At 37.2% G+C, this 144,179-nt stretch overlaps 1 protein-coding gene across 1 annotated transcript; it reads left to right on the top strand.

The window, feature by feature from the left end:
* Positions 1-55,925: 55,925 nt before the first annotated feature.
* Positions 55,926-134,886, top strand: LOC131034569 (uncharacterized). Its single transcript, XM_057966105.2, has 6 exons — positions 55,926-56,128; positions 56,236-56,387; positions 93,217-93,277; positions 126,534-126,644; positions 126,882-127,236; positions 134,234-134,886. Exons 2-6 carry the CDS (start codon positions 56,244-56,246, stop codon positions 134,253-134,255), a joined length of 693 nt encoding a protein of 230 aa, XP_057822088.1. The 5' UTR covers positions 55,926-56,128; positions 56,236-56,243; the 3' UTR covers positions 134,256-134,886.
* The last annotated feature ends 9,293 nt before the right edge of the window (positions 134,887-144,179 follow it).

Below are 144,179 nucleotides of genomic sequence, written 5' to 3'. Positions count from 1 at the left end.
AAGAAACAGATCTATTGTGGATTGTGCCAGAACCCTACTGATTGAAAAGAAAGTGCCACAAACATTTTGGAGAGAAGCAATAAGCACAACAGTTTACACCCTGAACCGAGTACAACTGAAGAAAGGAACATTGAAGACACCATATGAAATCTGGTATGACAAGGAACCTAATGTAAGTTATTTTAAAATCTTTGGAAGTAGATGCTATGTTCACAAAGATGATAGAAATGGCAAGTTTGATCAAAAAAGTGAAGAAGGAACATTTCTTGGTTATTCTTCTAGAAGTAAAGCATTTAAATGTCTGATCAAATCATCTAAAAAAATAGTAGAAAGTGCAAATGTGAAAATTGATGAATTTGCAGAAAGAAATGATGAAGGGAACTCCAAGGAACCAGAAGATTATGAAGGATTTGTCTATGTTCAACCGACAAGTCTTACCGAGAGAACTATTGAAGAAAATGAAGAGAATATCTAGTTACCGAGTGATGAAGAAGATCATACAGAGCCTACCGAGCCTGTATTAGCCAAGTATGTTAGAATACATCATGCATCAAGTCAAATTATAGGAAATAAGGATGATCCAGTGATGACAAGGAAAAAACTGAGACAGAACACATGTCTGATATCTGAATTTGAACCGAGAATAGTGAAAGAGGCATTTAACAGTGAAGATTGGATAAATGCTATGACAGAAGAGATTGATCAAATCAAGAAGAATGACACATGGATATTGGTCCCAAGACTGAAGGACAAAAATATAATTGGTACAAAGTGGATTTTCAGAAACAAGCTGAATGAAAAAGGTGAGGTCATTCGAAATAAAGCAAGACTAGTTTGCAAAGGTTATGCCCAAGAAGAAGGAATTGATTATGGTGAGACTTTTGCACCTATGGCAAGACTTGAAGGAGTAAGAACATTGTTGGCATATGTTGCTTACAAGAATTTCAAGGTATATCAAATGGATGTCAAATCTGCATTTCTGAATGGTATATTAGAAGAAGAAGTTTTTGTTGAACAACCTGAAGGATTTGTTGAAGACGAGAATAAAGATCAGGTATGTAAATTGAACAAAGCTTTATATGGTCTGAAACAAGCACCTAGAGCATGGTATGAGAGATTACACTCTTATTTGATCAAGATTGGTTTTATAAGGACAAGTGAAAATAGTAACATGTACATGAAGAATGATGAAAATGGAATACTGGTCTCAGCCATATTTGTTGATGATGTTATCTTTTGTGGAAATGACTCTCTATGCAAGAACTTTGGAAATGAAATGAGCAAAGAATTTGAGATGTCGTTAATTGGTGAGATAAAGTATTTTATAGGTTTACAAATACTGCAAATGAAAGATGAGATTTTCATTACTCAATCCAAGTACATAAAAGAAATCTTGAAGAAATTTGGAATGGAGGATTCAAAACCAGTAAGTACTCCTATGACTACCAACTGTAAACTATCAAAGAGTGATGAATCCGCATCTATTGATGAGACACTTTACCGATCCATGATTGGAAAGCTACAATATGTTGTTCACAGCAGGCCAGATATAGCACATGCAGTAGGTATAGTTGCAAGATTCTCTGCAGATCCCAAGGAAACACACATGACAGCAATCAAGAGAATTTTCATATACTTGAAAGGCACTAAGGATTATGGCTTAGTATATCAGAAAGGAAATGTTTTTGATTTAAAAGTTTATACTGATGCTAATTGGGCAGGCAACATTGATGACAGAAAAAGCACAAGTGGAAGAGCTTTCTTTTTAGGAGAAAGACTAGTGAGTTGGCTTAGAAATAAACAAGGATGTGTTTCACAGTCAACAACAGAAGCTGAATACGTTGTTGCAGCATTGAATTGTACCAATATAGCATGGATCAAACAACTGTTGGAAGGTATAAATGAGAAAGCTACCGAGCTAGTAACTATATTTTGTGACAATACTAGTGCCATTAACATTTCAAATAATCTTGTTATGCACTCTAAGACAAAGCACATCTCTATCAAATATCATTATCTTAGAGAAGAAGTTCAAGAGAAGAAAGTGGTGTTGGAGTATGTTAGCACAAAGGAACAAATAGCAGATATCTTTACCAAGCCACTACCAAGGGACACTTTTGAGTATCTCAAAATTAAGTTAGGGGTCCTACCCCTATCTTCCATTCACTGACTGATTTTGGTGAAAGCATCAATTCAACGACTCTACAAAATATCTTTTAGGAGTTGATGCTGATTTACACACTTTAGGATGTTTTCTAAAGGTGTGCAGGAAACAATACAGGGAACGGGATATGAAGACAAAATGCTCTGACTGAGACTAAGTTGACACATAACAACAGGAAATCACTTCATACAGGAAGAAATTATGTTTTAGTTCTTTACTTTTTGGCATTGTTGTCAAAGGGGGAGAAGACTGAAGAAAAGGGGAGAAGACTAATGTATGGGGGAGAAGACTGATGACAGGGGGAGAGCATTTTAGAATTTCATAGCAATCTGAATCAATTAGGTCATATCAATTGGTTTTTCCATCAATGCCAAAGGGGGAGATTGTTGGCATTATAACAAACAAAGGGAGATTGTTGGCATTCCAGTTACAATAAGAGATTGTTGGCATTTCAATAAGGATATTGAGAAGGTTGTTGATAATTATGGATATAACTGCTAAAGAATGTTTACTGTCTTAATATTATTTTGTCATTGATGTCAAGAAATTGATTTTCTAATTCAGTATGATGTTGCCATATCTTAAGAAGTATGATTTGGTGAGTATAAAGATGCTGGTAAAAGAAACAGAAAGAATGTGATGAATAAGGGGAGAAATAAGTTATTCAATGGGCAACTATTACCGAGTTAGACAATGATGAGATCATGATGTTTAGATTATTTTGATATCCTACATATGTTGTTGATTGTAAGGTTAATACTATACTATGTTACCGAGCAAAGAACCTAGTCGGTAAACCCTAAGGTTATCGCTATCGGTTAATGAAGGCGGTATGTCTACCAAGTGAAGTTTAATATTTACCGAGTTGCAACTGAGTAATAACAGAATGCATTGAATGAATAAAAGCATTATTTAATGAAGGAAGTTGATGAGCTGGTTATGATTAAATGATTGTTACAAGGTGTATAAAGGTTGTTAAGGATCTATGGCAAAAGGAAAATCGGCAGGAAGATCTACAGCTCAGATTGAACCGCAATACCCTAGCACAAGTTCCAAGAAATGTATGCAAGTTCCAAGGCGGGGTAAAACATTTTCAGATCAAAGGATACATTGAACCTGGTCAAGTTTGAAGATCTGATGGCTATGATTGATCATGGGATATGTGATCAAGGAGATTAAGCGGTTGGCAAATTGTTTATAAATAAGGAACTATTGATAAACAATGTATGCGGGCAAGTGTAAGCACAGGGATTCTACATAGTGATTACAGAGCACAGAAGCTTGAAGACCTATTTTGAATAACAGAGTATAGAGCCCAGTAGATGGACAAGATAACTCCTATGACTAGATTGTATTGAGCAAATAAGAATCCACTTTAGCATTTTTAGATGTGAAGTTGCAGATAGATTTTTATTACTGTTATTTTGTAAAGTGACAAAAAATCTCTTAACCGAGTGGGCTTAACAGTCTTATTTGTAAAACCCTCTAGCAAGGTGACATTCTGATTGAGTGTTTGAAATCCTTTAACAAGGTCACTTCTTACAAGGTGAAGATCCTAACAGATCTGAGGGAAATCCCTTAACCGGGTCACATCTAACAATGTGTTTGTAATCTTTAACAGGATTTGCTTTTAACCGAGCATACTCTAGAAGAGTATATTTCTTAGTGGGTCCGAAATCCCATAATGGTTTTTCCCTATTTGGGTTTCCACGTTAAATCTGGTGTTATGAGTGTTATGATGTTTATATGCTTATGAGTTTGCATGTTTAGCATTTTGGTTATATTACTGAAGTATATGTTACCAAGGTTGAATCTGTTGTTTTTATGGAAGATTAAGTTTGTATGATTCACCCCCCCTCTCATCTTGTTAGCTTGGCATCTGTACTTAACATTAAGTATCAGAACTATCACTTTGATAATCTAAAACTTATCTTAATCGTGAATTGAAATATGAAATAGAAGCAAAATGTACAACATACACAACCATAAGAGAGACAAAATATTTTTATACGTGGAAAACCCAAATGGTAAAAACCACGGATAGGGTTAACTCTCAAGACAATATAACTAGTTATATGGGATTACAAAAAGAGGCTCACTGTGTAGATTACACTGGTTCACTGCTAGAAAGAAAAGAAATGAACTAATAAATTTGCATCTACATATGCATAGGATCAATTCTTGTTAAGCTCACACAACACACCATTTTCTTTTAGTAGATCTAGTTAAGAAAAATCTACAAAATACTCCACTATCTGCCTACTCCAAAATACTGTCGCACTAAATCTATCCTTCTCTTTTACTCAACCAGCATCAACTTCTTTTCTTTGTCGCTTACCACCTTACTCTTCACTTCATCACAATTTATTTCACTCATACTCTATATCTCTCATACATCATGCATAATGTGATCATGTATATATATGAGTCACAAAGAAATATACATCAAGTCAACCTTACTAATATTTTCCTAAATGATATTTCAATGGTCAAATCACATGCTATAATTATTGGAGCAAAACATAATCTTTCAAGGTCAACCTGACCTGGAAAGAGCATATCCTCAAAATTCCATAGTAACACGCTATTGAAGCACAAATAACATGATCCAACTCAGCATTACAATGTTCAAGACATAAACAATGAACTTTCAAAAGATTATTATCAGAAATCAAGAAACCAGAGGAAACCGGAGGACAAAGATTTGCTCAACACTACATAATCTAGTACACTTCTGGAGAATAACATCTGGAGCATGACTTTCAGAGCACCAAAACCATGAATACAACAATCTCAATCAATAACAACAATCATATCAAAAATTGCACTACCATATCTACATCGAGACACAAATGTGGAGGATTGCACTTCTAAAATAAGCCAACTACATACTATTAGATTTCATGATAACTAGAGCACTAAACTGATTGCCATGACCAACACCAAATCTCTCTCATCAAGATAAATGTATCTGCATACTAACAATAGATATTTCTAGAGCAATAAATATGTCTGCAATATATCAACAACAACTAATATTTGTCATATGCAACATACATACCTATCTTCCACTGTTTTGCATCACATCATACATGCATATCTTCCATTGTTCTGCATCACATTCAGACCAATTTGGATCACCAAGTTTGACATCAATAACAACTAAGACAAGTATTTCTAACACCTCCTCATGGATGAATTTGAAAAAATGATCCAACCTATACACTGAGGTTGGCTTCTACAAAATTGACCACTTCATTCAAGGCATTGTAATTTGTTATTGTCTTTTTGAGCTTGAGCCCATCATCAATCTTAATTTGATTGTTTACCCCTCTCCATGGTACCCACAACTGTGTGAAGTCTATAGATAAGCACCCCTTCAAACTCTTAGTCCAGTCTCAACTAAGCAACATGTCGTACAACTCTAGAATATCTACAACATGTATATCAATACAAACCTAGATTTCAAGATCAACTACTAGTTGTGTGTAAATATTCTTTAAATTGCCTACTACCTTTACTTCAAATTTGTCCAGATGGATGGCTACTCAATTAGCTACAATGGGGGTCATGCTCAACTTCTAAAAAATAGAATATGGCATAATATTACATGAGTCTACTGAATTAAACAAACAATTATTCAAGTTCTTTCTTAAAATTATAACACTCAAGATGAATGGAGGTGCCTCTGTTGCATCTTTAATCATTGTGGGCATTACCTCCATTGCATTTATGTTAGATATTTGCTTCATGGGGGTTAAGAAGGTAAAATTATTTTTTGAAGGATTTAATGACTCAATCAAGGCTTCTTTGTGGGTAGCACAACTCTTATTAACCAAACAAAATATGACATAACATTACATGGGGGTACCGAATTAACCAAACAATTATGCAAGTTCTTTCTTAAAATTCTAACACTCAAGATGAATGGAGGTGCCTTTGTTGCATCTTTAATCATCATGGGCATAACCTCCATTGAATTTATGTTAGATATTTGCTTCATGGGGGTTAAGGAGGTAACATTCTTTTTTGAAGGATTCAATGACTTAATCAAGGCCTCTCTGTGGGTAGGACAACTCTGCAACACTTCGAACATTGACAAGTTGGATTTTGTTCTCTTCAGCTCATCCACTGCACTATACTTCTCCATTGTCAATGTTAGTGTTTTTTTGATAATATTATATGCTATTCTATGTGCAAAATTCTTAGGTTCGCTTTAGGCAGTAGGATTATTACTCACGTGTGGATCTAGTGGAATAGGTTGAGATTCAGCAGGAATACCATCAGTGAAGCAATCCTTCTCATATTATAATTAGTTTGATTCTTAAAAGCATGTACCTCTAAATATTTAGGGTTCTATTTATGTTTGAAAAGGAAATACAAACTCTTCTTTCTCACTCCTAGACAATGGGGCAGTTTCACTCATTCATACATAACAATCCAACATCATTGCATTCATAGGTTCAGAAGATGGGGTTGATGATATTGCATGATTTGAGAATCTTTCTGCATTTCTCCTCAATGAATCTCCAAGTGATTGAACATCTCGTACAACCTACATCCATTGGGAGCCAAATTAGCATTCTTGGTTCAAGAGTGTTATGTTATTGGGTTTTGTATTCCATTGTATGTTGGGTCTTGACTGCCCAAAGCTCTTATTCCAAAATTTTGGTTATTCTGATTGTAATTTTATGGATTAAAATTTGAATTAACTCCTGAGGCAGCATTATGAGTACTCTGGTGGTGATATGGAGTAGAATTCAATCTTAGTTTGATCAACTCACCTGTTATTTGGGACAAAATTTTCTTGACAACTTCCAACTCAGACACTAGATGTGAATTTTGTTATTTGTTTTTCTCAGCTTACTATTCAAAGAATTTTTTTCTTAGGGTTTTATGATTTGGATACGTCAATAATGGAGTTGGAGCCATCGCAAGGGGAATGAGCACTGGATTCAACAAGGGTATATGATGAGCATTAATCATGTTACTTCTAATTATACTTTTTGCTTAAAACTTTTAATATTTTGTGAACTAATGTGCCTGGCAGTAGATCTAATGCATCCATATTTACTCTTTTATACTATTATATTTTGCTAATTAGAAAGTATATTAGAATTAATATCTTGTGATTAAATGTTTTACTTTTTGCTAATTAATATGGACGAATGACCGAATATTCAAGATGTTTATTATTGTGTTATGTTCTATTTTCTTGGATGCATTTTCAAATGTGTTTGAAACTAACTAGCAGACAAGGAGTTACGAATTCTAGTTCAACCAGCATGTGAATGATGATCACTCTTGATCGCTCTAGCTGGAGAGATACCCTTGATCTCCTCCGAGTCTATTTTATCGGCTATTTCCTTGAACTTCATCTTCTATATGAAGTCATTAAATTTAGTGTTGTTTTCTTCAATTCAATTTTTAGTCGTTACTATGTTTGAAGCGAGTGACTTTGTATTTGAATTTGAATAAGGATATGTATAAATATCCCTTTGATTTCAATAGAAAGCTAGTTAGATAGTCAGTAGTTAGCCAACAGTTGGAGTCTCGCATTTTGTAATATGCAAACTTGTTTTACTTCCTTCTAGAAGTTCATTTCAATGGAAATATAAAGTTTATCCAAGAATTGTTGTGTTATAGATCCCACCAAAGGATGAGTAGGGCCCGCTCGACCAAAGGGAGGTGATCTTTGTTTAATTTCATTTATATACCAATTTTGTGCATTTGGTTTTATTACAATTCATTATGTTCAGTTGTGATAAGTTTTAAGTAGATGAAAATTGATTGCAAAGATCGTGGTTGTTCATTTCATGCAACAATACTTTAATGAATGGATGCATTGTTAAAATTTTAAGTTTCATAGTTCTACTTAATTTCATTCAGTGGTGTATTTTTCTTTCATAGTAATTGTTAACGATGATGGTATTTGGAATAGAAGTTAGAACATAAGCTCTATTTGGACTTTCTCATTGAATGTTAGTTTTTTAAAAATGTTTATTAGAATAGATTTCAAATTCTGCAAGTATAGACTAGATTCTATTTCCTGCAAGTAAAATAGATTTCTTTTTCTAGTACATAGATTAGAATTTAAATTTTGAAGTGTCTTAGTTTTAAATAGATAATTCCATGAATGAATTTAACTCTTTATACAAATGCTAGAATCCTCTTTAGGATAGTTTTAGTCTTTTTATACTTAGTTTGTAGAATATCTTTAGACTTCGAATTCAACTGTAGAGAAGAGATCCTAAGAGCTCCTCACGGAGCATGAATGAACCTAAGTCACTATTTTATGGTGCAAAAACCCCCACTCTTAATCAAATCTCTATTGCAAATAGCTTTAAGGCAAACACGATTCGATAATGAAAAGAAACTAAATAATGCAAGTTGTGACATCAACGACCTTGTTCATGAGTACATAGTTTGTAATAGCTTGGTTACTAACAGGGATGAGATTACCCTACCCCAAACTTCCCAAGGATGGAATAGCTCTAAAATTGCCAACCCCTCTTAGGCCCATTTGTAAATGACTATAGCTAGATCATACACCTTCTACAAGGTGTCAAAGTCGGTTTTAGGAAGCCTCCTTATGAACAAGATGGTAAGGGGATCAAATAAATTTAGGTACACTTGGATTGCAACATCTTGTGGAACCACATATGGTGTGGCCAATTGTTGGTATAATCTATGGAATCGATGATTATAAATGGCTATCAGCTCATTGGAATCCCTTTTGGCTATGACAAATTGATAGTACAAGACAACGAGATCGACATAAATTTTATATTGTCCAAGGAACTTATCTTCTAACTATTGCCAAGTACATGGAAAATTGACATACCAACTATAAGAAAAATCACCTAGAGTGTAAGAAAGTGAACTACATACCACATCTTGATGCTAAATCTCCTTTCCATTGCAAACTTCCTTGAATATTTTGATGTGTTCCTCAACTGTTTGAGATTCCCCGTCTATGTATTTTGGGCAGAATTTTATTGGGTTCTTGGGTAAATCATGCAATGGTCCATACTAAGTTAGACTTAGGGATGAGATATCATCATTGGTAAAGAAAGATATTGGAGGCAGAGGTTGGGAAATGCTTGGTATTATTTGATTCACCATAGGTGTTGCAACTGTTGGGCTATGATTATGTTGAGCGGGGTTTGGTGTAGATGAGGTCACACCTTTGGATTTTCTCTTGTCTACCTTAATCTTCCTATGCTCCAAGGAACTTATCTTCTAACTATTGCCAAGTACAGGGAAAATTGACATACCAACTGTAAGAAAACTCACCTAGAGTGTACAAAAACAACCTACATACCACATATTGATGCTAAATCTCCTTTTAGTTGCAAACTTCCTTGAATATTTTGATATGTTCCTCAACTGTTCAAGATTCCCCATATATGTATTTTGGGCATAATTTCATTGGGTTCTTAAGTAAATAATGCAATGATGCATACTAAGTTAGATTTTGGGGTGAGCTCTCATCATTGGTAAAGAAAGACATTGCAAGAAGAGGTTGGGCAATGCTTGGTATTATTTAATTCACCAGAGGTGCTGCAACTATTGGGCTATGATTATGATGAGGGGGGTTTGGTGTAGATGAGGTCGCACCTTTGGATTTCCTCTTGTAATTTCGGGTCCCCCTTTTCCTGTCTTTTGTTTTCTTTCTTTTTGCCTTCTCTCATGTTTTTTCTTTGGGAACCCCAGAACTCGGAAGTTCTGAGGTCGCACCTTTAGATTTCCTCTTGTCCACCTTAATCTTCTAGGAGAGTTAAAGGAATTCTCCCTTCTGAGGGGTCAATCAAAAAACCAATTGATACCTTTCAAGTGGGAAAGACACTATATTTTATAGCTTTTATATTTTGGCCCTCCTTGTAGCACCAGTTCTGTTGACAACGGTGTTAGCATTGCCAATAGTAGGAGATCCAAGAATGAAACTCCTCTCTTGAAAATAAAACAAAAGTAAGCTCCAAGGTTCCAAAAAGCTAGGCCTTAGCCATGCAGGATAGATCAATGGGAATTAATGTGTTGTAAACAAGAGGGCCTATTGGTATTACTATAGGAATTATAGCAACCTTTCTCAAGAACACAAATCTTTTTATTTTTTATTTTTGAAATATGACATACAAATCTAAGAAAAAATCCAACAATTTATGCTTGTTATTCTACTCTACCAGAGCTTGTAAAGAAAACTACAAAAGATGAGGGTTAGGGAAATTGATTATGAAAGTAAAGATCTAATCAAACAATGTTAACCAATGAATTACTCATAGCACAAAATATTAAACCACAATGATAAAAACAATATCTACACAAATCAGATCAACACAATTCAAGAAAATATGATGCAATCCTCTACGAAATAAATGACATCACAATTATTTTTATAATTCATCAAATTCCAAGGCCATTACCCATGCGTACATGCAAAATTAAATTACTAATATGCTCTTTAAAATTTGAAGTAGTTGAGTTATCCTTCGCTTTTGAATCATTCACACTTCACAAATCTCAATAGAAATATCACAATGAAATTATATTAATACTACAATATAGAGTGCACAGAATATCCAACCCTTATTACAATTAAAATTAAGGTTTATATAGAGTTGAAAAGAGAATCCATAAACCTGAAACTAGGATTTCTCAGCATAATTTCAACACAAAATTGATCAAAACTAAATGAAAAACTGAATGAAAACAACTCTAAAATACACTATAGGTCCTCTAAACTCTATCTAAGGTATAAACAACTGATTTGGTTAGCCAAATCCAAGGGAAAATGTAGTTGTATCCATTGTTTTGATATGTTGTTTGTTGTTGTTCTTTTACTTATGGGTTTGCATGAAAAACATGGGTTTCTCTTTCTGTTAGCTCGCTACACTTAAACTGAAAGTTACTAGAGTTTCTCTAAAATTAAAAACAAGAAGTAATCTCCACTTGTTATCAACATTTGACCCCACCCAAAATTGGGACTTAACTGACACAAAACTAGAAACCAAAACTGATTTTTTGTGGTTGACTTTTCAAACTTTTGTACTTAGAGAATTTTCAAAATTGTAGCTTTGCAAACTCAATTGTTATTTGGGAAAATGTTGTTTATATCTCTCCACTACTCCTTGTAGCTCCTCCACATTTGGCATTTTAGTGTAGTTTAACTTTATTACCAATTTCTTCATAAGAGATTTGGATTTCTTATCAGCTTCTTCCTATTGTGGCAATTCAGCTTGCATAATCTCAAGATGTTTCTTGGTTGCCATCATTTTCTCTATAATTTGTCAAGAACATTTTTTGCATGTTATCTATGAAGGATTGCACCACAATTACGACACTATCCCGATCCAGCTTTTCATTTGGAATATTTCCATCTAGACTTGTTATGCCTTGCACATCTGCCCCATCATTTTTCTTTGGAATGAAATTTTGGGTCCCCCTTTGCCTGTCTTTTGTTTTATTTCTTTTTGCCTTCTCTCATGTTTTTTATTTGGGAATCCCAGAACTCAAAAGTTTCGAGGCCCACACAAGGACCTTCATGTGAAGAGTGCGGAGCTAAATGATAAGAGGGATGACTATGAGGATATTCTGGGTATGGCTAGGGACCACGCCATCAATACTTACAACATGTTTAAGTGGCTCTTTCATGAGCTTAAAGAGGTCAGACTCAACCAAAGGGCCTTGGGTAGCAAGATGGAATTTATTTCTGTGGTCTCTGCTCCGGATAATTAGAGAGGTAATGGGCATTGGACGGAAGATGAAAATAAATTTGTAGTGGATTGTATCAATAGAGCAGTGGAGGGCATTGATTAGATGCAAAAAATATTTGAGGATAGGCTCACCCATGTTGATGAGAACTATAAGAGAATTCAAGCCACTCTCATCACAATTATGACCAACAGTCACAAGATTGTCAAACAGACAATGGATGCCATGCAAGCCATGCAAGCCATGGTGAATAATCTTGACAATATGCAACAGGAGAAAGTCTTGATTAATATTGGTGATGATAATGAGAAGACTCGGGCTGGTCAAGGCCTTTGAATGTGGACCCAGGGCAACATAAAGAAAATAGTTGCGACTCAGAGCATGGATTACAAGGAGATGAGGAAGGTTGCTGACAAGATGAGCTTGTTGGAGGTTGAGGTTGCTGAGACCCTTAAAAGCCTCATGTAATTGTGCTTATGTGGTTCTGTGTTTAGTGTTAGGGTTTTTTGCTGGTTTTTTGTCTATCTATCTGGGCGTTTGCTAGTTTCTTGGTTGCTTTATGAATTGTCCTATCTTTTGAAGCATGTTTTTGTTTTGGACTATAATGCTTCGATTATAAGCCTTTTAGAATCTTCTATGTAAAGGGTTTCAGGGCCCCTTCAAAACCTGTTTTTGCCTTAATCCAAAACTTTACTAAATATTTCATTTGATTTATGTATTGATATTAAATTTATTTCAAGTATTTTTTTTGGACCATAACATCTATTAAATAAGTAATTTATAAAATTAAAATTATTTGGTCTCTTGACTAAAGAATATTTGTTAGTAGTGAGCATGCATTAGATAATACTTATAGGTATAAGTTGCTTGATAACAAATATGGACATAGTGGTGTTGCTTTTTATACTAGAGCAAATGTGTTTACAAGTATATAAGAGTGAAATAAAATAATGATAAATTCAAATTTTATGGAGTAATTGTTATCACTAAATTTTGCACCCATGTTGATCTCTCATCTCAATGACCTACTGAAACATGCCCGATCATTCCTAGGTTGTGGGCAACATATGGTGGGAATGAACCTCTAAAGAGGGTCAATTCCCTAGAATCTCACCTAATCTAACTTGTGATATTGTTGCATTCTGGGAAAAAGGATAAAAAATAACATGAAATGATCCTAATACTAAAAAGGTTATGCACCAAAATGGTTTTAAGACTTATACTATTTTGGACACACTATATGACCAACTTCTCAGACCTATAGCATGTACAACATATAATTTTAGATGTCTTTGCAAACGTGTTTCTTATGTAGGTACAATATATTAAGGGCAATGTTTAGAAGGAGTTGGAAAATTTATCACAACTTAAAACTTTTTCCCTAGTTGGTTAACACAAGTCATAACATACATAAAATTGTCATGTCTAATTAAATAAATATTTTTAATTATTTTAAGCCTAACTCTTCTATTAATTAAATAAATATTTATTTATTTAATTAATTCATTTATCCTCTTCTAGCCTTTTTCGTCATTTAAATAAATACATTTATTTATTTAAATTGTCTTTTTTCCTATATTAAATAAATATTTTATTTATTTAATTGATCTCATTTCCTCTATTAATTAAATAAATATTTATTTAATTAATTAATTCATTAGCCTTTTCTACCTATGACACATGTCATTCATCTTTTAATTCCTACACTACCTACCCTCTTATTATTTTCTTATTTCTTCTACCTACCCTCTAATCCTAGCCGACCATTTATCTTTTACACTTCTTAATCTTATCCCTTCATTTTCTAAAGTGTCTTCTATATAAGGAGATGCTTCCTTCATTACCAATCATAAACTACGCATTCAAACTTTCATATGCGATCAAGCCTATTTGCAACCACATTTCCATTCTTTGTTGAGCTCTTGTGCACACATAAAATCCGAGAGAAAATATATCAAGCAACATCAATGGAGATAGGAAGAATGGAGATTCAAACCCTATTGGACATGTGATGGTATAATCTTTGTGGTTTTGTTGGCATTGTCTTAGGTAATCTTCATATGTTATGGTGGATCTTTATTGTTGTTAGGCTAGGGTTTTGTGGTTGAATTCATTTAGTCTTTCAATATTGAGATGCATGTTTCTATGTGATTCTTATGATATGGATGCAAATATGTACATGATGAAATGCATTTAACATCTTTTGTTGTAGATTTTGTGTTTTTTAAGTTGTAGATCTGACATTTTCTGACAACATTTCAACTTTTCGCGTCTGCATCTTCTAGAACCACATTTTTGTTTTTCTGTTGCGTCTATGGGCCCTTGAATCGCATCTGTGTATCTGACAATATTTACATTTTTTTTCAAATTGCAGAATTGCATCTGTGTTGCCGAACCACGTTTGTGATCATTTTACCCGTTTCTGTGTCTCGGAATCGCGCCTGTGTTTGGAGACCACGTCTGTGGGGTTTATAGTCACGTCTGTGTGGTAGAATCATGTCTGTGTGGAATATAATCATTTCTGTCTTCAGTTTTTGCAGTTTTTTCAATTTTTGTTTCATCATTGAGGGTTTCATTTCATCATTTTTTATTTCAGATCTGGTTTATTTAAGCTAATATCTTGTGATCTAGCTAACAAATTGGTGCAGCTTGTCTTTGAAGCGAATTGCATTATCAAAGACCCCTATTTCACAAAGTCTTTTGGATCTAAAATTTACCCAACTTATTTTCTTGCAGGAAAGGGTAATCATTTGAAACAACCCAAACTACTAAAAAATCTTTGTTGCAGGATCTTGGCAAGGGTTTTCTTTTGATTTTCATTGTGTGCCTTGTTTTCATAGATTAGCAAACACTTCAATTGGTGCACTAAAATTGAACCAGTGTCTTTTGTGTCTTGGGAAATAGGCTCTTTTGTGTTTATCTTTAGAGGGCCTGCCTCTCCGTGTGGTCATTAGGACTACTAGTGAGGAGGGAATGACACAAGTGGTAGCGAGGAAAACCCACCTCTTCTGAACCACTATAAATAATTGTATCCATGGTGAAAGCCATGGGTAACATGTGTTGATTAATTCATATCGACGCTATGTCTCCCCATAAACCCGTTTGATCAAATTTATTTGATCAATAGTATAGTGTAACCCCTACCAGCTGGGAGCCTTCTGTATTTACAGAGCTGAAAGTGTCGCATGTATGGCCACACGAGCGGATGCCCTTACTATCACCTTTTTGTTTTAGAAAGCCAAAAATCCTTCTAGTTGTTGGGGTAGGAGGTCGGACCTCTAGAGTGGCCCACACACATACAATTCTTAGTAGAGATACAAAGTTAGCCACGGGGAGTTTTCGTGGGGACTGGTGCTTGGTGGTGTAGGAGCACCTAGTTTTGAGTCCAATTTCTTCATTTTGGTGTGTTTGTTCATAGGTTGGTTTGGAGTGGTGAATAAGATTCTTATCTTAGGTCTTCATATGTTTTTTTAATGCTTTGGTAGGTTGAATGTCCTTAGGACAATGCATTTGCTGAATAAGATTCTTATCTTAGGTCTTCATATGTTTTTTTAATGCTTTGGTAGGTTGAATGTCCTTAGGACAATGCATTTGCTCAATTTTGCCTTGTAAGCCCTTGTAAGCCTAAAATGGCATAATCTTGCATTTTGATGAAAAATGCCTTGAATAGCCTTTTTTGGCATTGGGACATGTTAATGTAATGGTTTTTAGTCATCCTAGTTGGTTTGGAGGATAAAACAAAGCATGTAAGGCAAAAATGCACTTTTTGGCAAAAGTTGTCAAAGTTGCTTGACAACTTTTTTGCAACGTTGAGCAACGTTTTGCATTTTTGAGAAAAGGGTTGGTTACGAAACTGATGGAGAGTTAGTTAGGAAAAAATGGCATATAAAATCCTTAAGAATGAATGTAATGAGGTTGTTAAACGCCTGGAGTTGATTGGAATACAATTTGAGACCATTTTTTAAGTTTTACATTGCATTTTTCAAGAATTAGAGCAACAATCCGTACTTAACAGATTGATTGCATTGTTGTACTTTGATTGTTATTTTGTACATGTTCTTGTAGTGCTCAGGAAGAAATTTGGTTAGTTTATTTGCAAGTTTGAATTGAGCTTTCAATTTTGCAATCTCTCAGCCTGAGTAAGGGTTTGAGAGGCCCAAACATGGTTCCAGCTTGAAGTCCTTTGAGTTCTTCTCAATATCCCTTGGGACTCAAGCCATGGAACCTTTGTATAGTGTATATAGCTTTCATTTTCCTTTGGATTTCATTGAAAGGCCAATGAACATCATTTCCTAGGCGAGCTCAGTCATAGCCCGGTTAGGAAATGAATGAGATTATGCAAGTGTTTGCAGGAATGAGCAGGGTTGGAGTTGCAAAGTGTTTGGGATGAAAAATTGATGTGTGGAAGAGAATATGTGTGAATTTGGAGGTGTGGCAGATCAAGGAAGACACCTAACCCTTGGAAAAAGACCAAAACAAGCCCAAAACCACCTAAAACAAGCATTTCTCGGGTTTCGTACCTATACGGTCAGACTAAGATTCCTAAATTCATAAATTGGAAAGTACTTCCAAAAGGGTATCCTGATCAGCAAAGATTTTTTGTGGATCTTTGGATAAATTGTGAGCAAATCCGCAAAAATCGGTCAGGTAGGGCTAATTGGGGCTCTAGGGCTACTAGGCCTAGAAAATAGGAAAAGGAAGGAGCGATGGGGAAATGAATCAAACCCTCACTCAAAACCAGTTGATTATCCTTGAAAAACATCACAAACACCTACTATAACCTCTACAAGCATTTGTTAGGAGTTTGAGAGTGTAAGGTTGGGTTTACCCTTGTGAATCTCAACCATGCTTGAGCAACCAGTGAGCAAATATTGATTGGGAGCACTCTTAGAGAGTTGAGGTGTCTAAATTGATTAGTAGACCAGATGAACAAAAAATGAAGCCCACTAGTACAACACCTGACTACCCTTAAACAAGGAAATAACTCTCTTTGAGTATACCTCCCCATCACTTGGTTGCCCTAGAGAAGTGAGTGTCGAGGGTGGAGCCAGTGGGGTCAAGTATCTAAGTATCCACTTTGAATAGCTTAGCCTTAGGGAAAACCCCATGTGGGATCAAAAACTATTGTCCTAGCCAACCATAAGAATTGTGCTTGTCTTCTTTTAAACATTCAATCATTCAAGATCAAACATCAAAAAATTGTGTCTTTTGTGTCTTCAAGTGTAAGAAAAACATTTTTACATCAAACAACACACTTTTCTTTGAGTCATTTTGAGTCCAAACAATTGCAAACATTGAGTCCTCATCAATATTGTGTCCTCTTGTCACAAAAAATGGTCAAAAAATCAGATTTAGTCACAACAACAACTTCACAAATTGAAAAAAATACACTCAGATTCTAGAAACACGTCTGTGTCTGACAGAAACACGCATGTGTCCTGTAAACGCATATGTGTTATCATAGCAAATTGCATTCACAAAATTCTTAGAAATGCGTCTGTGCAGTATCTAGTCAAGTCTGTGTTGGGTAACCACATCTGTAAAGTATACAGACACGTCTGTATTCAGTATTGGGAAAATTTGTAGTCCACCAAACAAGATGATGCAGGAGCATCCTTGGTTCACATCAATCTTGCATCAACCAAAAACATTTCTTTTTCTATTTGTTTTATGTTTGCAGTTTCAGTTTTCCTTTCTATGTGTCCCAGTTTTGGCTCACTAGTTCCTATGAAGATGGATTCTACTTGAAGACTTGATCACCCCACTTGCTTTCTAACCGCATCTCATTTGGATCACTTTCCGAAAACATATCGCTATCGGTTTCCTTGATAATTTCTTGTTACCGGTTGTTCCTTTGTTACCAGTTTCCTAAGACCTATTCTAGTGATCTACTGGAACCCATTCCGAAGCTTGTAGAGCCTTGGACGTTGATCTCGATGTTTCTTGGTGTGTGGTCGACCTTCTACATTTCATCCTTTGGATTTTCTAGAGGAATCTCTTGGCGAAGGCCGACCTTATTCATTTTTGCACATTAGGTCTTGCTCTTCGGGTTTTGATCCTTTTTGGGCTGACAAGATCCTTTGGATCGATATATATATTTGTAATCATGCTTTAGAATATAATCAATCAGAGAATCAAGGAGTATCAGATAGATAGATTGTGCCTAGAAGATAGATCTTTCGATTCAAGGTCCCGGTGTGACCTATCCTACCAGGCCTGTGTGCTGGTATGTTGTGACCCGGTTGTTACCGGTTGGATGTAATTAACTTTCATGCAATAAAACTCTCTGTTATATGTTGCCTCCATCATATCTGTGTATTTTCATTGTCTTTACTCTTGCTGACCGATTTGGATTGATCTCCTCGAGGTACCTCCTCACCAGTGACTGCTTCAAGTGGTGTCAAAGCAAAGTTTGTTCCAGAGGTTGCATGTCCTAAATCTTGTTGTAGGGTGGTTGATTGCGGATCCGACCTGCAATTACAAAGGACTAGCGTGGATCAATGGCACGAAGAGGAACTATGAACGGTGGAGCATGTCGGAATGCAAACCCTGCTGTAATGGAGATGTTGCGAGGAATAGCATCCCAATTAGAAGCCATGGAGATAGCCCAGAGAAGAGGCCGACATGTTGAGTATGTGAGCAAAGATGAAGGAGAAGAAGCCCCAACAGAATAAGTGAACCTACCGGCAGTTGATCCGAAGGAGGAAAGATTTTTAAGGGTTTTGAGTAGGGCGAACACTAAACCTCATTTTACCCCACCCGAATATGATGGGAAGTTAAATTCAGATGAATTGATGAATTGGATCTCAAAGATGGAGAAGTATTTTGATTTTGAAAACACTGTAGAAGAGAGGAAGGTGAAGTATGCATGTACCCAGTTGAAGGGTCATGCATCTCTTTGGCGGGAGCACTTGCAAGTTGATAGGCAAAGAAGAGGTAAAGAAAAGATTAAGACATGGGATAGGATGATTGCTAAGTTAAAATCAAAGTTTGTCCTGATAAATTATCAAGTAGATTTGTTCTGAAAGTTGTAGAATCTGAGACAGAATAAATCTAGTGTGAAGGAGTACGCCGAAGCATTTTACAAATTGAACATCAGATCCGAACATGTTGATGATGAAATTGAACAAATTGCAAGATATTTGAATGGATTGCAAATGTCTATACAAGATGAACTCGGTATGATCAAATTAGAGAGTGTTGAAGAGGCTTACCGATATGCAATAAAGGCTAAAGAGAAATTGAATAAAAGGCATGAGTAGAGATAGAGAGGTAGAGGTGGAAGGTTTACCGGAGGAAGATTTCAAGGAGGAAGAGGATACACCGAAGGAAGAGGAACCAGTACAAATCAAAATAAGGACAAGGAAGTGAGCAAGGAAGGTAATTCATACCGAAAGGATGATAGAAATTTCTACCGGAAGAGAGAACCAGATGGTTACTAGAATGAGAACTTTGGAAGACAAGACAAAAGGACATTCAAAGGAACCTGTTTTAAATGTGGAGGAGAAGGACACCTTGCATTTGAATGGGAACTATTGATGATGAGGAGAGCTTTGTGTCATACTCGAGGAGATAAAGAACCCTTGCAGAGGAAGAACCTATTCAAGACCAGATGTAAGGTATCTGGTAAGTGTTGTAAAGTTATTGATAGTGGTAGTTCAGATAATCTTGTTTTAGAAGAGATGGTGAATAAGTTGAAATTGGAGAGATTGAAACACCCTAAGTCTTATCAGATAGCATGGATTCAGGATGAACATAAGTTGTTAGTGAGTGAACAGTGTTTATTAAAATTAAAAATTGGGAATTATCATGATGAAATTTTGTGTGATATTATGCCTATGGACATTTGTCATCTTTTGTTGGGAAGACCTTGGCAGTTTGATAGACAGGAAATACATGATGGGAGGAAGAATACATACACTATTGTGGCCAATGGGATGAAGCAAACCTTGTTGCCTTTGGAGGAACCTTTGAAGAATGAAGTCTATACAAATACCAGAATCTGTCTAGTAGATGGAAGGAAATTTATGGATGGACTGAGACATGAGAATGTGTGTTTTGCCTTAATTCCTAAGAAAACTGAGAGACCGGAACCGAAAGGAGAACACCCAATAGGAATAAGAGATTTGCCGACAGACTATGGGGACATCATTTCAGATAATGTACCTAATGGATTGCCACCCGGCATAAGTATTAGTCATTGCATGGACTTAGTTCCCGGAGCTAGTTTGCCTAACAAAGTTGCACATCGATTAACACCGGTAGAGAATGAAGAATTGAATAGACAAGTGCAGGAGCTATTGAAGAAAGGTTTGATCAGAGAAAGTCTGAGCCCTTGTGCAGTACCAGTAGTATTAGCACCTAAGAAGAATGGAGAATGGAGGATGTGTACCGATTCAAGAGCAATAAACATGATCACAGTGAAATACCGGTTTCCCTTGCCTAGGATGGATGACATAATGGACTGTTTGAGTGGAGCAAAGGACTTTACAAAGATAGTTTTGAAGAGTGGATATCATCAGATTAGGATCAGAAAAGACGATGAATGGAAGACAACATTTAAGACAAATGAAGGATTATATGAATGGTTGGTGATGCCTTTTGGATTGACTAATGCACCGAATACTTTCATGAGGTTGATGAATAAGGTTTTGAAGAAATTCTTGGGTAAGTTTGTTATTGTGTACTTGGATGACATTCTGATTTTCAGTAAGACAAAAGAGGAGCATTTGTTGCAGTTAAGACAAGTTTTGCAGAGGTTGAGAGAAGAAAAGTTACTGATCGATATCAAGAAGTGCACTTTCATGAAGGATGAGCTAGTCTATTTGGGTTGTGTGATATCTGAGGATGGTTTGAAGATGGACCCTTAGAAAGTGAAAGCAATTGTTGAGTGGCCTACACTAGAAATCATTGGAGAGGTAAGATCATTTCATGGATTGGCTAATTTCTACTGGAAGTTTATCAGAAATTTCAGTTCAGTTTGTAACCCTATGATTGAGACCATGAGGGGAGATCGGAAGGAATTCAAGGGGACCACCAGAGAAAACAAAATTTTTGAGTTGTTGAAATAGAAAGTGACTGAGCAGCCTGTGTTGGCTTTACCGGATTTCAATTAGGTATTTCAAGTGGATTGTGATGCAAGTGGAACAACAATAGGAGAAGTTTTGAGTCAATAAGGGAGAGCAATAGCATATTTCAGTGAGAAATTGAATGATGCCCGGAAGAGATATTTAGTATATGATCAGGATTTTTATGCCATAATTCAAGCCTTGAAGAAATGGAGACATTACTTATTGCCTAAGGAGTTTGTGTTGTATACAGATCATCAAGATTTGCAATATTTGAACAGTCAGAGTAAGTTGAATCAGAAACATTTGAGATGGGTAGAGTTCTTGCAAAGTTACACCTTTGTGTTGAAACATAGAAGTGGGAAATCTAACAAAGTTGTTGATGCATTAAGTAGGAGAAGGAATTTGCTGACAGAGATGAGAGTGACAGTATTAGGTTTTGAAGATTTGAAGACCTTGTATGATGAAGACCCGAATTTTGTAGAACCTTGGAAAGCATGTAGAGAACTGGTTATGGTTGATAGGAGAAAATGGCTGGATTACTTCATTCAGGATGGGATGTTATTTAAGGGAGTTCAGTTGTGCATACCTAAAAGTTCCATGAGAGAAAACCTGATAAAAGAGAAACATAGTGGAGGTTTAGCTGGACAATTTGGCATTGATAAAACAATTGCATTGGTGACCGAGTAGTACTTTTAGCCCCAGATTCATAAGGATGTTAAGAGATATGTGCAGAGTTGCAGAGTTGTAGAGTTTGTCAAGTTGCAAAAGGTAGTAGTCAGAATGTGGGATTGTATAAACCTTTGACAGTACCGTTAAGACCTTGGGTGGATATAAGTATGGATTTTGTACTTGGATTACCTAAGACACCGAGAGGGAATGATTCTATATTTGTGGTAGTGGATAGATTTTCAAAGATGGCTCATTTCATACCTTGTAAGAAGACATCAAATGCATTACATGTAGCAGACCTATTTTTCAAGGAAGTGGTAAGATTACATGGATTACCTAAGAGCATAGTTTCAAACAAAGACACTAAGTTTGTTGGCTATTTTTGGAGAACACTTTGGAAGAAGATGAAGACAGATTTGAAGTTTAGTTCTACTTTTCATCCACGTAATGATGGGCAGAAAGAAGTAGTTAACCAGAGTTTGGGAAACTTGTTGAGATGTTTAGTGGGAGATAAAACCGGAAGTTGGGATTTTATCCTTGCACAAGAAGAGTTTTCTTATAACAATTCAGTGAATAGAAGTACCGAAAAAACAACTTTTGAGATTGTTACCAGAGTGCATCCTAAAGGAATAGCAGAATTGAGAGACATTAGCAGCGAAGACCGGAAGAGTTCAGAAGTAGAAGAATTTGCAGATCACATGGCAAAATTGCATATTCAAGTTAAACAGCATTTAGAAGACATGAATAGCGAATACAAGGAGAAGGCAGATGAGAAGAGGAGACATAAGGAATTTGAAGTTGGCAATGAAGTGATGGTCTATTTAAGAAAAGAGATATTCCCGGTTGGTACTTATAATAAGTTGCAGATGAAGAAGTTTGGACCCTATAAGATCTTGAGAAAGTTCAGTTCTAGAAATGCATATGAGGTGGAGCTACCAGATAGTCTGAGTATTTCACCTATATTCAACATTACAGATCTTCATGAGTACCATTAACTAGAATTTAATGAGGACAATATTGTAGATTTGAAGAAACAATTGCCCTGGAAGGAACCAAATCAGATTGAAGAGATTTTGGACAGTAGGATTGGGCATAGTACCCGAAGCAGCCTGTACAAAGAATATCTTGTAAAGTGGAAGAACAGACCAGTGGAAGATTCATCTTGGATTTCTCAGGCAAAGGTAGACCACCTTGGTTTTCCTCTGACCCCAAAAAAGTGAGAGGCTCACTTTTTTATTAACCCTGGATGTTTGATGCAGGTGCATCCTCGGTTCACAACAATCTTGCATCAACCAAAAACATTTCCTTTTATGTTTGTTTTATGTTTGCAGTTTTAGTTTTCCTTTCTGTGTGTCCCAGTTTTGGCTCACTGGTTCCTATGAAGATGGATTCTACTTGAAGACTTGATCACCCTGCTTGCTTTCTAACCGCATCTCATTTGGATCACTTTCTGAAAAGATATCGCTATCAGTTTCTTTGATAGTTTCTTGTTACCTGTTATTCCTTTGTTACCGGTTGCCTGAGACCTATTCTAGTGATCTACCGAAACCCATTCCAAAGCTTGCAGAGCCTTGTATGTTGATCTTGATGTTTCTTGGCATGTGGCCGAACTTTTACATTTCATCCTTTGGATTTTTCGGAGGAATCTCTTGGCGGAGGCCGACCTTATTCATTTTTGCACGTTAGGTCTTGCTCTTCGGGTTTTGATCCTTTTTGGGCTAACAGGATCCTTTGGATCAATATATATTTGTAATAATGCTTTAGAATGTAATCAATCAAAGAATCAAGGAGTATCAGATAGATAGACTATGCCTAGAAGATAGATCTTTCGATTCAAGGTGCCGGTGTGACCTATCCTACCAAGCCTATGTGTCGGTATGTTGTGACCTGGTTGTTACCGGTTGGATGTAATTAACTTTCATGCAATAAAACTATCTATTATACATTGCCTCCATCATATTTGTGTATTTTCATTGTGTTTACTCTTGTTGACCGGTTTGGACTGATCTCCTCGAGGTCCCTCCTCATCGATGACTGCTTCACAAGAGCAATCAGTTTCAACATTCTTGAGCTTCCTAGGTTATTTCTACGGGTTTTCATCTATAATTCAACCTATTTCTGGGTCTCAAAAAGTTTATCATTTATTTACACCTTACATTACATTCACATTTGTCTAAACTTGAGTCAAAAGGTCACTTGCTTGTCCCAATCTTACTTTGTCGACACAATACATACAAAAACATGTTGCTAAGTGGTCCCTCATCAAGGTCTATCACCTTTGGGCCTCATTTGGTCTTACTTGGAGTCAAGGTAAACTTACCTCATCAAGAGATCTATCATCTCTTTGGGAGTCATACCTACTCTACTATATACATACTTGGTCTTGCACTTTGGACATTGCAAGTACACCTCAGATTCATTTACATTCCATCCAACTCTTGGTCTTCCATACTCTTTCCATCTAGTTTCACACATCTTGGTCAAGACCTAGTTCATGGTTGAAACCCGTTCCCAAAAATCTAGGAGAGAAGATAAAGAGCCTCAAGAGTCTGCAAACATGAGTGGCTATGAGTACGACAATGATATCTTTTTCAATTCCGATCATACCACATTTCCTCACATGGACATTAATAGAAACATTAAAAATATTGAGAACGTGGATAATACAAATGATAATGATGCACAAAATGACAATGTTGACAATATTTTAGTACATTCAGCAGAAGTGGAAGACTCTATCATGGATCCCCATTTTAATAGATTGGTTGAAGAGATCATGAGAAGAGATAGACAATATTTCTTACAAGTGATGGCACAAAGCGAAGCTAAGATACCTCATGATTTTGACATGTCCCAAATAGTGGAGAATCGACCTACTCAAGAAAGTCAACTCAACATGGATCAAAGGAGGCCTAATAGTGGAGGTACTAGAGGACCACGTTTCGTGCCTGAGTCACCATCATCCTTGTTTAAAACACTCGAGGTCCCAAATACACATGGTCAAGCTTAAGATACTCACGAAAAAACATCTCATGAACAACTCCATCTACACATACCTTTATGGAAATCTTATGCAGATTAATATACTCAATCACATACCAATGTTAAGGACCAACCTCAAAAGCAATTGGATATCCAGAGGCATTCTCAAAATTTGGATACAAGGAAACCCCATGTCAAATTTGGGGGCAACACACATGAACAAACTCATGATATGCTTTGTGACCCTATATCAAGTGGTCCCTACATGCATTATCCTTATAGACCTCCTCCTTATGAACATGTTTATGATCAATACAATTCATATATGCAGTATCCTCCTCCTCCACCTGGTGGCTTAGGCATGGGATATGGTCCAAGAAGTTGGTCTCCACCCAAAAATAATTTGGAACATCAAATAAAGGACTTACAAAAGAACATGGATGACATCAATACACCAAAACCAACTTACACAATGAGAGATATATGTCCCTATCCATTTGATAAAAGCATTCCAATCCTTCATTTCCTACATATTTTGTAACACCAAAGTTTGATAAGTATAGAGGCAAAGGGGATCCTAAGGCACATATAAGATAGTTTCATAGCTTTCATTGAGGTAGAAGCGAAAGAAACATACTTGATGAGATTGTTTCCACAAAGCTTAAGTGAACAAGCTATGGAATGGTTCTCCCAACTTCCACCTGGAATTAAGTCATGGGGTGACTTAGCAGAGGCATTTATCCAACATTTCTCATATAACATAGAGACGGATATATCAGTTACCACTTTGTGCAACACCAAACAAAAAGATGGGGAGTCATTTTTATCATTCTTACAAAGATGCAAGAATTTAGCCAGCAGATGCTCTTGCGAAATTCCACAAAAACAAATGGTAGAGATGTTCACACAGGATGTCAATAGAGAAATTGGTTATGATTTGAGGAAATCTTGTTTGTCCACTTTCAAGGACGTCATTGAGAAAGGCTTAGCAACATAGAAGGTCTTAATTGAGCAATGAATCATCAAGATATTCAAAGAAAATAAAGAGGATTTTAAAGGAAAGGAAAAGTCACGATTTTGGAACAAGAACAAGAACAAGAACACAGTAAATGATGATGTTGTTGATGCTAACACAGTGAGATCAAAAATTATTCTTTTAGGATCAAGTTCTTCTACAAACAATCAAGTAAATACTCAAGCAACTTCAAAACCACAAAGGAAATACACCCCATTGGGAGAACCACTTGAGTCATCTTTTAGGAAGCTAGTGGTAAACAAGATAATAACAATTTCAGACAATCCTCCATATGAGCCAAAAGTCAAACCAAATTGGTGGAATGATGATGAGTATTGTGAATATCACAAGAGCAAGGGACATAAAATAGGAAATTGCCATCACTTGAAGAACATTATACAAGATCTTATTGATAGAGGTGACATTGAGATCGAGGGACATACATCCAATCAAGAACATGAGATGTTTAAGGAACCATTCCCTAAACATGACAAGGGAAAATCCAAAGCCACAGATGAGCAAGCTAACTATACCAAAGTGTTCTATAACTATGATTCAACCGTTAATCATATTTTGATGGAAAACTATGTTTCTACTATTATCACAAAGGACAAAACACTTAAAAGTTCTACCCAAAGACCCAAAGTTGTCTTGAAAGGCAATGGACCTCCTTCTAAATCTACCTTCGAATGTAATGTCACAACTTGTCAAGGTAAGGTAACCCTGCAAGGTGCTCCAGCTAAAACCACCGCTTCCTCAGCAACCAAACCTGGGTACGACCTAGTAGAACAGTTAGGGAAGATGTCCACACTTATCTCCATCCTTGAGCTTTTATGTATATCCCCTGCACATAAAGCCATCCTTGATAAAACTTTGAGAGAAACCTCTATCCCCACTGATCTGAACGTGGACCAGTTTCAAGCCATGGTGGGATATCTTTTCGTTCCACATTCTCTTACACTCACTAAAGCTGACGACGCATCCGTAAGCCAACCGCATAATGCACCTTTACACATTTAAGCCTTCCTACATAAACATCGAATAAAACGAGTCCTGATAGATGGAGGAGATGGTCTCAATATATGTACTTTGAACACAATAATACAATAAGGATATTCAGATAAAGCTGTAAATGCTACAAACAAAATTACCATCAAGGCATATGATGATGATGAGCATTCATCCAAAGGCACAACCACCTTACCTCTCAGAGTAGGGCCGGTTACAAAGGATATGGTTTGTCAAGTCCTAGACCTTGATCTCACATACAAAGTATTGCTAGGACATCCATGGATTCATGAGATGAGAGTAGTCCCATCTACGCACCATCAATGCATTAAGTTTCCTCATAATGGAGTTGAAGTAATAGTTAATGGTGATCCTAATCCATTTATATACTGCAATAATTTGAGGCCAAAAGCCGAGACAATAATTTCAATTAATGCAGAGGTTATCCCATCATTGACATATATTGACCCTGAGTCATTAAAACCTTCAACATCAAAGCAAGATGAGCTTAAAGGGAAATATCAAGATAAAGGCATGGGTGAATACACTCTAAATCAAACTATGTGCTTGCGGAAAGTTATGAATTCACCAAAATAATATGGATGACCACATCCTTCTAAATGGGTATCTATCATTACACTAAAATGGGATCCTACTATATTCCAAAAGTGGGGTGAAATGGAAGAAGAAGACTTATACAAAATGCTTTACAGAGACCCTGAAGATTATACACAAGATCATATCAAGATACCATGTGAAAAATATGGCAAAGGATTCAATATCCTACAATAGTTTGGGTACGATGGTAAAAGTCCTCTTGGCTTAAGAAAAGAATGTACCACTCAACCTTTGCAACCAGAATTGACATTTAAAAATCAACGCTCGAAAGGGCTTGGTTTCATATCCTCTAGGGTAAACACTCAAAAATTAGAAGAAGCATTGCAAATCAAGATTTCCAAAGATCAACAAGAGAGCCGCTATTTCACTTACTCTAATGAATGGGAATGGGGTTCGGAAAAATCATCCAGTGATTATGAACTCACCGATATATTCAGAGAACCAGGTGGACCCACAAAAGAAGAGGAATTTTATAGAAAATTCAGAGTTGGTCAAGAAACAACCCCTGAGGATCCCACACAGTCTTTGTTTTTAGGTTCTAGGTCGAAATCATGAAGAATGAGGACACCCATTCATGAATGCACTTTTAGTGATGACAATTGGATTCATTCACGATCAAGATAGATGAGGAGAGTGTCAGTGATGACCTCAACAACTACCTTGATATACCTGAATATAACTGTATCTTCACCCTTACTCTCATTGAATTTGAGAACATTGAACGCCTTCCCCTTGTTCACCACCAACTTATTGATTGGGACCATGAAGGACCTCTACAATTCGACACATTCCAAAATGATGAGGCATTCATCGACTATTTAGGCATACGAGATGATCTTTCACTTGGGGACCATAAGGCGGGATACACTATAGAACTCAACAACGTGGCATATTTTGGTGAGGGTGTTGGGCCTTCCAGTCACAAAAATGTAAAAATAAAAACAAATTATGGGTTTTACGGTGAAAACCACATTGTGGCACTGTCTCACCCCAAAAAAGCAAAAAGAAAGGACATATCTGAGGGTGAAAACCTCTCTGAGGCGCTCGAAGATGGAAGGCTCAACATCCTCCCAGCATCATACGAAGAAAAATCATCCATGTTGGTAGAGGAGACTATCAAAACAAACATCGGTACAGAAGAGATTCCACAACATATTCCTAGCACAATCTCTGATAGAGAGAGAAAGACCGAAGTTCATAAGTTTCTTCACAGAGTGACAAATCAATTTTGCATGGTCATATGCTGATATGCCTGGACTGGATCCGGATTTAGTAATGCATCATTTGACAGTTAAACTAGGAGCAAAGCCAGTGAAACAAAAATTAAGAAAGATGCATCCACAAGTGGCATTATTAGTAAAGGTGGAGCTTGAAAAATTATTGGATGTCGGATTCATATGACCAATTGATTATCCCAAATGGATCTCCAACTTAGTACCAGTCAGTAAGCTAGATCCCAACATCAGAATATGTACAGATTTCAGAGACATCAACAAATCTTGTCCTAAGGATGACTTTCCATTGCCAGATATAGACCTGATAGTAGATCTCACAATAGGTCATGCGATGCTATCTTTGATGGACAGATTTTATGGCTATAACCAAATAAAAATTGCACTTGAGGACCAACACAAAACAACGTTTACTTGTCCCTGGGGTACTTTCTGCTGGAATGTCATTCCCTTCGGGCTAAAGAATGCAGACACTACATACCAACGAGCCATGACTACTATTTTTCATGATCTTATGCATGTAACTATAGAAGATTATGTTGATGACCTCTTGGGAAAATCATTAGATAGAGACACACATCTACACATCCTTTTAGTCATTTTTTATCGGTTGGAAAAGTACAAAGTGAGACTCAATCCCAAGAAGTGTGTCTTTGGAGTAACCTCTGGGAAGCTCCTTGGATATATTGTTTCAAAAAGAGGAATTGAAGTCGATCCAGCAAAAGTCAAAGCTATATTAGAAATGCCACCTCCAAGGAATATCAGTCAATTTCGATCTTTCCAAAGAAGACTCTAGTCCATATGAAGATTCATAACACAACTTGCAGATAAATGTCATCCTTTTCAGCACTTGCTACACAAAAACATCAAATTCAAATGGAATGATAACTGTCAACATGCTTTTCAGATGCTCAAAGATTATCTTCTGAATCCACCAGTCCTGATGCCATCTATTCCAGAACAACCCCTGTTACTCTACATATTAGCTACACAAACAGCACTGGGGGCACTCTTAGCGCAATAAGATGTTGAAGGCAAAGAAAAGGTAGTATATTACATCAGTTTTACTTTGGTTGGTTATGAGATTAACTACACACCAATTGAGTGTATGTGTCTTGCTATGGTTTTTGGTTCATAGAAATTATGACATTACATGCTAATGCATAAAACTAAGCTTGTCGCAAGGATCGATCCATTGAAGTATCTTCTTGTAATGCCCCTACCCTAGTCGGACTTGTAAAACCCGTTTGACCTTGATTGACTTCCTATGTGGCATTCTTGAATGGTAGGTTAACCATGATGCAATGTGTAGTTAGATAATATAAATAATTGTGCATACTTATTATTGTGCTCTTGCGTCGATTCTTGTGTAAATGTAATTGTTTCCTAACTCTTGTGATAAATCTTGAGCTAACACCCTCATTGAATATGTATATGTATATGTATATGTATGCTTGCATGAATTCATGGGTGCAGGAGATTGCAGGTACAACACCGCCTAGGGTGAGGTTCATCTCCTTTGGGATTTGCAAGGTTGAGTATACCTCCTTCATCCTTAGAATTCGGATTTGGTGGTCATAAAACTCTCGTCTTGCCTTAGCCATGGTCAGGTGAGCGTTGTGTGTGGTTCGTGGGGCCTTCTTTTCGTTGGGTTGCGTGTCGTGTGATTTGGTGGACTTCCTCGGTTTGTGTGCCTTATGTGGGGTAAGTGGAATTTGTTATCCTAAGTATTCAATTCAATTTAATGTGTGGATGTACGCATTAGTAATGTAGAAAATTTAAAATAGGTAGTTTCTTTTATATGAATAATCATTAATTTAAAAAGAGATTGCTTTAATTAGAATTGTAGCAAGCTTAAAGTATTTAACTTGGATTATTGTGCTCATTTACGCATTTGTAGTTGAGAAAATTAGAATAAATAGATCTCTTTCATGAGATTAGTCATTTATTAAAAAGGTCGCTTTATTATGTTATAGCGAGTTAGTTTAATAGTTAATTTTAATAATAACGAAATTCAATGAGTTATGCGTTTTAGAAAGGAAAGACTTAAAGTCATTGGGAAATAGAAATAAATTAATCATTTTCGCATTTTGGAAGAGAAAGGGTAAATTTTATTATTTAAAGGAAATTATTCCTTTTACTTGTAAAGTTGATATAGTATAAAGGATTGATTTTTGAAATTTAAATTAATTTAAATACCTTACCCTTGTTAATAGTTCAAAATATAAATGTTGGCTAAAGTAATATGGAGAAATTAAAATTAGAATTAAATAAGAAATAGAAGCATTTTAAATTTTAATAAGAAAAGCGAATAAGATGTATTGAATAATGGAAAGGAATGATTTCCATTTTCATTTTCTTTTATTTTAAAAATAAATGCCTAAATTCGAAATTGAAAATTAGGTCAAAAAAGGGGGTTTCTCATTTATCCTAGTTTTTGGGAATATTTTTGGGGGTTCTCTTTTGGGATTGGTTTGGAAAAAAAAAAATGGAGATGGGGAAATTCTGGAAAAGATGGAGTTTTGTTTTGAGTTGCAGGTGGAGCTCTCCTTCAAAGGCTTGCCCAGAATGCGATATGAGGTAGGATTTCGTTTACCCTTTTAGTTATTATTGAATCAAAAAAAAAAATGATGTTTGAATGTTCTCCATGAAATGCTGGAAAAGAAAAAGAAATAAAAATACCCATGAATGTTTCTAAGATTTAGTTCCAGTTTTGAATTTTGGGTTGTTCTTGGATTCAAGATTTGTTATGGATTTCTTGAACATATTGAAAGGAGAAAATCTTCCCCATTTTATTGCTTAAACATTCTGAAAAAAAAAGGGAAACAAAAAAAAAAATGTATAAAACAAATGACTATGGTTGTGACTGTGTTTTTTTTTTTTTTTTGTATCCATATTTTTAAAAAAATAAAAAAAATTGGACTTAGCTATACACTATGAATCTTCCAAAAAAATAAAGAAGAAACACAAAAAAAAATATATATAAAAAAAGAAACAAAAAAAAAATTACATATTTTGGGTTAGGGTTTGGCGGGCGGAGGAGCCGAAGCTCGGCTCGCGCCGCCGCCCCCTCCCCCATTTCCTCCCTACCCCCGTGGCTTCGCAGGGAATCCCTGCATCCACTGTGGCCGCAGGGTAAAACCTGCGACCACAGTGTCCGCAGGGAAACCCTGCGTCCATGGCGACCCGCAGGGGGAGTCCCTGTGCCTGTAGCAAGGTAGCGAGGGAGTTGTGGGGTTTCCGCACCTTCCGGGTTGGAAGGTGGGCCCCGCAGTGCCCCCACTTTTATTTTAGTTTTTTTTATTATTTTTAGTTTTTTTTATTATTTAAAAAAATAATATAATAAATTAAATTAATTAATTTTAATGACAACCCTTTTAGATATATTTTTCTTTGTTGATAATTATTTTTTTATTAATATATATATTTTAGGTGAGGATTAATATATATATATATATATATTAATAAATAATTAATATGAAATTCGTACGTTATTAAACGATATTTTTATATATATATATTTTTAAGGAAATTTATATAATATATCGAATAGTAATTAATAACTGGTGATCTTTAATTAATACAGTATTCAGAAAACACATAGTGATTCTATCTGAGCATTCTGAGAACTTAGAAATAGGAATCGAAAATGTTAAAGTATTTAAAGTTCGTCATGGAAATTTTGAAAACTCAACTGATATGCTAACAAGATCATCAGAAACTTAATAATGTGTCGATTGGAAGTTTGGAAGAAAATGATACCTTCTTTTAGTAAAATAAATAGTTTAGTTATTTCTTCCCCAATGATGTGAAATAGATAATGGAAAAGATGGCAAGTTTATTTTATGTTTTTCGCTTGTGTTAAGTATTGGCAAGGCTTTGCTAGGTTTGTTTTGGACTTTGTCATCTGTTTACTTGTGTTGGTCATGGTCGGTTACGTCCCTAGATAGAGTAGCGTCCGTCATTTGAACCTGTAATTGCTTGAAGTGTTCAGTTGGATCCGCTTCAAAAGGGATCATTATGTAAATTCCGATCGAGGTGTCTATTGTATATTGGTTGTGTTCGCCTAAGTGGAAAAGATGTAAAAGACATGTGATTATGTAAATTCCTAACTATATTGAATGTCAGAGGGGTCTTGCAGTTGAGCAGACCCGGAGATGTAGCCCTTTAGGGGTGAACTCCGAGATCATATCCGTGTTATGCGATGCCTTGTCTCTTTTATTTCATACTTTAAGTTATCATGTATGGTTGTTTTCATAAGTGTATAATGGGAATTTAATGAAGCTAAATCAAGTGCATAAAATTATTCATCTTGATAAATGTAGTAATCAGGTTCATAAAACATTGTAAATTATGATTATGGAAAAGTATTTGGTTTATGTTAAATAAAGAAGTAATAGGGGAATGAATATTGCTAGGTTACCATTATTGTTTTAGCTTGATATAAGTTGGTAAATCGAACGAATGTGAATGGGTAACAAAGTTAGAATTAATGTTGTAATTTCAAAGTTGAAAATCTAAAGGATGAACATCATATAGGTATTTACTTTTTATCTTCTTAAATGAGTATCGCCATGTTAATCATACTTCACTATATTGGATGAATTTGTTTAGTTATTTATGTTTTAATCTTAACAAATAATCCCTACCAAATTAACTTGATAATTGGGTGAACTCAACTAGTTATCCATGTTATAACCCTATTAAATGAATTTCTTAATGATTAGCTAAAATTGAACTAAAAGGGGAAGGTTTCAATTAGTTGTTTATATCTTAATCTTAGTAAATGTATCTTTTCATATTAACTTCATTTAACTAAAAAGAGTGACATGCAATAAGTTAGTTATATTCAAATCCTAATGGGAGAACGTCACTATGAACTTATATTTTAATCCTGTAATGATGAATATCATCTTGCTAACTATATTTTAATTTAAAGGATGAACTCATGTGTTCCTAATACCTTTTCACCTTAATGAAATTAGTCCATTTATTTGCATTATTAAAACTTCAATGAATGAACTCTATGGCTTCTTGCATTCTATCCTCCATAAAGAACTACGACTCATTAGTTGGTTATGCTTGAATTCAAATGATGGAACCTCACTCTATTAATGGAAGTTTAATCCTTAATGAACGAATCTCATCTTATTAGCCATACTTTTAATATTTAAGAAGATATCAAATGTGGGAGGTTATCTTAAAACCCAAATGAATGAACTTCGTTATATTAAACGCTTCTTAATGTAATTATGATTTAAAGTGCAATGAGTAAATAACCTCGCAATGGCCTCCTATCCACCCAAAATAAATGAACGCTTCCTAAAATTCTAAGATGTCAAATCATTGAACATATATATAATTATGTCTTATGCATTATCTCATAATTAAGATATCTGGCTTGTTGGATCAATTGACGCGAGTTGAGTTAGGTGTAAGATTACGTAATCGCATCGGGAAACTCCTTAGGTCCGTTAGCCTTCCGCTGTGTTATCTAAGTTTTAGATAACTTCAAAATGTCTTAACGTTGTATCTAATCAGTAATACTCTTAATTATTATTTTTTTAAAAAATACAAAAAAAATTACACTCTATTTGAGTGTTTTTAACTTAAACCCTCAGGGGTTTCCTGGCGGGGCATTACACTTCTCAATAAGGCGACGCTTCCTAACAGACTAGCCAAATGGGTGATGATCTTGAGCGAATTCAACATTGAATATGTGGACATAAAAGCAATAAAGGGACAAGCTATCACAAATCAGTTAGCAGATGCACCCATGATAGATGATGCTCCTCTAACTTCAAAGTTTCCAGATGAATCCATCCTGGCGGTATCACACACAATGCCTTGGCAATTGTACTTTGACGACTCATACACGCAACATGGTGCAGGAGATGGCATCCTCTTTATCACACCTCAAGGGGATTCCATTCCCAAATCATACCGATTGTCATTTCCTTGCACTAATAATATAGCAAATTTCATAAAGATAACGTTTGAGCAGATACCAAGAGAACAAAATCGAGCTGCAAATGCCATGGCTACTATTGCCTCGCTGATTGATTTACAGCAAAATGAAACCTGCTATGAGTTCTTGGTGGATAACCTTTTGGTTCCCTCGTATGAGATCACTCCTACTGAGATGATATGTGTCGTTGGTCTTGATTTCCATTTATATGGTTCCATTTTCACATACCTTCATAACAATATCCTTCCTCCAAACTTATCAAACAACCAATGTTGTACTTTCATTCGCCAATCTTCCCGATATGTCATTCTAGCTGATATCCTACACTGTCGAGGTCTAGATGGCATTCTTATTAGATGTTTAGAAGGGGACGAAGCTCAGATTGCGTTATGCGAAGTTCATGAAAGTATAGGTGGTCCACATTCTAGTGGTCCTACCTTAGCCAAGAAACTCATCGGGACTGGATATTACTGACCCAGTATGGAAAAAGATTCATATCAGTTTGTTAAGAAATGTAAGAAATGTCAAATTCATGGAGACCTTATTCATGCACCAACACAAGAACTTCAACCGATTGTGACTCCTTGGCCCTTTTGTCAGTGGGGACTCGATCTCATAGGTAAGATTCACCCTCCTTCTTCCAATTGCCACAAATTCATTATCACTACCACATAGTATTTCACAAAATGGATTGAAGTCATGCCTCTTACACAAGTCACTAGAAAACAGATTGCTATATTCATTCTTAACTATATCATTTGTTGGTACGGTATTCCTCTTTCTATCATCACCGATAACGGACGTCCCTTCAAGAACCAAGATGTTCGTGAACTTTGTGATCGCTTCCATATTACCCATCATTTCTCCACTCCATACTACCCCCAAGGTAATGGTCAAGCTGAGGCGTCTAATAAAACCATTCTTAAAATCCTCAAAAAGACAGTCGATGACACTGGCCAAAATTGTCACATCCAACTTAATCCCGCACTTTGGGCTTATTGCACAAGTGTTCACACACCTATAGGAGCCACACCTTATTCACTTGTCTATGGCACCAAAGCTATCTTTCCCATTGAGGTCGAGTTACCATCTTTGCGAGTCTCTTTGCATAATATTATCAGTGATGAAGACTACAAGGTCTCTCACTTACAAGAACTAGAACTATTGGATGGACAAAGACAAACTGCTTTTAATCACCTCAAGGCTTATAAACAAAGAATGAGTCGCAGTTACAATCATAAGGTTAAGCCTCGTCTATTTGAGGTAGGTGACTTAGTTCTCAAGGAAAATCCAAAAAAACAACAAGATAGAGAGAAGAAGAGCAAGTTCGAACCGAATTGGCTTGGTCCTTACATCATCACAACAGTCTATGGATCTGGTGCATATCAGCTTTCAACACCTAATGGAGAACCTTTGGAAGATCCAATCAACAACATGCACCTTTGCAGGTTTTACACGTAGCTCTTCAGAATATCCTAATATAAAAAATTAAAAAAATTAAAAATACAAAAAAGTCATAATAAATAAAAAATTGTTACTTGGTGAAAACCTGGCAAATAGGCACCTTGTAACACAAAAAAATTAAAAAAATTGAAAAAAAGTAAGGAGAAATAAATTCGTCCAATGGTGAAAACCACTTCACTGGTGCCCTGGGCAAGTACCATGGTGAAAATCGGGTCACCAATGCCATGTGTAGAGACATTGCTCCTCCCTCCTTCAGGATTCAATCTCATCCTTTCACTTTGCACACACTCACAACCTATCCATCCATAATAACCTTACCCATTCCCATCATGGCTTGTTATTGATCTACCTAAGATTGGTTAGCCATTCATAATAATCCCTTCTTTTCACCCCTTTCCATCCATAATAAATTAGCTCCTATCTATGGCTAAGGCAAATCCCATGTCTAGTGATGGGTGTGGCACTAAGAGCATCACATGTTCCGAGGAGTACAGTTTCTTCCAGTTTTCTTCAGTCTATCCACACACAGTCCACAATAAAGCAACACTTGCATCACAGATCCATAATAAAGTTTCATCTTCTCTGCAATAAAGTATCAGTTTCATGGATTCGGTTAGTTTCCAGTGAGACACAAGCATCAATGGGCTTCAACAAATCAACTCTTTCAACAGACTCAGACAACATTATGGTTCGGTGTTATTTATCCTTTTGTGAGCGTAAACATTGTGACCAAAATCAAATAGACTTATACAAGTGACAAGAGATACTAAACTTGAGGACTACAGTGGATGTTAGTGTCCAGTCTTGGTTTTCTTTTGATTTCATCTTTTGGTGACATGTCTTTTAGCTTTTATGGGATGTCTCTGACTAGAGATTTTATCTCCAGGATGTCTTTGACTAGAAAGGCAAGGATGGGGTATCGTCACCTATTTTTCTTTGTTTTATGTGGATTGTCTCTTAGTAATGCTATGACTTGTCCAAGGATATGAGGACATTGTGAGTCTAGTGTGAACTGGGGCATTCCTTGTTTGCGACTGTCTGATCTCCATGCAAATGGGTACAATAACTTTCTGGGTCGAGCATATATCTGGATTGTCATAACCTATTTACCATAATAAAGCTCAATCATGATAAAGCACAAGAAGCTCTTTCACTTCCATATCTTCTATCTTTCATTCTCCTTTCTTGATTGATCTCCATCGTCCTTGAGTCCGTGTAGCTCGCTATCACATGACTAAGTATAATGACACGCCAAAAATATTTGCATTTTATGTAGTTTGCACCTACATTATCACATGTTAGCATTTCATACATACATATAGATATCACAATTGCACCATATCCTACAACACAGCACATGTTCACACATTTTACATTCTTATCATGTAAATAGTTATTTGCATTATCATATTCATCTGCATTTCATACATTCACATTTGCATCATGCATGACATATAAAAACATAAAAGAACAAAAATATATTGCATTTTTATCATGTACATATTTGCATCCATGTCATAAGCATCATATAGGAACATGCATCACATAGAAGCAACATCACATAGATACACATGCATATAGCTACCGCAAGGATGAATCATCTCATATATATATATATATATCAAAAAATCATAAGTGTCATGATACAATGATGTTAAAATACATATGGCTACACAATCACCCGAAGGTGTCTACATCATCATACAAACATGGTACAAAAACTAATACATAGGGAGCCCTTTGAGTCTATGATGAACTCCCTCCCTTGGATCCATCTAGCCTCAACGGAGTCTGAGCCCTGGAAGTCCCCGCCCCAGAACCATCCCTCCTGCCCCCTCTATCTGGTGGTGGTGGTGGAGGACCCATGACCCCACCACTAGACGCCTGCCTCCCGTCTCTCCCTCCAGTGGTCATCATAGTCTGTGATGGTCTCTGGAAGCTCCTATCCCACTGATATGGTGGCACAAATCCATAATATAGGTCTCTCCAGTAGGTTATCTCCTCCCCTGCCTGCAAAACATAGGCGTATTCGGCCCTTGTGTCCTCTGTTGCCTGCCTGCCTGCCCTCAGTGTTGTCTCAGCCTTCATGTAGCGCTGAATAACCTGATTAGTCTCCCGCTCAGTGTCCCTCAACTGTCTCCTGAGCCTAGCCCCATCTCATTCTAGATCCTAGATCTCATCTGCCTGCCCCTGACAGATCTCTCGCAAGGATAGTATCTCATCCTCCTCCTCTTCTCCCCCCTTACCCTATCCCTGTAGCTGCTCCTGTGGTTGTCCCTATCCCTGTACCTATCTGGGAACTTGTGCTACTGGCACCTGTAAAGGCAATCCACCTCTACCCCTGACTACATGCGCCTGTCTCTCCTCTTCGGCCTCTCTCCTCTGAGCTACCCTCCTCTCCACCACTACCCCTCGCCTCCGTCATCGACCTCTGCTTCCACTATCCCCACTATCATCATCACCATCCCCACCACCCCCCTCTATCCGCTCCCTGGATCCATCAACCGTGGAAACAAATGCTCTTCCCAATATGAACTGTACTCCACATCCATCCCTGCATCCTCCACATTTGCCCAAATATCCCACGACATGGGAACCTTCTCCAACATCTGTATCACAACCTAATCATAAAATAATAATGGACCTAAATGAGCCTGATCTCTCACTGTCCGCGCATACGTCCCTGAACCCCATGGCATTCGCTATATCCTGTCGAACTGCCTACACAATCTGTCAATCAATTGTCACTCAATGACATATGGTGTCCACCTGATCAGATACCTACTCCTGAACACATGTATGCCAGCTCCACGACGTCATCCTCCCACTCCTCATAGTCTCGATAAGGCCTCCATACCACACTGTCTACCTCATCGATCACTCGACGCCAATACTCTAGCCTCCCAATCCGTGGTTGGGAAGTAATCATATCATAAAGTGCACATAAATGCACCCATGTCCCCTGCCTCTAAAGTGTATCGATTGTGTCACCGGAAGATGCTCATATGCCCATACCTGTAGTAATGTCACTCCACACCCCAATCTTGTTGATCCATGATATAAAAACTGATGCAACTCAAAATACAAGTGTGCCAATAGACACGAACCCCATGAAAACCTGGTATGCTCAGTCACCAATGTCTCCAGTGTCCTCCCCCATCCCACAACCAACCCTCGTGTCACCCTGTCTGGATAGAGGAACCCACTGATAACTCCTGCAAGCACTGCTGGTAGCGCCAATCCTGTCATTGTCATAGTGTCCCATGTCACATGTCCTGCCCTCATCTCCAACCCTGGATCCTGAAACACTCATCTCAGTGCATCTCGATCATAAGGAACCAACTCCCCATTGATCGGTATCCGCAGTATCCTGTACACATCCTCTAAGGTGACTGTCATCTCACCCATCAGCAAATGAAACGTGCATGTCTCTGAGTGCCATCTCTCAGCTAATGTAGTCAACAACCCCATGTTTGCCTGAAAATCAGGCATATACATAATGTATCACAAGCCTATGGCCTCAACGACTGCTCTATTCTCAAATGTCAGCTCTGCTCGTAACCCCTGAGTCGAAGGGAATCTCTCTCGTGACTCCATCATAGGTAGGTCCTCCTGCAGCCAAGCAAATCAAATGTGTCAATCCTAGTAGTACTCCTTGTTCATCACAAAGTGTTGCTATTTTATTCTAGTGATTATATCTATCATATGACATTCTATCCTAGTGGTACTCCTGTTCATCACAAAGTGCTGCTTTTTTATCCCAGTGCTTATATTTATCATATGACACTCTATCCTAGTAGCATTCTCTATTCATCACAAAGTGTTGCTTTTTTCTTTTAGGGCACTTACTTGAGTAGCTTATCCAATTGACAACATATGTTCTATCACAGAATTGCCAATTTCAGCCTAATCCAATTGGCAACGTATGTTCTATCACATAATTGTCATTTTCTTTGGTACTCCATGTTCATCACAAAGTGCCTTGCTCTATCCTATCCTAGGGCCTCTGCTTGAGGGTATTCTCTTGAGTAGTTTCCTGATTGGCAATGCATGTTTTATCACATAATTGTCAATCCTAGCCCTATTTGTTATCCTAGTCTTCCCTAGAGGACCTGCTTGAGTGTATCCTCTCAGCAAATTATCCAATCGACAACGTATGTTTATCACAGAACTGTTGATTCAACCTTGAAGACATAAACATGCTTACATACTTCATAGACGTTTCTCCATTTCACAGACGCACCTAAAACACACAGATGTGCCTGCCCTGCATAGATGCGCCTGTATTTCACAAACGTGCTCGCATTTGACATAGACGCTTTTACAACCACATACGTGTTTAGCACCAACGCAAACGCACCTCACCTACCTAGACGCGCTTGGCACCAATGCAGACGTGCCTTCTCATCTTTTGACCTGCTTGACATTTTTGTAACATACCTAATATGCATTTATTGCCCTACCTAACATGCATTTATGACAACAATTAATGCAACAAGGTACAAGGAGGTTTTGTGGTACTTACCGACTCTCCTGCATCTGCTGGCCTTTGATATCAGCGAACATGGTCGAATCTGTGCACCAATTCCATCACTGTTGACTGCTCTCTGCTCTCTCTGCACTCTGATCTCTTAGGTGTGTGGATGACAATGAGGATGTTTTCCCTCATAGTCTATCTTATAGACTATCCTAGCCCTAGTCTCCCGAGTCAGTCTTCTTTATCTCGTGACTTTGTCACTCTATCCTATCTTGTTAGTCCTTTCTAGCCTTTCTTTCTTATCGAGAGATTGTCTGCGATATTTTCAAACAAAATTCATCCAATCTCTCGAGGGGGCATATCATTCCCGTCTTGGGACAACTTTGTATCAGTTCATCTTATCTTCTTTGAAACAACACAACAAGCTGCATTGTCTCAAAGATGGGCAAAATGTAGACACTTAAAATTGTCCTATATAATTAAATAAATATTTTTAATTATTTTAAGCCTAATTATTCTATTAATTAAATAAATATTTATTTATTTATTCATTTATCCTCTTCTAGTATTTTTCCTCATTTAAATAAATACATGTATTTATTTAAATTGTCCTTTTTCCTAAATTAAATAAATATTTTATTTATTTAATTGATCCCATTTCCTCTATTAATTAAATAAATATTTATTTATTTAATTAATTCATTAGCCTTTTCTACCTATGACACATGGCATTCATCTCTTAATTCCTACACTACCTACCCTCTTATTATTTTCTTATTTCTTCTATCTACCCTCTAATCCTATTCGACCATCTATCTTTTACACCTCTTAATCTTATCCCTTCATTTTCTAAAGTGTATTATATATAAGGAGATGCTTCCTTCATTATCAATCCTGAACTACGCATTCAAACTTTCATATGCGATCAAGCCTACTTGCAACCACATTTCCGTTCTTTGTTGAACTCTTGTGCACACATAAAATCTGAGAGAAAATATATCAAGCAACATCAATGGAGATAGGAAGAATGGAGATTCAAACCCTATTGGACATGTGATGGTATCATCTTTGTGGTTTTGTTGGCATTGTCTTAGGTAATCTTCATATGTTATGGTGGATCTTTGTTGTTGTTAGGCTAAGGTTTTATGGTTGAATTCATTTAGTCTTTCAATATTGTTGTGTCATTTTCATCGTAAACACAAATTATTGACTATGTTAGTACCAAAGTCATCATTGGTAGTTGACAAAAAGTCCCTCACATTATGTTACAGTTAATCTCAATCTTAGACCAAGGAAATTTTTGTCAATTATTGATCATGAATCTAATATCCATACACTTAAGATTTTGACTTTAAAATGACTAACTCTATTTTTGTCATCTATCCACTTAATAAGATTTTGTTTAGACCTATAAATCAACCAGTGTCACAAAATTTCTCTTGCCGCATGACATCATGCAATTTAATTTATTAAATTACTTATTGTGGTTTTGTAGTGCTTATTTGACACTCCATAGAGAGAAACTTGTGCATTGTTTATGATGCCACCTTTTGTAACCATAGTTGTGCATTCATTCATAGTTGCTAGGAGTAACAACCATAAGTATTTAGGTTTGGAAAAAAATTTAGACATAAGTTTATTTTTATGGATTTATTCCAATACTCCTTTTTTATCCAAACAAAAGATACTCGTAAATGTTTTAGATTTTAGCTTTACAACATTTCATAACTACAATAAATGGGCAAAATGTGTTTTTGACTCTTTCCTTTAGCTATATAGTTATTCATAATTGCACACAATAGATAACATGCTTGATAAGCTTCATGCCCTAAAAAACAACAAAGCTTGCACACAAAGCGTAAATTTGGACCTATTCACCCAAAATGCTTCACAAAATCTAGGAAAACACATTCGTACTTACAAAGTCTCTTTGCCACTCCTTTGCAATTTGAAATACTCTCTGCAAACTCGATCTCTAAATTTTTGTAGAGAGAAAATGATTTATGTTCAATCATAATTTGTATCATGTGGAAATAAGATAATTGTATTTCACTTACTCTTTGGCTTGATTAATTTCCTCCTTTTCTTCCTTTTCCTCCCATATCTTTTGGTGTTGTATTTAAGTGAAACTTTGACATCATTATTTTTTTCAAATGTTTTATACATATTCATACTAATATATCTTTTGAATTCTCTAATTATTTATTACTAAAAAAAATAATTATATTTTAACTATACTAAATTTTAATTTTATTCTTGGTTGGAGATACCCCAAAGGGGGGCCCCTTTAGCTAAGATCCAAGGTCTGAGAGGTATCCATTTTGCCAAAATTTGTTCGAGGCACGATCTTGGCCTCATCCCTTATGGTGTTGGGGCCTTGCACTCAATAAGACTTAATCCCTGAGTTCAATAAGAACCTTTCAACTTCACCATACCAAAGGCCTATTGACACTATTATAATATTTTGATTAATTTTGGTTTCTAATATTATTTATTTTTTATTAGTACTTGCGATTAGGCTAGTACTATTGCAATTGGTTGCTCTCCATTTTTGTTAACTTGTTATTATTCAATTGATTCTCCACCAATTACACCTACAAAAATTTTGTTTTGATATATTTTTTTAAATTTTTATAAAGTTAAGATGAATGATTTTTAAGTTTCTAAATGATAGAAATTATTTTTCTCCAATCTAATTGGCTTGAAAAAATTACATCTTATTCCCGGATTTCATGGATCCACTATTTAAACAAATTTTTTTAGGTATGTGGTATGTTTAAATTTTTTTATGAAATTTATTTTGCACATCCACCAAACAAATATTTATCAATTAATTTTGACTCTGTATCTAAATCTTTCAAAGCTTTATATAAATAAATAAACATACATATAATATAAACAAAACATAAATTAATAATATTATTTTAGTTATCCTCATATGTAATAAAGTAATAATATAGTATTGCTGTATATAATAATAAACATATAAAAATTTATACAATAATATTATAATATAATTATAATATATTAATAATATAATAATTAAAATACTATATTATAAGAATCCTAATGTTTGTCTACATGACTCTAATACTAACTTAATCTTAAATCTAATAATATCTCTAAATGAGCCTTAACATATTTAACTTAATCTTTGATGACAATTCTTCCTTTGAGGATGCTGAGAACAACAATCCTTCCCCTGATTTTGAGGTTAAAAGGAGATCCTCTAGACTTGCTTCCAAAAGCCACAAAAAGAAGACCCCAGTGATTGAGAACCTGGACTTTGAGGAGGACCCCATTGGGGACAAGGAGGAAGAGGACCCTAACACCATTATGGGGGCCCCTGATGGGGATGCTGTGGATGTGAATGTGACTGGGGACCCCATGGTTCTGACCACTATTGGTGCAGCTGACATGAGTATCTCTGAAATGCAAACCCAAGACCCCATTGATGTTAAGGATACGACCCCTATGGACATGGGCAATGAGGGACTTATGAGTGTGGAAATCTCTGATAGAAAAGCCCTGGACTCTGGTAATTTGGACTCGGAATTAAAAATGGCTGAACAGGTGATGCAATCTATCCCTCTGATGGGCCTGGTTAATGATAGTGATAACTCCCTTGCTAGTGGTGTGCCCAAAGAGACCGAAGAGACTATGGATGACATGGCTACTGAGAACCCCCAAGATGTCCCTACTCTCCAACAAATGGAAAAGCTGAGCATGGATGTGCTAGACATCACATGGAGAATTGGAAACCTCGGCCCTGTGCTTGATTTGCAGACTATCAAGGAGGATGTCAACCAACTCAAGAACAAGATGGAGGCTTGGGAAGCTCAAATGGCGGGCCTTAACAAATTCCATGTGCAGGTTTTACACAGCTCCACGCTCACCCTCTCTTTGTTGAGGGAACGTTCTACGGACACGGAGGAGGACAAGAAGGAGGTTAGGGACCTCTACAAGTTCATGTCCAATGAATGGAACAATGCTATGGATGCCACTGGGGTGCGCAAGGCACCCCTGTAGTTTGTTTTTTGTTTTCTGCTGTTGTTTCTGATTTCTAAAGACTTGGTTCCTTTTTGCTGATAATTGCTGTTAATTGTTGTTATAGTGTTGTTTCTGCACTATGATTTTTAATAGTTTTGCTATGTAAAGGGTCAATGCCCTTGTTCTCACTGCTTTATTAATCAAAAACATATTTAACCTAAGCCTAACTTAACACCAACTTTAAACATAACACTAATTTAACCACAATCCAAACTTAATTTTTAATTGTATTTAATATATCATGTATTTATTAGTATATGTTTAACACATGCTAATAATATAATAATTAAAATACAATAATATAAGACTCTTAATTAATATAAGACTCTTAATGTTTATTTATTAAAGAAATTTTTTGTATTAAAATAAAATTATTTTTAAATAATAAAAATAATATAATATCTAGAATAACAATATATTATTTATTGTAATTTAATATTATATCACTTATAAATGGAATAAAACTAAATAATATTATACTATATCTTATTATTTCTAATACAATCTCATATCTCAAAATCAAAATCAAAATTAAAATCAAATTACAATAAATATAACTTCAACTTACAATTCATATATTTCTAAGTTTCATTTAATTTAATGACTATTTCTATTTTTAAAATCTTATATACTTATCTTATTACATTTATTTATTTATTTTTTGCAAGGTGGCAATGCCACTTGATATATTTTATTAATAATAAATAATTTTTACAATATATTTAAAAACTGGTTCAAACTGAGCTCTCAGAGAAAAGAACCAGCAAGAAAAACTCTGGTCATTGCTCATCAACATGATTATAGAAGAGAAGTAGTGAACAATCCTCTAGCCGAAGCTAGTTACAAAATAGAGATCAACAAAGGAGCATGTAGGCTCTTTTACACATAGGAGCATGCAAGCTCATTTTACAGAATAGGAGCATGCAAGTTTATTTACAAAATAAGTTCCTGGGATATCTTGAATGCCCTGCAACAAAGAACTCCTGCAATCAAAATTGACATGCCCCTGCACCAAAAAATATATATACTACAGAACGCAAATAATTTACAAGAAACGCAAGGTTCCAAAACATGACTGACACCAACGACATGAGATTTGTGGTACGCCATTATAGACAAATGCAAAAGGAGAAGAGGTGAATGCAGAAATGCTAGAGAGAAATGAAGCCCAAAATTTTTATGTCATAAATGAAAAGAAAGAGGAGATATATCATACAAAACTGACAAACCAAAAGAAACGGCGTACAGAGATAATCATGAAAACAACGCTACGTCAAACTTTAAATGACATATGAAGGACGAATTCCCAATGTGAAAATAAATATCTCCATATTTCGCACCAGAAGAGAGTACCAAACACACGAACAACATCAATAACAACCAACTCATCATTAATGAATGCCAAGTGATGATCAAGTAAAGCAAAGTACCTCAAATCAAAACCAAATGGAATTATGAAAAGAAATACCTCACCAAGAGAAGAGAATATCAGCTCGTATAAACAAGCAATCATATAATAAGAAAGATTAAATCCTCAACTCTCTACGGGCTATAATTAATAGGTTTGGGAAGCTCATCAAATCACCCCCCAATCGAGAGGAATCAATAACAATTTTGTCACAACCCATATTAGCGAGGCAATCAGCCAATGCATTACCTTCACAATAAACATGCGAGATGATGAGGTGCTCAAACTTATCAAGAAGAGTCCATATTTGTTCAAGAATATACCAGAAATGCCAATTATCAACTTTTCTTGCCTTGCAAGCATTAATGACAATAGTTGAATCACCTTCAATATGAAGGTATTTGAAATTCAAATCCTTAGCCATAGCAAGACCTTCTAAAAGAGCACAAGCCTCAACCATATTATTTGTGCCAGGAGAAATTGGCATAGCTTTAATGCTAATAAAGAACCCAAATGATCACGAAAAACTATCCCTATTCCTGAATCACCAGGGTTTCCACGGGAGGATCCATCAAAATTCAATTTACAAAAAGGGGCATTAGGAGGATGCCATTTTATGGAATTTCTATCTACAGGTGTTTTCCGAATCCTTGGAAAGGCGGGTGATACAGGAATAATGATACTTTTCCAAGAAGAGATCATAAAATTGTCCCAAGAAGAGAACTCTGAATTCATGTTAAAATATTTCTGGACATGAGCATTAACTTGCTCAATAATACTTCTTTCCAAAATCCCAAGAACAACCGATAAATCCGATGAGTCACATCTAAAAATGCATTTGTTTCTTTCCCACCAAATGACCCATATGACTGAAGAGGGAATTATAAACCACAAACAAGCAAATAGAGAAGATGAATACAAAACTGGCCAAGACTGAAACATGTCCCATAAAGATAAAGGTAAAGGGAATGAAAGAGATAACTTTTGTAGGACAAAATGCCAACAACTACTCGCAAACTCACAATGAAGAAAAAGATGATTGACATCTTCAAGAGCTTTACCACACAAGACACAAGAAAAGGAGGCTACAATATTAAATTTGACAAAACAATCACTAGTCAAAATTCTATTTTGCAGTGCGAGCTAGGAAAAAACACCAGCTTTAGGTAATATTGAGTTATTCCAATAGAACAAAAAGGCATGATGAGGAGCATTTTGATTGGCCATTTGTTGAACAGCAAAATATCCTTCTTTAACAGAGTAGTTTCCCGATTTAGAAGGGCACCAAATAAGTTGATCTTTGATGTTAGAAAGGAAAGCCATTAGGTCTTGCAAAACATATTTAAAATTTTGAATTTCCTGCAAGGACAATGGCAGAGTAGAGGGATCCTTCCATGTAATGTCCCCATTTTGCGAGCATTAGAGTTTGTAAGAATTAGCCTATCATTTGACCCTCGTAGGCTAACAATTATTGATAGAGGGCCTCGTGTGGCAGTTACTTGGTGATTAGAGACATTACTCTTCAGCTGGATTCAGGTTTTGGCCTTTGCACAGGTTTTTTGACTCAGATTGGCACACTTACTATTTATAGTAAGTTACTATTTTGGGAGAGTCAGGGTTCCTATTAATAGTAAGACACCTAAGCAGAGCTTATTGGCAGTGTCGACCTTGATTGGGCCTTTGCAGCTATTTCTAGACTCAGTTCCACATACTTACTATTTATAGTAAGTCACTATTCAGGGTTTCTATTTTTAGACAGGCATCCAATCACATGGAGAACAGGGAGAGTCGACTCCTGGCTCAGACGGCTTAGCAATCAGACAAGTACATCAAGAGATATTAAAGTTTAAGTGACTTAAGTGATTTATTTAATATTTTAATATTATTATAAAGTTCTAAAGTAACTTTATAATAATAAAGTCACTTTAATATAATAAAGTGCGTTAAGTGAATAATTTAATGTGGGAATAAATCTTTTATCCCACATTGGCCAGGAAGGTGTTTGAGCTCTCTTAAGGAAAGAATAAAAGGAAAGGCAAGAGTTCATTCTCGGCATCCAGTTGATGAATAGTATTTTGATTGATTTTTATTGTGAAGCCTAGGGCTTTCGCAATTTTCTTCTTTGATCATAGGAAACGAAAACTTCCTATTGATAGCAATTTTGAAGGAGTGAAATAACACCTGAATTATTGCAGTTGTGGGAAAGAATACTTCAGTTCTTTCATTTGTGCAAATTGGTGAAGTTTTCTACAAGGGTTTGAAGTTTATTGTTGAAGAACATTTATAGTTGGTTGTGAATCATCCTTATTTGGCAACAAATTATTCAAGGTTTTAAGAGCAGATTGCAAGTTTGTTCTTGCTGCTACAGTGCGCATGAACAGTGCGCGTGAACAGTGCGCATGAACAGTGCCGTGAACAGTGCACTACAGTGCCATGAACAGTGTGCATGAACAGTGTCGTGAATAGTGCGCTACAGTGTCGTGAACAGTGCGCATGAACAGTGCGCTACAGTAGTTGGAGTTCTATAGAAGGGGATTTAGAGAGGTTGAACAGCTATATATATGTGACAAGGGATTTGCATATGAGAAGAATCAAACCAATATATCAAGGTAGCCATTGAAATACCAGGTTTTCTATCTATGGTCATTGTATTAGAAAATCATTACTTCATTGCATCATTTTCTATTATGATTATATCATGAAATATTTGGAGGTTGCATATGTTTAATGGAGATATAATTTGCATATTCCACATTCAACATTGATCAGCCATTTAGCTTTCATGCCAATTGTTTGCTTAAATGCCTAATGGTTGTAGGTGTACTTTCGGATGCATGACAAGTGTTTGTCTTAATGTCAACTAGCTGTACTAGTTAATTTCAGTCATTACATATGTGTGGAAAGGTCTAAAACAGCTAGTATATCATTTCTATAACAACTTTGCATTGTTAGAAGCTTTCCATAACTTCATTTGCAGCCTACAAACCCAAAGAAGACAAATTAAGAATTCACTACAGCGGCTTCAAACGTTGTATGCCAAATGTTTGACAATATTCCTTGGTGTTCATATAAGCAAAACAGGGTCAGATTAGCCAAGGGATACTACAGTGGTATCAGAGCGGTTTCCTGCCAACTTGTTGGGTGATGGTTGCATTCAATTGGTGGGAAAATCATCCGTGTACAAATCAGTTTTGATTTGGTTTTCAGTTGGGTAGTGAAAATGGGCTACATGACAACATTGTTCAGCGATAAACAGGCACTGAAAGAACTTGAACAATCACAATACAAGCTCAGCCAAGAGTTGTTGCGTTTAGAGCAAACGCTTTCAAAGTTTGGGTTGCCTAAAAGATTCAATTCACTTCCTACCAGCAAAGGTCGAACACCACAAAACAAAGAAGAAGAAGTGATTAGCATGTTTAAGGAGTATAGCACTCTTCCTCAAAAAATTAAGAAGGAACTTCCTTTCATGAGTTACATGGATTTGCACCCGAGTCCTTGCCATAAGACAGAGTTTGCAAGGAAGAAATATCACACTATAGCTCATGAATTGTTTACACATGAAATGGATAGAGAATCTACACATAAGGATGATACAACTCTTCATCAAAATGATTTGGTATCTTCAAATTCCTATGAAGTATGCAGAAATTTATATGATGAATTTGATAGACATGCTGATTTGATTCAAGAAGACACTAGCACAGCTTTGGGTAATGATTTATCTACATCATCCTTGCAAGAGGTGACTCAAGAAGTTTCTAATATAGAGGCTACTTCTGTTTTGCATGACAGCGATGATGAAACTTTGCATGAGCATGAGACAACAGTTTTTTCACATGTGCAAAATGATCCTATTGAATTGTCACATGAAAGTACTCAGAAATTGGGTACTAATGATGCATTGTATGTGGAGGATTCATGTCATGGTGAGTCTGATTTTCCAGATCAGACCTTTGAAAACAAGCTAGAAGATTCATATGTTGATACGGAATCCCAAGATCGTGCTTTGGATGGGCATGCAGTTACTTTGAGAGTGGAGGTGTGTGAAGATACTGTCATACCAGCAACTTCTACCTTATCAGTTGAGCCATCCTTTGAGGTACAAAGCAGCAGTACCTTAGATGTTGAGGTGTGCATGGATGAAAGCACACATGATGCTGCTTATCATGTAGTGAGTGATGACGAATCAGCCTCATATCATAGTGCATATTGTGAACCAGAAAACTTGTATGGGGGTCATAAGCTACAAAATCCTCATCATTTGGTTGGGCAACTAAAAGTGAATGACAATATGATTGCCACAACCATTGAGCATTTTGATGTTGCTCGTCAGATGTTGGCTACCTATGGTTGGAGTACTCCTTTGACAGATGAGCATGATGATAGTGGTTTTTCCCTTGCAGAGATACATGCACTTCGAGAAGCAATTGGAATGATGAAACAAAATTACCTAAAACTACTTGCGGACAGGGATTTTCTTCTCGAGTGGGATTGCATTTGTTATGATGCATTGAAGGGAAAGGAGGAGCAGGTCGATGAGCTCACTCATGAGCTTGAGGTGACTATGGACTCATTGCAGAGTGTCGAGTTGGCTCTTCAAGAGTCACAGTTGCAGATTGAGAAGCTTACCGAGGAGTTGAGTTTGGCACAGTCTCCACCAACTGCAAATATAGTACAGTTATATACAGAGGCAGTTGATGAGGATTTTATATCCACTGGTTGTAGTGAGGATGTGGTTACATCTATCACAGATATAGGTACGAAAGTTTCAGCTGGGATGAGTACCTTGGTTGAGAGCAGTCGAGAACCACTAGTTGCATCAAGTTCTCCTGAGGTCAGTACTGTGACAGTTGATGCAGGACAGTTTACTGGTAGCTCTTGTGTCACAATGGTGGATTCTCTTGAGAGTTGTGTGGTAGTACACAACGCTACTCCGTCCTCACAGGGCATTTGCAGAGTGTCATCTAGTTGGGAGTATGGCTCCCATGTTGATTTGTTCCCATCTCCTGGAAGCAAATCTGTCACTTCATCCCATGCAGCTGATTTTGGATGCCAGCTTGTTGTTTTTCAGAATCAAAGGGATCAGCTGCTCGATTCAAGTGTTGTTAGTGATGAGCCATTGACAGAGGTTGAAGAATTTTACCGCGACTACACAGTGAGGAGTGCTCATCATTTTTCTTTTGATCCACACACAGAGGACTTGATGATGCATCCGTGTGGATTGGCTCCGAGATGCCATCCTTTGTGGGATGGGTATTCATCATCTTCAGAAGATGGGATTAGCAGTTGCGAGCGCCCGACTCAGTAGTTTATGGGGGATTACTTGCAGGGACAGCTGTCAGTTATACATCATGCTGATATGTATCCAACAGGGTTTGCTACTTCTATGTCACAAAGTTTTCTTATGGGTACATGGTTACAGGATGGCTATGGTGTCAGTGGGCATGATGGTTTGGTTAGTTATCACATCCATGGGAGTTTATCGAGAGCTGTAGAGAGATATTGTGTTATAGACGCTTCCAGATATTTTTATCTCTATATGGCGAATGGATGTGGGGTTCAGTTGTTTTGGGATTCAGGAGGCGACAAATTTGGCACAGTGTATTGGATGGGTCCCATTGGTTTGCTTCACCACTTATGGCATGGTGAAGTTGAGATCAGAGTAGCGCAGAGGAAGTCAGAGGGTATTAGGCTTGGCCGACTTCCATTCCGGGTTTGGGATCCAGGGATATTGTGCGCAACTATGTTTATGTTGGTGCTACAGGAGTCAGTTAAGGATGTGTGGGACATTTCACAATTCTCCTTTTGGGCCTCCCGAGGATTGGAGTTTCTTTGCAGTGGAGATTGCTTGGGGACAAGCAATTTCAGGGAGGGCGGACTGTAATGTCCCCATTTTGCGAGCATTAGAGTTTGTAAGAATTAGCCTATCATTTGACCCTCGTAGGCTAACAATTATTGATAGAGGGCCTCGTGTGGCAGTTACTTGGTGATTAGAGACATTACTCTTCAGCTGGATTTAGGTTTTGGCCTTTGCACAGGTTTTTTGACTCAGATTGGCACACTTACTATTTATAGTAAGTTACTATTTTGGGAGAGTAAGGGTTCCTATTAATAGTAAGACACCTGAGCAGAGCTTATTGGCAGTGTCAACCTTGATTGGGCCTTTGCAGCTATTTCTAGACTCAGTTCCACATACTTACTATTTATAGTAAGTCACTATTCAGGGTTTCTATTTTTAGACAGGCATCCAATCACATGGAGAACAGGGAGAGTCGACTCCTGGCTCAGACGGCTTAGCAATCAGACAAGTACATCAAGAGATATTAAAGTTTAAGTGACTTAAGTGATTTATTTAATATTTTAATATTATTATAAAGTTCTAAAGTAACTTTATAATAATAAAGTCACTTTAATATAATAAAGTGCGTTAAGTGAATAATTTAATGTGGGAATAAATCTTTTATCCCACATTGGCCAGGAAGGTGTTTGAGCTCTCTTAAGGAAAGAATAAAAGGAAAGGCAAGAGTTCATTCTCGGCATCCAGTTGATGAATAGTATTTTGATTGATTTTTGTTGTGAAGCCTAGGGCTTTCGCAATTTTCTTCTTTGATCATAGGAAACGAAAACTTCCTATTGATAGCAATTTTGAAGGAGTGAAATAACACCTGAATTATTGCAGTTGTGGGAAAGAATACTTCAGTTCTTTCATTTGTGCAAATTGGTGAAGTTTTCTACAAGGGTTTGAAGTTTATTGTTGAAGAACATTTATAGTTGGTTGTGAATCATCCTTATTTGGCAACAAATTATTCAAGGTTTTAAGAGCAGATTGCAAGTTTGTTCTTGCTGCTACAGTGTGCATGAACAGTGCGCGTGAACAGTGCGCATGAACAGTGCCGTGAACAGTGCGCTACAGTGCCGTGAACAGTGCGCATGAACAGTGCCGTGAATAGTGCACTACAGTGCCGTGAACAGTGCGCATGAACAGTGCGCTACAGTAGTTGGAGTTCTATAGAAGGGGATTTAGAGAGGTTGAACAGCTATATATATGTGACAAGGGATTTGCATATGAGAAGAATCAAACCAATATATCAAGGCAGCCATTGAAATACCAGGTTTTCTATCTATGGTCATTGTATTAGAAAATCATTACTTCATTGCATCATTTTCTATTATGATTATATCATGAAATATTTGGAGGTTGCATATGTTTAATGGAGATATAATTTGCATATTCCACATTCAACATTGATCAGCCATTTAGCTTTCATGCCAATTGTTTGCTTAAATGCCTAATGGTTGTAGGTGTACTTTCGGATGCATGACAAGTGTTTGTCTTAATGTCAACTAGCTGTACTAGTTAATTTCAGTCATTACATATGTGTGGAAAGGTCTAAAACAGCTAGTATATCATTTCTATAACAACTTTGCATTGTTAGAAGCTTTCCACAACTTCATTTGCAGCCTACAAACCCAAAGAAGACAAATTAAGAATTCACTATAGCGGCTTCAAACGTTGTATGCCAAATGTTTGACAATATTCCTTGGTGTTCATATAAGCAAAACAGGGTCAGATTAGCCAAGGGATACTACATATTCATCAATAGATATTAAATAGTAATGTCTCTAATCACCAAGTAACTGCCACACGAGGCCCTCTATCAATAATTGTTAGCCTACGAGGGTCAAATGATAGGCTAATTCTTACAAACTCTAATGCTCGCAAAATGGGGACATTACATTCCATGAGACCTTGTGAGAAAACAGATCAACACTATCTACATAATCAACCAATCTAACTCCCCATGATTGAGAAAGAACAACTGAAACAGAAGCAAGAGAATCATGCTGCAAAAGAGGGGGAAAGCCATTCCAGGAGTCTTTCCAAAAAAGAATATTCTCCCCCGAATGGACATGCCAGGAGAGAAAATTAGAGACCACTTCCCTACATGAGATCATAAAGTTCCAAATAGCAGACCCCTGTGGAGGATTATAAATTGTGAAGATCCTAGCAGGGTTTTGGGAATCCAAATACTTAGCCTGCATAATTTGGCACCACAAAGATTGGGGCTTAGCATACATAAACCAAACTAGTTTGCCCCCAAAAGCCCTATTTCTTTTAGATAAGTCATGAATCCCAACACCACCAACTTGCTTGGAAAGAGACATCTTGGTCAAAGAAATCAGTGGAATTTTTTTATCTTCTGTCATGTTGTTTTTCTAAAGAAAAGATCGAATAATCTTTTCAATTTGGGAAATGACTGATCTAGGAGCTTGAAGAACTGAGATATAGTAATTGGGAATGACAGATAGGACTGTTTTAATGAGAAGTATCCTACCTGAAAGAGACAACCACCTAGCCTTCCAAGCAGAAATACGAGATTTAAGTCTCTCAATAACCGAATTCCAAATAGAAGACTTAGCAGATCCCATAAAGAAAGGAATCCCCAAATAGGTAGAAGGAAGAGAGTCTACTGGGAAACCTAAGATATTCACAAGTCTATCAGCCACCAACTGAGGAGTATTAAAAATGAAGATCTTGGATTTATGGGGGCTAATTTGTTGGCCAGATCCAGCAGTATAAGTATCCAAAATAAATTTAATATGAGTAGCCTCTTGGATAGAAGAAGACCCAAATAAAAGTGTATCATCAACAAAAAGGTTATGAGCGATTGACATATCAGAGTTAGGAATTAATACCCCTTTCCAAAAGCCCAGATCCCTTTGCTTAATAACCAATCGACTAAAAGATTCTGCCATAATGATAAATAAGAAAGGAGATAAAGGGTCTCCTTGTCTAACACACTGGGTTGAAGAAAAGTATCCAGAGGGAGCTCCATTAATGATAACAGAAAATGAAGCAGTAGAAATACAACTCTTGATCCATTTACACCAGCTTTCAGAGAAACCAAATTTTCTCAAAACTTTGAGCAAAAAAGCCCAACAAACTTTATCATAAGCCTTCATCATATCAAGTTTGACCACAAAAGCTGGGATATTGGACATATTTATGGAATGTAAAGTTTCATGAGCAACAATTGCTCCCTCATGAGTTTCCCGACCCGGAACAAAACCTCCTTGTTGAGGAGAGATGATATGAGGAAGGAGAATTTTAAGTCTTAAATAAATAGCCTTGGTGAAGATTTTGTAAATAGAGTTGCACAAAGAAATGGGTCTAAATTCAACAAAAGTTTGGGGATTCTTAGATTTCGGGATAAGGGCAATATAAGTGATGTTAAAATTTTTTAGGATATACCCACCCCTCCTAGACTCTTCCAAAGCCATTACTAAGTCAAAACCAATAAAATCCCAACATTTCTGAAAGAACAAGATAGTAAACCCATCAGGACCTGGAGCTTTGTCAAGGGCCATGGAAAAAACAACAGAATGAAGCTCATCTAAAGAAAAAGGCCTCATAAGAAAGTCATTATCCTCATGGGAAACAAGGGAGGGGATAGAATCTAAAAGCAAATCCACATGATGATCCATGGAGGAAGAAGAAAAAGAAGGAGATAACAATTCCTTAAAAAAGGACACCCCCTCCTCTCTAATTTGCTGATCTGAATTAAGGATATAACCAGACTTAGAATCCTTAATACTAAAAATTGTAGAAGCGGCTCTTTTAAGCTTGGCTTCAGCTTGAAAGAAGGCAGTATTCCTGTCACCTTCTTTAAGCCAAACCTCACGAGATTTTTGTTGCCAATAGATTTCAACCCAGGAGCAAAGGATCTCCCAGTAAGCTTGCAATTTCTTTTGAGCATTATTAGTGGAGGAATTAGTGCCATGTCTAATAATCTCCTCATTAACAACCTTCAAATCATTGGCAACTGCCTCTTTTTCATGAAAAATATTCTTAAAGACCAATTTATTCCAAGCCATAATTTGAGATTTCACGAATTTCAGTTTGGAATAAAACTGGAACATCTTATTACATTTATTACTCTATTAAAACTGTAATTACTGACCGCTACTTGGCACTTACACTTGTTTTTATACTAATTGTGCACAACATCGACGTTTTTCAAATAATAACAAAAATAAAAAATATAATTAATTACAAGACAATTGTTTGACGTGTTAAATTCTAGGAGATGATTGATTGAAGAAAAACAGAAAATAGCAACCAAGGGATGCAATACTAACCTTGAAGAAAAACAGAAAACTCTGGCTCACGGCGAATTAGTTTTAACGCGGATAAGTTGAGGCCTCCTTAATTGTCCAGTAAAATTGAGCTTAGACCGCCATTATAATACCCATTGGAGCATTGCTTCACGCTGTCTGTGGACTCTTGAAGGTATACCATGTAAATTATTCTCTACTATTTATTAGCAAAGAAATATGAAACCCGGTGAGGCTTCCTGGTATTAAAAAAGGAATTTTTTTTGGTTGTGTTTTAACAAGAGGCGAGAATGGTGGGAGCAAATGTAAAGGCAGAGACGAAAGACCTTATTGACAGGAGGAGTGGCATTGAACAAGAGATGAATGTAATTATTGCTCGGTTGTGCGCGGGGCCCAATGGACCTGGTCTCACTGGAAACCTCGTCGACTCTCATGTATGCCCTTCAATTCCATTTTCTCTTCTTATTCTGTTTCATCGTTTTTCTTTACCATGGAATGTATAAATAATTTACAGCGCAGAGTTTTCTTTTTTTCTTCTCTTTTCCCTGTTTTAATTGTATCTTATTTGGCAACCTTCCTTTGTAGGCTAACTTTGGTCTAGACGCCACAAATGCCATGATTAGGGTTATCTCGTCTGTCAAATTCATCTCTTGAGGTGTGCTACATCTAGCTAGCTGATGAGGCATTGATCCAATTTCTAAATATTTTTATGTTTTTTTTGAAGCCAGCTCCTGCTTTCTAAACTCCAATATTCTTACCACTTGAACTCATCCCATCCACAATTTTTCTCCATTGATTTTAATTAATTGTTATAAAGACAAAATAATGTGCGCCTTTTCTAAATTAAGCTCATTTTTGCTTAACCTATGTGGCTTGCTTCTTCCATATGACTGACTGAGCCATGTTGTGGTCCTTATGTACTTGGAAGGGTTTGGTCCTGCATAGAGAGCTTAAAAGTTCTCACTGGTGCGGTTGAAACTGGACTTTTTGCTGTTGAACCATTTACTTAACACAAATCTTTTTAAATTAATTTTCTGTTTAATGTGAGGTAATTGGCGACCTTTAGCACTTGTGGGCTAAGATTAAACCACTTTCTTAATATTTGTAAACATGCGTAAGATGGATTGCCCCTTATCTTCACTACACCAGAAACTTGCCACATGTCCATCAGAATTATGGACCGCATTTTGGGTGTGAGGAGGATCTAAACTGGATTATACCCTAAGGGCCTAATGATTAACCCTGTTACCATGGCACTACAACTTCTTGGACATTGTGTAAATGTCTTTCCAATATTTGAGATTATATATATTTAAATGAAAGGTGCAGAAAAATTCTCTATAGCTACGAAGAATTGTCCTTTATTGTGTTATCTTTAAATATTTTTTCAAATAAGGTAAAAGATTTATGTATACACAAAGATATTTACATGTTTACAGGCCATTTATTGACTATCTTATGAAAGCGGAGAGCCCCTATGGGCCTACAGAATGGGCCATTCATTATTAATATTCAGAAGATACAAAATCACAAACTGCACTAACAATGCAAAAGCCATAATAGCTAATGGAAATGGTTTTGGAGACACTACACCAACTCGAACACTGATCAGTTCTTCTATCTGCCCTTTCTATCATCTTTAACATTGCTGTGTGTAATTCTTGGACAATTCATTAGATTGGGGATGAGTTTTTGATGTGGAGGAAAAACGGTCACTTTTCATAAATCTCTTTTTCACACTTTGTAGTTTCTACTACAACATGATTTTGACATCCCAGATTACAAGTTCTAACATGCGAATTTGATATGGTTTGTAAGTTTTAGCCTCAGCAAAACATCACTCCATTTGGAAAATAGTAAAAGCTAAATATGTAATTGGAAGAAGGTGTGATGCCTTATCTACATGGGCATTGTTTATGTAATGGCCTTTTAACAATTTCCAATATTATGATATTCACAGTTCTATTGCAGAATTACCTCTGAATTTGGGAAACTATTTCCTGGTTTGTGAAATTTTTCTGCAAACAAGAGAAACTTCTTGAAATGATTCATGACAATTTCAAGCTGTTTTCTGTAATGATTCTATACTGATCACTACTAAAAGTACACCGATGATGCTATGAGCTGAAATTCTGAAAACATGAAACTAGTAGATGCCTTAACTATTGGAAATGTGGAACAGAAAGTGCTGAAATTTTTTGAAATATGCTAAAAAGGTGAAAATAAGAGCTGATGTATGAATTGTGGCAAATTGTGTGTAATTCAGCCAGAGGAACTAATATAGAAAATTGGAATTCTGGAATGGCAGGGCAGTCCACCCGAGTTCTGTAGTATCTGAAATCTGATCTACCTTATGTTAAAATTACACTTAGATTTTCTGAAATGGTGAAGATAACATGGTTGTTTGCTCAAACAGGGAAGATAACATGGTTGTTTGTTGAAACAGAAAAAAATAACAACTGTTTGTTAAGACTGTGTAATATCCCTTTGTTGAAATAGGATTTAATAATTTATTAATAAATAATAATAATAAATTAAAATATAAAAGAATAAAATAAAATTTAATATAATGAAAATTTAGTTAAGTTTAATGAATGGTCAAAAGGCATGAAATGAAAAGTTGTGTCTCCCTCAAACACGAGATATAAAAGGGAGAGAAGAGAACTTCATTTGGGGAGAAAAGGGATAAGGAAGAAAGAAGGGAGCAAAGGAATTAAGGAAGTATTAATGGGAAGAAGATAAGGAAGTCACTCTTTCAAAGGGGCAGAAATGATGAAAGGTTGTGACCCTTTTGAAGGGTGCTAATTGTGAAATGTTGTGACCAATATGAAGAGGTGTGACTCTCACTCACATTGGAGGATATAAAGGGAAGAAGTTTTCATTTGAGAAGGAAGGATCCATGGAATAAAAAAAAATATCTGAAGCATTAAAAGCAGATTTAGGAGCAGACTTAAATCAGAATTATAAAAAAAATGGAAGAATGATACGGACATTATCAAGGAGATCAGAACATGAATACAAATCTGCTATCAATAATCAAGCAGGCATCGAAGGAAAATAAGAGGAAACATTAAATCAATAACCAGAGAACCAAACCTGATGGAATAGAAAGGATTCTCCTACACTGATATCTCTGAGTATAGGCAGCAGATCAGATTGATATAAACAGAAGGCCTGTGCATTTACAAGGTGCTTGGGCAAAAATATAGGAATATCCTATCAGGGGACATTACAGACTGGAAAGAAAACATAACTGTTTGTTTATAGCTGTAATATAGTGGAAAATAGAAGAGAGTACATAGGAGAGAAGAGAACTTTATGAGAGGGTATTGAATCTGACTTGGACTAAATATGGGACAGTAATAAGTGTGGACGCTACCTTGGCCATGTTGATGATATCGCATCGGTAGAAATCCTACAGGCCGACTCAGCAAGATCAAATGTGTGAATGGCCTATTGGCCTTATACATTTGATGAATCTATAACTTATATTAATCCTTTAATATCTTTATTAAGTCACATATGCATTATCAGGTTTAATGATTAAACATACATTATCGAGTTTGACTTGAACTTGGGCTGTTGTGGCTGGAGAGGTTTTTGTGCTCGATACAAATTCTTTGTAGAAGAAGAAAGGACTAGAGACGGAGCCCGCAACCCTGTGGAATCGATACTCGGATTGGCTTTATCAACACAAGGAGCTCAGATTGTATATCGATGTCAATCGAATGGGGTTTACGGATGAATTCGTGGAGGTGATGGAACCCAAGTTTCAAAGCGCTTTTAAGGCCTTGGAAGAGCTTGAGGCTGGTTCGATTGCCAATCTGAACAAGGGCTGCATGGTCGGGCATTATTGGCTCATTATGTCTAGTATTGCTCCCAATCCTAATTTGCGGCAATAGATTGATAGAATGCTTGACGCTATCTGCGAATTTGCTAACGATGTAGTCAACGTCAAGGATGGCCTCTTTGCTCAGAGCATCGCCCGATTCTTGTTGCCAGCTTCCCAGTGTGAATTCACTTTGAATTTGGTTTTGGAAGAGTTGTAGAAGGATCCGTGGGCGGCGCAGACAGATGCAAGAGTTGAATGTTGCATTGGCACTGCTCTTAGCGTGGCCATGGGGCTGGTTGGGGCTTGTGTGCCTGGCATTGCTGCCAGAATTATGCTTTTCATTGGCAGTCACTCTACCCAAGGTTCAGGCACTGACGAATCTCTATTCAAGGAAGGAAGATTGCTTGCATTTCTTCACAGAGGAAGAATCAGCATTCAGAGGGAGTCTGACATATTGTCAGAAGTAACCTTGGACGAAGAGGTCAAAAGGTTGATATTTGCTTCAGAGGGAGCTTGTTTTTCAGCTTTAAAGGGAGCCTAATATTTTAGCTTCAGAGGGAGCTTGACATTTCAGCTTCAGAGGGAGCCACGTCATCATGAAGATTTGGTTGATGCATTTTTCTCTGTGATGGAGAAATTTGAGGTGAAAGCCCTTGTTAATGAGTTCTTCTTTGAGAGAGAGAAGTTTGAGGTACAATCCCTTGTTAATGAGTTCTTCTCTATGAGAGAGAAGTTCGAGGTGCAATCCCTTGTTAATGAGTTCTTCTCTGTGAGGAGAAGTTCGAGGTGCAATCCCTTGTTAATGCATTCTTCTATGGGAGAAGTTTGAGGTGAAAGGTCTCGATCCACCCTCTGCGAGTAGGTATGGTGGATCCACCCTCTGCGAGTAGGCATGGTGGAGATGCATTCTTCTTTGTGAGAGAAGTTTGAGGTTTCAGCCCTTGTTATGCATTCTTCTCTGTGAGAGAAGTTTGAGGTATCAGCCCTTGTTATGCATTCTTCTCTGTGAGAGAAGTTTGAGGTATCAACCCTTGTTGTGCATTCTTCTCTGTGAGAGAAGTTTGAGGTTTCAGCCCTTGTTATGCATTCTTCTTTGTGAGAGAAGTTTGAGGTATCAGCCCTTGTTGTGCATTCTTCTCTGTGAGAGAAGTTTGAGGTTTCAACCCTTGTTACGCATTCTTCTCTGTGAGAGAAGTTTGAGGTTCCAGCCCTTGTTCCACCCTCTGCGAGTAGGGTATGGTGGATCCACCCTCTGCGAGCAGGTATGGTGGATGTCATGTGAGAGACTCCATGACTTAGCATTTGTGTGTATTCACCCTCTGAGAGTAGCGTGTGGTCAAACATCACGATTAGGTGATATGCTATCACAATGAGGTGATAAGCTTCTTTCATTCACACGAGTGTAGTCATTATGTTAGTCACCATGATGAGGTGATGTGACTTGTAGAGATTATAAGGATTCCTTCCTAGCTAAGAGGGAGTGTTGATGATATAGCATCAGTAGAAATCCTACAGGCCGACTCAGCAAGATCAAATGTGTGAATGGCCTATTGGCCTTACACATTTGATGAATCTATAACTCATATTAATCCTTTAATATCTTTATTGAGTCACATATGCATTATCAGGTTTAATGATTAAACATACATTATCGAGTTTGACTTATCGGATTTGTTTCAAAGGGGTTGACTTTTGGTTAAAGTCCGCCACCCCTCATTTGAAGGCATGCGATGCTTCATGAAGGTCGTGCCTCCTTGATGAGAGCCGACTCTTGGATATCTCCTTTCGATGGATATATATGGACGTGGTCTTCCCTCTTTGGAACAGAGATAAGACAACAAGTTCGATCATAATCAGGCAGATCGAATTCATGTACAAGCAGATCAATTGATGGTGAGAAATTTATGTAGCGTGCTCGGGGGTGACGATAAGAGCTTATCGTCTATGGTTGGGAAGGCAACAGATCTGATGTTTGCCTGTGGTTAACGAGCACTACCTTAAAATCAACATGCCAAGCATAGTCTTCAGACTTGTGTAGAAGAACTGCTCTCCAGAGAACATTTCCCTTTCTTTGCCACTCCTTAAGAGTCTCTTTATAACATTATTTCCGCTTTAGCTCTTTTGCTTCTTGTGTGCATTGTAATTTCAATGGACCCACATAATTCATATTAAATTGATCTGCAAGATTGGTAAAAAGTGGGCTTACAAAATTGAGCTTAATGTATCCACATAAGAAATTTATTAAAACTTTATAATGGATCCGACTGACTCAAATGCACCATGTCAAATATCACAATAGTTACAATAAAGCTCCATAACATTCATCCCTCCTTGAGTTGATTTGCCTCAAAGTAATAGGAGCATTGGAAGTAGATCTTCTTTTGAAACCTTTTATAGCTTGTTGATATTGCCTTCTGGATTAAATAGCCAAATAGAGCACAGTAGATCCTTTAGGAACAAGGATTGGTAGAGAAAAATGGTGATGGCCTCATTCATGAGATGGGGAATTACTCCAAGTTTTATTTCACACATAACTTAAATTTTCTTTGTTTCCATCTTCCACAATAATGAATCCTAATGCTTTCTCAGTTGTAATCTCATGTACATGCTGAAGTTGGAGGAACCTAGAAAGAACTCAGAGTACTTTTCATGCACTGGTGGAAGACGAACATTCAGACTTGTAACACAGCTGCAAGTTTATAATGTTCCCGATTTTTAAAGTGACAATTAATTAAATTGTTTTTCTATTAAGTTGTCAAAACTAAATAAAATATTCAAATGACGACTTAATTTTCATTAGTTTAATAATAATAAAATATTATGTCAATTTTATTAAATATATTTCTCCGGGTCGGCCTATCTTCTAGATACTTCTTGGAGGGCTTTATAAGGAGGTCCTGGGGTTGTGGCAAGGGTATGCTTGAGATTTGATAAAAGATTTATAATTTCTGGGGACGAAAACCTTCAGGAGTTTGACAAAAGGGCTGGATGAAAACCTAGCTCTTCCTAAAAGGTGGATTCATGACGGAGTTCACAACTAAGCCAAAATTGTGAAGTCCCCTTTGGAGACAAATTTGCAGGAATAAGATATTTGCAGATCTAATGTATTTTGTATCTATTTGGAATATTTTATTCAGAATAAATAGGTTCTGTGGAAGATTTTTTTATTTTTTTATTTTTTTAATTTTTTTATGTAAGGGGTAAATGCTTTTGACCTGGAGCTATGAACCAGTGAGGCCACAAACGGGGGACCTCATCCCCACACTTCACTTGCTCAAATCCGCGAGCACAACGGCCCAGCGAAGGCACAAGGCCCAGCAAAAATTTGAACCTTGGTGGCCACTTCACCAACAAAGTGTTTTAACTGCAGCACTACATGTCCGAAGACATGGTTCTGTGGAAGATTTATTATTTGGCGTGAACCTTTCTTTATTAAGGAGTTGATTCAAAGAAATATTTTATTTAAATTGAATTGGATGCCAAGTGCATGGGGTTTAATACTTTATATCTGCCGTTGAATATTTATATCTCATTTGTGGAACAATAAGGGAGTGATTTATATTGTCAAAGTCGTGGGTTAGAGATTTTGGTAAAGGAAGGAATTGCATTTGTATCGGCTCTTTGGAGAATAAGGTTTGTTGTAAGTGCCGTGAGTTGGAATAGAGTTTAATTGTATTTGGCAGAACAATATTGCATGCTGGTGATTATATTTCATATTGCTGTGGAGTCTATTATATGAACTAACCCTCAATATTAGCTCGAATGAGCTTTTAACGTTTGGTGAGAGGTAAACATTTTAGCTGAGACGGCAATTATAGTTAAGTGTGGGCACCACAAGATTATCGCAGTACTGGAACTGCTGGTTGTGCACTTTTCTTCCTACACACTGGAGATTGAGGACGACCTCATTCAAGTCTCGGATATTCCTATTCTGCGAGAGCTTTATATTCTTTTCAGAGTGTGAGACATTGCTGTAAGGGTTTCTATTATTGTATGTCCAGAAGCAACTTCCAATGCTGTACCTGGAGTTATCGAATTCATGACAGGTCTGATTACCAGCTTCCTATTTTGTCTTTGCTTCAGTCTGTAATTTCAGAAATGTTAATATCTGGTGTTGGTGTTGAAACCATTGTTGGTTTATGCTGCTATATATCAAACTGGAAAAGACATTGCATTTCCAAGCTCTGTATACAAGGTGCAATCTGCTCTCAAGGAATTCCTTTGTATTAGGTGGTTGTGATATATTATGAGCTAATGTTATTGCACCTATCTGATATAAAAGGGCAACAGTTACCAGCAAATTGCTTATCATTATTAATTTATTATTGGTGTACAGTTTCAGATTTTGGTATACTTTTCTGTGTATTAATTATGGACAACAGTCTAAACTTATGAATCTGAGACAATACTTGAATAGCAAATGAAACCCAAAACTAACTAAATGTGCCTAACTGTGAATGTTTGACTGTGATATTGGCAAGGATCATTTCAATGGTATCAGAGCCAAAATTCTGCTAACCTGTGGGATGTTAAGGATGATTATAGAAATGGAAGAGAGGGAAAATAAAATTGCAGTTTCTAAAATTGCTGAATGGTTTAACAGATATCAAAGGATGAAGAATCTACCATCATTTCAGGACTATCAAAGTTTGACAAGTATTGCTATACCCGTGAATGAGGAGGTTATCATAATTTTTGATGAATACTTAAGTGAACCTGAGGTTAAGGCCACGAAATCTTTTGACAGATACTACATAAGAAAAAGGAAAGAAGAATTGAATCCTAAATCAGAAACTCAATCAGAATCAAAAGAAAGTCAAAATGTGTCTAGTCAAGAGGGAGACAGAATGGTTAAAAAGTTTGAGGATGTTACCAAAGACGAAGATTCCAAGTATGATGAACCAAATTATTGTCTTAGCGACAAGTTGGACGGTGATATTGAAATGAATAAGAAGAGTGAAGAGCTGAAGCCAGTAGAAACAATCTTGGAAGAAGAAAACTCATAAGCCATTATTGAAGATAGGATGGAGAAGAAAGCAGAATCACTTGTTGGTGATTTACAGCCCACAATTGATCATGGAAAATACAAAATATAACCAGCATGTCTAGAAGTTTGGATTCCTAACCAAACACATGGAAGCCCCAAGGAGGATGAAGCCTTGTTCACAAGTTTACTTCAGCCATATGAGGATTTTCATCAGCAAGAATCAATCCAATGGTCAGCCTAGAGTAGATTGATTTCCCTTGTTTTGTACACATGATTATATTGGAGGAATACTTGTTAATATCATATGAAGCATTTTGTCTTAGAGAGCTGATTGTAGAGACTAAGAAATTGCCTGACAAGAAGGTCCTTCAGTTTGATAATGTTTGGTTTGTCACGGATACTTCAACATGGAGTTGCTTGAACTTAAAAAACATAACAGCTAAGGAGGTGTAGGTATGGATCAGTTTAATGACAGCTAAGACAATTGGGAGAATGTGTGACTTTTAGTTGGAGATCTCTCATAAACCAGCGCTTATGAAGAAGCAACCTATGTTGGAAGAAGATGCAATTAAGGACAGTGAAAACACTTTGAAGAGGCATGCACATGATTCTAATTTTCTGAGAGTGACCAGCAGTCCTTTGCCATCACATTAGCCTTGCATTGAGAATGTTCAAGAATGGATTGATAAGTATGAAGTTAAAGATGAAAATTCAGACTTCTCGCAGTCTGATTTTGCATCAGCGGTTGAAGAAGAGCATGAGGTAAGTGATTCTACTCTTTGTTGTGTTGATAATCCTTTGATTGAATATGATGTTGGCCTAGCTTCAAAACGTGAGTTTTGTGGAAGACATGTTATGAAGGGAGCTGTTTTTGAATGGCATGATTATGAAGGAACATCACAACATTTGTTTGAAAATGTTAGACTTCAAGAGTCACATCACTTGGAAGATCAATTGAGGGTGAACAAAGACATGATTATTGCTGCCCTAGCTAACTTTGATGATACTCTTAAGATACTGGCAGATTATTGTTGGAAGACTAAAGGACACAAAGGCCTTGAAGGAGGACTATCTCTTGCATTTTTACAGGCACTCAAAGAAGCTTTGGTTGTGATGAAATTAAATTACATACACCTACTTCTGGATAGGGATCATTGCCTCCAGCTTGATGAGATATATTTTAATACGTTAAGAAGAAAAGAAGATGAATCAATTTCTTGCAGCCACACCTAAGGCAGAGGAAACTAATAAAATAGTAGAGGGGATGGAGGATCTCCATAGAGAAGAGGATTTAGTTTGCAACCATTTTCAGTTGGATACTTTTTGGACCAGCCTTTGTTGAGTAGCAACATCTTAATGAAGAAGTTGCAATGAAGGCTCAAACTATGATCGAAGGAGGAAAGATTGTTTATACTCCTTGTGGGCCATCGATGGGTGATAGTGGTGCAATTGTGAAAAAAAATATTCTTGATTCAGAATGGAATAGATCTCCTTGTGTTTTGACATCTCATCTTGAAGAGGATGACTTCTTGTAATGTCCCATTCCTAAACTAAGATTAGTCCCCCCCAAGCATTACCCACTGAGATCATCCAAATTTGAGAAGTCTCCCTTGGAGACGAATTTGTAAATAAAATTCAAAAAGAGACCGAATAATCTTTACGATCATTATATCAACCATATCCAAATCAGCGATCCCATAGATCAATGTCTATTATAAACCGGTCAAAAAGAGAATAAGGAAGATGATCCCAGCCATCGGAACGTCATAACAAGTCTCCAACATGTACATACTTATGCTATCTCAAAAGATAAATAAATAATGCAGTGATATTATGCTTTGATTGGATTGATTGATCAAGGCATATAATCGATGCATAAGGAGCAGTCATAGGAGTATCAATGCTTCACATCGTGAGTCTCTAATCAAGGAGAAGATATCTATAAAGGAAACATGGGTTCAATACAAGACTATCATGAGATAGAAGATACTAATACCAGATCAACAATGCAAATGATTGCTGAGAGTGTATACGTTTCAGAACTAAATATCGAACATAGCTGCTAGAATATCAACTGGGTATATACCAATCATGGTAACGAATATTAGCCATTGGTGATAACCGTGTTTTCATGATCGAAAATGATCATCCACGATTAAGGAATGGACCGACAGTAATATAAAAAGCAAGCTTGGGCAGATGCCGATAATTAGATTGCATTAACTAATGCACACCATAGCCATTCACCCATCGATATTTGTTGAAATGACAACAAATGTCTGAATAGCGATTATGACTAATGAATAATGCGTAAGATAACACCTGATTAATTAATCATTAACTGATTTACTAATGAAAAAGGCCCGGTTAAAATACAAGTAAAGGAGCAACGATTAAACAGTGATAAGGATCAGCAGCGAGAGTTGTAATAAGGAGTCACGATCCCTTATGAAGAAGCATGAATGGGATAAGGTGTGACTTTCATGATGCGATCCTTCAAGGATAATGGATACATAATTCAATCAGATCTTTCATTCCAATTATGGTGGAATTAGTATTTATCCTTTAAACACAGATTTGAAGAAGTTCGTGGGCAGGCCGAAGGCGAAATTATCGAGCACCAAAACCAATTTAATATAGAAGCTGTTCTAAAATAAGACAAAGGTAGTATAGTTTACATCTAGTCTTGCCATACTGGTCATCTGAATCCCATTAATTATAAGCAGAATTTAAGTTTCTCAATAAGGGACATTACACTTCTTGATTGGATGTGATGCTGCCCTAAATTCAGAAAATTCTGATTTTCCGATTGGTGACAGCAGTACTTCAGTTGGCAACCTTGAGGAGAATGCTTTTTGGTGTGGTACACACTTTGGGACAACAAAAATCAATGGCACACCTATGAACATGACAGCCAAGAGGATGGAGGCTTGAATCAAGCTTGAAGCATGTGATCTTCAGTTAGAGTCATCTCGTGGAGCAGCACTTGATGAAGAACCTTCAACAAAGAAGGAAGGATTGTTTTAGGCTCTTGAGGACACTACAGAAAGGTATGATTGCCATTCTGATTTTTTGCTTGGCAACAACAGTCCCTCACCTTTGCATGATAATGAGATAGCAGCCACTTCACACAAGGATGATGGTATTGAGGAGTCTTCTAATATAAGCAATCAAATTTTGTGTGAGGAATGTATTGAAGATTCAAGCCACAAAGGTTCCGATTTTGTACTTCAGACCTTGAAGGATGTAAAGAAGTTACAAGGTACGTTACAAACAAATAGGGAGGCCAAGTGGTTGATTGCCTAAGCAAGACAGTGCTTACAAAAGAAACATTCAGAATTGTGTGGACATGGAAAGAGGTATGGTTCAGAGATTTCTGTTTGTATACAGTATGAGGACCAGGAGTTATTTCTTTTTGTGAATCCGTTGAAGGCTCAAGTCAGAGAGGAAGATGGGATAGCTGAGCATACACTTGGTGGATCAGCCACTTGTGTTATACCTACACATATAGAGGGAGGCATAAGTAATTTGGTTAGGCTTTTGGTCATGCGTGGAAAATTTGAGGAGTTATCTCTTTGTGAGACTCACATGGTAGAGCTTACATTTTTTGGACCAGCCTACGAAGGAGTGTAGATGGATGGGGGCATTAGAGATTTAACTTTGTTTAAGCATGTGGACACTCTTGGAGAAGCTATTGTTACACTTCTACCTCATGATACATTATTAGAGTATGAAGCCATTTAATTTTCAAGGAATGAAGTGTACATAATCAATGTTCTTCATAATGAATGGTAGTGAATAAGTTTCAGCTGAGCCTTGGTACATGTATTTTTCTTTTAATGGAGGTAGGCTTATTGATGCACTCCCATTATCCATTGTCATTGGAGGTGCTTGTTGCTTTATTTGGTGTGAGATTCTCAGTCGAATAGATGCTGTCCTTATTTACAACAGCAGTATATCATATATTGTCATGTCTGATTATGCACTTAGGATGATCGTCGTTCACAGCTTTGGGAACTCATACAAATTCATATGGACATTGGGTGTTGGTGGTAGGATTAGAGACTTCTGTCCCTCCACTTTTCATGGCTATGAGAATGTGATAATTTGGGATCAGTCCATCAGCTTGGTAGCAAGAATGCTTTAGGATAACAAAGTTGTAGAATTCAGCACTATTGATGGCATTGGAGTGGAGCAGCGAAGTGATATAATATTGTTCATATGGTTAGTTTGGGATCCTGGTGGTGCAGTAGAGAATTGCTTGAGGACACCCTTGGTCCATTAGTGAGAACCAATCAGAGATATGTTCCATGGACCAGTTATGCCCTAGTTGATCAAGTGCCAAGACAAGGGATCATGAAAATGCTCAAGTGTTCTTTCATCATGAGGTGAGCTTCAGGCCTTCCCCTTTCCCCTTGCATCTTGCTTTCATGCCTTGGAGTCCTTTGGCCCCATTCCATCCGGATTATGGAATGCGGGGAACCAGTCTACCCCTTCCCTTTTTGGGAAGAGGTATATTGTCTCCCCGGACTTCGTAACCTGGACTTCCCTTTCCTTCCGGATTACGGAATGTGGGGAATTGGTTTACCTCTTCCCTCTTTGGGAAGAGGTATGCTGTCTCCCCAGACTCTGTGACTCGGACTTCCCTTTCCTTTTGGATTATGGAATGCGGGGAACCGGTCTACCCCTTCCCTCTTTGGGAAGAGGTCTGCCATCTCCCTGGACTCTGTAACCCAGATTTCTTTTTCCTTTCGGATTACGGAATGCGAGGAACCAATCTACCCCTTCCCTCTATTGGAAGAGGTATGTCGTTTCCCCAGACTCTGTAACCCAGACTTCCCTTTCCTTTCGGATTACGGAATGCGGGGAACCAGTCTACCCCTTCCCTCTTTGGGAAGAGGTATGCCATCTCCCCGAACTCTGTAACCCGGACTCCCCTTTCCTTCTGGATTACAGAATGCAAGGAGCCGGTCTACCCCCTTCCCACTTTGAGAAGAGGTATGCCGTTTCCCTAGACTCCGTAACCCGGACTCCCCTTTTTTTTCGGATTACAAAATGTGGGGAACCGGTCTACCCCTTCCCTCTTTGGAAGAGGTATGCCGTCTCCTTGGACTCTGTAACCTGAACTTAACTTTCCTTTTGGATTACGAAATGTAGGGAACCGGTCTACGCCTTCCCTCTTTGGGAAAAGGTATGTCATCTCCCTGGACTACGCAACCTGGACTTCCCTTTCCTTTCGGATTACGAAATGCGGGAAACCAATCTACCCCTTCCCTCTTTGGGAAGAGGTATGCCTCTCCTTGAACTTTGCAACCCGGACTTCCCTTTCCTTTTGGATTAGAGAATGCGGGGAACCGGTCCACCCCTTCTCTCTTTGGGAAGAGGTATGCCGTCTCCTTGGACTTTGAAACCCGAAGTCCTCCTCCTCCTCCCTCTACTCTAGACTCCAGGGTTCTCGCCCCCTTTGCCCCTGCAGTGTTTTGCTGAAGGCTCGATGTCCGTTCGGTGACTACAACACTTCCAGATGGCATGATCAACACTTAGGGCTCTTAATGCTCCACCAACTCCTGCGACTTGTCTACTTTCATTCATTGAGCTATAGGCACACATTTAATGATTTTTGCAGGATTGCCATCAAGTGGAGTCCAAGGCCATGCCTATTTATGGTTAGTTGATGGTCTTCATGTCAAGTCTGTACGTTTTGACTTTGGAATGTCAGGCAATCTACCTTTTAGAAGTACTTTGCTTCTTACGATTGCTTTGTCAAGGTATGGATGGGTTTCTTGTACGCACAACCATGTCAGATCCGTGCACTTCCCTACCTTCCCAGATTGACATTCCTTTGCGTACTTCAGGGTCAAGGCTTCCCCTCTTTGACCATTGGTTTCTTCTCTGCGACTAGTTTGCAATATATAGGCTGTTAAGCCTCATTGTAAAGGGTTCTCTCCCTATTGGCTTGAGCTACTCTTTGCTCTTTAACTTCTCTTGAAGATTTGTATATTTTCTTGCATTTAGTAATTGTAAGTTTGGCCATTGGCCTGAGAATGAATTGAATTCATCATTCTTGCCTCTCTTCAACTTATGCATGTTGTATATGTTTCCTTACCTTCATTCTAAGTGTATTTTTTGTGGCTTTCTCTCATGTATATGCTGTGTTAACTTGTTTCCGAGTGTGACTTGTGGGAAACCTTCTCCCCTTTGACATTCAACAAATTCTAACCTCCATACATGCGTTTGGGGTCTCTAGGGTATTTTGATTGGTTCTTTGTGTCATTTTGGGGTGGGGAGAGGAACATCTCTTAACTTGGTGGATCACCTCCTTTCATTCTAGTATTTCCTTCTTCCCTTTTCCTCTGCAAGCTGTTAGGATAAGTTTAGAAATAGAATTTGGAGTGTTGAGTTGGTTCAACACCTGCATCTGGATTGAGAAGGAAGCTGACCTTCTTCGAAGATTCAACCCCATTGCGCAAGGTCCCACACTTTGGGGTTGTTTCCATGTTTCACGAGGTTGTTGATTTGATAGCTCAGCAAGGGTGCAAACTTTTGTGACAATAGTTTTTGGCATGCTCGGTGGGACAAGCATTCAAGACGTTTCAAAGGAAAATCTATTGGTTATGTAGTTCCATCCAAAATTTCCAACTTCCATGCTAAGAACATAGTGCTGCTCTTAGCATCTTAGCCTTTGGAGGCAGCTATCATTCAAGCACTTGGCGACTCTGCTCACATATCCTGTCTGTTTTTCATGACCTGTTGCTGATTTCATGCCCATAATTCATACAAGGGTGTCTTCTAGAGGTAATTTGCAATTTTCAGAACTCTCGTTTTCAAGTTCTAGAGGATGGAGAGGGAGACCTTCATTGTCACCAATCAAGGGTGTTAAGGTCGCAAGCACTCCATCACCCAGCTCTTGTTCTACCCCAACATTTACAAGACCATTGCAATCTAGGGCTCCCACCACTCATATTAATAGACCATTGTTTCACATGGCCAGAAATGAAGTTTTTGTTACCTTCAATGGGGGAAGTCCTCTCATTTTAGGCCAAAAAATAATATACCAGTGACTGCATTAAAGAGTACATCCTATTTCACTAGTGAAACAACTACTACTCCCATAGAGAACATTCATGACATTGCAAACATCTACTCCATCCATAATGTCACTGAGGATGATGTTGTTGTTAGGCTCTTGGCCACATCCTTGAAAGGAAAAGCCTTGCAGTGGTATAGGGTTTTTTTGCCCAACTCCATTCACAATTGGGACGAGTTAGGGGAGAAGTTGTGTCAACAATTTGAAGACAAAAGTGATCACCTTTCACTTGTTGAACAACTAACTACAATCAAGAGGGCACCTCGTGAATTCATGGGAGACTTCAACTTCAGATTCCAAAAGACATGGGATAGAATCCCTACTCTAGTAAAGCCATCTCCTAATCATGCCTTCTTGTATTATCTAAGAGTTCTCAATAGTGATGTAACTGTCATGATACAATCAATGGGTGAAATTTCTGTACCAGATGCGTATGATATAGCCATAAGGGCAGAAAATTGTTTGATACAGGCTGGGAAGATAGCTCCAAGGCCGCTAATGCCTCTATTCCCAAAAGCTCCTACTTAGCAACCCACCTTGGCTCTTATTACCATTGCATCTACAAGTCAGCCATCCACATCCACTTCATCCTCAAATGAGCTCCATGAGGTCAAGACTTTATTGCAAAAAATTGGCATTGAGTTGGTGACATTAAGAGGCAACATGCTCAACATAGTTTGCCTTATCAAGCACAAAATCAGAATTACCAGCAGAATAGGCCACCTTTTCAAGGGCAAAACCAATGGAGTCATGCTAGGCCCTTGAATAGTGTGAAACCTACAGTTGCAAGTAACTTAAAGGCAATAGTTCCGATGCAAAACAATCTCGCCCAAGAGCAAGATTGGTGTCAACTGTCAACCATGCAATCAGCCATACAGTCAAAGTGCATGCCAAAATGGAGAGTTTGTCCAAGCTCTAGTTGTGCATAATGAGCCAACGATTGCCGATCAACAGTATGATCTAAATCAACCAAGTGTTGGTAATCAAGCTCACATACAGGGGGATTCTACTTTTGTCAATTGGTAGGAAGCAAAATTTTGTGGTTTAAATCAAACAAATGGTGACACTATGCTACAATACACAAGGTCAGAAAAGAGAGCGGTAGAAGGTACCACACCTTCAACATCAGCCCCATCTCCAACGTCCTAGGTAGCCATCCGGGATACAATTCAGGATACCGTTCAAGGAAGCAAGATGCAGGAGCCTCAAGTCGCCCCAAGAACAAGGACACACCTTATTGCTCCAAAGGGGCCTTCAAAATCAGTTGGCGCTCCTTTCAACATAGCTAACCAAATGAAGAAGGCCAACCTCAATGCCACTATGTGGGAAGCCCTTTCCATCCCATCTCAAAGGGATTTGCTTAAAGAGGCTTTGAAGGACATCAACCAATCAAGTGATGAGGGAGCAGTCAACAGGAAGACAATCCCAATTAGTTTGGTACAATCTAGGGAGGAAGAAGGTTCAGGCAAAATTAGTAAGCCTCCCCCCTTCTATCTCTCTTTAATCATAGGAGATAACTTACTTCACAATTGCATGATAGATTCAGGAGCTAGTAGCTTAGTCATGCCTAAGAAGGTAACTGACCTTCTTGGTATAGAATATGAACCTATGACTAAGGGGGTTGTCCAATTGGATGACACTTCTATTAAGATAGTAGGGGTTGTTTAAAATTTGAAGTTAACCTTGCACGCATGCCCTGGTTGCACTATTTTGCAAGACATATCAATCACTGACCTCCCTACCTTCTTTGCCATTTGTCTGTCTGGAGACTTCACTGCGAAGATAGGTGGATACTTGTCTTTTGATTGGTCCCACATGCTATTTTGAACAAGATATGGTACCAAGGTTACCATAAAAGCAGAACCCATTGCACGAAACCACATTGAGCCCTACATCCCTAGCTCTATAAACATGAATATCACTTAGTGTGAAGAGGGGGAGGAGGGTATCATCTGTGAACCTGCCACTCCTCTAGAAGAGGTTCTTGATTGCTTGCTGGATGAGGGGGGCAATGCTTTTCAGTTTGATCCATTAACTGAGATTGAGGAGATCGGACTTGGCACTTATTGTATTCATGAGGAGGATACTCCTATTCCTAACCTCATCAAGACACAAGAAAATCCAAAGGGGTTATGAAGCATGTTTTTTGATGGTTCAAGAAACAAGAATGGTGTAGGTGTTGGTATAATGCTTGTCTATCCTGAGCAGGATAAATACTACTTCTCTTTTAGGTTTCATTTTGGGTGCACCAACAATGTGGTTGAGTATGAAGCCCTAGTTCAACGCTTCTAACTTGCACAAAAAAGAAAGATCGGATCTTTGCAAGTATTTAGGGATAATAAGTTGGATGTTAATCATATCAAAGCTCAAAGTATAACAAAGAACAACTTACTTAAATCATACAAACATTGGGTTTCGGACTTGATTGAAGGATTTGAGGCCTTCAACATCCAAAGCATTCCTAGTAGTCAAAATAGGCACGTTGATAGGCTGGCAGTGGTTGGTGCTCAGTTCGACATGCCAGCGCATGCTGCAAACAAGAAGGAACAACACGTCATCCTTGTTGTGAGGCTTGCCGCCCTAGACAATCAAGCAAATTGGCAGGTGTTTGAAAGTGAGCAGCAGATTGTCAATTTATTGCAAAATGAAGTAGAATTTTCTACTAAAAATCAGTCTATGTTGCAAGACCAATATGAAGATCAGATCATGCAGCTCATCTCCAACAAGCTGCCTAAAGGTCTAGTTACCTTGGAGGTCATTTTCAACTCGGATAATCAATTGAAGAAGAAAATGAACTTGGCTGCAAAGAAGGGTGATTATAAACCAATTGTTGTTACTGAGGGTAAGTCACTAAATTTGGGAGAGGTATGTTCCTTTCTTGAGCAAGAAGCCTTTGTTAAGCTTTGTCAAAGATATGATGGCATAGTTGCTTGGACCTATGAAGATTTGAAGAGCTTTGACCCTAGCTTAGCCCGACATACTATAGAACTAAACAAGGATGCAAAACCAGTTAGACAAAAGCAAAGGCCAATAAACCCCAAAATTGAGCCACTAATGAGGAACGAGTTAACCAAACTCATAGAAGGCAATATCATCTTCCCAATCAAACACTCCTCTTGGGTGGCTAAACTTTTCCCTATAAGAAAAAAGAATGGGGAAATCAGACTATGTGTAGACTTCAGGGATCTCAATAGAGCCTCCCTTAAGGATCATTATCCCCTTCCCTCCATGAAACAAACTCTACAAAAGGTCACTGTCTTAGAAAGATTTTCATTCTTGGATGGGTATTCAGGCTACAACCAGATTTTAGTCCAAGAGTCAGACCAATACAAGATTGCATTTACTACTAAGTGGGGTACCTATGCTTATTGTAAGATGCCTTTTGAGCTAACCAATGCAAGTGCCTTCTTTCAAAGAGCAATGGACATAGCTTTCAAGGGTGTATTAGCAAAGTTTGTGCTTATATACCTTGATGATATAACCGTATATTCAAAGCATGCAACTAATCATTTTGATCATCTTGAGAAGGTGTTCATGAAATGCAGGGAATATGGTGTGTCCTTGAACCCAAGTAAATGTGTATTCGCCATTGCTCAGGAAGATTGTTAGGACACATTGTATCTAAAGAAGGCTTAGCCATTGATCCAGAGTGAGTAGAGGCTATACTTTCCCTTCCACTCCTTAGTACAAAAAAGGATTACAGAGTTTCCTTGGCAGGATCAACTTTGCGAGGAGGTTCATTCCCAACCTTGCCACCATGGTAAAACCCCTCACCTCCATGTTGAAAAAAATTTAGCCTTTAGTTGGACCAAGGAAGGGAAGGCTGGATTTGAGGAAACCAAGCAAGCAATTGCTCAATACCCTACTCTTGTCAATCCTAACTATGAAAAGGATTTTATCTACTATACCTTCAGAGGAGAATCCAACATCTTAGCTGTCCTAACACAATTGAACAATGATAATTTGGAGCAACCCATTGGCTTCTTTAGTGAAGGATTAAAGGATTATGAGCTTAGGTATAGCTATGTAGAGAAGCAGGTTTTCACTGTTGTATTGAAAAATTTAGACACATGCTATCTAACAACAGGATCCAACTCTTAGTTCCACATGCAAGTGTCAAGGATTTCCTTCTAAACAAGGACATCAATGAGAAGAGGGTCAGGTGGATAACCAAGGTTGTGGTATACAATATCAACATCAAGATCACCAAGCTTGTAAGAGGCAAGGGCCTATGTGAACAACTTGTCTCACCTTTTGAGACTCCTTCAAAGGCCATCCTTGTGTTACAAGAAGATCAACTAGTTGGCAACGACACTCAAGTTAGTTGGTTGAGTGACATGACCACCTTCTTAATGGAAGGTAGATACCCCCAAGGTCTAGATAGGACTAAAAGAAGACATTTCAGGTTGCAGTCCATCCCCTAAGTCTTAGTGGATGGCACCCTTTTTAGAAGAGACTCTAATGGAGTCTTGCTAAGATGTGTTGAGCTCAATCAGGTCAGCAGATTATTAGAGGAGTTTCATGATGGCTCCTCAGGGGGCCACTTCTCTGCAAGGACTACAACTATCAAAATAATGAGGGCTGGTTATTACTGGCCAACCTTATTCAGTGACTCACATAGATGGGTGAAGAATTGCAAGAAATGTGCTTTCTTTTTTGGAAAGCAAAGGCTAGCTGCCCTTCCTCTCCACCCTATTTAAGCAGATTAGCCATTCGCACAATGGGGTTTAGACTTCATTGGCATGATAAATCCACCTTCTAGTGCTGGTCACAAGTGGATCTTGGCCGCAATAGACTACTTGACCAGGTGGACAGAGGCGGTTGCATTGAAGGATGCCATAGAGGTCTCAACATTGGAATTCCTTGATGGAATTGTCACAAGATTCGGTGTCCCCTCCACCATCATATCAGGCAATGCTAAGGCATTTGTTGGAGCCCAAATCAGTTCTTGGGCAGTTAATCATGGTATAACTTAAAGACATTATCCGATTACTATCCTCAGGGTAATGGCTTAGATGAGTCTTCCAACGAAAACCTCATCAGGATAATCAAAAGAACAATTGAAGACAATAAAAGGTCTTGGCATGCTAAGTTGAGGACAACCTTATGGGCCGACAAGATCACAATTAAGAGGGTGATTGGTAACTCCCCTTTCATGTTGATATATGGGAAGGAAGCATGTCTCTCATCTTCCCTGGAGTTACCCTCTCTTGAATTTGCACATCAATTGGAATTGACAGAGAATGATGCCATTACAGTGAGGCTAGCTAAGATGATGGAGCTAGAGGAAGTTAGAAACCAGGCTATGCATACACTTGAGGTTCATCAATAGCAAGTCAAAAGAAGTTTTGACAAAAATACTACTAATAGGATCTTCAAAGAGGGAAAACTAGTTCTTAAGTGGGATGCAGACAAAGCCAAGGATGAAGGACACTCCAAATTTGATGCTATCTGGAGTGGTCCATATGCCATCACCTATTGCAAGGATGCCAGTGCATTTCATCTCTCTAGGCTTAATGGTGAAGTTCTTCCAATTCCAGTGAACGAGATTCATCTCAAGCCTTGCTTCTAAAGAGGGTCTGATGACACTGTAAATATTAGATTAGAGGTTGCCTTGTTTCCATAAGTGCTTTTGCACCTGCTACATTCTCGTTAGGAGGGTGTGGGCTCTAGTTTCCAACTTTCCTCCAAGTTTTGGCACACACATGTTTTGGGTCGTTTCAGTGATTCAGTGCCCAATGGATGCTTAAGGCTTCCGGCTCCCATGCTTAGTAGGCAAGCATCCCGCAGAGTTCGCCAAAATGTTGTCATTTTATGACACCCTTGGTCCATCAGTGAGAAACGATTAGAGATATGTTCTATGGACTAGTTATGCCCTAGTTGATCAAGCGCCACGATAGGGGATCATGAAAATGCTCAAGTGTTCTTTCATCATGAGGTGGGCTTCATGCCTTCCCCTTTCCCCTTGCATCTTGCCTTCGTGCCTTGGAGTCATTTGGTCCCTTTCCTTCCGGATAATGGAATGCGGGGAACCAGTCTACCCCTTACCATTTTGGGAAAAGTTATATTGTCTCCCTGGACTTCCCTTTCCTTCCGGATTATGGAATGCAGGGAACCCATCTACCCCTTCCCTCTTTGGGAAGAGGTATGCCGTCTTGTTGACGTGTATTTTGTACACGACCAAACACAGAATAAAATACCTAAAGGGTACCTTATCCTCTCTTGAATAAAGTCTTCGAATGCTGAAGATGTTGCAAAAAGGATCAATCGGGATGACTTCAAGGTTCTTTGCTGTAGGATCTCTACGTGTGGATAAGCTCTCTGTGGTATGATGTGATTTGCTGGAATCACAAAGGGACTTACACTTGACGACTGAACGTCTGATTTGCTTTGAATATTGCTGGAACACAAGATTTTACTAACTAACTGGAAGACAAACAAATGGCAAAAGATGCAAGGTTCAGGAAGTCTACTCTACTACCTAGAATGCGAGAAGATGGATGAATGACTAGGTGGATTCCTACTGGGCTAGGTCTCACCATCAGGCTTGAAAAATTCGACACCAACTCAGTGCGATCTTCTAAGGGATGCTTCCAATATGCTCAAATCGTACACCATTTGACAATGATCACCATTCAAGAAAATGCATGAAACAATAGACGTGTAACGACTTATGATTAAGCTCATTTGTTCCAGTTGACCACGCAAGGCGCACTTACCATCAACAAGAGGCTAGTGGTTTGGATTAGACGGATCCCACACAGGTGCATTCAACAATTTCCTTCATTCGATCTAATCATCTACCATCTAGAATTGAAGATTCAACAAGAAACCATGCATATTGCAAGAAATGACACACTTCACCATTACTTCAATGAAAATGGAGTTTGTTTACAATCAATGACAACAATTTCTTGCCTTGTCCTCCTATTCTACTCTAATTGCTACTCTATCAATTGACTATTCACCTTCTAACTCCTCTCTAACTATCTTCTATTATTATTCTTTCACAAATGAAGAGTCGGGGCTTACATAGTGCCCACAATACAATTCGATGGCTAAGGTCAATTTGAGATCAATGGCTAAGATTCAATAATGAAAACCCTAATTAGGGTTTGTTACAACCATTACATAGCATTTAATGCTTGACCAATGATAAAATTACATTTTTAGGACACATGTCTTCTCCGGAAAATTCGACCAATAGATAGTTGGGGTAGGTACATCGAAGTTTGTGCCACCTCCCATGAGTTAGGTACATTGAATCTGGACACGCTGAGGTGGACCTATCCGACTGGAGGAGTGATGACTGGGATGCCACCTCGTTTGACACTTGGTTGATGCCAATTTGATGTTGCTGAGAAGCTAGCTTTAATTAACTCTTCCGAAACTATTTGCTCCTTCAACCAACCCTTGCTCTAACTTCTTTTGTCTTTGATGTGCAGGATGATGATGTACCTCGCCTTGCAATGCTGGATTGGAAGAGGTTAGTCATGATGATGCTGGACTAGAGGAGGTCGCCCTTATCGATGCTAGACTGGAGGAGGTCGCCCTTATCCTTGCTTGATCTTCTTTGATGATATTGAGTTGGAGGAGATCATCTTTGTCCTGGACCGGATCTTCTTTGATGAGAGCTTGCCGACCTGTAGATCTTCAGCCTTAGGAGTCGCCATCTTGATACCTACACAACATTTCAAAATTAGTTCTCAAGCATTATATCTTGAAGTGTAGAAATCTAGACTTAAAAGGAAGATTTAAGATTTTAATTAGGAAACTTCATGATAAATCTAGAGTTATCATTTCCTAATTAACCATGCAATACTTAGACTTTTCTAAAAAAAAGTCTAAAAATCAAACCTTGAATAAGGGTGTTAAGATGATTTCGCCATACCTCCTCTTGAGTATTAAACTCTAAGAAATGATGTAAAAAATAGGTTTCGCTAGGCAAAGTGTAGATCAAAGCCATCTCTAGGATGAATTACGCCTCCTCTAGCTTGAAAAGAATAAACTCCACTTCCTTCTAGCCTTCAACACTTGAAAGAAATTCGCTCCAAGCAAGCCAGATTTCGCTCCTCCAATTAGTTCTCCAATTTCGCACTTAAGGAAATGATTGAATGATTTGAAATGTGAAACAAACTCCTCCAATATATAGAGCGCTCACCCCTTTGCTTCCTCTAGGCCGACTTGGCAAAAAGGAGGTAAAAAATAAGTAAAATCTCAAAAAAGGGGCCGACTTGGCTAATAAAAACAAAATAAGGCCTTGAGCGCTTTTATTTTTAATTTTAATTCAATAAAAATTAATTTTAAATGCCTCCAAAGCAAAATTTCAATTTTCACAAGGCTTAAAATTAATTTATTAAATGCCAAAATGCTTTAATTTAATGCTAATTTAATTTTAATTTTCCAAATGCCTCAAAATTAGCAATTTTGGCGATCTAATGCAAATTGGAGAATGTTAATTTTTTTTAAAACAAGGCTTGATTAAACTCCATGATGATTTCGCCCTGGACCGTCTCTGAGGGTCAGGAGCGATTTTTGAATTTTAGCCTTGAATACTTCGCATCTTGACTTGAAAATCTCTTGGAGGGTGAATTGATATCCAGTTAATGCGTTGCTCTTCAAATTTGACATTTTGTGTGAGGAAGAATAGGTGGAAATGTAAATCTCACCCTGGACCCTTAGCAAGGGTCAGGAGCGATTTTTCATTTTCTAGCTGGAATCTACCTTAACTTGTTTGTTGAACTCACAATGTCACTTCCAAGATCCATTCCTTTACACTACCAAGTTAACTCATCAACAATTTTGGAGGAAATAATGTCCTTAAAGGCAATTTCGCTCTGGGCCTTCATTGAGGGTCAGGAGCGATTTTTGCAAAATTAGGCTTGATTCTTCATCATTTTTTAATGTTCTTCCTTTATCCATCTCATCCAAACTCGCTTTGTTGTTGCAAGGTAAAATGAAGATTTTCAACAATTTCGCTCTGGGCCTTCACTGAGGGTTAGGAGCGATTTTTGCTCTGGGCCTTCACTAAGGGTCAGGAGCGATTTTCGCTCTGGGCCCTCTCTGAGGGTCAGGAGCGATTTTTTGATTTTGGGTTGATTTCCTCTTTTGTTGATCATCCAAATTATATTCAACGGGTAGAACATGCTTTCCCTCATCCCTTCGAATCATAAAAATCATTTTGATCTTGCAAGAAGAGTGCACTTTTGAAAATCTCGCTCTGGACCCTCTTTGAGGGTCAGGAGCGATTTTTGCTACCTGGACCAAAATGCTTCACTTTTCATCTCGAAATTTCTTTGCCAAGGAAGATGTCGCCTTGCTTCATGCTATGAATAAGCTCTCATGTCCAAGAAAGGTCTAAAAATGTGCACATAAAGAAAAATCGCTCTGGACCCTCTCTGAGGGTCAGGAGCGACTTTACCTTTCCTGGGCAAAACTCCTTCATCTCATCATCTTTAATCGAGTCTGGATACTTTATCATGCTCACTTCATCCTCCACCATGCCTTTGACATCTCAAATTGACCAAATAAAGGTAGAAATGACCTCTATAAGTTTTTTCGCTATGGGCCCTCTTTGAGGGTCTGGAGCGATTTTTCTGTTTTCAACAAGGTCCTTCATCATTTCAAGTCAAAACTTGTTCAGGTAGCTGGGGAAAGTCATTTATTTTCCATTCATGATCAAAACTTGGTCTCTTTCCATTTCAAAATGAAGGAAATCAAAATCTCTAAGGGTCAGGAGCGATTTTTCCCTCTTAGGCCAAAAATCATCACTTTTCTTGCTTTCAAAACTTCAATCGCCCTCAGTGACATCCAATCTTCCTTCTGGGAGACCCTGCACAAAACAAGTTAGCCAAAATTAGTGAAAAATAAGCCCCAATAAGATTTTTGCTCTGGACCCTCAGCAAGGGTCAGGAGCGACTTTTTACAATCTAGGCTAAACTGCTCAATCTTTTAGTTTCAAACCACTTCACAGGGCAAGGTAAGATCGTTTTCAAGGCCAGGAACAAGGTTTCAAGCTCAAACAAGGTGGCAAATGAAGTTTATAATGAATTTCGCTTTGGACCCTCAGCAAGGGTCAGGAGCGAGATTCGCTTTGGACCTCCTGAGAGGGTCAGGAGCGAAATTCGCTTTGGACCCTCAGGAAGGGTCAGGAGCGAAATTTGACTTTTTGAACTCTCCGTCAGGATAATTTTATGGAATATAACATTTAAGTATAAGTGACATTTGAAATGTCACTTATACTTTAAGTTATATTCCATATATACTTTCAGGATGTTTGAGAGTGGTTTCAGACCTCTAGGAGTTATATTGCAAAATCTAGTTTTTGGAGGATTTTCAGTTTCCAGACTTAGTCAAATTTCAGGATCAGGACATTCTAGACTTAGCCAAATTTCAGGATCAGGACTTTCAGACTTAGCCAAAATTTCAGGATCAGGACTTTCAGACTTAGCCAAATTGACCTAACTCAAGCAGAACCTGCTATCCAGGTGATCCCCTTGGCGACACTCAAAATGCAAAGGCTAACAGACAAAACCCTAAAAGACCTAAAAAACAAACCCTAGAAAGCAAAAAAGCAAGGGTCCCCATTTGCAATGGGGCGATGTGTGAAATGGTCACAATACGTCTCCCCAGACTTCGTAACCCGGACTTCCCATTCTTTCCAGATTACAAAATGCGGGTAATCGGTCTACCCTTTCCCTCTTTGGGAAGAGGTATGCCATCTCCCCGGACTTTGTAACCCAGAGTCGTCCTTCTCCTCCCTCTCATTCCTTCGGACTTCGGGGTTCCCGCCTCTTCTTCCCTTGCAACGTTTTGCTGAAGGCTTGACATTCGTCCTCTGACGACTACACCACTTCCAGAGGGCGTGATCAACACTCAAGGATCTCAATGCTCCACCAACTCCTGCGACTTACTTTCATTCATGGAGCTATAGGGGCACATTTAATGATTTTTGCAGAATTGCCATCAAGTGGAGTCCAAGGCCACGCTTATTTATGGTTAGTTGATGGCCTTCATGTCAGGTCTGTACGCTATGACTTTGAAATCTCAGGCAATCTACCTTCCAGAAGTACTATGCTTCTTGGGATTGCCCTGCCAAGGTATGGATGGGTTTCTTGCATGCACAAATATGTTAGATCCGTACACTTCCCGAACTGACATTCCTTTGTGTATGCTAGGGTCAAGGCTTCCCCTCTTTGACCATTGGTCTCTTCTTTGCGATTAGTATATATAGGCTGCTAAACGTCATTGTAAAGGGTTCTCTCCCTGCTGGCTTGAGCTACTGTTTGCTCTTTCACTTCCCTTGAAGATTTGTATATTTTCTTGCATTTCAGCAACTGTAAGTTTGGCCATGGGCTCGAGAATGATTTGAAATCATCATTCTTGCCTCTCTTCAACTTATGCATGTTGTGTATGTTTCCTTACCTTCATTATAAGTGTATGTTTTGTGGCTTTCTCTCATGTATATGCTGTGTTAACTTGTTTCCGAGTGTGACTTGTGGGAAACCTTCTCCCCTTTGACATTCGGCAAATTCTAACCTCCATACATGCGTTTGGGGTCATTCATGCAATTGAAGTTTGTACATCTCTAGGGTATTTCAATTGGTTCTTTGTGTCATTTCGGGGTGCGGAGAGGAACATCTCTTATCTTGGTGCATCACCTCCTTTCATTTTAGTATATCCTTCTTCCCTTTTCCTCGACAAGTTGTTAGAATAGGTTTAGAAGTAGAATTTGGAGTGTTGAGTTGGTTCAATACCTGCACTTGGATTGAGAAGGAAGCTAGCCTTCTCTGGAGATTCAATCCCATTGCGCAAGGTCCCACACTTCGGGGTTGTTTCCATGTTTCACGAGGCTGCTCAGCAAGGGTGCAAAATTTTGTGAAATTTTAACCCACATAAGTGTGTAGGAAAGATATTGCAATAGGGTGTCCTCACTGAACCATAGGCCCAAGAGAGGAATACCTTGTCCCTCTTGGCCTATGTGTCCTTGACTATCCATGGGTGGCATACCTAGTGAGTCCTCACCATTTCTCCTTATTGCTCTTCTCTACGTTCTCATGCAAGTAATTACTATGGTTATATTCATTGTCCATTTATAGATATTCATTCCTTTTGCATATACAATAACAGAATCAAACATGTTATACCACCTGAATCTATCATTTGTCTAAAGTCTACTTATCATTTTAGTATCTATATTCAGTACCATTATGATTCTTCAGTATATATATATATATATATATATATGAAACCTACATGTTAATCTATTTGTATGTGTTTTCTATCTGTATAAGAAATTCATTGGTAATCATACCCAGATGCAGTCCATCTGAAGGTCTATGTCTTTAAGTCTGATCCGTCTGTGACGTTGATGTAGTTCTGAGTGTAGTCCATTTCTCTCCAACTGATTCCTTTGCTTTATATCTCTCAATGTGAGGCAAAGGTCACACTTCTTCATCATGTGTGCCCTTTGACAAGAGAGAGACACACCCTTTTACCATTAGCACCTTTTGAAAGAGTGCAACTCTTCATTATTTCTGCCCTTTCAAAGGGACATAACCTTTCACAATCAGATCTGCACTTCTGATTCCCAAATTATCCCCCCTTCAAATGAGTTCTCTCTTTTATACCTCATATTTGGTGGAGTCACAACTCATCATTTCATGCCTTTTCACCATTCATTAACTTTAATCAAATTTAAATTATATTAATTTTTGTTCATTTACACTTTAATTTAATTTAATTTTTATCTTTTTTTGTATCTTAATTTTAATATTACTATTTATAATTATATTTCAAAGTGGGGATATTACAGTCCGCCCCACTTAAGATTGCTTGTCCTTAAGCAATGCCAATTTTCTCAAGCTGAGTCATCCACCAAGATGAGGATTCCCCAAATTAACCATTGGGAATTTGTAATCTTTCTTGTGATGTAATTAGCTTCTTCTATACACTCTAAGATAATTTAGGAATTGGAGGTTCTATAGCAATTGATTTTTCTTTGATTATCTTGGTTATGTCCATTTGTGCTAACATGATAGACATGTTGGAAATACATCAGATCAAACACGGAGCATACACATGAAAACATGAAGCATGCACATGAATATATGTAGACACAGAGCATATATACGAATACACGTATTGTCAGATTTCTTCTCATTGACTAGAATGATTCATCGCTTCATCTTTACCCTACAGGATGGCAGGATCAAAGCTCTGATACTACTTGTAATGTCCCCTTTTTGAATTGTCTTGTAATTCTCCCTGATTTTCACAAATTCCACCTAAAGAGAACATAATAGATTTATAGATACAATTCTTATCTAAAGACAAGATAAATTAAACCTGTGTTTTAGGGTCTGTGGTCAAGTTAGATAGCAATATATGTATGCATGTACAAACACATATAATATATCCATATTAGAGATTTAGAGAAATACTCTTATGCCATATAAGTCTGGTTAATACTTCCATGTCATGTACTAATCTCAAGGGCCCAAAAGTAGCAAAGATGGAGATAGGGAATGATGTTGTACCCTATACGATGTTCCCCTCTATCATGCTATCTCTCCTTTCTACATTTGAGTATCCTTGACCCCCAATAATTAAACCCACATGTGTGTGTAGGAAAGATATTGCAATAGGGTGTCCTCGCTCAACCCTATGCCCAAGAGTGGAATCCTTTGTCCATCTTGGCCCATGTGTCCTTGATTGTCCACGGGTGGCTTACACATTGAGTCCTCATCATTCCCCCTTATTGCTCTTCTGTACGTTCTCATGCAAGTAATTATTGTGGTTATATTCATTATTGTGAGATTTTGCCAAGATCTAGAGGCAATGGAAAGCACAAATAAGAGAGAACAAAATAGATGATGGGAATAAACTGTATTCTATCAAGAAAATATTGATCAACTGGATCATTACCAGATGTTCAATACAATGAATATGAGCCTGTATATATAGGCAAGGCTATATGGATATGTGAGCACACAAACATGACATGTGGCTCAATAAGAAACAAGGGTAGATAGGAAATAGGTGTGGTAGGTAGGAGAAACAATAAAATATTCCACATGAGGTGGATCACTCACCGAAGGTGGAATTATCACTCCACAATAAGTGGATATGATAAAGTAGTAACAAGATCACACCATAAAAGGTGGAAATTCTCCTACACACTATCCCAATGTGGCACAAACACCCAAGTGTCTCATACCCAAACTACTAAGCTATGCATTATCCTAAGTAAACTTAAGTAAGGTGTAATAATATCCATGATGAATAATTATTTACACCAACAATTATCAATGTATAGATATTCATCCCTTTCACATATTCATTACCAGAATCAAACATGTTATACCACCAGAATCTATCATTTGTCTAAAGTCTACTTATTATTTTAGTTTCGGTGTTGACTTTCTGAAGGTCTGTGTCTTTAAGTTCTGAGTGCAGTCCATTTCTCTTCAACTGATTCCTTTCCTTTATATCTCTCAATGTAAGGGAGAGGTCACACCTCGTTATCATATGTGCCCTTTGGCAAGAGACCTTTCACCATTAGCACCTTTTGAAAGAGTGCAACTCTTCATTTTTCTGCCCTTTCAAAGGGACATAACCTATCAGATCTGCACTTCTGATTCCCAAATTATCCCCCCTTCAAATGAGTTCACTTCTCCCTTTTATACCTTGTATTTGGGGGAGTCACAACTTATCATGTCATGCCTTTTGACCATTCATTAACTTTAATCAAATTTTAATTACATTTAATTATATTCATTTATATTTTAATTTAATTTTAATTTTTTCTTTTTTTGTATCTTAATTTAATTAGTATTATTTATTATTATATTTCAAAGTGGGAACATTACAATCTGCCCCACTTAAGATTGCTTGTCCTCAAGCAGTGCCAGTTTTCTCAAGCTGAGTCATCCACCATTGGGAATTTGTAATCTTTCTTGTGATGTAATTAGCTTCTTCTATACACTCTAAGATAATTTAGGAATTGGAGGTTCTATACCAAGTGATGATGCTTTCATTATCTTGGTTATGTCCAGTTGTGCTAACATGATAGACATGTTGGAAATACATCAGATCAAACACAGAGCATACACATGAAAACATGAAGCATACACATGAATATATGTAGACACAAAGCATACACACGAATACACGAATTGTTAGATTTCTTTTCATTGACTAGAATGATTCATTGATTCATCTTTACCCTGCAGGATGGCAGGATCAAAGCTCTTATACCACTTGTAATGTCCCCTTTTTGAATTGTCTTGTAATTTGCCCTGATTTTCACAAATTCAGAATTCCGCATAAACAGAATATAGTAAATTTATAGATACAAATACATACATAGCTATTAAAAATTAATACTATTAAAATACCATTTAACTCTCAAAATTACCCAAAAACAAGAAGATAAAACTAAAACAACATGATAGTCTACCTTCCAAAGCCATGCTCCCAACAATGATGAAAAGAGTTATTTTTCTCATTTCCAAGTTTTTCCTAAATCTTAAGTGTTTCTTCCTCTCCAATCCCCATTTGCTCCTGCATTTTCCACTCCTAATATGAATAATAATTCAAAACACACAGCACCCCTTCCGAAACCATGGAAAAGGGCTCATAAACGAAGGCCTTGTCACCTTCTTCCCATCAATGGGAAGGAGCCACATGGAACTCCTCAAAGGCAAGCACATAGTTGGTCAACAAAACCTTCCATCACCAATAAATGCTCTTACATAGCATTTAATAGACTTACAAACACATTAAATACTTCTGACACACCCATGTGTGCACACATGGGTTCTCATATTTCAACAAAGGTGGAGTGGAATCTGCTCTACCTCCAAACAAATGTATTTATAAATGCTAGACAAAAAATCAAAATAAAAATCAAAATAAGGAAAATTGACTTTTTAGAAGCCACTAATGTTGAAGTTTTTCATATTGGAACCCTCCAAGGGCTTCCAAATCCAAACACATACCCAAAGGGTTTCAAATATGCATAAAAATAAAGAAAATTAACTTTTCAGAAGCCACTATTGTTGACTTTTTCCATAAATGGGAATTTCAACTTTAAATTTCAAATTTAAATTCTAAAATCTTTGGAACACTTTTCAAGCTGTTGGAATAATTGTTGTCATTGATGTCAAAGGAGGATCATTATAGATGTTATATGCTAATGAGGTTTTAACAATAACAGGAAATATTTATTGCATTCAAAGTCATAAAATCAACCTTAAAGGGCCGACTCATTTAACCTCATCTTGGTGCTTAATTTTTGGCACTCTTATTGGGTAAATCACCCATCCTTGTTTTGGCCAACCTTGCATTATGGATTGCCCCCCTTGGCGCTTTTGAAAGATTAAAATATTTCTGTTTTAATATGGGCTGATCTCACGAGTAGTTGCCCTCATTTGGGAGATTTAAAACAAATATTTTATCTTGCATATGGCCGACCTATTAGAGGAAGAATCACTTCCCTTTGAAGGGGCATGGAGGTGGTATATATAGAAGATTGTGGGGGTAAATGAAAGCAAGATTTTAATGCAATATCTTTCTATATACAAGCAGACTTATGAGAAGATCTAAAGGAATTATAATCAGACTTCATGAGCAGATGTAAAGGAGACCTATGAACAGATTCAAAGGAGATTTTTGAGCAGTTTTAAAGCAGATAGCAAATGTGAAGGAGATTTATGAGCAGATTCAAAGGCGATGTTTGAGCAGTTTTAAAGCAGATTTATGAACAGATCATTCAAAGCAGATTTAAGGAGAAGATATTTCAAGGCAGATTTTGGAAGGAGATTTATTCTTAAGAATACTAAGACTTTGTTGTGTTAGAGGTTGATGCCTCTCAATAGAAGAGATTGATGTCTCTTTCTGGTTTGGTGCTCAGTAGCGAGGATTGGTGTCTTCAGTGGATTGGTGCCTACAAAGATTAGCAGGGATTGGTGCCTCTAGTAGGTTGGTGCCTACAAAGTTTGTAAGAGAATTTTATATAAACAATCTTTTGCCATGGCTTTCTTCCAAAAGGGTTTCCATGTCAATATTGTGTTAATTGTTGATGTTGTGTGATTGATATTATTGTGATTATTAATTTGCAAAAGTAAAAGATTACCTTATTCACCCCCCACTTATAAGTGTGTGCTCATCACAAGCAACATAGAGCACATCCCACATCACATACTTAGGGTTAAAGGACTATGAAGTAAGCATAAGGCTAAACAGGTAGAGTCTTGGTTACTTGTGACCAAGATGATAAAATGGTATTGCTAGGAAGACAAACTTAAGATCTCATTTCTCCATGAGGTGGAGTTAAATGTTGGACAAACAATAGCAATTTCTCCAATGCCTCCAATTGGAGTCTTGCATACTCATTGCATATGTCAAAACTCATCGTGTCACATAGCTGAAGCAAAATAGCATTAAACCATCAAATGCATAATCATACACAAGATAGCTCACATATACATACATCGACATGTTCAAAGCATCACATTGGTAATCACTCACACAATCATAGCTTGAATTGGATTCACAAATCTATACAATAAATCAATCACAATATATCTTATAAAAACATCTAACATCCTATCACAATCAACATGCATAAATGTCATTAACCATACTAGTCATGATAGAATTCATAAAACTGAATGATCCATAATAAGAACTAGTTACCGACATAATCCAAGTCACTTATTTTATACAACATAACAGTTTAAAAATTAATAATGATGATATTGATAAGCATTGCTCATCATGTAATAATTCAATAATCATATAATCATAGTCATAAGTGGATCGTCACAACAATTAAAAAAAAAGTGTATCATTACATGGATTAAAATAACATCATAGAATATATGAGGGTACAATGAGTGCAAAGAGGTCACATTTTAATGCTTTAATGCTTTTAATGCTTTGTTTGACATCCAAATTTCTACTCTAGAACCTAACATTCCCCTTACAAAGCTATTGCAACTCCAAGCCTGACACATTCTTAAGTCACACATGTCGTTGCAAGTACTTATGTCTTCTAGTGCTACCTACCCACTTTATATGTTGTAAGGTTAAATATATTAAGTTGCACCTTATTATTGTAAATTGCACATTCCCCAGCCCACTTAGCACACTAGAGTCTAACTTGTAGAAAGGACAAGAATAATTTCCAGAGCATCTGGTGACATATCACTGTGAAGGTTTCTGCCAGAAGGACCAATGATTATCACACTTTAAGACAAAGTGGATTTATTCAACTGAAATCCTTATCAAAATGAATTTTAATACAGCTTCCAAAGGTAATCTGGACATAGCAGTAGCTGAAATTATCCTAAGGAATTGTAAAGGATAAATCATAAATGATGACCTTCTATGCTTGAGGAATCTTAAACCTTATAAATGATACCAAGATATAGAATTAGGGTTGAGTGAGATTTCCTCCTTATTATAATACCTTTGAAGAATAAATTGGTCTCATGTTGGCATCTGAGGACGGTGACAGAAAAGGCATAGTCTTTTTCTTTAGTTGAACAATTATTGTTGAAAACAAAGTGGTTGTTTACTTGGTCAATGAAGGGATCAATCAAGTAAACACAGAGGCTATGCGTCATAATGAACAGTGAAGGGTTGTACTGGTAGCTTGCTTGCACTTTAAAATGTTGCTAGTTGCAAGGGGCTCTTACAATAATTTTGGGACTTCATATGGATAAGAAAGTCTTATGTGTCCATATTATGATTATACAGGGACAAGTCAGACCCCAAACCCCACATCCCCATCCCCTGTGGCGTCCACAGGATACAGGGACATCAGGGAATCCCCTGGCTGCTTGTTGCCCCCATTTATTTCAGGGACTCATCCTCAAAATGCTCCCTGTTGAGGCCCTATGACCTGGGGATGTCCGACAAACCCTGGGATGCCTAGGGATGTCCAGCTGTCACCATTTTTCTGCATTTAAACAACAATTAAATTTAAAAAGGAAGAAAAGGTGTGTGAGGCCACAAAGTTTCTCACTCTCCTCATCAAACTCTAAACCCTCTTTTTCTCTAACCTGACATCCATTTGCAACTCACAATCAACACAATCAATTTGCATTTTGTACTTGCAGCTAGGAAGAGGAAGGAGAGAAGATAATGCATAGATGTAAGAGTTTTAGTTGTTAACAGTTGTAAATTTCAATCTTATGGCTATGCCTATTGTAGGAAATTTTGTAGCCTTGGGGCCTTTCATTTTAAGGAAAACAATAAAATTTTAGTTTTGTTATATCTGCGATCCTTGAATCAATAAATCTTGAGCACTGAATCTAAACTTGAATATATATATGTGTGTGTGTGTGTGTGTGTGTGTGTGTGTGTGTAATGTCCCCTTATGGTCTATCTTGGTAAGTGGGGACAAGTATGTTGATTCCTATCAAATGATTGAGATTTAAACCAAGTGAAGGGTATTACACAGATTATCAATTGTTATCTCTTACCCAAATACGTCAGAATTGATGTAGAACTGATAGCAGGGTCTGATATATAATTATGAGATATACTATAAATGAGATTACTTAATTACTTATTGTGATAAAGGAATAAGACTGGTCTGATGTACGATATGCCTCCCAATTGATATATTCATATATATGGCTTTTTGGCAATGGTTTACTCTCTCTGATATATCAGTTTCTTATACCTATGTCTATGTATTTCTAACAGCGATATGTAACTATCTCTAATGATCCCCTGTGACAGAAGTGGAAATGCCTTCTTATAACTTGTGCGTTCGAATGGTAAGTTAAGGGACATGACCATTCATCATCCCTTACTACCGTAAGCTAATCGCCTCCTTTCACGATAATTATTATTATTGATTTGATTTTACTGATGGTAGCCTTCATACATAATCGACGTCTGCTTGTTATGATCGCTGACCCTAATTATTATTGTGCCTCTTCATAACGATATCAATTAGTTTATAATTGATGGTTCAGCATGCTCATCGACATCATTAATTATTTTGTTTACATCGGTTTGGATAGTAATCTAATCATCATTGATATTATTTAGTCTTATCTCACTACTGACTTCTGTTGACACGTAATCGATATCTGTCCACGCCTAGGATCATATTCGATCCTTCTTACTGTAATGTCCCGTTTATTGAATGACTCCTTCCAGTGGCGACTCTTCATTTAACATTCTTAATTATTAGCTTTAAAGGAAGGCGTTGACATTACCCAGAGTAACTACATTAATACTCATTAGTATATGCATATATAAGATGACGTTATAAATAATGTTATTCTTGCATATACGTATCTTGTCACTATTTATTCCTATGCGGAAGATGATCAATTTTCAGACTGATGCACATCCATGAGATGGCCATTAAAGTATTCTGGTTTGTTTATGAAATTGTGAAGTCTTACTTAGAAAGACGATCTCATATTAGATCAGGACCATGACAGTCCGCTCCTCCCGAACTCTTGTGGTGGAATCATCGCGTCATCCTTATGCACTTATTAATACCTTGATCCTAACTACACCATGATTAGTCATCAATATTAATAATACTGAACTGGGTCTTGTTTGGTGGTTATATATAAATATTTCATATTTTTAATTGTATTATTATTTAGTTTTTAAATTCTATTCTAGAGCGACATCGTCGTGTTTTGATTGTCATGATGGGAACATCACAATATATATATATATACACCATTGCCCATTGCCATCCCAAAAAATGGTCTCCTGGACTGTCATTCTCAAAACGCATCCCATGGCCCCTTGCTCTATGTCCTAGAAATGCTGTGGAACATAGGTTAATATATTTTACTGGAAACTTTGGCGCTTATCTACATCTTTGTGTTAATATCTTTACTTGATACTTTGACACCTGATCATGTATATTTATTTTCATGATAGTAGCCAGTTTGTCTGAACTGTATAAAATTTTAAAAGTTGATAGTTGTTTTTGATATGGTATTTATTCACCATGATTTACATATGCCCGCCTACTTCTCTCTTTTGTCATTGTTATTTTAAATTTTGTTGATAGAATTGTTCTTTTGTTTCATGAGAATTGATAAATGCCAAGGAAACGAGTTGAAGTTTCCATCTTGCCTTAGTGAGGAATATAGAAGGAAAGTTGAATTTGATTTTTGATTATACTTGTTTACCTGTAATATAATCTTTGTGCCAACACAAGAACAGCCTGGATTTCTAGTCAGTCATACCATGCCAACCTGTTTTAAATATTGCTTATTTTGCTTGAGTTATTTTCAACAGTATTTGATTTTTTCCACCTTTATAATGGTTTTTATTATTCTGCTCTTTTCGCAAAATACTGTGCAGGGATTTCCACAGGCTGATATTGATATTCCAGCTGTTCGTTCCGACCGAAATCGTCTTGCTAGTATGTTCCCTGTATTTTTATTGTGATTTCTAGTAGCAATCATTCATATGCTTCAGCTGTGTCTAGCACATCCGGTTTAATTTTTCATGTGGTTTGCTTCTTTTCTTAGCATTTTTAAATCTTTTCCTTCAAAGAGAGAAAGCTCATCTTTGTATACTTGTAGAGATAGCAACAGTGAGTCATCTGATGTTACCAATAGCAAATGTTGAATGGACAAACAACTCTTACTGAAAATTTGATTCTATAATTTGGAAGAATATATTTGATTGAATGGTAGGGGCTGTTTTGATGTGTGTTTTGTCATGCGAATATGTTTGAACGGCAAATGTTCCCCTACTTGGAAGGTGTTAGCCTCAAGGGTCTCAACCTGGTTTCAAATTGCAAAATTGCTTGGAATGCTTAAGTAGTAGAACACTTTGGCAGTCCCATTCAAGGGGCTTTGGCAGAATTGGCAGAATACTATGTGTCACAAACAAGGTCAGGTGATTTAACATGGTGAAATCAGCATGTATAGCCTGTAAACTCCTCTAATGAAATTTGAATTCACGCACATGAATTTACTTCAGACTTTACACAAGTAATTTTAGCATCATTGAATGGAAACCCATTTTAAATTTTTATGACAGCATTTAGACATGAAAATCAAACCATCTAGACATAAACATTTGAACAAATTTAAAATAAATTGTACTTATAAACCCTTAATAGCACATAAATATTAAATTCAGAATTGCAGCTTGTGAAAAGTTGACAAAAATGCTTTAATTTTCTGCATCGATCTAAATGGAATGACAATTCTGAACTTTATAACAGCAATGTGACTTTTAAAATTGTTTCTTCCCCTTCCTGCCAATTATTTTTCATCCGCTATGTCCGATCTTAAAATTCACCTCATGAGCATTTTATGTCGCACTATCAGCCTTTTACTTCCCTTTGGAACCAAGCTTCGTCATTTCCGAAGTTCCCTAGAAGCCCGATCTCTTGATTCTCCTCATCCTTGTGCCAACTCAAGTGTTTGGTTGGCAAACCTTGGTGACTTGGAACTATCCTTGAGGTTCCCGAATTCTCAAGAATCTCAATCCTACGATCCCTATGATTAGCAATACCCATCGGCCGATTGGTCACCATGGGAAGTCCAACACCACGTCCAATGATGTTCGAGTGCTAGACCTTTCCAAACAGTCGATTCTCCTTTGAAGACTATAGATCAAATCAAGTAAGGAAGCCAGTCATACTTGCGTCGGGGTATCGGAAGATCCGGGAACTTATGGAACTGTGCTTTAAAACCTTTAACTTGCTTATCGCCATGTATTACGCCCTTCCCGAGACCTAATCCTATGAAGATTTGCATGTACGTCTCTGTAATGTCTAATTAAACGGTGAAAGACATGCAAAGGTGGTGGCACAAGTTATAGCATTTAATGATGTCATTTCTTGCAGAAGGCATTTAATGTATTTTGCCTTGCTCATTATGACCTTCGAAGTTGGCCAAAGTAATGTATCACCATATTTTATTAGCATGATGTATTCTTTTCAGGGTTCTATCCCATAATGATCAGTTTCCTGTAATCAATCCTGATTTGAATTGGCCAGAAAACAAACAAGGAGATATTATCCTTGGACTGTATGCTCTTGCATGGAAGCAACAGACTTGTTTTGCAGGGTATAGGGAGACAGTGACATTGCTAGGAAAGATAGAAAGGCAAGATGATAATCATGACTGCCAATTACAAGAGGAAATTATTGCAGCTAGAAATCTAGGCAATTAGTCCAGTAGATTGCATGTGGAAAGATGGTGCTTTGAGGAGACGGACTTGCACCGATAATGCAACCGGATACAAAATTAAATAAAAATCCACAGGAAGACATACTTGCTGGATTGACAGACTTGGCTTGGCGATGCAAATGGAGTTATGATGAATTCATGCAGGTGATTTTTGTGCTTGAGGAAGAAGAAGAAAAAGTCGAAAGGCTTGATGCTTTCCTTCAAAGGGAGCTCGACATGCGGAGGAACCCTGCCTCTCCTGCTGTTTAAAGTGCCGGTTAGAATAGTTAAGTTGGTTTTCTAAATTTTGGCTTTGAATCATGAACTTATGTAAGCCACATGTGCTTTAAAGTAGCTTTCAGTTTTCTTTTGTCGTAATGATTCTTTTCAAGAAACCATTATCTTTAGGAGGTTACTTTCTTTTTGATATACATTGCTGAAGAGGGAAAGAGAAAGGACTGATCCCCCTTGTACTTTGATGCATGAGTGAGAATCAATCAGTCAATATTTTGGTAGTGATTTCAAGTTAGTTATGAGAAATGGCAGTATATTTTCTTTCTGGATACATAATTTTATATGTAGAAAATGGAGACTTTGTGCTTTGGAATGAAATTCTAAGAATGAGAACTGTCTGAAGCTTTGTATTCATGCATGTTCTTTAGATTAACATTTATTTTGAGATTTGCAATCAGTTCTGTGAATTCATCTACCTATTATATTATGAATGTATGTGTTTCAAAACTTTGGGTCTTGGTACATTTACATCATTTGGAAAGAATGTCTGTTAATTCTCCATAACTGTTTTTGGTGTATGGTGGATAGGCGAACTTTGAGTCATCTGCTTTGTGCTATTTTCACCCCTTGTTCTTCCCTTTGTTTTGCTTACTTGTTTTTTTTTGCCTTTCCTACTGTTAGTTGCATATTTGTCTCTAGCAAGTGGGTGCAAGAGAGTCTTTGAAATATCTTTTGAAGGGGCAAATCTGTACACTAACAAAAATAAGAATTGTACAACATGAAGTTGAAAAGATACTTGTATTTTCTGCCCTATTATATGAAATAATTTTTTTTGCCACTTTATGAAAACCTAACACGAGTAATTTCTACAACTGCTTGAAAAAGATAGCATAGTTGCAACTTCAAATCAAATCTGAAAAATACGATTATTGTGGACAGAATTTGAGTGGAAGGCTATACATTGACTTCAAAATACTACAACAATCAGTATTTTGATATGCCAGGAAGGCTTGCACCATATAAAGATTTAGAAGTGTTTGAAGGGTACAAGGCAACATTTCTTAGACTCTTCCCTGAAGATGATGTGCGAGATTTGATTACAAATGAGAGCACATAATTTCTGAATGCAAATGGTCAAAGTGTTGATGCTCTTTGTCATAGGTATAGGAAGGATGGTCATAGTTGGCGGTACTTCCATGGCCAATGCTTCCAAAGCTTGCAGCCCCTCACAATCAAAATTTTAGCACAAGTAAGTTTAACAATTAATGAATATTTAGTTTTTTAGTATTTATAGTTTTATTTATATATTTGTTTTCTAAATTTGAAAATTCTATTAATAAAATTATAAATTTATAACTTTAATTGTTTACTTTGTCTTCATAGGTTGTTAGTTCATCTGCATCATAAAGAAATTGGAGCACATATTCTTTCATCCACTCGGTAAAGCCCAATAGATTGCGATAAAAAAGAGCGGAGAGCTTATTATATGTGCATTCAAGCATGCGTCTTCTCTCACACAAGCAACATGACTACAAGCAAGGGGAGTAGAAGTAGAGCTAGGGCATGCTGACTTAGATGCTTCCACTTCTCAACTTGTTGCATTTGAGGACTCGAAAAGCACGAACACTTTTAGTGCAAGTGAAAGTGAAAGTGGTATCGTCATTGGCATTGGTTTATCTAATGTCAATGATGATGATGATGTTGATGATTTAGAGAATCCATTTGATGATTAAAACTCAAAACTAAAGTTTCAATTGTTGAAACAATGATACTTGAACTCGATATTATTATTTTGATATTGAACTTGAAGTATACAATGCTATGATGCTATGATCATGATGCTATGATTGCAAGTTTATGGTGGTTTTGTTGTTTATATGATGCTATGTGACATTCTAGTCTTAATTCATGCTTCTAGGTTGCGTATATATATATATGTATGTAGGTATGTATGTATGTATGTATGATTTTTACATTGTTTTTGTGTTAATGAACCCAAAATCTGTTTCAAAATTTTGCCTAATTGGCGAATCAGGTTCTTGAACTTGAATTTGAACCTGAACCTGAACTGAGAACTTAGCCCTTAAACTCATATTTAATTGGTGAAGGTGAATATGGTACAGTTTCAAGTTAATTGCAACATTTTCAAACTTTGAGCATATTTGTGCATGCTTGCAAGTGGAAAAAGCTATGCTCCCCTAAGTTCCCAGGATGGGGATGGTTGGGGATGGAGGGACTCGCTTTTAGATTGAGTTTTTTGGCCATTTTTAGGGGTTGTTAAGGGACAACTATTGAAAAATATGGTAAATTTTAAAATATAAGGAAATTTCAAATATTCATATGATGACATTAATAAAGCATTCATCATATACATTATAGAACCTTTGTGAGCATGGGTAATTGAATAGGATGTATTATAGAATCTATTCAATTATTATATCTGTATGTATGTATGTACGTACATACATATGTATGCATGTACATACACATGTACGTAAATATGTATGTATGTATATACGTATATATCTATGCATGGACGTATGTATGTACGTACACATGTACATATCTATGTATGTACATATGTACGTATGTGTGTATGTTCATATGTAGGGATATGGCTTGAAATATTCTTCCAGTGTGGACCTAAATCTAGAAGGCTATTCTGATTTTGATTGGGCAGGGAGTGTTACTGATTCGAAGAGCACCTCTGGTTGTTGCTTCAATTTGGGATCTGCTATGATTTCCTGGTGTAGCAGGAAGCAATCTTCAGTGGCACTGATCACTGCAGAGGCAGAATACATTGCAGCATGTGTGGCAACTCGCAAAACAGTGTGGCTTCGGAAGCTCCTTGCAAGATTGTCTGGACAATCATTGGAGCCTACTATTATTCATTGTGATAACAAAAGCTGTGTGAAGCTATTGGTTAATCCAGTGTTCCATGACAGAACAAAACATGTTGAGATCTAGTACCACTACATCAGAGATGTGGTACAGAGGAATGTTGTTTAGTTGAGATACATTTGTACTGAGGAGCAGACGACTGACATTCTCACCAAGCCTCTTGCCAAAGTGAAGTTTGTGCATTTTCGAGACAAGCTTGGAGTTGTGGAAAATGAAGCCCTTGTTGAGAGGGAGTCTCAGCATCAGTGATTTCTTGCGATGTATTTTAATGCATTCTTCTCTGTGAGAGAAGTTTGAGGTGCAAGCCCTTGTTAATGCATTCTTCTCTGTGAGAAACGTTTGAGGTGCAAGCCTTTGTTAATGCATTCTTTTCTGTGAGAGAGAAGTTTGAGGTGGAAGCCCTTGTTCCACCCTCTGGGAGTAGCCATGGTGGATGTCATGTAAGAGACTCCATGACTTAACACTTGTGTTTATTCACCCTCTAGGAGTAGCCATGGTGAACGTCATGATGAGATGACGACATCACATTCAGTGATTCCGTGATGAGCACTTGTGTTCATTTACATTTCTATTCATGAGAGTAGTCGTGATGGACCCACCCTCTGGGAGTAGCCATGGTGGATGTCACTATGTGACTTAGAGATCGAGAAGGATTCCTCCCTAGCTAAGAGGGAGCGTTGATAGTATGGTAGCTATGGTCGGACTCCTTCAAGGCCGACACAGATAACTTAATTGTCTAATTGGCCTATCGGCATTAGACAATTACATATACTGATTTAATAGAGAAAATTAATTGACAAATGAGCAAATACAATTTGTGTATATTAATAATGTGCCGACTTTGTATTAACCCGCCAACCTTAAGACGTGTTGATTCAATGTAAAGGATCTAATGAATAGACGTGATGTTTAATATGATGGCCTTCTCTTGGAGAAGTCGTGCTAGTTGTGGGTTCATATGATCGGGTATATATATGGTTTGTCTCTCTCCCTCAAATGATCAAATCATTCATACAATGAGCAGATCGAATATACATTATCCTACAGCGGTTCAATAATCAGCAGTTCGTGTTCTTCGTCAGCAGATCGATTTCATTCCTTAGTTGTGTGCTCTCATCTACAAGGCGAATCATTCCTATAGAAGTCAGATTGAACAAGTATAGATCATCATTAAGCAATTCACATTCCTACAGCAGTTCGGATTGCATACAGTAGTCTAGGGTGAATCTATTGCTTCGAAGTGTGAAGTAATTCTCTGTAAAGTTACTTGTCATATTTGAAATAATACAGATATACTTTATGCTGGGTTTTTCACTTTCAAGAGGAAGGTTTTCCCAGGGTACACTCTGTGCAATTGTGTTTGATTTACTGTCTATCAAATCTGATCGTAAAATTAACATATCAGACCCTGCTTCTACTTTAGTGTTAAGGGAGAAGGGTCTATACCCTCAAGGCTTATGGGTTGCTGATCCCCACCCTATCTTGGGACGTAACCTATTGCTTGGATTTAGACTGCCCCTCTTTGGAACATCTCATCCCCATCTTCTTAAATACTGATAATAGCAGCAAGAATGAATAGTATATACATATTCTCTTTAATGTTTATTTAAGAGTTCTTTCTGATTTTACAATCTAATATTATTATGTTCTGATCAAGACATTTTATATATATATATATATATATATATATATATGAATGAATTAAATTATATTATCAATTATTAATGTATTTGCTAATTACCTATTGTATAAATTAGTAATACCACCACTGCCTAAAAACATTAGTAGTTAGTGTAATTGTGGCTGTAAAGGCAGACAGATCTGAGTCAGATCTAGTCTGCCACTATATATGATATTAATTGACTGTCATACGTATTGCAGTCTATATTAATATTACTATTAATTTTGCTTAAGAACATTATCGGGCTTCATATATTAAGCATACTTATTAAACACATCCCCATGCATACCACCAAGAATGAGGATGTTACTGCCTGTAACCTAATAACAGTTCTGATCTGATCTGATTGATGGTGATGATATTGGATGCCTTTGATTTTTCCCTTTATATCTCTCCATGTGAAGGAGAGGTCACATCCCTTCATCATGTAAGTCCTTTGGCAAGAGACACACCCCTTCACCATTAGCACCCTTCGAAAGAGTGCTACTCTTCATTATTTCTGCCTGTTGAAAGGGACACAACCTTTCACAATCAGATCTGCACTTCTTTTTTAAATTAGATCTGCTCTTTTGATTTCCAAATTACCCCCCCTCAAATGAGGTTTTTTTCTCCCTTTTATATCTCATGTTTGAGGGAGTCACAACTTTTCATTTTATGTCTTTTGACCATTCATTAACTGAATTAAATTTTAATTTTATTATTACTATTTATTATTAAATTCTATTTCAAAGTGGGGACATTACAAAGGATAAAGGGTTTAGGGCTTCGATACTTAGGCAAAAATTTTATCTTGCCCTAATAGCTTTCAAGGATAAATTCAAGGCAAATCTAGGACACGGAATCATAAAATTTTGACAATCACAACACAAAAGATCTTATTCATTTCAATTCATCATTCCTCTACACCTGTCAGAAGACAGTGAGTTTCTTTGGCAGCTTGTGCAGATTAGTAACTTGCCCTGGGATTGTGCATCTCAGCTTGCAAGTCCTTTGTATCTTGCCCTAAGGTTGTGTGCCTTAGCCTGCAAGTCTAAATCAGGAGCAGTAAGCTTCCTTGGCCTTGTACCTAAAGCATTGTATTCAGTAATTCATATAGTGAGTTTGATTCTCACCGTCGTTTTTCCCATATTGAGTTTTCCACATAAAAATTTGGTGTTCATGTGTTTGTTATTTGTTGTTTCATCTTTCATTGGTGCTTGGCTAAAGATAATTGATGTGTTTGTGATTGAAGAAAGTTTAAGGATTTGCTTAGGACTGTTCACCGCCTCCCTCTCAGTCTTGTGGTGTGTTCAACATGAAAAATAATGATTGGCTGCTGCTAAGTAAGGTAATAGACTCAGCCACCAGCCAAAATAATCTTGCCAACAAATAGGCTAAGTAACTGCCCATAGACTTGAATTTTCTGCCTACATGGGTCTCAGCATAGGACTGGAGTACCAGCAAATAGGCGAAGTAACTGCCAACAACTGCTCCTCCCACGACCCAACAAATTTTGGCAGGTTTCAGCAGAGAAATTTACTAGCAGCAGTGTTTAAAATGTCCAAGAAGATATTGCAGTCCCAGCACAGCCAGCAATCCCATAAACTTGAATTTTCTGCCTACATGGTTCTCAGCATAGGGCTGGAGTGCCAGTAGGAGGAAGCAAATAGAAACCCAGTGAAAATACAAAACAAAAGGTGTGGGTTTCAGCCAAGACAGTTGAACAGCAAATAAGGAGACTAAATGAAATCTAGGTTCTTTTGGTCCTCATACCCAGCAAATGTCATTTTTATGATCAGAATTAGATTAAGCAGAAATCAACCAATATTTGAACAATTAACACAGCAATATACCCTTGGAAAACCCTCCTACTTGAGGGAGAAAAACCCAGCTATAATATCTCTTATATGATGAAATAAATCAATTACAATATGGCTAACACAAAGTAAATAATGAGGCCACTCACAAGGCCAAATTAATTGCACCAATATAAATCGATCTCCTTGATATAATTATCGAACTGCTATATGAAAATCTTAACTGCTGAAGTATGAAATGAATGAGGCAAACTGTGTATGTGAATTATGATCTGAATGAAGTCTTTGATCTTCATATATATATGCGAGTAGTGACTCTTATCAAGGGTCGTCCCTTTTCACATAGAGAGAGGCGACCGTACAATGTGAAGGGATGCGTCCCTTAATTAAGTCGGCCCAAATGATAAATAAGACAAGGTGGCGACAAATGCATGGGTGATGATCATGGGTGGCGATCATGATGAAGTCTCCCACCGCTAAACACGTCAACACTCCCTCTTTAGCTAGGGAGATATTTTCTCAGATACTCATGTCATGGAGTCTCTCAACATGACACTCACAATGGCTACACCCATTAGTGAAAGGGTTTATCACGGAGTCTCTCAACGTGATATCATCATGGAGTCACTCAACGTGATGTCCATCATGGCTACTCCCATGTGGAAAGAAACATGTGTCACTCAACGTGATGTCATCATGGAGTCTCTCAACATGACATCCACCATGGCTACTCCCAAAGGGTGGAAAGAACCACATCTCTGTCTCAGAGATGGACAAGGGCTTTCACCTCAAATTTCTCCATCACAAAGAAAGATGCATTAAGGCAAGTCACAAAAAAAAATCAAAAAAAAATCACTGATGTTGAGTCTCCCTTTCAGCAAGGGCTTCATTCTCCACAACTCCAAGCTTGTCTTGGAAGTACACAAACTTCACTCTGGAGAGAGGCTTGGTGAGAATACTAGCCGTCTGTTCATCAGTGCAAATATATCTCAACTGGATAGCTTTCCTCTGTACCATATCTCTAATGTAATCGTATTTGATCTCAACATGTTTTGTTCTGTCATGAAACACTGGATTGACAGATAGCTTTGTTAATTTAGTGATCAGAAATAGCAAAACTCAGAAATAAAGAGATGCAAGAACACATAACACAGATAACACACAGTTTACCCTGGGAAAACCTCCCTCTTGGAGGAAAAACCCAGCATTAATGATCAGATCAAAGCTTTTAATGTTAGGTGCAGATTACATGTGAGTTATTAGATATACTTATCCGATTAATGACTGTCCACAGTTATGATTGAAGTGCAGATTGAGATTAACCTTCTGCTAGACAGGCTTCACAAACAGATTGGTTTGCTGATCAGAATGTCAGATTTGCTTGAGTCTGCCCTCTACCTTTCTACCTTTACTTCACAACCAATGATCAGGATCCGGTGGCGAAATTCGCATGACAGAAGGTGTAATTCGCAAGGCAGCAGTAGTTTGCATGATACAATTTGAATGATATCTATAAGAGTATTTCTCATCAAATGTCTTCACTTAGAATTCGCATGAAGAGAGATCACATAAAGTAATTCACATGATGTGTTGATGATAGGTGAGAGATTGAGCCTTGTTATATATGCAAGGCTCAACCCATTTGATCCTTACACCACAAGTCAGCCGACTTGTGAGATATATTTACTTGGCGCCAAAAACAATATATTGAGATGTGTTTACCGCCCAACTTGGGGCCTAGGTAAATTACAAGTTACATTGGTGTGTTTTGGGCCCAGCCCAATTGTAATTTAATTGTACAAGTTACACATCAAATTTGAATTGCATTTATGCAATATTTACATTTGAAACATAATCCGAGCTAGCTATAATTTCAACAAGCTTCACACAACTTTTATTGTCATAGTGAATAACAGTCGACTCCACTGATTGTCCAAACAATCCTACAAGGAGCTTTCGAAGCCACACTGCTTCTCGAGCTGCTACACAAGTTGCAATGTACTCAGCCTCAGCAGTACTAAGTGCTACAGAAGTCTCCTTCCTGCTGCACCAAGAAATCATGGCAGACCCCAAATTGAAGCAACAACCAGATGTGCTCTTTCTGTTAGTTACACTCCCGACCCAATCAGAATCAGTGTATTTTGTAACTTCAGATCTGCACTGGAAGTATATCTCAAACCATATCCTACTGTGCCACGCAAGTACCTCAAGCTATGTTTTGCTGCAACTAGATGAATGTCTTGGCTCACACATAAACTAACTGAGAGCACTTACTGCATAACAAATGTACAAATGTCAGGTCTAGTATTGACTGGATACATCAATGAACCAATCAACTATTTGTACATGGTAGGATCTACTAAATCTGAACTAGTTGCAGACTCACACAACTTCTTCAAATTTGTTTCCATAGGTGTGGACATGGATTTGTAGTCCATCATCCCAAATCCTTTTAAGATATCAATGGTGTATCTCCCTTGACTTAGAATAATTTCATTGGGTCTTTGCCATACCTCCAATCCTATCCTAGAAAGTAATGCACAAGACTTAAATCCTTCATCTCAAATCTCGAAGCTAACTCCTCCTTACAGTTGTCAATGAGATGATCTTCTCCAGTAATAAATAAGTCATCAACATAAAGAACCAAAATTAGAGCTTCACCATCAATTACCTTGAAGTAGAGATTTGAATCTGCATCATTCTTGAAGAACTCCAAGCCCATCAAATATCGATCAATCCTCTCATACCAAGCATTTGGAGCCTGCTTAAGGCCATACAAAGCCTTCTTCAGTCTGCAAACATGAGACTCCTTCCCATGAATCACAAAGCCATCGGGTTGCTCAATGTATACTTCCTCTTCAATCACACCATTAAGAAATGTTGTCTTCACGTCTATCTGATGAAGCTTCTATTTCTTTGCTGCTACAATGGCAATAATAGTTCTGATGGATGTAGAACGAGCAACTGGAGCAAATGTCTCTTCATAATCTATTCCCTCTTTTGAGAGAATCCTCTACCCACAAATCTTGCTTTGTACTTCTCAATACTTCCATCAGCTGCATACTTGATCTTGAAAAGCCATTTGGAAGATACAATTGATTTTCCTTCAGGTCTCGGAACAATGTCCCAAACATCATTCTTGATAATAGATTGATATTCTTCATCCATAGCATCTCTCCATACATGCTGACTTGAAGCTTCCTCAACAGTGGAAGGCTCAAAATCAATGATGTGACTCATCAATGCCACATAGCCTGGAAACCTCTGTGGTCTCTTGCTTTCTCTAAAGGTGCCTCGAGGAGTTGCATACTTTTATGCCTCTTGCATAGTCTGTCTAGCCCATAGAGGTCTCTTCCGACCTATAACAATGTCTCTCGGACCATCAGTAGGTTCCAAGGGCTCAACTGGATCAATAACCTCTATTGGTTCAGTAGACTCCCTTTGAATCTCAGGAGTATGATCAATGCCCATCTCCAGAGAAGTCTCCTTTTCTTCATTATCTATCTCCATGTGTGAACCTTTGGAGCTTTTGAATGCAACATTTTCTTCAAAAGAGACATCCCTGCTGATCTCTATTTGTTTCTGTCCTGGAATATAAATCCTGTAGGCTTTTAAAGATTCACTATAACCCACGAATATTCCTTTCTTGCCAGATGGTTCTAACTTAGTTCTTTTATCTTTAGGCGCATGAATATAAACAGGGCAACCAAAGATTCTCAAATGACTAACCTCAGGTTTCACACCTGTAAATGCTTCTTCAGGAGTCATATTTTCTAATATTCGATGAGGGCTTTGATTCTGAACATACACTGTAGTTCTGGATGCTTCTGCCCAAAGAAAGGTTTGTAGATCTTGATCATGGATCATGGCTTTGGAAGGTTTGTAGATCTTGATCATGGATCATGGCTTTGGCTGCCTCAACTATAGATCTATTCTTTTTTTCTGCAACTCCGTTTTGTTGAGGATTGTAAGGAACACAAAACTCCCTCTTAATCCTTGCCTCAATACAAAAGTTACGGAAACCTCGAGAGGTGTATTCTCCTCCGTTATCAAATCTCAAAACTTTGATCCTTTTACAAATTTTCTACTTGTGCCTTTAATTCTTTGAATTTCTCAAGCACTTCTTCAGATTCTTTAGATTTCAAAAAGTAAATCCAAGTCTTTCTAGAGTAGTCATCAATGAAAATTACATAATATTAAAAACCACTCAAGGATGCCATAGACATTCATCCACACAAATCAGAATGAACAAGATCTAAAATACATTTTGATCTACTTTCACTACTATGAAAAGGACCTTTAGACTTCTTACCCAATGTGTATCCTTTACAAATAGCATCATGCTCCGGATTGAGTTTCGGAAGGCTTGTAACCATCTTCTACATGGTGTTAGGTCCTGTTGTGCGAATCGCACACCCATCCCCGTCTTGGACAGGGACCCCCCCAGTTTGTGCCTTTTTGTCGTGTCCTGAAATTTGGTTAAGTCTGGAATGCCCTGATCCTGAAATTTGGCTAACTCTGAAAACTGAGGAAACCTCCAAAAACTTGAATTTGCAATATAACTCTTGGAGGTTTGAAACCACTCTCAAACATCCTGAAAGTATATATGGAATATAACTTAAAGTATAAGAAAGGAGAAAGACATATGGAAATGTCACTTATACTTAAATGTTATATTCCATATGCTCAATTTCGGACCCAGAAGCCAAAAGTTGAAAAAGTTAAAAGTTGCCCAAACGACCCTCAAGGTCCGAAATTCACTTTAGACCTCCAAATTCGGACCCTGGGGCCGAAATTTCTAAATATGACGATTTTGCAAAAGTGTTTCAAGCTCCAAAATCACTTAAGTCCCTCTTTTCGGACCCTTGGAAGGAAATAAAAAAAGTGCGAAGTTTTAAAACGGACGCTTCAGGTCCGAAAGCCCGAAATACTTATTTTCGGACCCCCTGGGTTTAAAACGCGAAATATAAAAGGACGCACTAGGTCCGAAAACTGACGAAAGCGCTTCAAGCCCCGAAAAACACTTAAACGCCCAATTTCGGACCCTACCTCCGAAGTTCATTTTAAAATCGCGAAATTTCCAAACGCGCTTTTAGGTCCGAAATCTGGGTAAATTCGCCAAAAGACGTTTAGCGTCTGAAACTCTGAAGTTCATTTTAAAATCGCGAAAACTCAGAAATTTGTAAAACGCCTTCAAACTCCGATTTTGTAAACATGTTTAGGTCCGAAGTTCACTTATATTGCAAAAGGTGGTTTAGCTCCGAAAATGAGAGTTCGCCAAAAACGTGAAAAGCTCTGAAAATACACTTAAGTGTCCATTTTCGGACCCTAGGGGCGAAATGTTTGAAAATCGCAATTTTTGCAAAATATATGTAAGCTCCGAAATTTGCAAAAGGATGGCATAGGTCCGAAATTCGCCTTAAGTCCTCAAACTTCGGACCCATGAGCCCAAAGTGAAAGGTTTTGAAAATTCGCAAAAAGTTTAAATACTCCAAATTTGCAAAAACGCCAAAGGGTCCGAAGTTTTTGCAAATTTCAAAGGTGCCCTCCGTTCTCCGAAATTTACCAGAAAAGCATGAGAGTTAGAATTTTAAAATCTGCAGAGGTTCTCCAAACCTCCAGAATCACGCCATAAACCCATTTAAAACGTCCAAGACTCCAAAGGTAAAACACGTAGAAGTAAATCGCCCGAACACCATCAAAACCAAGGATCAAATTTCACAATCGAAGAGAAGGAGAAGCATTTTCAAGATACATCCCGCAAAGAGCTTCTCAAGCCAGACGTCGTAATTAAATTTAATGTTTGTTAAAATTAAATTATTTAATTTTTCAAATTGATTTAATGAAATGAAATTGGTTGATCGCAGGACGTCATCAAAGAACCAGGAGAAAGACCTGAAAGCGCAAACCGAGGAAGGATCGCAATTCAAGGCTAGGCGCTGAAGAATGGAAAAAGAAAAGATGCAGGAGCGCAAGAGCAACCGAGCATTGAGAACCGTGCCGTTGAACAAAGATGAAGTCCACTGGCAGAATTGGAGGCAAAAGGCAAAAGAACACTCAGTCTATGCATTCTCGAGAAAAGAGACACAGATGGATTTAATTCAAGGAATTCAATTCCTAAAAGGCTGAAACTGCTTTATTGTAAACTGCCTATGGGTCCCGTGCAAGATATTTTTGTGGATAACTATTCCCAACCACCAAGAAGATTGGATAGACCCGAAATAAAGCCAAATAGTGGTAGGTAGTTGAGATAGTTGCTGGTTGGATAACTGAGAATTAATTCGGCATTGGTCAAGGCTGTCAGCTTCTAGAAGACAGATCAGGACCCTTGGATGCAGTCCATCCTAGCCTTCGGTTCAAGATTGTAATATCTATAAAAGGCAGAGGCCTTTCTTCTGTAAAGGGTTAGATTGTTAGAGATTGAGAGATTGTTAGATAGTTAGATTTTAGAGTTGGAATAGGTTAGATCTTAGCAGTAGCATAGAGATGCTGCAGAAATTGTTGTAATAGGCAGATGAGATCAATATATAAACATTGATTTGGTGTTTATTGTCTTGTTTTCATCCTGTTTGCATGGTTTCTTTCAGCATTTTAGATAGATCTTTATGTTTTGGGTGTGCAGGTATTTGATAGATTCGGGCTCATACCACTGAGGATATGCTGATTGTATATCCTTTTGTGTGGTTAACCTGAGCCTTCGATTGTGCTTAGTTCAATTGCAGGTGTCCGTCCGAGCTGCGCCAGAATTGGGTGCTTAGCTGTGCGTCTCCAATCTGAAAATCTTCCAAGTTCCTTTGAAGATTGCACCGTTCCTGCAAGGTTGTGAGCCATTCTGGCCAAGCAGGAATTGGTTATGTTGAATCTGTCTACCCGCATACCCGTGTTGTTAGTTTTAGATCTCCTAAACCTTTCCTTTTGCTCTTTATTGCATAATTCGAGAATCACAGCAGACTAGCTTGTTGCAAATCGTAAGTCCCCTTGTGTTTCCAGCATAAACACATCAAGCCACTGAGAGATCCCGCAGTCAAGGCCTGACAAAAGAAACCTTGAGGTAGTCTCCTTTGATCAAACTTAGAAAACAGCATTAGAGACTTCCTTATCTCAAGAGAGAGTAGGATAATCAGTCGGCTATTCTATTCTGCGTTGGCCGTATGGAGTTTACAGCAATGCGATTTCGTCCACGTCAACAGGTCCCAGGAAGGACAACTGAGAGGGAGGGGGGGTGAATCAGTTGTGAACTAGTTGTCAATAAATTGTATTCCAAATGCAAGTTATTCCAATTTAAACTTAATGCCAGTAAACCAAACTTAAGTGTCGGTAAACCAAACTTAAGTGCTGGTAAAACAGATTAACAGATATAGCAGTACCGGTTTAACTTAATGCATGAAACATAAAGAGAAACAATATCCACAACACATAACACAGAGATTTTGACGTGGAAACCCGATAAGGGAAAAACCACGGTGGGAAACCTTACCCACAATTAGATGATACTAATGCAGATAGTATGTGTATACAAATGGGGTCTGCACATGCACATTCAGAAAGGCCAACTGCCTAGAGCTCACTGCTCAATCACAAAATATGAGTCACATTGACTACACAATTGGATGGTTAAATCCAATGATAATGTACTGCTCAAAATAGCATCTCCAATGCTGGATTCAGTACCGGTTAAGCTCTGAACATGAGTGTCAAAACACCTTCATAACCTTCCTTCAACCTTCGAATAATGTCTGCGTGATTCGCACAAGGATTTGCTTATTTTCGCTCTTCAATATTCAAATACACTCATACCATATCCTATATCCCGATCTTCAATAAGATCTTACAATCATTTATACAAAACCTAAGACCAAATGAATAGGTCGGCTCACTAAAGATATTACATTTAAATCAATTACAAATAAGTCTTGATGCGATACAACATGTCGGCTCAATACATTTACCACAATCACCAATCAATAAACAATCTCCATGACGTGTCGTGCTGATCTGGAATAGATAACATGTACTGGTCCATAACCTAGACTTATCTGCCAAGAAAAGGCAAATCTGTCAACTCGATTAGACCAATAAGCAAAACACCAAAACCAAACTTCCAATCCATGTCTTCGACATAACCAAATGATCTCCAAGTTATCATCGTTGCCGGTGAACAATATAACCTGCTGGTGAACACATACCGGTGACTGTGCATAAGCCACTAACCATACCGGTGAACATAATGAAAAACCTCCAAGAAGACAAGTGTTGACATCAATGACAAAACTAATGCAACACATGACAAAGTCATCCATAATACCAACAATCTCCCCCTTTGGCATTGATGACAACACTAGATGGAAAAACATCTAAGTGCCAAAAACAGAATGCCAAAACCAGTAAACCAATCAATCTCCCAAAGATAGATCAATACAAAGTTCTGTAATAGAAACAAAAACTAAAACCAAAATATCTCTCCCTCAATGAGTAATCTCTCCCCCAAGGAATAACTTTTTTCCATAGATATCTCTCCCCCTTTGACATCAAATGCCAAAGCAGTTAAGAATTCAAAACTTAACATTTTGCCAACTACTCCTCTTGAGAAGTAGCTCTCCTCCATCAAAGCCGGAAAAAGATTTTTAAGTTAGTTCCTGCCGGTTTGATGCCAATTCTTCAACATCTAAGTCTCTGCCGATGGGGAAATTACCCCAAGCTGCTCTCTGAGATATTCAAATGTTTCCTTAGGCAAAGGTTTTGTAAAGATATCTGCAATTTGCTCTTTAGTATTCACATAAACCAATTTCACTTCATTTGCTTCAACATTCTCTTTCAGAAAATTATACTTAATAGAAACATGCTTTGTCTTAGAGTGAAATACCGGATTCTTTGATATATCAATTGCTGCTGAATTATCACAATAAATGATTATTGGTTCTTTGCATTTTACCTTTATATCCTTCAACATTTGCTTAATCCATAATACCTAAGTACAATTAGTTGCTGCTGCAACATATTCTGATTCTGTTGTTGATAATTATGTACAAGTCCGCTTCTTGCTTATCCATGAAATCAATCTGCTACCAAGAAAGAATGCACTGCCAATGCTACTCTTTCTGTCATCTACACCACCTGCCCAATTTGCATCGGTGTATGCACATAAATCAAAATTTTCATCTTTAGGATACCATAAACCAAGATTTGTTGTGCCTTGTAGGTACCGGAAAATCCTTTTAACTGTTGATTCATGATTTTCTTTAGGATTGCTTTGAAATCTTGAAACAATACATATTGCATTCATTATATCAGGTCTTGTTTGTGTCAAATACAGTAAACCTCCAATCATAGATTTGTACCTTGTCGGATTAATAGGAGCTGAATCATCCTTCAATGTCAATTTATCAGTTGTAGTCGTAGGAGTACTTACTGGTTTGGAATTTTCCTTACCAAATTTCTTCAAAAGTTCCTTCAAGTACTTTGTTTGACATATGAATATACCTTTATCTGTTTGTGAAATCTGCAAACCTAGAAAGAATTTTATCTCTCCAATCATAGACATTTCAAATTCTTTTTGCATCTGATTAGCAAAGTCGTTACATAATCCATCTTCACCTCCAAAAATGATATCATCTACAAAGACTTCAATAACCAAAATATCATCATTGGTAACTTTGTAATACAAATTGCTGTCAGCATTACCTTTTGTGTAACCAAGCTTCAAAAGATATTTATTCAATGTAGCATACCAAGCTCTGGGAGCTTGCTTCAATCCATATAAAGCTTTCCTTAACCTGCAAACCATATCCTTATTATCTGTCAAAGAAAATCCATCAGGCTGTTCAATGTAAACTTCCTCCTCAAGATCTCCATTAAAAAATGCACATTTTACATCCATTTGATAAACTTTATAGTTCTTATAAGCTGCAAATGCAAGAAATAGTCTAACTGCCTCAATTCTGGCTACCAGTGCAAAAGTTTCATTATAATCAATTCCTTCTTTTTACGAATAACCTTTACAAACTAATCTTGCTTTGTTTTTACTTCTCCATCTTCATTAAGTTTATTCCTATATACTCATTTAGTTCCAATTACATTTTTGTCTTTAGGCCGGGGAACCAAGTGTTGTTCTTTTCGATTTGTTCTAATTCATCTTACATTGCTTTTATCCAATGTTCATCCTTACATGCTTCAATAACAGATGCTGGTTCAATTTGAGAAATTAAACATACCTCTTCATTTGCTAGTCTTCCTCTAGTCATAACACCTTGATTCTTGTTTCCAATTATCTGATTTTTTGAATGATTCAATCTTACATACCTGGGTTTGTTCTGATTAACGTTCACAGGCTGCTGTTCTTCAGTCACTGTTGAGTTTTCTGATGATGCCGGTGTGACTAGGTCTTCATTCTGTACCGGTGCAATCTGTGTTGGTTCATTTATAATCATTTCAACTGCCGGTTTTATAGATCTTGAATCTCTTCTAAACTGTTCATCTATCTTCACATTAGTACTCTCAATGATTTTCTGTAACCTTTTATTATAACATCTATATGCCTTGCTTTTAGATGAACAACCAAGAAATATTCCTTCATCACTTCTAGGATCAAACTTGCCAATGTACTCATCTCTTCTAATATAACATTTGCTTCCAAATATTCTGAATTACTTAAGAGTAGGAATATGACCAAACCATAGTTCATAAGGGGTCTTACTGGTTTCACTTTTGATGTGAACTCTGTTGAAAGTATAAACCGTTGTATTTGTTAATGCATGATAGCCTCGGTAAAATAAATGATTGAATGAAAGATAAATGAAGTTTCTCATTCAATCATCTATCCTATCGATAAACTATGATGAAAATCTTCAAGCTATTGTTCCTTCATTTGATAATCATTCTTCAATTTGTATATGTTCAATCATACTTGTAAAGTTCAATCAATGCTTAACTATCGATAATCATCGATTGTAAATCTCATAGCACAGAATACCGATTGGTATCGGTTTACATTATAACGTATGCACTCCGATTAATATCGGTTATCATATTAACTGTGAACACCGATTATTATCGTGCTTAACCAATGCATATTGATTAATATCGGTTGATATATTAAACGGTGAACATTGATGGTTATCGGGCTTAACTAATACATACTGATTAATATCGGTTGTCTTGCATATGATAGACACGTCGATTAAGTATTGGGTGGTTTGTTAAGTATACACCGATTGGTAAATGCTACGATAAGTCAAAGGGTGCGATCAAGTAATGTCTTGATCGATTATGTCTAATAGACATGACCAGTCAAGGCATTGCTTGATCCTCCTTGCTTACATATATATATCAATCGACATTTGTGAGAAGGACATTGAAATCAATAAATGCTCCTTTCACTTGCAATATACAAGAATATAATCAGATTTATCATATTAAAGATATAATACATAGATAAAGGAAAAGATAACCTTGAATATAACTTGCATCTTGAATTGAGAATTGAATAACATTTACATGGTATCAGAGCTATAGTTAAATCGAACCTGAGGCTGTTCAATTTTGTGGAAAATTCAAAACAAGCATATATTCAACATCGCATTTCCTCTAATGGCTAGCGCTATCAGATTTGAAGATAGACTCGGAGGAGGTGATGACTTCTCAGCATGGAAGTTCAGAATTCAGATGATTCTAAAAGAAAATAAAGTCGAATCATTTGTAAAAACTGAAACTTCAGAACCTGAGACTGAACCTGACAAAACAACTTGGAGAGAGGGAAATGAAAAGGCCATCAAAATCATAGTTGATGGGGTGAGAAATAATATTATGCCCATCATAAGGAAACATGAAACGACCTACAACATGTTCAAAGCACTTGAAGATGCATTTGAGATATCCAATGCTAGTAGAACCTTGACTTTAAAAAGAGAAATAAATCACATAGCCATGATCAAAGGAGAATCAGTAAATGCCTACTTCATGCGAATATCAGCCCTAAGGGATGAACTAGCAACTCTTGGATATGAGATCCAAAGCAAATAATTAACACTCATTGCTCTAGATGGGTTGCCTATTATATGTGAAACATTCGTCCAAGGCATCAGTGCAAGGGATGAATTTCCAAAATTCGATAGGCTAAAGGTAGACTGTCTCCAAGAAGAATCAAGGTTAAATAAGAAAGGGATCGAGCAAAAGAATATAGATGAAGATCTTCAAGTTCTAAATACAAACTCAAACAAGAAAAGCAAGCAAAAGCAATTTAGGAAGAGAAAAGGTCATCATGGCAAGAACACCTTCAAGAAGGACCTTTCACAGATTCAATGTTACAGATGTGACAAATTTGGGCACTATGTTGCCAAATGTCCAGAAAGAGCAAAACAACAAGTCACATTTGCCAAAACAAGAAAATCTAAAAGGGAAGATGACTCCGAGAAGTATGTACTCCATTCAGCACTTACAAACCAAACATCAAACAAAGTTAACTCATGGGTGATCGACAGTGGCTCATCCAGACACATTACATGATTCAGAGAAGTGCTAGACTCCATGATAGAGGAGAATGATGAGAGAGTGACTATCGGAGATGACTCCACACATTCAGTCAGAGGAGTTGGAACCTGCACCATCAAACTAAAGTCAGGTGTATCATTACAACTTAAAGGAGTACTATATGTCCCAGGCATCAAGAGAAACCTAGTCTCCATATCAGCACTAGAGGATAATGGATACAGAGTGACCTTCATGGACAACAGAGTGTTGGCTTGGCCAAAGAATTCATCCATCAAGAAAGCTAAAACCATTGGTCAAAGACAAGGCTACTTGTATGAGCTGTGCACAGAGCCCAACTTAGCCCTAATCCATGAAACTACAGATGCTAATGAAGTCTAGCATAGAAGACTAGGTCACCTGAATTTTAGAGCTTTATCATCAATGGGAAACCTTGTCACAGGCCTACCTAAGTTAAAGCAATATCATTCAGGGGCATGCAAAGGATGTGCCCTAGGTAAAAATACTAAGGGTGCTTTTCAAAATGGTACTAGGAAAACAAGTAAAATTTTAGAGCTAGTTCATTCTGATGTATGTGGACCTATGTCCGTACCTTCTTTAGGGGGATTTTTGTATTATGTAATATTTGTTGATGACTACTCTAGGAAAACTTGGATCTACTTTCTGAAGTGTAAAGAATCAGAAGAGATCCTCAATAGGTTTAAAGAATTCAAATCACTAACAGAGAACTACTCAGGAAATAAAATTAAAACCCTAAGAACTGATAATGGGGGGGAATACACATCAGAATTATTTAAAGATTTTTGTAAAAATTCAGGGATCGAGAGGGAGTTAACAATACCTTATAATCCTCAACAAAATGGGATAGCTGAGAGGAAAAATAGGACAATTGTAGAAGCTGCCAAAGCTACGATTCTTGATCAGAATCTAAATGTCAATCTTTGGGCAGAAGCAACTAGCACTGTTGTATATATTCAAAACAGATGTCCTCACTCCCATCTTGAAGATAAAACCTCTGAGGAAGTCTTTACTAAATCAAAACTTAATATCAGTCGCCTTAAGATATTTGGGTGCCCTGTCTATGTTCATGTACCTAAGGAGAAAAGATTAAAATTAGAGCCTCCTGGAAAAATGGGAATACTTGTAAGATATAGTGAAACCTCCAAGGCCTACAAAATCTATATACCTGGTCAAAAGAATATTGAACTAAGTAAGGATGTAATCTTTGAAGAAGACTTAGCCTTCAAAAGAGCCCAAAGCTCACTAGAACCTGAAGTCTATATCCCTACCCCTAGCATAGATGAAGACCCTGCTCCTGAAGTATGTTGCCCCTTCAGGAACTTTCAGAGAAAGCAAAAGGCCTAACAAACTTACCAACTACGTCGCTCTCCTAAATAATCTCTCAAGAGCAGAACCTACTAATGTATCAGATGCACTTAAATATCAAGTATGGAAGAATGCCATGTCTGAAGAATACCAATCCATTATGAAAAATGATGTTTGGGAAATTGTTCCTAAGCCGACTGGGAAATCTGTTGTCACCTCCAAATGGCTCTTCAAAATCAAACACGCTGTAGATGGCAGCATTGAGAAACATAAGGCTAGATTTGTAGCCAGAGGGGTTTCTCAAAAGGAAGGAATTGATTATGAGGAAACATTTGCACCTGTAACCAGATACACTTTAGTAAGAGCAGTCTTAGCCATTGCAACATCAAAGGGATGGAAATTTCATCAGATGGATGTTAAAACAACATTCCTTAATGGTGAGATCTTAGAAGAAGGATACCTAGAGCAACCTAAAGGGTTTGAGATTCATGATGCAGTCACATGTGTGTAGACTCAAGAAAGCTCTCTATGGGCTTAAACAGGCTCCCAGGGCCTGGTATGAAAGAATTGATACCCATCTCTCAAAATTAGGCTTCTCCAAGAGTGATGCAGATCCTAATCTCTACTATAAGCAAAACAAAGGTGATATGCTAATATTAATTTTATATGTTGATGATTTGTTAATCACAGGAAAAGATCACCTCATAGATCAGTGTAAGAAAGACCTTGCTAAAGAATTTGATATGAAGGACTTGGGACTCCTTCATTACTTCCTAGGTTTGGAAGTATGGCAAAATACTGATGGCATTATACTAAACCAGGGTAAATATACCTTGGACATTTTGAAGAGATTTGGAATGCTAAATTGCAGACCCATGACCTCTCCAATGGAAACAAACCTTCATAAACTTAAGGAAGCAGCAGCAGAATCACAACCATCAGATCCTACTCTATATAGGCAAATGATTGGGTCTCTGATGTATCTTGTAAATACAAGACCAGATATATGTTATGCAGTTAATGCCTTAAGTCAGTTTATGTGTGAGCTTAAGGAGATCCACTTGATTGCAGTAAAACACATTATGAAATACTTACAAAGTACTCTAAACCTTGGTCTCAAATATGAGAGAGTTGATCTAGACCTACACGGATTTACAGACTCAGATTGAGCTGGAAGTGTGACTGACAGGAAAAGCACTCCAGGGTGTTGCTTCAGTTTAGGCTCAGCCATGATATCCTGGATCAGCAGAAAGCAGTCTTCTGTGGCTCAGAGTTCCACCGAAGTTGAATACATTGTAGCTTCCATGGCTGCCCAAGAGGCAGTATGGCTTAGGAAGTTGTTTGTGGGATTGTTTGGAGAGCCTATGAAACCTACTATCATACATTGTGACAATCAGAGCTGCATAAAACTTTCAGTAAATCCAGTGTTCCATGACATATCCAAGCATATTAAGATTCCATACCACTATGTGCAAGATATGGTAGACATGAATGTGATCCAATTAGAATATGTTTGTACAGGAGATCAGACTGCAGATATTCTGACCAAACCTCTTTCCAGAGTGAAGGTTGATCACTTCAGAAAAGGTTTAGGTATGATAGAAAGGTAATTTGCTTTGTAATCTGTATTTACATATCAATAAGATGTTTAATGTGTAAACATCTTTGTCATGATAGGACATTTTGGATTTTATCCCCTGAGTTCATATCTAAGAGGTGACGATCTCTCAAGATGATGAACACTTGTATGTAGACATTATAAGGTGACGATCTTATGATGTTCAAACCAGTTATCATGTTGGATCTCTGGTATGTCATGGATGTGCCATGACTGTGTTGTGGTAAAACATTTGTATAAGATGTTAGTGCACATACCACAACTTGGATAAGATGAGAATTTAATCATCCTCATATGTTTATCCTTAAGTATTGCATGTTTAGGCAATACTGATATCACATGCTTAGGTGATATCCTGCCATCACAAGGTTGATGTGATGAATATTTGTATCACGTGTTTAGGTGATATGATTTTCTGAAGAGTCAGATTGTGTAAAGAATACTAACCATCATTTGAATTGTGATACTTGATATGTTGTTTTTCATTTATCTTACCTAGATAAGAGGGAGTGTTAATGCATGATAGCCTCGGTAAGATAAATGATTGAATGAGAGATAAATGAAGTCTCTCATTCAATTATCTATACTATTGATAAACTATGATGAAAAACTTCAAGCTATTGTTCCTTCATTTGATGATCATTTGTATATGTTCAATCATACTTGTAAAGTTCGATCAATGCTTAACTATCGATAATCATCGATTGTAAATCTCATAGCACAGAATACCGATTGGTATCGGTTTACATTATAACGTATGCACTTCGATTAATATTGGTTATCATATTAACTGTGAACACCGATTATTATCGGGCTTAACCAATGCATACCGATTAATATCGGTTGATATATTAAAGGTGAACATTGATGGTTATCGGGTTTAACTAATACATACCGATTAGTATCGGTTGTCTTGCATATGATAGACACGCCGATTAAGTATCGGGTGGTTTGTTAAGTATACACCGATTGGTAAATGCTACGATAAGTCAAAGGGTGCGATCAAGTAATGTCTTGATCGATCATGTCTAATAGACATGACCGGTCAAGGCATTGCTTGATCCTCCCTGCTTACATATATATATCAATCGACATTTGTGAGAAGGACATTGAAATCAATAAATGCTCCTCTCACCTGCAATATACAAGAATATAATCAGATTTATCATATTAAAGATATAATACATAGATAAAGGAAAAGATAACCTTGAATATAACTTGAATCTTGAATTGAGAATTGAATAACATTTACAGTTTTCACTGCTTCTCTCCAGTACACATGAGGTAGATTTGCTTCCATTAACATTGTTCTTGTTGCATCCAGAATAGTTTTGTTCTTCCTTTCTACAACTCCATTCTGCTGGGGTGTCTGGGGTGCTGATAGTTGTCTTTTGATTCCATTCACTTCACAGAATGCATTAAATTCTCTAGATGTAAATTCTCTTCCTTGATTTGATCTAAAGCATTTGATTTTCTTGCCGGTTTCATTCTCTACCATTGCCTTGAATATCTTGAATCTTCCAAAAGCTTCTGATTTCTCCTTGAAAAAAGTAACCCAACACATTTTAGAATAATCATCAATTATTAGCATAAAGTATCTATCTCCTTGTAGACTTCTTGTTCTTGCAGGACCACACAAATCAGTATGAATTAAATCAAAAATATTATTTGATTTCTCAGTAATGCTCTTAAATGTTGTTCTAACTTGCTTTCCCATTTGACATTCCTTACATACTGGATTATGAGGTTTCACAATCTTAGGTAAATCCCTTACTGCCTTAGTTGAATTGATCTTTACAATGCAATCAAAATTCACATGACTAAGTCTTTTATGCCATAACCAACTTTTATCAATGTGTGCAATCAAACATGTTTTATCACTGATATTCAAGTGAAAGATATTACCTTTAGTCTGATTACTGGTTGCAATCTCCAATCCAGTTCTGTTTATGATTTTGCATTTCCCATTCTTGAACTATAACTAAAATCCTTTTTCCACTAACTGACCAACACTCAAAAGATTATGCTTTAAACCTTCTACATAATAAACATTGTCAGTATTGTGCTTACCATCCAAAGATATAGTGCTTTTTCCTTTGATTAAACAAGCTTTATCATCTCCAAACCTTACTAGACCTCCATGAATTTCATGAAAAGATAAGAATTTGCTTTTATCACCAGTCATATGATGTGAGCATCAGGGATCTATAATCCATTCATCTTTTTCTTCAATTTTTGCTGCCAGTGCCTGCTCTACCGGTTTGACAATAGGTGCCAGTTGATCTTCTTTTATTGCAACAAAAGCCCATCCTTTATCTGCTGGATCTTCATCTGAGTCATCTGTATTACCTTCATCTGCATAGTAACATGACTTATCTCTGTTTTTCTTGAATCTATATCTCTGATATTCAGGGTTAGGCTTATATGATCTTTTTGCTTCCTCCCTTAGTCTTGCATGTCTATCAAGACATCTAGATACCATATGACCAACTTTATTGCAGTTAAAACATTTGAAAGGTGCTTTACCTTCATACTTACTTCCTGCTGGTCCTTTAGGCATTTTCCTTGCAAATAGTGCTTCAAGTTCTTCAAGTTCTTCATTTTCTCTCCTCATATCTTCAAGTTCTTTTGCATAAAGTGCTTTCCAATCAGTTTTGTCAGCTGATGATGATGATGCTTTGAAAGCTAAATCAGTCTTTATAGTAGCAACAAGACCAAACTCCTCAAGCTCAAATGCTGAAAGTTTCCAACCAAAGTATCTCTAGAAACTGAAGTATTAGGCATAGTTCTCATTTCATTAATAGCAGTCACTTTCATTTTGTAAGCTAGTGGCAATGCTCTTAAAACTTTAGATACAATTTCATCTTCACTTAAGGATCCTTCACAACATTGTATTCCTAAAACAATTTCAGTAACTCTTTCCATAAATGCAGAAATTTTTTCATCTTCTTCCATTTTCAAATTTTCATACCTGACTCGATAACATTCCAGTTTTGCAATCTGGACAGTGGTATCTCCTTCATTCAGTGTCTCCAGCTTATCCCAAATAGCTTTAGTAGTAGATCGGTCTGATAATCCCATGATTTGCCGATCTGATAATGCATTCAGAAGTGCTTCTCTTGCTTTGCAATCATTGTCCATGTCCTTAGCCAATGTTGGTGGATGAGGTTGATTTGGAACAGGAGCAACATAGCCATTCTTTGTAACATCCCATATATCTCTTCCAATTCAGTTCAGATGTGTTTCCATTCTAATCTTCCATATGCCATAGTTAGTTCCATCAAGCTTCGGATTGTTCTTCCTGAAAATATTTGTTGTCATAGGATCTCCTCAAGCTGTTAGGCTTCTCCAAAAAGAGGACTATGCTCTGATACCAATTGTTAGGTCTCGGGAAGGACAACTGAGGGGGGGGGGGTGAATCAGTTGTGAACCAGTTGTCAATAAATTGTATTCCAAATGCAAGTTATTCCAATTTAAACTTAATGCCGGTAAACCAAACTTAAGTGCCGGTAAAACAGATTAACGGATATAGCAGTACCGGTTTAACTTAATGCATGAAGCATAAAGAGAAACAATATCCACAACACATAACACAAAGATTTTGACGTGGAAACTCGGTAAGGGAAAAACCACGGTGGGAAACCTTACCCACAATCAGATGATACTACTGCAGATAGTATGTGTATACAAATGGGGCCTGCACATGCAGAAAGGCCAACTGCCTAGAGCTCAATGCTCAATCACAAAATAGGAGTCACACTGACTACACAATTGGATGGTTAAATCCAATGATAATGTACTGCTCAAAATAACATCTCCAATGTTGGATTCAGTACCGGTTAAGCTCTGAACATGAGTGTCAAAACACCTTCATAACCTTCCTTCAACCTTCGAATAATGTCTGCGTGATTCGCACAAGGATTTGCTTATTTTCGCTCTTCAATATTCGAATACACTCATACCATATCCTATATCCCGATCTTCAATAAGATCTTACAATCATTTATACAAAACCTAAGACCAAATGAATAGGTCGGCTCACTAAAGATATTACATTTAAATCAATTACAAATAAGTCTTGATGCGATACAACATGTCGGCTCAATACATTTACCACAATACACAATCAATAAACAATCTCCATGATGTGTCGTGCTAATCTGGAATAGATAACATGTACTGGTCCATAACCTAGACTTATCTGCCGGTAAAGTCAAATCTGTCAACCCGATTAGACCAATAAGCAAAACACCAAAACCAAACTTCCAATCCATGTCTTCGACATAACCAAATGATCTCCAATTTATCATCACTGCCGGTGAACAATATAACCTGCTGGTGAACACATACCGGTGACTGTGCATAAGCCACTAACCATACTGGTGAACATAATGTAAACCTCCAAGAAGACAAGTGTTGACATCAATGACAAAACCAATGTAACACATGACAAAGTCATCCATAATACCAACACATGGATGGAAGAGATTTGAAGTGAAGGTGAGCAAGTCTCCTATGCCATAGCTCACACGAACTGGAAGAATCATGCGGTAATGCTTGAACTGGGCTGGTGGAAAGTTTATAAAGACTCTCTTGGCGAACACCAATCACCTTAGCTGTTTTCATGCTAGAGTTCTTCGGCCAAGCAAGAACTTTCCCTTATGAGAATGCAACTTGATATCCTTTGTCCTCCAAGGCTGAAATTTAAATAAGGTTCCTCTAATGCCTGGTATGAACAAGACATCACTCAAGTGAAGATGAATGCCAGAATCTAGGTGAAGAGAGGTGGTTCCAGCTCCTTTTACTGAATAGCAAGCATCATCTCCGATTACGACTTGGAGGTTGGTTTCTCTTTCTACCAAATCTGAAAGGTGCTCTCTATATCCTGTAATGTGTCGAGAAGCGCCACTATCAATCAACCATGTGTTGCTATCAGTTGGAAAATTGCTTGATAGGGCATAGATGAATATAAACCTTTCTTTGTTGTCTCTAGATTCCCTTTGAGGAGATACTTCACCAACATCCGCCATAGAAGCATGTTGCTTTGGTCTTGTAGGGCAATCTTGAGCATAATGGCCATACTTGTCACATCTGAAGCATTGAATTTGGGAGAGATTTCTATTCTTCTTTGAATCAAGAGCAACATCTGATTTCTTGTCTCTATTCCTCTTGAAATTTCCTTTTCTCCCTTCTATTCCTCTCGTCTTCGAAGTTTGAGCAGCGAGAACATGAGTGTCTTCATTGAGAGAGCTTTGACCAATCCCTCTTGCAGCCAATCTGGATTCTTCTTGAATACAGACAGCCCTAAGGCAATCAAACTTTGGAAGCTTAGATCTTCCACTGATATCTTGGATAAAGGGTTCCCAAGATTGAGGAAGACCATTGAGAGCCAACATCACTAAGTCTCTATCTTCAACTATATCTCCAATAGCACATAGTTGGTCCTTCAACTCAGTGACCTTCATGAAGAAGGAGATGACTGAATCTTCTTTAGCCATTTTGTTTTGATGTAGCTGTTGTCTTAAGGAAAGAGCTTTGCTGGTATTATTGATCTCATATAATCCTTCCAAAGTCTTGAACATCTCTCTCGCCGTCTTCAACTTCGATATAATAGGCACAAGGTGATCCTTTACGGAATCAATTAAAATTTTCTTGGCCTTTGTGCCATTCTTTCTCCATTGAGTTTTCTCATTCTCATCATCAGGTTCAGGCACTTCCTTCTCCACGAATTAGAGAATATCATTCTCTTCAAATGTAGTTAGAACTCTAAACTTCCAAGAGGTGAAGTTAGAGGCACCATCAAGCCTATCTTCGACCTTGAGTCCGTTCACCATTTTGATGCAAGGATAGACGCACTAAGAATGAGAAGAACAAATGAGGATTTGATGCTTAATCAATTCTAATCACGATCTTTCTTAAACCCGTTCCGATACCATGTTATTTTTATGATCAGAATTAGATTAAGCAGAAATCAACCAATATTTGAACAATTAACACAACAATATACCCTGGGAAAACCCTCCTACTTGAGGGAGAAAAACCCAGCAATAATATCTCTTATATGATGAAATAAATCAATTACATTATGGCTAACACAAAGCCAATTATGAGGCCACTCACAAGGCCAAATTAATTGCACCAATATAAATCGATCTCCTTGATATAATTATCAAACTGCTATATGAAAATCTTAACTGCTGAAGTATGAAATGAATGAGGCAAACTGTGTATGTGAATTATGATCTGAATGAAGTCTTCGATCTTCATATATATATGCGAGTAGTGACTCTTATCAATGGTCGTCCCTTTTCACAAGAGGGATGACATAGAGAGAGGCGACCATAAAATGTGAAGGGATGCATCCCTTAATTAAGTCGTCCCAAATGATAAATAAGACAAGGTGGTGACAAATGCATGGGTGATGATCATGGGCGGCGATCATGATGAAGTCTCCCACCACTAAAACACGTCAACAGCAAAGACTACATGCTCATCTGTAAACCCACACTAAACCATATAAAAGATCATACAGAAAAAATTTAACTGCAAACAAAAAGTAGAATAAAACCAAAATTTGATATATATATATATATAGCTGATAAGGGCATAATGTAGTGGTCAAGTCACAACATTGTTGTGGTGGTCACCAAGGTTCAAATTCTCACTGGGCTGCTGAACTTGCAGGCCATGTGCATTCTCTGGGTAGTCGTGCTTGCAGGCTAAGTGCCTACGTTAGGCCATTGTGCTTGGGAATTTGAATGTGGTGATAACATTTTGGGGACTAAGGCTCCCTAGTAGTGGTCTCGGAGATAAAGCCATTGGGAAGAAATTGCCCTGTAAGTGGTTTCTTTGGGCTCAGATCAGGCTAAAACCCTGAGGTTTACCAAAATAAAAAATATATATTTGGGCATTCAGGATTGTGAGAGCTTTTGATGCTTCTGCATCACTTCATTATGCAAAAGAGGTGCAAATCAGTTGATCAAAATATGGATTCATTCTTCCCTTGTGAATAAGCTGTGTTTTATCTTGGCATCATCTATTTTGCAATTGAAATTAAATACAAGCTTCCTATGAACATCTTACAGATGTTTTTGAATTTGAAACAAACAGAAAAGAATAAGCTATGCAAATTGAACACTCCGATCACTTCAAGGACTAATCATATGTGAAAAGAATGTAATCATCAGTCCCATGTTTTTCTAAATTAAGAAGCAGCAGCCTGAAATTTGAGTTTAGGTGTGTTGGTGACAATAGGATATTTGAACACTAGCAGTCAGGTTACTTTTTAAAGTTCTCATCAACTGACTGGTATAGTTATTTGTTTCATCCCCTATTTCCATCCCCAGAATTTCTTTTGTGAAACCTAAAGAAAAAGTCGTGGGGGAATAAAAATAGCTCTTATATGTTTTTCAGGGTGCTTACCTTTGATTGTTTTCTGGGACCTCTTGATGACTGGGTCACGCTCTCTGAGATAAGCTGCCTCCCTGAGCACCGACATGACACTACTTTTTTGGGTACAATTAGACCATCTTCACAGCATACCAATGAGGAAGGATCTACAAAGCAATTGAGAGCTGGAGGAAAACTCAAAGAGATAAAATATATCTTCTTGACATTATAAATCATTTTGATCATTTCAATGCTTTGCCTGCATGATTGCTTCACAAATCATTGCTCCCCTCCCAAAGTTTGAAGTGAACATCCTGTAAGGCAGATGGTTAATTAATAAATAAATAGAAGTTCATTCCTGTGGGGGCTAGGGGCTACACACAATATGTTCCATACTAATCAACCTTCAAGGGCTTTCAAAATGCCTTTAAATGATTAACCAAGGGATCCCTATCAACCAAGCCCATAGCTCGACCATAATTCTTAAGCTGATTCACTAGGCATCTGGCCTGTTTATTATGGTGGATCAGTTAAAGGGAAATGAAATTGAAGAGTTGAAGAGCCTCCTGGATGATGCTCTTGAGATGCTACTTAACCATGCTCGTGAACTTCAAAGCCCTAATATATTATAGTTAGAGTAGTTAGATTCTTCTCCCACAGATATATGTATCTGCATATCATATATGGATAAGATACACTAGGATACGGCCTGAGTGCTGTTTCAGGATGCATTTGAATATGGGCACGTATTTGGATCTTAGCCAATTTGTATGGATATGGTAAAGGCCAATTGGAGACTTATCTAGCTCAATGTAATTTAGGAGAAATTAAAAAACTGCAAAATAAAAAATGCAACATTAAAAAAGCTGATCTTAGAAAATATTAAAAAAGAACATGAAAAGAAGTACTATGAAATAAATAGAACAAACTCTCTCTCTCTCTCTCTCTCTCTCTCTCACACACACACACACACACACACACACACACACACACACACAAAGCTGATCTTAGAAAATATTAAAAAAGAACATGAAAAGAAGTACTATGAAATAAATAGAACAAACTCTCTCTCTCTCTCTCTCTCTCTCTCACACACACACACACACACACACACACATTTGTAAGATATATTTTATGCCCTTATTGTATAAAATGTGTTTTTATGAATTCCTTGTGTGTTATGTACCTTCTAGTGCCTAACGGCTAAAACTATATATAGTACCACTTCTGTTGTATTCGTAGTTATTTTGGAAGTGATAACTAGCTTTCGATTATGCTTTTCATCTTCACCAGACACAAGTACCAGAATATCTTTTAGATATTGAATAAGAAGCATTAATTTTTTTTTATGTTTCTTCTTAAAATGGTTAGATATACCACCTTTATTATTAGGGCTGACAGTGATTTTGTTACTCATCTTACTTGAAGTTGCTGTCGTTGGCCTTTTTAATGATTGTTCATTAGCAAGGATGTAAAACATACTTCATGGTAGTAAACTTATTTCAGCAGATTTCAATTGAGGATGCCAACATATAACCCTTATGCAGCTCATTAATGAATCTTTTGTTATATCTAATTTATTTGCACTATATTTTACAAAAAGACATGGTTCTCTTTAGTGGAGGCTATCGTCACTTTTAGATTCTTATAGGACAACAAAAGTTACTTTTATGAATGGTAAGCAAGCTCTGTAGTTGAGATAATTTCTCTTCACATCTTTGTTTGAGATTGTTTCTTTTTTGGCCCACTTATTTTTATTTTTCTGTTGTGGTTGGAATTTTATCAGGACATTTATCTTTTTCAATGATAGAATAGTTATTCATTTAAATTTACTCTATTATGATATATAACATCCATGCATTGTAATAATAAGAATATTGATAATCCACGTCTCCAAGTATTAATTGAACTTGTAACTTTAAATTTTTTACTGGAAAATGTATGTGTAGGAGCAGCTTGAGCACTAGGAAACATTTGATAAACTTGATTGTATGTTAGCACGTATTTTGGATCTTTTATGACATGCTGTAAATGGACAGCTTATTAGCACTTAATGCATGCAGTGCTGCGTAATGATCATAAGGATATCACAGAAAAAATAGAGCAAAACCTCCACATCCTTCTTTCAGGTGGTCTTGTTCAGGATCATCAAACTCTACCACAGAAAAGATCAGGTACCAGCATAATGCCCATTTTAAAATATTCCGATTATATTGCATTTGGAAAACAAACTTGATTCATTAGTATTCTAATTTTTTGTCGGGGCTATTTCTAAAGTCCATAAATTTTGAGGCTCAGAACTAGGTAGTCTGAAGCCTTTTTGGAGATTATGGAACAGGTACACTGCTTTAGGGAATGTTCTGATGTTTGATAATTATATTGAGATTTTTGTCTTTTTTTGGTATTCACAGCTGAAGGGGAAGAGTTAGGGATCCAAATTTCATCTGGATCGAACAGCATCAGCTCCATCTCTTTGCCTACTACTTCAGAAGTTTCATCCATGGATGAAGATGCAATTCCAAAATTTCCATTTGCCGTTGTTGATGAATTATTTGATGGGTCTCCAGCAGCATTAGATGGACTTCAACTAGGAGATCAGATTCTGAAATTTGGTATGGTGGAGGGTGGTGACAATTTAGTTCCAAGGCTTGCAAGGGAAGGTCAAACCAACCAAGGCCGTGCAATTCCTGTAATAGTTATGAGACGAGGAGTGAAAGTGCATCTAAATGTGACACCACGTGCTTGGTCAGGTCGAGGACTTCTTGGGTATGTTGATAATTTGCTTCTAATTTTGTTTGACTGGGCATGTGCATATGAAATTAAAGTTTTTAAGAGCAAGAACTACTAGTTTCGTAGGGCTAATTATAGTGGCTTAACAAGTCAATTGAGATCACTTGAACTGTTCTGAAGTTTCTTCTTTTGTCTCATGATGGTTTAATAGATACTATGTTATCCTTGCATGTTTGCTTAAAATCTAGTCTTGGTCATGCCGTGAATAACTCCACTGTAATAGTAGAATGTATTCTCTTTAAATTTGACATGATGTTTTAGATATCTAAACCAGGTACAATGCATGGGATGGTATTATTGTATCCCTGAAATCAATAAAAGTTTTTTTTTTCCTTTATTGTTTGTTTACTTTTGGATTAGGGCTTTCATAATTCAGACTCAAATTATGCTTCTATATAACAAAGTGGTCATTGTTTGATACTTATTCTTGGTATTTTCTATCCATTCTTGGCGTGTCTGGGCTTGGGCTTTTCTTTTTACACCCTTGCCTTTCTCATATATATCCTTATAAAGGAGCATAACAAAAATCTGTCCTTGCTTGTGTTAGACGTGTGAATATTGTCATTGTTCTCATTGATATCAAACCAATCGTCCGGTTTGGTCCGGATGGTAGATGGCAGTTGGTGTGATGAGCAGGTGATGCAGTTTTGGTATCTGTGGGATATGATGCAGCAAGGTGTAGATGACATACTGGAGTCACTTCCGGAAGGTTCTCATATCGGAAATCCTGAGTTATGCTTATTGTGGTCTTAGTATCTGTTATGTGTCTTTGGTATCAGCTATCTCGGTTATGTCAGTTGTATCTTTTCATGTCTCGTGGTTTGGTATATGTGGTATGCGTGGAAGTTGTATTTTTGGAGTTTGGAATTATTTTGTGCTTATGAGTTGGTATCTATACGTCCGGTTGACCCTTGTCCCATTCTGGTAATGAAGGTATATGCATCGATGAATGAATTGTGTAAAAGGAAGCATGTAGAGATATTGCGGAGGCCGACTTGGTTATCATGTTTATGTTTAAGGCTTTATTGGTTAACATGTTGAGCTAGGCTGACATCTTATTTTAGTGTGTAAGCTTTCCGGTATATATATAGAAGTCTATGATATGAGTATGGCAAGAAATGAAGAGAAGAGAGAGTGATAGAGAAGTAATTGAGTGTGCAGTGCGAGTTGCGGACAGCGAAGGCAGTTGGAACAGAGTCAGAGAGCAAATAGTGTTGCAGTAATCCTTAACCGGATCTACTGCAGTTATCCGTGGATAGTGGTACAAAGATCTTTCACCGGATCTTCTATAGGTTTAGCGAGTTGTTGTCTGAGCTTAACTTGGAACTGATCTCATGCATTTGGAGATGCAACTTTCTTCAGTTCAATTATACCTATTGCAATGAGCCATCCAACAGTGAGCCACCCTTTTGTAAACACCATATAACTAGTTATATTCTCTTGAGAGCTAACACTCTCCGTGGTTTTTCCCATTTGGGTTTTTCACGTATAAAATACGGTGTTTCATTTGTGGCTGTGTTTTGTATTTATTCTACATTTGTTGTCTCATGTTTGATATGCTTAATTAGTGATGCATCTGGGAAGGTTCTAATTTTGGAGAAAGTTTAAATTAGTGAGAATACTGATTCACCCCCCTGCCCTCCCCCCCTCTCTCAGTATTCCGGTCTCTTCAACCAATCCAATAGCTTGTTTGGCCCTGCAGTGAAGTCCTCTTTTCAAGCTAAGCTGAAAGAACTATGTTTATTCATGCAGGATTGTGTTTTCAAGCTTATGAGGCTGTGTAAGTCGACCAAATTTTGATTGAATATTCATGCTCCGAATCTTCATTATTGAAATCCCCAAGAACTTATACACATCAAGAACTACAGCCATGTTTGTGATTGACTTGTTGCATAGCAACTGAAACTTGTTGTGTAGCAACTAAAGTTTGTTGTGCAGCAATTTAAAACTTGTTACGTGACAACTGAGGACTGTTGCATAGCAACTAAAGATTGTTGTGTAGCAACTGAAAACTTGTTATGTAACAACTGAGGACTGTTGCGTAGCAACTAAAGATTGTTGTGCAACAGCAAAAACCTTTTCATGTGGCAGTAAAAATACCTGTTGTGCAACAACTGTAGACTTATTTCGTAGCAAAATAAAACCTTCTTTCACAGCAACTACAACTCTTCCTTGTCACCAATAGATTTAGATTTGGCAGGATTTTTAATTATTGCTAAATCCATTCCATGAATCAGGGGATTTATCAATGATAATGTAGTCATCATGATCTATATTGTTTTATAGATTAAGAAAAACATGTTTGATTCACACCATAGTGACATGATTATAAATTATGTATCATATTAATATTTTACTATTTTCATTCATAGAAAAAATGGGCCCAAAACAATTTTTTATTTTTTACTTTTTTAAAATTATGGTGGGGGTCTGGGGGCGACAATCCCTAGCGGGGTTGAGAGGTAGTGCCCTTCACATGGGTTTAGGGGCAGCACCTCTCACGGTGTCTACAGTTGGTGCCCTGGCATCTTCCTTGTTTGTGATACAAGATGGGATCAAGGGGTGAAACCCTTGCTGTCAAAACCAAAGTAAGGCCTTTGAGTCCACACAAACCTTCTTGATGCATCCTCAAATGCTGGAAAAAAGCAGCTCAAATGCTTGAAAAGACATTAAAAAATGATGCAAGATGAGGTTTTTGTTTTGGCAGAGAGACTTATTGTAGCATGGCTGAGTTTTTCCCTGTATTTTTTGCGGAGTTATACTTCAAGTAACTTGCATGCCATTTGATTCACGAGTACTTGCAAGTTCTGTGAGTTTTAGACAAGTTATTCAACTATGGTTCTTATATTTTGAGTTAAATATCTAGGGGTGGCATAGAAAACTAGGTCATTAATCATGTTTCTGGATTTTTTAGCAAGGACTGTAATGGTGTGATGCAGAGCAGGACTTCAAGTCAAAAACCAACACAATTTATTCACCTAGGAGGGCTCACAAAAATTCAATATGCGAATCTTTCTCCCAACCCACCTATCCATTCACTAGACCCAACACAATGGCAAATTTGACACAACTTTAGGACAGACCTCAAAATGATTCAATACTTAAAAGGCAGGTTTCTAAAGTGACTAAGGGCATCATAAAAGTTGCTGCACAACTAGGCTAGACTCCTTGTAGCCCTACTCAGAGGGTTTTCCTACCATAACTTTCTGTACGGACAGTTTCAAGATAAAAGAAGAACATTTATGGATACCCTTTTGGCTGTTTTGCAACATATCCAATTTGCCCTAGGGGTTCTTTTGGAACAAGTACCTCTGTTTTTGACTGGTAAAGTGGCTTTTAGGCCTAATTAGGCCACTTTTCCAAAGCAAGTGTTAGGAATTCAATTACCAAACTTCAAACCACCACTCCTCAGGCTTAAACACATCACATAGGGTCCCAATAAGTGGATTTTGGCCTCCACTTTCACTCACCAATTGCTTTCCAACAAAATCTTGCTTCTACCTACACTTCGAAGCCCAACACATGAAGATGTTAGGCTAGGGCTTGCTCAAAAAGGCCTCAAACTTCATCTCCTGCACAAATCCTTCAAAATCCATCTGGAGCACCCCTAGACCTTCCATTCCACTGATTTTGGCAAAATTTCAATGGTGGAATGGTGAGATATTCACATTTCTTCACTTCAAACCCTCGAAACAAGGGTTTCTGTTAGTTTTAGATCAGACTGTAGCAAATTAGATAACAGAACAGATTACCAAATTAAGCTCACAAAGAACACCAATATACCCTGGGAAAACCTCCCTCTTGGAGGTGAAAAACCCAGCAACAATTCTAAGATCTTATTCAATAATCAGTATGTACAATTTAGCTTCAGCCCATGAAGCATTTAACATCAGCACAATAGTATTAAGTCTGCAAATTATGGCAAACACACAAATGATGAACTTATCTGCAAAACACAAGATGGTTGCTGCCAGAGGGGAGTTCGCTGGAGCTCGCTGTCACTGCAAGGTGAATTGCAGATCTTATCACCTGTTTGCTGTCTTCAAGATGATGTTTGAAGAACCTACAATGAGGTTCGGTGCCACTGGAACCAGTTCGCTGTCCTAGGGATATGATTTTCTGTCTCTGCAACAGTTCGCTGACCTTGTTTGACTTCGCTGATCACAGAAGTAGTTCACTGATAGGATATGTTCGCTGAGTGAGATGATATATATGAATAATGATTGATGCCTTGTATTTATAGGCGACTTAGCCCTTTACCTTTCCCAAGTGGGCTTGCAAGAATAATATATTTATTTACAACTCAATGCATAAAGTTGGTGCCAAAAACTGAATAGTCTTACACGTTTCAAGCAAGATATTGATTATGGGATATGACTAAGGCCATGGGCCCATTAGTCATCCAAACGTGCTAGGTGTGCTAGGTCGGCCCTAGAAGAGCTCCGACCTAGCTACATATATCAACAGTTTCAAGGCAGTTTTAAGTAATTTTCTTATAAAATGCACAAAACTCAATGAAACTTCACAAAATTGGTGCCAAATGAAAGGTGATTCACTCTACTTTCAATTTCATCTGGTCTCAAGTCATTACCCTTCCGTACCAGTACGGAATAAACGCTGCAACAGAGGAAAAACCAGTGAAACGCAGGAAACCAAGTAGTTTTTGTTGCTCTTTTATGAAATTTTGCAAGAACAACCTTTGCCTCGTGTCTGAGAGGCAAATATATAAGTGTAACAAACACAAAAAAGTGGAAACCAATGGTCCCTAACTGATTTTTAAACTACTGACCATTGGCCTTCCAAGCAAACCAAAATTACACCAAAATGCAACATTGCAACTTTTGCAATATTGTGACAAGATTGACAAAACTCAACACATGGATCCTACATGACACAAATACATCATAGATTGTCCTAATGGACTTTATTACATCCATGAAATGCCAAAACTCAACGTAGAACAACTATTGACAATATTGGAGTAAAATTGCTAGGGTGTCCTGCACCATGTTGTAACCAAATGGATATGATCGGGGCTTTTATTATCAGCAGTTATTCTCATGGTCACAATACTCGTCTCAAGTGGCTTAACACTCACATGTTTCATTCTACTCTCTGGCAAAACAAGCAGATTCAGCTCTTTTCCAAGTTTCAGGCTAGTTATAAAATTGGCACATAAAAAGGCTATTATTAATAATTTAATTACAATGAGTCTTGAGTTAGGTGGTTTGAATCATTGTTTAGTCAAGAACTTTGTTCAGCATCAACATAGTTCTTGTGAAATGTCAGTCATTGCAGAGTCTGAGTTGTCTGACAGTTGATTATGCTTTTAATATTGTGTTGTTTCGCGGCTTTCGACAATTTGCATTTGTAAATGTCAGGCATTGACAATTTTTCAGCTATCCATGTCGAGATACTTAGAGTTTATAAGAGTGATTCTAGATGTGAGATATATCTTGTTCTATTTTTAGACGACTCAAAGGAGATTTCAATAGGGATCTCGTGATTCCATAATGAGAAAATGTTATTTTCTTTGAAGCAAGCAATAGTCATTCGCAACTACCAATTTCAGTGGCTGAATTGTAATAATTAAATTTACAGATTTGACTATGATTCATATAACGTGAATCTTGATGTTTCATGAAAATGTAGTTTCTTCCTTTTAATATTAATGAGTGATGGATTTTTCCCACAAAAAAAATGAAATATTAATGAACTTAAACCAAAATGCAGTAATAAATAAATAAAGGTGAAACATAAACTAATATGATTTAGACAAGATAAAAATATCCACCAATAGAGGGTATGCATTTGCTCTTTTCCATTTTTGATTCATGTAGGAAATCTAGTACATTAGATTCTTTAGTTGCTTTGGATGTGTAATGATATTTCTTTTTAAGTCTAAGAAGAAGAAAGGCTCGCTACAATATAAGACTGACTTCTTTGAGAAACATTAAACCCTTGTTGCCAATGATATCTCTTTGGAAGTGTAAGAAAAGGAAAGGGCCTCTAGAATGGAAGATTGACCTCTTTATGAGATGTCAGACCTTCGTTATCTTTTTAAATAAATGATTGTTAAGGAAAGTCTCAAAACATCATAGGTTGAATCTTGGTGCGAGGTGATGCAAAGTGGATAAGATGACTGAAAGGAGCTGAGTTTTTGTTATAATTTTCCAGTGCCCTCAAACTCCAATAGAACATGCTATTTATATTGACTTTTGTCACACATCTGAATTTTGTTTTTTGAGAGGCAATATACAGACCTTATTTGAATTGATATGATTTTCTCGAAGTACAACTCTTAGAAACTTGCCTCTTGCAAAACTGATTTCTGTAAAATTTATTTTTCTACATTTATAGGTGTTTTACTTTTTCATTTTTGTGTTCTTCATGGTGAAATTCTGCTACATGCTAAATATGGGTGTATCAATGTGCAACTGTCTCTATTGCCTTGTTAAATTTTTATTTGCTACCCTTCATACATAGGAGTAACTATGAGCTCTGAACAAATTAAAAAAGTGGCCATGAATGAAGATATGCACGAAAATGTTAATTCTAATATTTGTTCGTCTAAACTTGATTGTTTGTTTTTTTCTTACTTGAAACTTTTATGGTAAGTTGAAATGAAAAAACATAGATCAACATGGTGTTATGGATGCGCTACTCTGGAAAAAGGATACTTCTATGTATTACATTCATTGTTGCATAGAGACAACCAGGGAGGGAGGTTTTCCTTTACTTGTAAAGCATCATAAGAGTTCTTATAAAGTCAATCATACTCTAAATCATTCATTTGTCTTAAAGTTGTAGTATTCCAAATGTTAAATCTTGGACTATTGATTTCGTGGTCTTATTAACATGAACTTGTGGTTTATAGAATGAAATGGCAGTTTCTCATTTAGTGTCTCTTTCACAAGAGCATGATAGTTTTTGGTATAATGAAATCTGATTAGAGAATATGGTTTTTTAACAGGTGCCATCTTCAAAGTCTATGACCATGGGGAACCACCTAATATTATCCTGTGAAGTATTCTCCTTGCATATATCATATATATGATTGTTTGATCTGTCACAGCATACAAAAACATAAACGACTTGTTTTTTAATGTGACCAATTAGATTTTCCAAGTGTTTAAATATGCAGAAGAGTTTACAAGGATTCAGCGTCGTTGTTTGAGCATTTTGGCTTGTGTGCATTCTAGCGCTTCAAATTTGACATTTTACAGCAGTTTCATTAAGTGCAGTATGCTATTATGTAAATATGTAATTACTTTATTTTTAAATTGGGTTCTGGTTAGAAAAAAAAGGGTAGAATGACTATGTTGCACTCTGGTTTTGTTGACAAAATGTTTGTTGTCGTAAGTGTATAGATAATGTATAGGATTAAAAAAAGGGTGGTTTTTGTAGAAGCAAAGATAAAATAGTAAGAAAGAGAATCATGTATGTAGTCCATTGGGTGTGAATGAAAGCTGGAAAGTTCAGAAAAGTTAGATTGTAGCTAGTAGTTTACAACACAAAATGTTTGCACATGTACTTTTTGTTAACGGTGGTCAATGCCCTTTGGGCAGTGAGTGTAATCTTAAGAATTTTTGCCTAAACTAAGCTATTATCTGAAGTACTTTGTAACATGTGAATAGGTGTTTTTACTTTTGTTAGCCTGGAGTTATTGTCGTTAAAGAGAAACTGAAACTGTTATTTTATAGTTGTTTTTGAAGGGTTTTGCGGTATGCTAATATAATGATTGAAAACGATAAAAAAAAACATTTGAACAAACTGAGGGATAAGCTTTGATTGCATAAACCTATGTTGGAATACTGATCTAAGCACCAAATTTTGGAGATGTTCTTCCAAGCCATTTGCAACGAACTATTCCTGTCTATTGAGAAGGTTCTATGTAATGTCCCCTTATGGATATTTTAAGGAAATTAGGGAACGATTAACTAATAAATCAATTGCAAGAAACTTCTTCTTGACAAACTCTAAATCCTTGTGAATCTTACAAGGCTGATAACAATCTATAATCTACTATATATTAATTTTGAAACATATAATATATCAAATGTGCAATATGTAATACAAGAATGATGGGATGAAATGAACTTTAATATTCAAATCGGCAGTAGAGAAATCTTGCTATCTCTGATGTGGATTAAGAATTATGCAAGGGTAGATCTCTGTTATATGCTGATCTGCAATTGTGGGATTTATTCCGCTCTTCCTGATACATCAATGTATATAATGCTACAAGTTATTTCTCAACTGCTTCAAGCCATTTCTGATATATCAATAATAATGTGCTGATAGTCGTTCTCCTATCGCTTATAGCGATAAAAGGAACAATTGCTGTTTCTGATTTAACCTTTGGAAAGTGTGCAAATGTTGGTGCCGTTTCTGAATGTCGCTTTGAATAGATGCAACTTGTCTCAATCGAGCAGAGCCAATACTGGATGTAAATATAAAATGAAGACAAAATCCGATGCTTTATTGGAATGAGTATTGATCCCTTATTAAATTATCTTGTGGGAATGAAGGGCTATGTCTCATCTTGGAATGGACATCTCCTCCTAATCACACCTTTATATGATCATTTGTTATTGACACAATTCTTAATCGCTGTTCATTGTTTAAGGATTAATTAATCACTTGTTGGATTTGCTTTATGATTAATATAATCATTGTTTGAATAACTAATCAATGGAATGGTTAGTTGCTGATCGGGCTTGTTAATGCCTTAATCGATATTTGTTTGCCCAATCAGTCATATACTCGAACTCCCTCTTTTGATATGGATTATCAAATCCTCCTTATCCAGCGATATTAAGTGTTGAGCACTTGATCAAAATCAGATATGCTTGCTGACTATTATTTGGATATCGAATCTATTAATGATGCTTGACTATCTTTGATGGAATCATTACACAATGATGACAATTAATGGATGATGGTTGGACTATGGTACTCAATATCCCCATTGTCTTTCCTCCGTATGACAGATGTTATAGGGATGATGCCAACATGGATTTATATAAGATCGATGCATAAAAGATCATCAGTTTCTGTCTAGCATCAATATTATGATTCACAGCTTCAGTATGCATCATTCTTGACATTATGTGGCTCAATATGTTGTATGCTCTTAAAGTCTTCATTCCTTGATTATGAGAATGGGTGGATAGCACATCAAATCTCTACTACATCTTATCCTCTATGTTTTACTTGGATGCTTGATAGGAAAATCGTTAAGTCTTATGAATAAGATAATTTTCCTCAATAAGGTCTTCATGCTTTAGTTTTTATTGATATAATATGCAAAGCTACCACTTCAACTTCTTAAATACTATGTAAAAATTGTTATTCTCTTACTACTAACTAGTTGAAGGTGTTTCAAGGCCGCTACACTTGATCACATAAGTGGTTTATTACTCCTTATTATAAGGTTAAGGATGGGGACATCACCTTCTAAACATAAAGTTATTTAATAAAATTGCACTAAGTTTTTCAGAAACCTCACAGATGTAAATTATATCAGTAACAATAATCAAAATTATGATTTGTTTCAACACCCTCCAAGGCTGCATAAAGTTTAGGTTCACAAATCCTGTCAATTTGATCAGTCTCCGCTATATTGATAGAAGGCCAAGTTAAGTTTGTATTTTATTATTAGAATTTTGTATGACAGCTTTCTTACAACGAATGTACCATTATGTAGAAGGTCAATGCTCAAATGAATTGGACATGTGGTTAAAGTAATGCGTTGAAATATGGAAGGTGTTATGAGAGATAAAGAAGGCTTTGTACACAAGTGGGAACATATATGGCCCAAGGTTGTTTTCAATAACATATTGTGCAAAAGAAAGAAGACTTGGATGCAACAATAGAACAAATGGATGAGTAAATGGATTATTTACTTGAATACATGCCTCATGAATAGTAAAGAGAAAGGCTTTTGTTATGGATAAGTTCCACAAACATATATGGGGTAAAGTGTTAGGGAGCGGAAAATTATAATATTGTTGAGTTCAAAGTCATTTGTGATCATCATAAAAAAGATGCATAGGGGCAACTATTTTTTGGAGAAAAAAAATTCTTATTGTTTAGTTAAGGACTCAGTGTCATCAACTTCATTGTGAAACCAGATGTTGGAAAAGTCTAAAAGAAGCTTTGGAAGAAAGAGTACCTTTTGCACTTTCGAGAAAGTGGAAATAGAAAAACATTTCATTTTGGAGTGTGATGCCTTCAGGGACAAAAGGGACAAGTATGTAAATATCTTGATAGTTGGCTTCTGGTATAATTTATTCAACAAGGGGATTGTTGAGGAGTTGGGGGGAGCTCATCACCTTGCATGGGAAAATGATTGATTTGCAAAAATCAGTTTTGATCAAGGGGGCTATCCCATAGGCTATGTTTAACCTCGTGGATGATATTTTTTTTTTCTTGTTATTCAGTGCTCTTCAAAATGGTGATTTATTTGGAGAAGATATCTCCATCGGGATTGCTTAAATAGAGGTTACTTCATGCATCATTGAAGGTGGAGTGGTCGTGATTGATTAAAATCAAAACTTTCGTAAATAGTGGACTAGTACCCCGTCACACATGATGCTAACATTGTTGTTATTAAATTTATAATATTGTCAAGGTTTGGTCAATGTGTCAGTTGGCAAGGACTTTTAAAATTGTCCCATACTATTATACTTGAACATCAGTTGTATCTAATTTCATAAAACTAAGAGCAAGTTTTAATTTTGGAAAGAGGAGGAAAAGAAAGCGAGAATGACTTTCACTAGTGTATAATTGCATGAAGGGAAATCAACCAAGTTGATAGGAAGAAAAAACAAACAATCAAGTGGTTCCAAATACAAGGTTTCCAGGTTTTTGGTTGATGAGTGATCCCTTGGTCTCACAAAGCAAGTGAATTTAACCAAAAAGTTTTTTGTCAATCGTACTTGGAATGAATATATATTTATAAATGAAACAATAGAAGTAAAACCTAATCTAAACTAGACAACAAATTAGCTATCTACTAATTATTTGTCTCTAGAATTAACGTGTAGTTCTAGGAATGTTCTAGAATGCAATCTACATTTGATATATTTATTTATGAACAACATCAAATGTTGTAGTCTTGGAATGTTTTGGACAACCCAGGTTCATAAATTGTACAAATGAAACAAATTATAGAAAGGGAATACATTATCCTCTCCATATTATGAGATGTGATGATGGTTCTTTTGCCTCTTCTAAGTCAATTGGCTCCCTGCAGAAATTGATGGCTTATGAAAAAACAAAGATGCTTAGTCCTCATTTTCCATAGGCCAAAGATGCTCAATCCTCTTTTTCCATGAGAAGTTTACCTTTGTTGACAACCTTCTATTCAGAAGTTTCCTAGAGGGGCCTATACTAGGGTATTTACTTATTAGTTGTAAGTCTCTTAACACCAATAAGAAAAGGCCTCATGGCCTGTTATCAATCTTATCTAGTATTCCCATAAGGTGTTGTAGATCCAACAATTTGCATGGTAATGCATCCATCACATACTTGTACAACTTTGAGTATGATAAGTATTTCTCTAGAGCATTAGGTTCCATTTCTTTGTGGGACCCTTGCATGTTTTATCTTCATTGGTATCCTTTTTATTGGTTTTATGTTTTCTAATGCTTTTTCCTTCTTTAAGTTTACTTTGTGTATTCTTGAGGACACATGCCCTTTTTCTTCTTTATGTTTTACTTTTTGTAGTCCTACATGACATTCTTGGTCTTTTGTGGACATTAATGTATTAATTAATTTAAATACAATATTATTAAATATTAAACAAATGAGTTGCAATGATACAAATGATCGGTGAGTAGGGGAAAGTAGAACATCTTAGATCTTAGAGTAGATATATAAGATACTCAATTTACAATGGTCCCTATCATGTGGTGAATCCCCAATGGTTGATGTTGATTTGTCGATTTCCTTGTTTTTTGTTAGAAAGTCTTTCTTTGGCTTGGTTTCAATTACTCCTTGTGAGCCCAAAACTATAGGGGTGTGTGATGATGGAACCCTTGTTCCTAATTTTCATTCTGATATTGTACATCATTTGGCTTCTTAAATTAAACGTTCTCCCTCTCTACATGATGTAGATCAAGTTGAGGCGATGGTAGAGGATTTACCACTCCTTTTTCCTTGATCTAAGGAATTGGATATTGACATGTGTTGGACAATTGTCCAAGGAATTAAGAGAGATCTTCCTAAACATTACTCTATCCCTAATACCCATTTAATGGCTCTAAAAATTGTTATCCAAGGGTCAGACATTGTGTAGGTTACAAATCCTTTGATTGCTTTTTGGGGCAACTTGGTTGGGATTGTGCTGTTTGGATTTGTTTCAATTGCCATCTCATCTTTGTAAAAAGGTTTTAAGGTCCTTTCAAAACTTGTTTTTACCCCTTAATAAAAAAGCATGTCCATAAATTCATCCAAACTTGTAACATGGAAACTTCTTGGTAGTAAGAAAATTACTTACCTTATCACAACTTTTTGCAATTTTCTTTGAACTCTCAATATTGTTTCTTTCTTTCTATGCCTCTCGGGTCTTTCTAGGCTATACTTACAATTTAAAGGTTAATTTAGTTTTGGTGTTTTTCATCAAGATAGACAACACCATTTATTAGGTAGCGTTGTCTTATAGACAAATCCTTAGACATAAAATTGCAATTTTATAGCAAGTCCCCAGACAGACGTAAAAATGCATTAAACCTAAAGAGGCGATTTAACGTTTTCAAACTTGGGGACACATTGGTTACAATGAAATACAAGATTGTAGACATGATTTGTCCATAGTCAATGCAGTTGAGTTAGTAGCTTTTGGAAATAATCGTGTGAACTTTTTTCCATCAATGCTTCACATCACACTCAACAATCCTTTATTAGGATGAGGGGGAAAAGTTGAATGGATTTCCAACAAAGCTTACTAAATACATGGTGGGGTCAAGGAGAAGGTGTCAAAAGCACAAATAATGAGATGAAAAATCAAGAATGACAAGTGAATGTATAAAATAAATATTGATACAAATATTTAAGGAATTGGGTATGTGCAAGATCATGGGGGGCCAAAAAGTGGCAATGGAAAAAAAATACGTTTAAAACCTTTCCAAACATGCCAAAATCCGCTTTGACTTTTTGTTTGGGTCAGCCAAAATTTGAATTTGGTTTGGTAATACCAAACCAAATCGGATATCCGATTTGTGATGTCACTATTGTGATGTCATACTTTCCAAATCGGATATCCGTTTTTCTCAACATAAAAAATATAGTTTAGTAAAATGGGCATAACGTTTGCGTTTCTTATCGAAATTTTGATTTTTTACAAGCATTGGAAAGGTAATTCAGAGACCTATCAAATGCATGAGGTAGTTTGATGATATTATATAACAACAATTAATTATAATCATTTCAAGTTAGTCCTTCAATTTTAAAACTTTAAATACTCACAAATTTTGCATACAAAGTCTCATTTTTTTTTCCTATCACCTCCTTTATCTATCACTTGTTTATCTATACTTTCACTTATTTTCTCATCCCATCTAGATAAATAAATTCCCAAGTTACATGCATCTCTGCATATATCTCCATCTTTCTATTCCTATCTCTCCCTCTCCCACTCCATCATTGTCACTCCTTATTTCTATACTTCTCTCTAATAATCTCTCTTCTCTCTATTTATCTCCCTCCTCTACCTTATCCTACCTATACTTATATATTACTTTTCCCTATCACCTCCTTTCTCTCCCTATCTTGCCCCCTCTATCTCTATATCCCTATAGATCCGTCTTCATGTATATTTATATCTCATTATCTCTAAATCTCACTTATTCACTCCATCTCTCCCTCCATTTGTCTTACTCTCTCTATCACTTTCTATCTATATCTATCTCTATCTCCATCTCTTTCCCTATCAATCTCTATTTTTACATGTTCCTCTATCTTTATATATCTTCCTCTATACATGATTAATCTACTTCTCTGTCTCTTCCTCTATCACCCTCTTGAAGTATCTTTCCCTTTCTCTACCTTTATCTCTTTATTTGTTCCATCTTTATATATCTCTGGCTCTCTTCCCACATCCTTCTCTATAGTGCCTTTATATATCTCTATATCTTCCTCTTTCTCTCTTTCCCTCTCTATCTATCCCTATCTATAATCTCTATCTCTCTTTCTCACTCTCTTGCACTATCTACATCTCTCTATCTATTGATATTTCTCTTCCTTTATATCTCTCCATCTCTTCCTTTTTTATCTCTCTCTCTCTCTCTCTTTACCCCTCTCTATCCATTTTTCTCCATCTCTTCATATATTTATCTTTGTCTTTACCTCTCTCTTTCTCTATATCTATTCATCTCCCTCTTCTTTTATCTTCATTTTTTTTACCTCTATCATCCTCTCTCCTTTTTAATATCTAGATATGTCTACCTCTTTCTATCCATCCTTGTCCTTTAGTTTTTCTCCCTCTCACTTCATACTCCTTAATAGCTATATCTCTATGTATGTCCTTGTCCTTTAGTTCTTTTCCCTCTCTTTAGTTTCTTCATCTCTCTCCACCCTTATATCTCTCCTTATTTGAAACTTAGTATATATGGTTTCCTAATGGGTTATATCGTGTCCTAAGGGGTCATAGAACATCATATGAGCCCTTAGGACACAATATGACCCCTAACGACACCATATGGTTACCTAAGGGGTCATATGGTGTCTTAAGGGGTCATAAAACACCATATGACCCCTTAAGACACAATAAGACCCCTTAGGTAACCATATGGTGTCCTAAGGGGTCCTAAGACACCAAGTGACCCCTTAGGACACCATACGACCCCTAATGACACAATGTGGCATCCTAAAGGGTCATATGGTGTCTTAAGGGGTCATAGGACACCATATGACCCCTTAGGACACCATACAACCCATAGCACCATATAGTGTCCCAAGGGATCATATGGTGTCCTAATGGGTCATAGAACGCCATATGACCCATTAGGACACAATACGACCCATGACGACACATAAGGGGTCATAGGACACCATATGACCCCTTAGAACACCGTACGACCCCTTACGACACCATATGGTGTCCTAAGGGGTCATATGGTATCCTAAGGGGTCATATAACACCATATGACCCCTTATAACACAAGAAGACCCATAACAACGCAATATGGTGTTCTAAGGGGTCATATGATGTCCTAAGGGGTCATAGAACACCATATGACCCCTTAGGACACCATACGACACATAATGACACTATATGGTGTCCTAAGGGGTCATAGGACACCATATGACCCCTTAGAGAACCATACGACCCATAAAAACATAATATGGTGTCTTAGAGGGTCATAGAACACCATACGACCCATAACGACACCATGTGGTGTTTTAAGGGCTCATAAGACACAATATTACCCCTTAGGACATAATATGACCCCTAACAACATCATATAGTGTCCTAAGGGGTCATAGGACACCATATGACCCCTTAGGACACCATACGACCCCTTACGACACCATACCACCCTTTACGACACTATATGGTTTCCTAAGGGGTCATATGGTGTCATGAGGCACCATATGACTCCTTAGGACACAATATGATCCCTAACGATACCTAAGGGGTCATATGGTGTCCTAAGGGGTTATATGATGTCCTAGGAACCTTTAGAACACAATATGACCCCTTATCACACCATACAACCCCTAACGACACCATATGGTGTCCTAAGGGGTCATAGGACACCATATAACCCGTTAGGACACAATATGACCCCTAACAACACCTAAGGGGTCATAGGACACCATATGACCCCTAAGGACACTGTATGGTGTACTAAGGGGTCATATTGTGTCCTAAGGGGTCATATGACACCATATGACCCCTTAGCACACAATACGACCCCTAACGACACCGTATGGTATCCTAAGGGATCATATGGTGTCCTAAGGGGTCATATAACACCATATGACCCCTTAGGACACCATACGACACATAAATGACACCATATGGTGTCCTAAGGGGTCATAGGACACCATATGACCCCTTAGGAGACCATACGACCCATAACAACATAATATGGTGTCCTAGAGGGTCATAGAACACCATACAACCCATAACGACACTATGTGGTATCCTAAGGGGTCATAAGACACAATATGACCCCGTAGGACATAATATGACCCCTAACGATGTCATATAGTGTCCTAAGGTGTCATACAAAACCATATGACCCCATAGAACACTATATGACCCCTTAGAACACCATACGACCCTTTACGACACCATATGGTGTCCTAAGGGGTCATATAAAACCATATGACCCCTTAGAACACAAGAAGACCCATAACGACACGATATGGTGTCCTAAGGGGTCATATGGTGTCACAAGACACCATATGACCCCTTAGGACACAATATGACCCCTAATGACATCTAAGGGGTCATATGGTGTCCTGAGAGGTTATATGATGTCCTAGGAATCGTTAGGACACAATATGACCCCATAGCACACCATACAACCCCGAAAGACACCATATGGTGTCCTAAGGGGTTGTAGGACACTATATGACCCGTTAGGACACAATATGACCCCTAACGACACCTAAGGGGTCATAATACACCATATGATGCCTAACAACACTGTATGGTGTCCTAAGGGGTCATATTGTGTCCTAAGGGGTCATAGGATACCATATGACCCCTAATGACACAAAATGACGCCTAACGATACCTAAGGGGTCATAGGACACCATATGACCCCTTAGCATACCATACAACCCTTAATGACACCATATGGTATCCTAAGGGGTCATAGAACACCATATGACCCCTTAGGACACCATACGATGCATAATGACACCATATGGTGTTCTAAGGGGTCATAGGACACCATATG

This window comes from Cryptomeria japonica, chromosome 5 (assembly GCF_030272615.1).
Source record: "Cryptomeria japonica chromosome 5, Sugi_1.0, whole genome shotgun sequence".
NCBI classification, from domain to species: domain Eukaryota; kingdom Viridiplantae; phylum Streptophyta; class Pinopsida; order Cupressales; family Cupressaceae; genus Cryptomeria; species Cryptomeria japonica.
This window is presented reverse-complemented; position numbering and strand designations above follow the sequence as displayed.

Coding starts and splice junctions, on each gene's coding strand:
- LOC131034569 (XM_057966105.2), top strand. CDS start 56,244: ATGGTGGGAGCAAATGTAAAGGCAGAGACGAAAGACCTTATTGACAGG. Junction 56,388..93,216: donor GAAACCTCGTCGACTCTCAT/GTATGCCCTTCA, acceptor AATACTGTGCAG/GGATTTCCACAGGCTGATAT. Junction 127,237..134,233: donor TCAGGTCGAGGACTTCTTGG/GTATGTTGATAA, acceptor GTTTTTTAACAG/GTGCCATCTTCAAAGTCTAT.